Consider the following 144,179-nt stretch of genomic DNA (forward strand, 5'->3'; position numbering starts at 1 on the left):
GTTACAATCTGTTGTTTCAAATTATCATACTTTCGTTGTACCAACTCTTTAATTTCCTGCCTGAATTTTTCAAGATTCTGGTTCACAATCTCATCATGTCTTGCCGTCTCCTCCAAAACAAATTCCTTTAGGTCTTTAAAGCCATTCTTCTGAATCTGCAAGCTCAAAACTTGTTCATATGATTTGTAAATGGGGGAAAACCCCCCCCCCCGCAGCTTGGTTGTCTGGCTTTGTCAGTTTTAACGCCATCCTGCCACACAAACAAACTCTTTTTTTTTTAAAAAAAAAGGCTTTTCTCCAAACAATATCAATATCAAGTCTCTAAGAAGGAAGAAACATGAAATAGAAATTTTTCTCTTCAATTCTAGCCAGCGCTGTTATTTCAGATACTTTGTAACATATTAAACTATTCAAACGGAAGGACTTTTGCTTTCAGCTTTCTTCTTCTCAAGCCTCAGCCAGTCGCCATTTTAAACTTTCTTTCTTCACTTTTAAAATCAATCATAGAATTGTTAGAAATACTTGCAATTTAGGGTCTCAAATCCAGGTTTCATGCTATTTGTTCAGGCAATCTGTTAGATTTCGTTGATTGGATTGGTCCCATCGCCTGGCTCTGCAAAAAGCAGAGTTCCCCCGAAGCCCGGAGCAGCGGCGAGCTGAATAGGGAGCCACATTCTGCTTCCTCCCCAAGAGTAAAAAAAAAACTCTGGGGAGTTCGCAGAGGGCTCTACCTGCGCTCGCCGGCTCTCTCTCACGTCTCCTCAGGGAGACGGAGTTTTTCGAGCTGTCTCTCAGCTGTAGAGATGGCTCTTTACGGGCGACGAGGCTGGCGGTCCCAAAAGACCGTCTGATGGTGGCGGAAACCAAACCGGAAGCCCAGAGAGGGCTTCTTGAGGAGGGGCCTCACCACCGCTTCTTTCAAAGTGGCCGGCAGGACCCCCTCACTCAAAGAAGCGTTAACAATCCTCTGGAGCCAGCCTCGTGTAACCTCCCGGGAAGCCAGTACCAACCAGGAGGGACACGGGTCCAATAAACATGTGGTCGCGTTCAGCCGTCCCAGGATCCTGTCCATGTCCTCGGGAGCCACAGGATCGAACTCCTCCAAGATAACACTCTCAAGACCTGCCTCAGTCATCCCGTCTGGACTTACCCAGTCAGAGGCCAGGCCTTTCTGAATCTGAGCGATCTTGTCATACAGATACTGCACAAAATGCTCAGCTCGACCCTGCAAGGGATCATCCCGCACTTCCAGATGGAAGAGGGAGCGGGTCACCCTAAACAGGGTGGCTGGGTGATTATCTGATGATGCGATAAGAGCAGCAAAATAGCTAGAATGAGAAATGTAAACAGTCTCAAAAGCGCACATTTTATTTAACCATATCCTTACTAGAAGCATTTACTTTACACAGTACTCCAATTCATTCTTTGCAATTTCATATTACATTTTCGCTAAATTAACAAGCTCATTTTAATTTTAGTTGCTCATTGATGTTGTTGGGAACAATATTATCTTGCTTTTTTCACTATGCTCCAGACTGATACAATGATTGGAATGATTTTATAATATTTGGCTAGCAAGCAACTTAACCACAGTGATTAACTATCTATTCATTGCCTTAGTTTCTTTTGAGCAATAGAAAAATCCAAGATGACAACTGAACGTTCACTGCCTCATTCCCCTCTCAAAAAAATGTCTTTTAATTTTAGAAAGTCATCCTGAGTTGGCATTTAGTTTTGAGCCCCAGCTTTACAACTCAGTCTCATTATTTCTTTTAGAGGTACTTTAATACAGGGAAAAAGTATAATGAGAAAAACTAAACATGTTCAGCTGATTTAAACCACAGCCAACTTTCTTACCATTAAATTTCTCTAACTGTTTTCTTTAACTAATCTCAAATATATATGTATATGTTAAATGCTGGAGGAAGAGAAAAAGCTAGCAGACAGAGATGGTTTCAGCTTAACAAAGAATAGAAATTTAAGATTGGTCATAATGAAAGGCACATTTAATGGATAAATGTTTAGAATGGATAGATAAATAAAAATCTGTGCTGCTGATTTCCATGTGAAATGTGGGTATTTTTATTATCTTCTTTTAAAACATAGTTCCCTACAGACTAATCACAATGTAAAATATATACAATTTTCACTCTTGAGGCAATATCAATTGCATTTGGATCAGTGGTGTGTTCCTCCCGGTTCGGCCCGGTTTGGCCAAGCCGGTAGCGATGATGATATGATGTCACCGAACCGGTTCTCTTTGTTTGGGAGCTGCCCGCCCCTGTGTTATTCTTACCTTTTATTTGGCCCCGCCCCCAATCTATTCTCTGCCTCCCGAGTCCCAGCTGATCAGCTAGAAGGAAAAAAACTGTTTAAACTCTTGCCGTGAGGCTTCAAAGGGCTGCCCTACTGCTGATCAGTGTTAAAAGGCAGTGTGGTGGTAGACCAGTGTGCTTGAAAAACAAATGGGTAGACCAGTGCCTACAAAAACAAATGGGTAGACCGGTGCCTCAAAAAACAAATGGGTAGACCAGAAGGCTCCAAGAACAAATGGGTAGACCGGTACAGTTCTGCAAGCAGTTAAAAGCCTGGTAGACCAGTACCTCTGCTAAATCCTAAAGGATTGTCACATGACCATTAAACCATGCCCACAAAATAAGTCATACCCACAGAACCAGTAGTAAAAATTTTTAGAACCCACCCCTGATTTGGATATTCCTTATTTGAAGTGACCTCTAGTGTGAAATTTTATAGTGTGAGAAGGTAGGTAAATTGAGGACCCACTTGTGGGGGCAATAAGATGACTTTGTATAAATATACAAAAGGATGAAGGCTATTGCTTAGCACATTGTAAGCCGCCCTGAGTCTCCAGAGAAGGGCGGCATATAAATCAAATTTTAAAAAAAATCTTTGCCTTCCAAAGGGAGTGAAGTACGATGGCAACCCACAGCAACTGGGTTTTTTTCTGGCATATGTACATGCAGGAGTATGGGAGGAATTTCCAGACCCAGGGCACTTGCGTGCAAGTTGTCACCTTGGCCCTGGAAGGGGCAGCTGCCTGTTGGATGGTGACCCTCCACAGAAGAAGCTCATGGGAATGACTCCTTATCTCTTTTCTCAGGATGACAGTTTCCACAACACCTTCACACTTGTGGATTGGCTCATTCAATATCAAACTGAGGAGAGTGGTTTCTAACTACTTTATCCTAATGGAATTGCCTGGGGGAGACTTCCAGTTGGTGAATCCCAGCGATATGGCGTTGTGACAGTGATCGCTGTTCTCAGCACCACATTTTCGTCGTGTTTTGGGGTCCCTTCGAGGCGTGGGAGCTCGGAGAGCTCCGCGGACGATAGTGGGGTGTCGGCAGGTAGAGTGGTGAGGAGCAAGCACTCTCTGCTGGACCAACAGCCACTGTCAAACTAACGCGGCGCGTCTGCCTTCAATGGCAGACTCGAAGCTGTGATAGCCAACAAAGGACAGGAAGCAAGATTTCAGTGAAGTTGTTGCTTATAAACGTCCATTCCCACTCTCCCCCGAACACTCTTGGAGTGAGTCTAACTGGATTGTGCTGGCTGCGTCGGAGAAGAAGGAATTGGCGGCGATTGTAAGGGCGGAGGAGATCGGTGGGAAGCGAGGTCGCAGATGAGCCAGTGAGATGGAGAATACTTTTTGAACGGGAGACAGTGTTTCCAGGGGATAGGATTGATACTTTGTTTCGAGCAAATAAACTTTGAAAGTTGAATGTGTGGAATAGACTAACTGAACAAAGGCATCTGGACTTTGGAAGTGCGGTAATTGTCAGGACTAATAATAAGGCTGATTGGAATTGAGAGAGTGAGAAGGAGCCCTTGGGGAAGACAACGTGGCTGATGAAATCTGAATGACAATGCAAATGGACAGTGACTGAACTTAAGAGCAACGAGAAGCCTGATTATATAGCAAAGCGTGCCTGCAGCACCGTTGTAAAAGAACGTTCTTATGTTTATGGTTTCTCCTCCTTTTTTCCCTTTTATGATTGAGAGAAGTTATCGAGCAATTAAGTAATTAAGGAGTTTGGTAAATAACAATAACAAAAAAAAACATTAGAAAATCTATATATCTATAATTATATATTTGCACTAATATCATATATATTATATATTCCATTTCATATAATTTAAATTAATTGTGAGTACCTTTTAGATGTTTCTTTTTCTATATTGAGGAATTTATATACTTCATATCCTTATATATTCTATAACTGGTTTTTTTTCTTCTCCTTTCTCTTCTTCTTCCAATTATTGATTCTCAACTTTGATAGTTTTTTATAAATTGGCAATTAATTATTTATTTGTGTACTTTGACCATTTAATATATATTAGAATATCATCAGTGCTTAAGTGTTAAATAAGTGTTAAATTAGGACTGGCAAAACTCATTTGCTTAAGCAGCAAGAGCAGGTGGTAAGATTATTTTAGTTTAAATTAGTTCAAAGGCTAATTGATTATTTACTATAGGATAGATTTGTACAACGGATAAAAATTTGAATTATTGCATTACTAAATAATTTTGAATAGTGGAACGGGAGAACAACTTAATATAAATACATTTGATATTTTTTGGAGTGGGGGGAAAAAAGAGACAATATCTGATAGGGTCAGTTAAAGATTGGTGGATGACAATTTGGAAAAATATTGAAAAGATAATAAGAAAACAGAAAAGGGTGTTAAAGGAGATGACGAGTCTTTCATCCACGGTGACAAAAACAGGAAAGAAAACACCCTCAAACCCCTCGATTACAATGACATCACCTGCTATGCAGAAATCGACTGAAGGCCTTTCTAAAATGGAGAAATCAGGAATGATTCCTACAATGCAAGCAATACAAACAACACTGACAGCAATACAGGAAATGATGATTATGATGCAAGAAAAAATGTCTAGTAATCATACAGAACTGAAGACGGATATTAGAGCATTAGATCAAAAAATGATTGGCATACAGAAATAGATACAAACCAATACACAGAAGATTGAAAAGATGGAAGCTAAAATGGAACAACAGGGAAAAGACCTAGATACGGTTGACCAAAAACTGATGGCACAGAACAGGGAATTGGCAGACTCAATTACCCAATTGGAAATGGATCGAGCCTCCTTCTATCTCCGTTTCCAAAATATTGCAGAAGATAAGGAAGAAGATCTGGGCCAGGTGATGGCAGAATTAATTGCTGAGGTGTTGCAACAAGATAAATTGGATATTATAAAGGAAATAGACGAGTTATATAGGGTCCAGACAAATTATGCACGAAGAAACAAATTGCCAAGGGAGGTGCATATAAGATTCGCAAGAAAGAAGGTAAAGGATATCTTATCTTTTACAGTATGGCAAGAGATGATCCAGTCATGTACAAGGGAAAGGAGGTGATTATATTGAAGCAAATCCCAAGGAGGGTAAGGGAGATAAGGAGAGATTATAGGTTTTTGGCCACCCAACTAAACAAAAGGAATATCCTCTTCAGGTGGACGTTACCGGAAGGTATGTGGATTACATGGCAAGGAAATAAAGTTAAGATAGATAGCTTAGTAGCAGCTCAAGAGTTTTTGGATCAACTACGAGCGTCTGAAGAAGATAAAAGTAGTAAAGAGGAGTTAGAGGCGATAACATCTGAAGAAGAAGTAACTCAGCAGAAAAGAGAGAAAGAAGAGACACCGAAGGAGAAGGAGGCGGAAGTTAAGGATAGTAAAGAGACAAAGAAAGACCAAAGACCACAAAGAGTTACACGCGCCAACAAGTATTAGGATAGTAAAAAAGAATTAAGAGATGGATGATTGGAAATTGATATCGATTAACGTAAATGGCCTGAATGATAACAAAAAGAGGAATTTTTTTTTTACAAAATTAGCTAAACAAAACACATGGATATAGTGTGTCTTCAAGAGGTTCATATCAAAAAGGAAAATCAAAAATATTTGGAATATAAGAAATTGGGGAATCTCTATGCATCTCTAGCTGACAAAAAGAAGAGGGGAGTAGTATTATTACATCAAGAAGGAAATAAAAGCCGAACTAAAATATGCAGACCCAAAGGGAAGGATATTAATGGTGGAAGTCAAGAGATGCAATTATCCAATTTTATTAACAGCAATTTATGCTCCGAATGAAAATTTAGGAGATTTTTATAAAAAATTAGGAGAGAGATTAAGCATGATGGATAAGAGCAAGATTTGCATAATTGGGGATTTTAATGGGGTAATAGATTCGAATAGAGACTACAAGGGGACCAAAGGTAAAAAGAAAAAAAAGGAAAAATCATTTTTTGATATGGTAGAAGAGCTTAATCTAGTGGACATTTGGCAGGTTCTGCACCCACATAAGAGGCAATATACATATTATTCTAACCCTAAAAAATCTTGGTCTAGGATCGATATGGTGTGGGTAAGCAGAGACATAGGGTTAGATATGCAATATCGTATAGTGCATATAGGAATAAGAAAAGAAGAGAGAGGCAGAAGGCATTGATAGAAGAATTAGGGAGAGCTGAGAGGGAATTACAACAAAAACCGGATAATAAGGCTGTTAAAGAAAATTGGATGGTTATACGGCACAAATTAAATATTATCGATCAGGAGGAATTGGTGTATAAAATGAAATGGACTAAACAATATTATTTTGAAAACGCAAACAAACCGGGCAGGTGGCTGTCCTACAGATTAAAAAAAGAAAAAGAGAAAGGCATAATTCATCAATTGGAAGACCCGGAAGGCCATCTTAACAATAAACAGGAAGATAAATTGGAGATTGCTCGAGAGTATTATGCGACTCTGTATGCGGAAGAACAAATCCCTACCGAAAAGGTGGTGCAATACTTGTCAAAGGAAAATCTCCCAAAGATCGGGGATGAGGATAAAGAGATACTTAATAAAGAAATAATGATGACAGAATTAAGGATGGTAATATCAAAACTCAAAAAGAACAAATCCCCTGGCCCAGATGGACTCCCAGGAGAATTCTATAAAAATTCAGATTTGGAGGAAATTTTATTACCAAAGCTTTTAGAAATTTATAATGAGGCCCTAACAGAATCTAAAATTCCAGAATCGTGGAGAGAGGCGTATATTACACTCCTCCCAAAAGAAGGAGAGGATCCTAAATTAATTAAAAATTATAGACCGATTTCTCTCCTGAACACGGACTATAAAATCTATATGGGCATTTTAGCAGGAAGGCTAAAAATAATTCTGAACAAACTAATACACAGTGATCAAAATGGATTCCTCCCAGGGAGGCAAATCAGGAACAATACAAGGATGATAATAGACGTATTGGACTATTACGAGGAACATCCGAACAAAGAAATGGCATTGGTCTTTGTCGATGCACAAAAGGCATTCGACAATCTTAATTGGCAATTTATGAAACAACAAATTACCCAAATGGAATTTGGACTAAATTTTGTTAATTCGATATCCACAATATATCAAAATGAAAAGGCAAATATATTATTGAATGGAGAATTAACTAATATATTTCAAATTAGAAAAGGGGTCCGACAAGGGTGCCCACTATCCCCACTTTTATTTATTTTAGCGCTAGAGGTACTTTTGAGAAAGATTAAAAATAATAATGAAATAAAGGGTTTATTTATTTATTTATTTATTTATTTATTAATCAAATTTCTATACTGCCCTACTCCCAAAGGACTCAGGGCGGTGAACAGCCAAGATAAAATACAGATAATACAAATATTAAAAAATCCCTTAAAATTATTAAATATTTCGGCCGAAACACAGATTAAAACACCCAATTTGTAAAATCACGAATTAAAAAATTTAAAAATTTAAAAGATGGGAGTTAGGCCAGGCCAGCTTGCTGAAATAAAAAAGTTTTGAGAGCACGGCGAAACGTGCACAGGTCCGGGATCTTCTGTATCTCTGGGGGGAGCTCGTTCCAGATGGTAGGTGCCCCCACAGAGAAGGCTCTCCCCCTGGGGGCCGCCAGTCGACACTGTTTGGCTGACGGCACCCTGAGGAGCCCCTCTCTATGGGAGCGTACTGGTCGGTGAGAGGCTATTGGTAGCAGAAGGCGGTCTCGTAGATACCCCGGTCCGATGCCATGGAGCGCTCTAAAGGTGGTGACCAAAACCTTGAAGCGCACCCGGAAGACCACAATCAGAAAAGAGATATATAAGACACAGGCATTTGCAGATGATGTGGCATTAATCATGGAAGAACCATTGGAATCAGGCACTAAAATTTTGGAAGAATTCGGTAATTGTGGAGAGGTAGCAGGCCTTAAAATAAATAAATCCAAAACTAAATTATTAACAAAAAACATGACGGAGGTAAGAAAAAAAGCACTGGAAGAATTAATGGAAATCCAAACCACCAAGAAGGTGAAATACCTGGGGGCGTGGATCTCATCAAGGTATTCGTCCCTCAGAGAGGAGAATTATTCACCATTAATTAAAAATATTAAACAGGATTTAGAAAAGTGGAGAAGACTACATATATCGCTATTAGGTAGAATAGCCACAATAAAAACAAGTATATTACCCAAGTTATTGTATTTATTCCAAACAGTTCCCGTTAAATTAGATAAAAAATTCTTCTTGGATCTTAATATTATCAGTAGAAAATTTATTTGGGAGGGAAAGAAACCAAGAATAGCAATTAGGAACTTACAGGACAAGAAGGATAGAGGGGGCTTTGGACTACCTAAATGGGAGTTATATCAAAAAGCTGCAAACCTAGTCTGGCTGAAAGATTGGGCGACCCTGAGAAATAAAAGATTGTTAATGTTAGAAGAGCACAATCTACAAAAGGGCTGGCATGCATATCTCTGGGATACTGGGAAGAAGATGAAAACCTATTTCCATAGACATAAAATAAGGGAGATCTTGATACAATTATGGGGAGAGATGAGACAGAAGCACTATAGGAAATTTCTGAGATGGCTTTCTACCATGGAGGCCATGATATATCCAAATGTATTAGAAATGGGTAAAAAGGTCAGATGCAATGAGATATTAGATGGGGGAGGGAATCTTAAAACAAGGGAAGAATTGATAGAACAAGGTATTTCTATAGACTGGTGGCCATATAATCAAATTAAATCCCGATACAAAAAAGATAAAGAGGAATTTGGCATAGAGACGAGTATAAATGGATTTGACAAGATATGGATGGGTACAGATGACAAAATTCTAGCCAAATTATATAATTATTTATTGGAGTATGACATGGCAGAGGAAGTAGTTAAAGAACCGATGTTAGCATGGGCCAAAAATATTGGACAGAATATAAACTTGAACGAATGGGATTCAATATGGAATAATAATCTTAAAATGACGAAGGCGACGGCCTACAAAGAAAATCAATATAAGTTGTTTTACAGATGGCATATGGCCCCAGCTAGGATTGCGAAGTTCTACCCCAATTTGAGCCCTAAATGTTGGAAATGTGATCACCAGCAGGGTACTTTCTATCACTGCTGGTGGACTTGTAATAAGACACAAAAATTTTGGAGGATGATATGGACGTGGATTAAAGAAATAATAAAAGAAAATTTTGATTTTGAACCAAAGGCCTTTCTCCTGGGAATCTTGAAAATTGAATATGTAAAAAAGAAAAAGTATTTAATTATACATATTCTGACAGCCGCTAGAATTTCCTTTGCCCAGTACTGGAAAGAAAAACAAATACCACCTCAAGAACATGTTATTGGGAAGATACTGGAGTGTGCTGAAATGAACAAACTGACTTCAGAAATCAATGACAGAGAAGATTCGGAATTTTATAGCGTGTGGGACCTGTGGTATGAATGGATGGGGAAAAGAAATAAAGAAAGAAATAGAGTATAGATATTAAGTAATAACTAATTAACAAAGTACGTAGAGAAATGAACAGTATTATATCTATCTGTAGAGATAGGAGTACTATTATCTCTAACTGTCTTAAAACAAAATTTAGCTTTAAGAAACAATATCAAACAAAAGACAAGTAAAAATGCATGTAGATATTTATATGTATGTATATATTTGCACCACTGAACCGAAAATGTATTGAGTGTATCACTATTTGCAATAATAAAAATCTATATATATAAAAATAAAAGGAATTGCCTGGGGGAAACTCAGACCCTGCTTTGCATTGTCTTGCATTCACTTCCTTTCAATAAAAGTTTCCTTTTAAAATGATAAAGTTTCAAGAGTCCATGCTTTCTTTTCTTCTTTTTTTTTTATTGAAAAAGTTTTCAAATACAAATTTTTCCCCCATTTTTCCCCCTCCCCCTCCCTAACCCCCCCTCCCCACCCATCCCCCCCTGTGACTTCTTCGTAACAAAAAACCTAATTCGTAACAGATTACTTACTCCCTCTTCTAAATACTGACCTTTACTTACTAAAAATATTATTAATATTATAACATCCCCCTTTATCCATACATTTCAAGAAAGAAAAAAAAGGACATTATACTATAACATTGTAAAATAACTTCTAATTTAGCATAATAGTATTATAACTCCCAATTTGGCAATAATCTGCCCTTTTTTTCTTCTCCCAAACTTATATCTATATATTATTACAACAATTCAAAACCACCTTCCACTTTAAGACTATACAATAAATCCTACTTTAACATTTAATCTTCTGTATGTATTACTATAACATTTCAAAGCGGCCTTCCCCATAAAATCTAATTTAACATTTATTCCACTCTATCCATTTCCTCCACTCCCCTAAATATATCACTTAAAAATCCCTTTTCTTAAACTAATCAATCTGCAAACTAGCTTATTCACCCACTGTCCTGCAAAATTACCATACACAACAATTCTTAATATCTTTGATTCACTGCCCACGCTACTTAGAAATATATGTATATATATTCCATTATATCTAAATAAAAAAGAAAAGACAATGACTTTAAATTTATAGTCCATATAATATCTTCTTTAAAGTCTTTCCACTGGATTGTTAGGACCATCATCCATAATAGGGTAACATAGCTTACTAATGCAACAGTTTATTCAAAATCTTCAATCATATCTGCCCCCATCAGTAGTAAATATCCTCTTATATGTATAAAAGTAAAAACAACCACCCAAGTGACATTATAATTATATTCCATATAGTAATAATTGTGGCTTTCATCAGGATTATTGATTCCCATCATCGTAGTGGGTAACAACCTGATCTTCTGCTTGCCCCAGCGTAATTCTCTTGCCTTATGATTCAAGATAATTATAATATATTTGTCAGCACAAAAAAGGATTCCAAAGTGGATAATTCAAATCCATCAGTTTAAGGCTCTTTTCACATCCCAAGATTACGGCAATGCAGAGATCTGTCACTATCCTCAGGATAATATTGACCAATACGTCGCCTCCTCTATATTTTCACATACTCATTCATTTTTTAAAGTCACTGGCTTCACTGTTGCTTGATTTAGAAATTTCTATTTTTATACAACCTATTTCTTTTTTTCTTTTCTTTTTGTGGGTTTGATTTCGATCCTGGTTTCCTTTCTACAGATTGTGTATCAACTAATCGGTTTTCATTCTGCTTTGTAGATTGGTCTTGTTGGTTTTGTTTTTGTGTCTCATGTTTCTTTTTTATCCCTTGTATATCCCCTAATTGGTTTCCATGCTTGTCCTTGACTTGATAAGTCATCACGTTAAAGTCAGATGCCACTTCTCTTTGTAGATAATCCAGCTGGGGTATCCGAAAAATCCAAAGACAATTTATCTGGTACAGTCTCTGTAATTCGATATTTTCCCTTTGTTTCCAGCTCCTTCTGCTTATCCTGTATTATACCTGAAGATGTTAAGTTCATTTTCAACCTATTTTGATAAAATTCTTCCGCTCTTTCAACAGTATTTAGCTGGTATCTTTCTCCTTGATATCTCAATATGATACCAACTGGGGCGTCCCACCTAAATGGAATATTTCTCTTTTTTAACTCAGCCACCAGAAAACCAAATTTCTTCCTTTCCGTTAATATCTTAGGTGGGAGTTCTTTGTAAATCCAAATCTTTCTTCCATACAATTGCAAATTAGAATTGAAGGAATTTTGCACAATATTATTCCTAATTTCTTTATCTGTAAAATAAATCACCACATCTCTAGGCAGTTGCCTTTGCTTGGCAATCCAGGAGTTTATTCTGTAAACTCTGTCAATCGTACAAAACACTTCCTCAGGTTGAACCTTTAAAATCCCAGCTAGAATTTCAGAAGATATTTTCCTTAAATCATCTCTGTTATTTTCCTGCAAACCTCTCAGTCTTATCGCATATTCTGTGAAATTATATTGTACCATTAGAACTTCTCTTTCAATCCTCTGTTGCAGATTTTCTACGTTACCAGACTTTTGATCAGCCTCCATTTTAGGTTTTTCTTCTGAGCTATTATCCTGAGTGTTTATCAAATCATTTTCAATTTTTTGGATTCTATTGTCCAATTTATCTTGAGTTTCTTCCATTTTAGACTCTAGTAAATTAGTATTTGTATCCAACTGTATCATAAATTCTGAAAAACCATTAGCCACTTTTAAAATTTTTCGCTCCAAAAAATCAAACTTAGATTTCACCAATTCTTTAATTTCCTGCTTAAATTTTTCAAGATGCTGATTCACAATCTCATCCCTTCTTTCAATCTCCTCTAAGAGAAATTCTATTATATTGAAATCAGGTTTCTGAGACTGGAGAGTTAAAACTTGTTCCTTTAAATTGTTAGTGGGGGAATCCCCCCCCCACTACTTGTTTGTCTGACTTTATGAGTCTCAGTGCCATGTTTCCGCCCAGGCAAGCTTTGTTAAAAGGAAAAAAAAAAACAAGAAAAAAGACTTCTTTCCAATCAAAAACAATGTCAAGTCTCCAGGGAAAAAAAAGAGAGAAAAAGACACAGGAGCGAAGTTTTGTCTGCAAATGTAGCCAGTGGTATTTATTCCGCTACATTGTAATAATAGAAAACGGAAGGACTTTCCCTTTCAACCTCTTCTCCAGCCGCGGCAGACGCCATTTTAAAAAGCTTTTTTTTCCCCCTTTCCTTTCTTCTTTTCTCTTAAGTAGTTTTTTTAAAAGATAAGTAAAATACTTGCGATTCAGTATTACAGGTCCAGCTCACATTTTCTTTGAATAATCTGTTAAATTCGCAGGCTTGCTCTTGACGCCTGGCTCTGCATTAGCAGAGGTCTCCCAAAGCCCGGAGCAGCGGCTGGGGATATGGGGCATCTCATCCGCTCCGTCCCAAAAGTAAAAGAAAAACTTTTGGGACTATGCAGAGAGTTCCACCCACCCCTGCCGGCTCTATCTCCGTTTCCTCATGGAAACGGAGTTTTTTCGAGCCGCCATTCCGCTGTGAAGGCGGCTCTAACAGGCAATGGAAGCTGACGATCCCGAGGGAACATCTGGCGGCGGCCAGCAGCAAACCGGAAGTTCTAAGAGTCCATGCTTTCTTGAACAGGAGGGACCTTACAGTTATAATAAGACCATAAGAGTTCTGAAGATGCATCTCTTAAGGAGATGTCAAAGGCCTGATATATACCTACACAATCTTTAATATTTTACATACTACCAGTGGGTATAGCCTCTATTGATTTGGAGGAAACATTAACCTTCACAGATAAGTAGAAAATAATTACATTGGACATCCATGCATTCTCTATGCCTTTGGGGCAATGGAAACCCCTAGGACAGTCTTAGAAATCATTTTTCATACTAATTCTCTATTAATCCTTCTGCTTAGAAGAATAGATCAAGCTCTCACATTAGTGAAGCCATCAGAGCACTATCCTGCTTCTTTGATAGTGAGTGGTAATGTCTGTGTCAGAGAAAGCTATAGAAAGAAACAGGCAGCCAAATGATGGTTCTCTGTTCCTGTAGTGTAAAAAGGCTGTCTCCTTCTTAAATAATTGAAACTACAGGTGAAACTCGAAAAATTAGAATATCGTGCAAAAGTTCATTTATTTCAGTAATGCAACTTAAAAGGTGAAACTAATATATGAGATAGACTCATTACATGCAAAGCGAGATAGTTCAAGCCTTGATTTGTCATAATTTTGATGATTATGGCTTACAGCTCATGAAAACCCCAAATTCACAATCTCAGAAAATTAGAATATTGTGAAAAGGTTCAATATTCTAGGCTCAAAGTGTCCCACTCTAATCAGCTAATTAAGCCATGACATCTGCAAAGGGTTCCTGAGCCTTTAAATGGTCTCTCAGTCTGGTTCAGTAGGAATCACAATCATGGGAATGACTGCTGTCCTGGCAGTTGTGCAGAAAATCATCATTGACACCCTCCATAAGGAGGGAAAGCCTCAAAAGGTAATTGCAAAAGAAGTTGGATGTTCCCAAAGTGCTGTATCAAAGCACATTAATAGAAAGTTATGTGGAAGGGAAAAGTGTGGAAGAAAAAGGTGCACAAGCAGCAGGGATGACTGCAGCCTGGAGAGGATTGTCAGGAAAAGGCCATTCAAAAGTGTTGGGGAATTTCACAAGGAGTGGACTGAGACTGGAGTCAGTGCATCAAGAGCCACCGGATCCTGGACATGGGCTTCAAATGTCGTATTCCTCCTGTCAAGCCACTCCTGAACAACAAACAACATCAGAAGCGTCTTATCTGGACTAAAGAAAAAAAGAACTGGTCTGTTGCTCAGTGGTCCAAAGTCCTCTTTTCTGATGAGAGCAACTTTTGCATCTCATTTGGAAACCAAGAACTGGAGGAAGAATGGAGAGGCAAGATTCTTGAAGTCCAGTGTGAAGTTTCCACAGTCTGTGTTGATTTGGGGAGCCATGTCATCTGCTGGTGTTGGTCCACTGTGCTTCATTAAATCCAGGATCAATGCAGCCGTCTACCAGGAGATTTTGGAGCACTTCATGCTTCCTCCCGCAGACGAGCTTCATGGGGATGCTGACTTCATTTTCCAGCAGGACTTGGCACCTGCCCACACTGCCAAAAGTACCAAAACCTGGTTTAATGACCCTGTGTTTGATTGGCCAGCAAACTCGTCTGACCTGAACCCCATAGAGAATCTATGGGGCATTGCCAAGAGAAAGATGAGAGACATGAGACCGAACAATGCAGAAGAGCTGAAAGCTGCTATTGAAGCATCCTGGGCATCCTTAATACCACAGCAGTGTCACAGGCTGATAGCATCCATACCACGCCGCATTGAGGCAGTAATTGATGCAAAAGGGGCCCAAACCAAATACTGAGTACATATGCATGCTTATACTTTTCAGAGGTCCGATATTGTTCTATGTACAATCCTTCTTTTATTTATTTCATGTAATATTCTAATTTTCTGAGATTGTGAATTTGGGGTTTTCATGAGCTGTAAGCCATAATCATCAAAATCATGACAAATCAAGGCTTGAACTATCTCGCTTTGCATGTAATGAGTCTATCTCATATATTAGTTTCACCTTTTAAGTTGCATTACTGAAATAAATGAACTTTTGCACGATATTCTAATTTTTTGAGTTTCACCTGTATAAAAAAGGAAAAAATCTAAAAAAAAAAACTATTATAAAAAAGAAAAGAAACCAGAGCCCAACCTACCAGAAACATAACTGTAAAAAACAGACTGGAAATAAAAGTTAAATAAGCAAAAAAAAAAAAAAAAGTTAGAGAACACCTGTCTGATCTTGATGAATACAAATCACCAGGACCTGATGGATTACATCCCAGAGTTCTAAAGGAGCTGGCAGATGTCATCTCAGAACCATTGCACCACATCTTTTAAAAATCCTCAAACACCAGGGAACTCCCAGAGGACTGGAAAAGAGCTGATGTGGTTCCCATCTTCAAAAAAGGGAAAAAAATAGACCCAGGAAACTACAGACCAATCAGCCTAACATCAATACCCGGGAAGATATTGGAAAAGATAATTAAAAAACAGATCTGCCAGCACCTAGAAATGAGTAAAGTGATAACTAAGAGTCAGCATGGATTTGTTAAAAACAGATCATGCCAAACCAATCTTATTTCATTCTTCAATATAGTGACTAAATTAGTAGACTAGTGAAATATGTGGACATGATATACTTAGACTTCAGCAAGGCATTTGACAAAGTAGACCACAACCTACTTCTTTATAAGCTAGAAAAAAGTGGGATAGGTAGCTTCACCACCAGATGGATTTGCAACCGTACTGACAAACCATACTCAACAAGTATGGTTCTAAGTTAATGGGTCTAAGTCTACATAGAGAGAAGTAAGCAGTGGGGTGCTACAAGGTTCCGTCTTGGGCCCAGTACTCTTCAATATCTTCATAAATGACTTAGATGAGGGAATAGAAGGGGAACTCACCAAATTTGCAGATGATACTAAGCTGGCAGCAATAGCTAACACCTAAGAAGTTAGGCTCAAGATCCAAATGGATCTTGACAGACTTGAACACTGGGCCCTATTTAACAAAATGAAATTCAATGTAGAGAAAAGTAAAGTCCTACACATAGGTAAGAAAAACCAAAAGCACACATATAAACTGGGGGAAACCAGACTTAATAGCAGTGACTGTGAGAGGGATCTTGGAGTCTTAGTGGACAACCAGCTAAATATGAGCCAGCAGTGTGCAGCAGCAAGATCAAGTGAGGTACTAATACCACTCTATAAAGCCATAGTAAGGCCACACTTAGAGTACTGCATCCAATTTTGGTCGCCACATTATAAAAAAGATGTTTTTTTAAAAATTTGATTTATATGCCGCCCTTCTCCGGAGACTCAGGGCGGCTTACAATGCGTTAAGCAATAGCCTTCATACTTTTGTATATTTATACAAAGTCAGCTTATTGCCCCCACAAACTGGGTCCTCATTTAACCTACCTTAGAAAGGATGGAAGGCTGAGTCAACCTTGAGCCTGGTAAGATTCGAACCTGCAGAAATTGCAGGCAACTGTGTTAATAACAGGGTGCATTAAACCACTGTACTACCAAGGCTGTTGAGACTCTAGAAAAAGTGCAGAGGAGAGCAACCAGGATGATTAGGGGACTTGAGGTTAAAACATATGAAGAATGGTTACAGGAACTGGACATGGCTAGTCTAGTGAAGAGAAGGACCAGGAGAGACATGATAGCCATCTTCCAATATTTGAGGGGCTGCCACAGACAGGAGCGGGTCAAGCTGCTTTCCAAAGCACCTGAAGACCAGACAAGGAATAATGGATGGAAACTGACCAAGGAGAGATTCAACCTAGAAATGAGGAGGAACTTTCTGACAGTGAGAACAATCAACCAATGGAACAGCTTGCCTTTGGAAGTTGTGGAAGCTTCATCACTTGAGACTTTCAAGAAAAGATTGGACTGCCATTTGTCAAAAATGGTGTAGGGTCTCCTGCTTGAGCAGGGTTTGGACTAGATGACCTATAAGGTCCCTTCCAACTCTATTAATCTGTTAAAATCTGTTAGAATTGTATTTATATAGCTGAATGAAACCCCTAAAGTTCTATTTCTTGGCTTTAGATTTGATTTCCTTTTTATATGCTGTAATACATACTCTATTTTTATAGAAAGCACTATGGGACAGTTTAGCATTTTGGGTATCATTTAAGAAAGATTGACTACACATTGAATTGTTTCTTTTTACAATACAAAAATGATAAAGAAGCTTTTGCAATCTTCTTTTGAAAACAATATGATCAGCACATTGCCATGACAAAATTCTCACTTTTCCATGGTTGTTAGGGAAGACGTTTTTTGGCTCCTTGTAGTTCATAATTGTATCTTCCTATTCCTGTATTCTAAAGTGTCTCATATCAACTAATTTTGGCATGCTTTTGAGTTCCATTGAAATCCTGGACCATTAATGATATTACAGCAGTCAGAAAAAGAAAAGAGGAAGAAAAAGAAGGGGGAAAATATATTTTGTGTGAGTTGAGAGTAGATACATATAGAGTCACATTTATTATGCTACTTTCAGAGAACAAATAGGAAATGCAAACAAGTTGAAGAATCCTGTCTCCTGTACTTAATTTTGTTTTATCCTAAACAAAGACAATACAAAATCCTTGTAAAATAATGGGAGATAATGAATGCTCACTTGTCTCAGATATGTAATAATTGAGACATATATTGAAACTTTTTAAATAATACAGTATGATAATAGACATCTCTTCCTTTAGAATGTGATCCTCCATTTGACTCCATTTATTTCCCATAATTATCCCAGTCCTAAAAATAGCCAGATGATGATGATGACTGCAGGAAAGTTTCCATTTCAAAATTGTTTTTAGTGAAAAATGAAGTGTTAATGGAATTTAAACAATGAAGTATACTTTTCTACCCTTTCTTTGCTGAAATGAACAATATCTTCCTCTTGATTCTTTCAAATGGGCAAAGAGTAACTCTGCATTAAATCTGGCAAATCGTGAATTAAATGAGACTTTTTTGTAGTTCAAAGAGAAAAAGCAAAATTTGTTACCAAAATGGATGAATATCAGTTTTAAATTGTCAAATCAAAATGCATAGTTACATAATCAAACCATCTATCTTAAATTATCCAGGTCACTGTGGTTTTATTTTGAATTTATCATCATCACCATCAGGGGTGGGTTCTACTTACCTTTACTACTGGTTCACAATGGGACCACTTCAGTGGTGGGATTCAATTTTTTTAACAACCGGTTCTGTGGGCGTGGCTTAGTTGGGAGTGTGGCTTGGTGGTCATGTGACCGGGTGGGCGTGGCTTGGTGGTCATGTGACCGGGTGGGCGTGGCTAGCTGGTCATGTGACCGGTGGGCGTGGCTATCTGCATAGGGACTACAGAGGACTGAAAAAAGTCATTTCTTCCTGGTCCTCGCACTTTTGACCGGTCCTCGCACTTATGACCATCTTCACATTTATGCCCGTTGCGGCATTCTTAACAACCGTGTCACTCATTTCACAACTGCTTCTCTTCATTATGGTGACAAGATAGGGCAAAAACGTAAAATGTGAGGACAGTCGTAAGTTCGAGGACTGGTCAAAAGTGCGAGGACCAGTCAGAAATAATTTTTTCAGCCCTCTGAGTAGTCCATATGCATAAAAGGATACAGCAATAGAGAGGGATGAAGGAAGGGAAGGGAAATTAGAGTAGGAGTGAGGGTAAGAGAGGGAGGAAGAGAGGAGGAGAAGGAGAAAGGAAGAGGAAGTAGGGAGGAGAAGAAGAAGGGGAGGAAGAGAAAGTAAGAAGGAAAGAAAAGAGAGAGGTGGTAGGTTTGAGGAGAAAGATTGCTGTACAATAAAAAAGATGAAAGGGAAGAAAGCCAACCCCAAACAAATATAAAGATATTAAGATAAAGAATGAATTGTTAAACTTTAAAGAATAAAAGAGAATGAATATGAATAAATAACAATAATTAGAAACACACATACAAACATACAATGTATTTTCTTTGAACAGAGTATTTGGCCGGTTCACAAATTTAAACAGTGTTTAGTCATTTCAATTAAATTTACAATTTCTATATTTCCTTTTTGCTATATTTATTCCTCATGTATTTTTGTAAAAAACCAATATTACCCTTCATCTTCATCTCTAATCTTAATCAAATTCAATTTTTCCCTTCTATTCTATATTATACCCCTTCCCATTGTCATCTATTTTTATATCCATCCTCACATTGGTTAATTATGTAATATTACAGTTGTTTAATATAAATTCAACATTTTAATATAAATCAATTAGTTATATAACTACCTTTTTTGTATATTAATCAATATGAACATGAATATTCCAATTATTTCCATGCAATCCAATTTCTTACAAATCAATTAATTATATTTACCAATAATAATAAACCAAATAATTTTCCCCATATATTCCTCCAAACCACAACTTAACCATTTCTGCTTTCAACACAATATACAATTAATAGTATCTCAATTATTACAATTCCCTAGTTAAATAGAGCTTTTTTTCTTTTGTGTTTTAAAATCTTGAACTCTCCTCTTTTCCCCTAAATTTCCCATTGTTTGCACCTATCTTTTTTGGTGAGGAAAAAGAAAAGAAATCTGCCTGCCTAATTTTCCAACATGCAAAGCCAACAGCCTGCTTTACTTTCTGTTTCGTTTTTCAGTAAAGCTAGGGGGAAAAAAATCAGCACTCTTTGCAAGCAAGCAGCAGAGCCCTGAGCAAAACAGCTGAGAGCAAATCAGCTGAGACTCGGGAGCCGATCTAAGCAAGGGCTAATTAGCCTATGCTGAAGCTCCGCGGGCCAATAAAATTACAAAAAAACACCGAACCCTTTGTTAAATTGCTGGCTTGCCCACCCATCGCCCACCACTATTTATTGGCAATAAATAGTGGTGCGGAGGGGCGGGGCGAGCCAGCAATTTAACAAAGGGTTCGGCCGAACCCCCTAGAACCGGCAGAATCCCACCACTGGACCACTTGTTGGGGACCACAGGGAAGGCAGTGGGGAAAGCAAGCAAGCGTGCAGGGCCTCAGGGACCATGAGGTGATGTAGGAGGCAGGAAGGCCAGGATTTGGCCCTTGCTGCTAGCAGTCATTCATCTAGGCAGCTCAGGGCAGCTCAGCTGGGCTGTGGGATGCAGCTGAAGGCAGGAAAGCTGGCTGGCCCTCAGAGAACATTTGGTCAAGCCAAGCCAGGGAGCCAGACGGAGAGCAGCAGCAGCTATGCCGGGCGAGCGGACGAGATGAGGAGTGACTGGGCGGGGCAGGGTGGGTGGGGTGGGGCAGGCGGGGCGAGCCAGAACTTTTACTACCAGTTCACCCGAACCGGCCAGGACTGGCTGAATCCCACCACTGAGTTTAGTACAGTATTGCTGGATAGAAAATAAGAAGCTGGAATACTTTTCTTTTTCTTGATCATTTGTTTAGAACAAATCCTCAGTAAAAAGAAACTCCAATTCATTAAATAGGTTTAACTGCTAAACTATAAAGCTTCTAATAGCTCAGGCTTATTCAAATCAATTTGGAAGTGAACTCTGCTGAACTCAATAGGACTTAATTCTGGACAAATTAGTTCAGCATTTGGGGATAAGAATAGTTACATTGTTATGACCCAGGTTGGCGCACAAGCAACATGTGCTAGGTGGAGGCTTGTCAGCCTTTATTCAACCACCACCACCCTAAATCCCCACAATCCAGCAATTCCCAGTCTGTTCCCAAAATCTCTATACAGTTTATACTTACAGTCCAAGAGCAAGGCTTAACACAGGCGCACACACCCACTTAGTGCAACTTCCTGGCAATGGAAGTCCAAGGGAGCCACACCACTCTGGGAGTAAGACAAGATCTCAAACTTGGCAAAATTCACAATGAATGCCTTGGAACTTTGCAGCATGGAGAGTCCACCAGGAATGCAGCAAAAACCTGGAACAGAGCCATGTCAGCATTAGCTGACATCAAAGCAAAGAATCAAACATCTATCAACAACAGTAAAGATTCTGGAGCAAAGTTCTTCTCAGAACCATGGGGAGTGCTGCCACAAAATACAACAATTGTTCCCAACAAAAGCCCCTCCCCATGGCGTCTCCTTACATGCTACTCTCCAGGTGATACTCATGAGTAGTTGGGTCACCCTGTGCTGACTCTGCCTCCTCTCCATTCTATGCACTCAGGGATCGGGTGAAGGAAGCATTTGCTCATCTGCCGCTGCTTCTTTGCTCCACTGCCTACCCTTTCCATCTTCTCCCCCTTCCTCAGTCTGCCTGTACCCTCTCTTCCTCCCTGCCTACTCTTCCGAGGCCTGAGGGACCCAGGACCGCCTCGCCTCATCCCCAGGTAGTTCCTCATGGGCCATAGGGGCTGTGTCCATTCCCTCTATCAGCCCCGGATCACATCCTCCTTGGGCTCCAACGGGGTCATAACATACATTGTGACAGGTAAGGACATAATGATAGGCAAAAACAGCAGCAGTTACTTCAACTCATGTCTGCATCAGGCTTATCATGATTCCCCCCCTCCCAAAATAATATCTGCTGTGAATTCCATGTGCCATCAGGAAGGGCATGCAACCAGTAAATCCTCAACTCCATCCAGTCACCCTGACTCTACCCCAAATTAAGGGATTACAGGGTCATAGAAAGGAAAATGTTTTTATTTATTTCCTGCCTTTATTATTTTTATAAATAACTCAAGACAACGAACATACCTAATACTCCTTCCTCCTCCTATTTTCCTCACAACAACATCCCTGTGAAGTTGGTTTGGCTGAGACAGAGTGACTGGCCCAAAGTCATCCAGCTGGCTTTGAGGTAGAACTCAAAGATTTTTGGTTTCTAGCCCAGTGCCTTAACTATTATAATCAAACTGACTCAGTGACTCTGTGGGCTGGTCTCCAGCAAATGAAGTGGGAACAAAGGTGAAAATTGTAGAAATGGAAATGAGAGATGTAGAAGCCCTAAATGAATTTGGAAGCTCACTATCCATGTACTCAGCCATCTATCAGCCAAGTCAATCATTTTAGCTTGTGAGAAGATTGGTAAATGGGGTAGGGTAATTTTGTGTTTTCTTAATTATAGGATTAGTCAATCTTCAAGACAGTGACCTGTAAAAGAAGAAATATCCATACTGTTAAACTGAGATACTTAATTAACCTGTTTCTCCCAAAATAAGACATCCCCTGATAATAAGCCCAATCAGGCTTTTGAGTGCATGGCAATAAGGCCAAGTGCTTATTTCAGGGTTCAAAAAAACAATATAAGACAGGGTCTTATTTTTGGAGAAACAAGGTATTATAAAAAGAGCAAAATATATCCTGTTTAACATCATAATAGGTAGGTTTTTTAAAGTCTATATTTGTTATTCTGCATTCATAAAGTAAAATCTTATTTATTTATTCATCAAATTTCTACATCATCCATGACACTTAAATGACTCTACTTCCAGATCTTCAAGGAGATTTATTTTGTTACTTAAATTTGCTCTAGTTATAAGCATTGTTAAAAGCAAGCAAAAATGATTCATGGTCTTTGAAAAATATAATGACATGCAGAATGCTTTCATGTAATTGGGATATGTTCAGTAGGACTGTACTGGGTCTTCAAAACTTCAAGTTTAACATTCTTAACAATGGAGAAAATAAAACTCAAATATATTAATTACATTTCCTGCAGGATATACAGTAGGAACCCCTACAGATCAGGGGTGTCAAACTCAATTTCATTGAGAGCCACATCAGGGCTGTGGTTTACCTCCGGGAGCCGGGCAGGTGTGACTGACTGGATGGGTCTGGCCAACCGGGTGTGAATTGCCAATTGGGTGGGTGTGGCCAGCTTGTCGTTGCTTCCCAAACTGCTGGCATGTTTCCTCTTCGCATTGGGTAGACCGGGCATTGCAAGTGGGGGGGGGAGGCAGGCAAACAGAAGGCAAACAGCTGCCCTCCCACCTCTCTTCCACCACTGGTTCAGAGAATTTTGGAGAATGAAGTATGAATCACAGTCTCTGAAGGTGGGTGCTTGTCAGCTACAGAAGAGGAAGAGTAGCGATTTCTCTAGGGGAGGAAGCAAACGGGAGGCAGGTTTGCGCATATGTGTGTTTGTGTGGTCCTTCCTTCCTTCCTTCCTTCCTTCCTTCCTTCCTTCCTTCCTTCCTTCCTTCCTTCCTTCCTTGCTGTCAACACATCTAAGGAGTGCCAAGACTGAGAAACACTGGAAAAGAAATGTGGAGACAAGAGAAGCTGAGATGAAAATAGGAAGCAGAGAATTGCAAGAGAAGCAGTGTGAATAAAATCAAACTGTGATCTTGCTTGCGAAGTATAACATTTTAGGTCAAGCATCAGCTTCCATCTGTGCAAAAAGATGCACAGAGAGAGAGGGCGAGGGAGGGGAGGGGAAGGAAGGGAAGAGAAGAGGAAGAGGAAGGGAAGGGGAGAAGAAGAGATGAGGGAAGAAAGAAGAAAGAAGAAGAGGGAGAGGAGAGGAGGGGAAGGAAGGGAAGAGAAGGAAAGGAAACACTGGAAAAGAAATGTGGAGACAAGAGAAGCTGAGATGAATTCCAATGGCTGTTGGAAGGACTGCTACTTTTCTGCAAGTATAGGGTCATGGAAAAGATTCCCATCTTTCTTCTAGATTGTACCCCCACCCCCATGACTGCAGAGCAGGGAGAGTAAAGTGGAGCTGAGAGGAGGAGGGGGAGGAGGAGGAGCCAGCCAGGCACAGCCCTTAGGGGTGATGGGTGTTGTGGCCAGTTGCATTTCAGGTGAATAGAAAATTGGGGTGGGTGGGTAGGCATGTATGCTTAAGTGTGTTAAAACAATTCAATGTTCACAGAGCATTACCAGTGTGCGTGTGAATAGAATACAGAGACTCTTTAACCCGGGCTGGCCAGGCTGGCCTAATACTTTTTAAAATGTTTTTTAATTGTTTGTTATTGTTTTTAATCATGGGGCCAAATTTATATATATCTTTTTAATTGTATTTTAATGTTTGTAGTTTATGTTTTTATTTGGCTGTTCACCACCCTGAGTCCTCAGGGAGAAGGGCGGTATACAAATTTAAAAATAAATAAATAAATAAATAAATAAATAAACAAACAAATAAACAAATAAATAAATAAATAAATAAACAAACAAACAAACCCTATTCACCTGTTATGCGGCACAGAAGCTCTTTTCCAACCCTCTCTATTCAGGATGGGACACTGCAAGAGGGAAGACACACACACACACACACACATATGCACACAAACCCACTTCCTGTTTGCTTCCACTGCTACTCTTCCTCTTCCATAGCTGGCAAACCACCCACCTTCACCAGTGGTGGAAGGGAGGTGGGTGGGCAGCCATTTGCCTGCTGTTTGCCTGCCTCCCCCCCTCGCAATGCCAGCAGCCAGGCGCTACCTTCTCTGTTTGCATGCCCCCCCCCATGGGATGCTTTTGGGCTACAGTTTTGCCATTTCCCTTTAAGAAAAACTTGCCCCTGAGATTGCCCATTGCACACTTCTCCCCTTAGCAACACTGCTTCTGCCTGCCATATGATTGGCTGGCGGCTATTTGTCCCGTGTAGCCAAGACGCTGGGTCAAACAGTGTCTGGGATGAAAGACAAAGGGTGGAAGGCCAGGGGCCCATTGGCTGTGGAGAATGGCCATAGGAGTGTTGTGGCCTATTGGCCACCAGCCCCTCCAGCAGCTGAATCAGATGAGGAGGAGTCATGGGAGTCAGGATCAGCATCAGTATCAAGGCAACCTGAGAGCTCCAAGAGGGAAGAGGGAGCTGGGAGAGAGAGACACAGAGGCAGAGCCTGGGCTATCCATCAGCCCTCAGATGGAGAGTCAACAGCCCCCATCTGGAGGTGGATGATGAGGAAGCAGAGGAACAGCTGGATCCAGTGCCTGATGTGCAGATGCAGAAAAGGCAGAGGAGAGCAGAGCAGTGAAAATCCTTGGGCCAATCCTTGGGAAGGAAGAGCCACCACTGCTAGTGAAGCCCCACCCTAGCTCTGGGGATAAAAGGCAGAGGGCGGAGATGAATAGATGTGGCAGACAACTATTCATCTCCTTGTTAGCCTGCAGTGACTTGTTAGCCTGCAGTGAAAGAGAAACTTTTTGCCGGGGCTGCTGGTGCTCCTAATAAAGGAATCATTGATTTAATTTCAGAAGGTTTGTTGTGTTTGGGGAGCTGGGTCAGAACAGGGAGGGCCAGTGGAGGAGGAAAGCTGGCTGTGAACGGGCTGAGGTGGGTGACTGGATGCGAAGGAGGCATGGCCAAGGGTGGAAGTCTAAAAGTCCTGGACCCATCTGTACTGATCCATTTAGCTCAATCTTATTTCCCTGAATGGCAGCAGCTATTCTGGGATGTTAGAAAATGGCATACGAACCTTGGGTTCTACTTGAAGCTTTTTTTTTTTTTTTTTTTTTTTTGGTACAAAGTCAGGCAGTTTGGCTGAAATGCATTTCGCAAAGAACAATGAGATAACATCTACATATGTGATTTTTTTTCTGGAAGACAAATGTGTTCAGCAATGATCCCATTCTGTCAGATGTACAAAATTGAGTGACATTGGGGCAAAGTGTCCATTTTGATACTGCAAAAGCTGATGAAAATATTATGATGTTACTGTTAGAAAAAAAAGAGATAAATGCTCCATAGTACAAATTTGAAGAGCAAAGTAAGTTGTACTTATCATTATGAATAATGTTATGAAAGTAGTATCAAATCCCTTACCATGCATATCAATAATTATATAACTATTTAGATTATATCGATCTTTTTACAGCTATTTTTCCAACATTAGTTTTGCAGCAAACAGCATAAATTAAAATATCTCACAAGACTTCAATACATCAAAAGCTAGCATTACAATTTGAGCTATATGAATTCTCTGGAGAATACAATAACAAACTTCTTGCTGAAGCACAGTTGGCCATAGTCATCAAGAAAATGAAAACATGCTTTAATAGTTTACTGCATGTTTTCAGTAGTTTGAAGAGCATCTGTGAGAACACCAAAATGTAAAAATGGTGTCCATAACTGTATGATTGAAGCCTTTTTAAATATATATATATATAGCATGTGCAAGATATATAGAAAGTTATATGGTCATGGCTATCATCTTGACTCTCAGAGTTACTGGGAGTTGGGTGGCATATATATTTAATACATTGTTTTAATGACTATTATTTTTCATCTTCTGTGGAAGGCCCTGAAATGTGGTTTATTTGAAAATATTTTGTATAATTTATTTTTTTATTTTATTTTATTATCATATTTATATACCGCCCTACTCCCTAGGGAATCAGGGAGGTGAACAACCAAGATAAAAATACAAATAACATACAAAAGTTAAAAGCTATTAAAAATAGATTAAATAATTTGGTCTCAAAAACAAATTTAAAAACATCCAATTTATGTAAAACATTTACAACCCAATTTAAAAGGGAGAGTTACTGCTAAAAATCAGACAAGAACAAGAAATAAAGGGTTTGAAAATTAAAAAAGAATAATATAAAGTCCAAGTGTTCGTGGATGATTTGGTATTCATTCTAGAAGAACCATTAGAAACAGGTCCCAAATTAGTCCAAAAAATAGAAGAATTTGGGAAATAATAATAATAATAATAATAATAATAATAATAATAATAATAATAATAATAATAATAATAATAATAATAATTTTATTTCTATACCGCCCTTCTCCCGAAGGACTCAGGGCGGTGCACAGCCAATTTAAAAACACAAAACACAACAACGATTAAAAATTAAAATAATTAAATAGATTTGGCTGATTTAAAACCCCAAAAATTTAAAATACCCCAATTTAAAATTATTATGTTGATAGCCCGGCATGGCGGAACAACAGGGTCTTCAGTGCGCAGCGAAACACCCGGAGGTCAGAGATCTTACGTATTTCCGGGGGCAGTTCATTCCACAGGGCTGGGGCTCCCACAGAGAAGGCCCTCCCCCTGGGTGTCGCCAGCCGACATAACTTGGCTGATGGCACCCTGAGGAAACCCTCTCTGTGGGAGCGGACTGGTCGGTCGGAAAGTAGTAAGGCTTAAAATTAACAAGAGTAAAACAAAGATAATAACAAAAATCCTCACCAAAAAACAGGAAAGAGAATTGGAAGAAAGAATGGGCATGCAAGTAACCAAGAAGGTGAAATATCTGGGAATCTGGTTATCACCAAAATATTCATCAATTAAAAAAGACAACTATAGCAAAACAATACAACAAATAAAAAATGATTCGGAAAACTGGAAAAAATTACAACTGTTACAAACTCTTTTATCGGGTCCAAATTTGATTAATGAATTAGGAAAATATGGAAATGTAGCAGGTTTAAAAGTAAATAAGGAAAAAACTAAGGTTATTACTAAAAATTTGACAATAAAGCAGGGGAAGGAATTAGAAGCGAATTTGGGATTCCAAATTGTCGATAAATTACGATACCTAGGTATTATATTATCAGCTAAATGCACAACAATTAAAGAAGATAATTATTTGAAATTACTCCAGCGAACAGAACAGGATTTAGAGAAATGGAAGAACCTTCAGACGTCTTTACTAGGTAGGATTGCGATTATAAAATCCTATATCCTCCCAAAGTGGACATATTTATTTTATACAGCACCAGCTAGATTAGACAATATTTTTTTTCAAAAAGTTAAATCAATGTGTTCTCAAATTTATTTGGCAAAATAAAAAGCCCAGAATTAAACTTAAAATGCTTCAAGAGGTGAAAGAAAGAGGGGGATTTGGCTTACCAAAATGGGAATATTATTATCAGGCTGCAAATTTAGTTTGGGTAAGGGAATGGATTCTACTGAGAAGAAGACGGTTGTTGATTCTGGAAGGTTCGGGGTTACAACAGGGTTGGCACTATTTTCTTTGGCAAGATAAGGTTAAAAAACATATGAGTTTTGTAGGACATTATGTAAGGAATATTCTAATTGATACATGGAGGAAAGTTAAGAGTAAACTCTACTTTTCAACTCCTTCTTGGTTGGTCCCATTAGAAGCTACAACATATAGTTTGCTTTATAATAGAGAAAAACACCTATCCTATCGGGAACTGTTGGATGCCCAAGGCTGCTTAAAAACAAGAACTGAGTTAGAGCTTCAAGGAATAAAACTGGATTGGTGGTCTTATGCCCAGATTAGCTCTAAATATAAGAAAGACAAGGAAAAAAGTGGTATAGACATGACCCAGCAAGAAATAGATAGTATTATATTAGGAAAGGAGGAAAGAATATTATCTAAGATCTATAAATTCTTAATAACTTATTGGATAGGGGATGAGATTGTTAAAGACTCAATGATGGCCTGGGGGAGAAATATTGGTTACTCAATTGAACTGATAAAATGGGAAGAAATTTGGACAAAACAATTGAAATTTCTGATGGCAACTACGTATAAAGAAAACTTGTATAAAATGGTGTATAGATGGCATCTCCCTCCCGCTCGATTAGCCAAAATGTTTCCAGGACTCTCCCCAAATTGTTGGAAGTGTGGGGAGATAGGTACTTATTATCATGTATGGTGGACCTGTCCTAAGGCAATCGAATTTTGGAGATCTATACAGAGGTGGATATTAGAAATCACGGGATATAAATTACAATTGAAACCTGAATATTATCTATTAAATATTAGGCCAGATAAGATAGGCACGAATATATGGTGTTTGACTACATATATCACAACCGCAGCAAGAATATGTTTTGCTCAACATTGGAAGGGGAAAGACCTACCGGCTGAAGACCTGATTCTGGGGAAAATTATCGAATATGCGGAAGCTGACAGGTTAACAAAAATTTTGAAAGATCAAAAGGACTCCGTATATTTTCAGTGCTGGGACCAATGGTATACTTGGTTGAATAATAGAATAAAAAAAGGATAAGGTTAGTGTAGATTTTTATTTTATTTTTTATTTGTATATTTTGACTGAAGTTAATATATTCTGTAAAACTCCGATCGCGATCTGTGTGCGAATAAATATTTTGTTGTAAAGAAATAAAAAAAAAGAAAAAAAGAAAAAATTACAACTGACACTTACCGGAAGGATAGCTTCTATCAAGATGAACATATTATCAAGAATACTGTTTTTATTTCCAATAAATTTAAGGAAAAACTTTTTTGAAGATTTAAATAAATTAACAACGAAATACATTTGGCTGGGGAAAAAAACACGTGTTAAATTAAAATTATTACAGGACAGCAGAGCGAAAGGAAGCTTTGGACTCCCAGAAAGGGAAATGTATTACCAGGCAGAAGCGCTAAAATGGATTAAAGATTGGATAGAACTAAACAATAAAAGGATTTTAACATTAGAAGAACATGATTTACAAATTGGCTGGCATGCATTTTTGTGGGATGGGAAAAATAAATCACACAGTTACTTTCAGAGACATTTAATCAGGAACGCACTACTACAAGCAATGATGGAAGCATTAATCTACCCAAACGTATTAGATATAGACAAAATAATAAGATACAAAGACCTGCTAAACCATCAGGGAAAATTAAAAACAAAACAAAAACTTAAGTATCAGGGTATAGACATTGATTGGTGGCCATCTATGCAGATTTAGACCAGATACAAAAAAGACTCAGAACTATATGGATTCCACAAAGAACCACAAGAATTGGATAAGATCTTACAAGGCACAGAAGAAAAATTGATTAGGAAAATATACAGTTACTTATTGCTATATAGAATGGAGGAGGAGATAGTTAAAGAAACCATGATAATCTGGACTAAAAATTTTGGTTACAACATAGAATTAGAGAAATGGGAGAAACTCTGGGAAAAAAATTACAAATTAACCATGTCAGCAGCTTACAAGGAAAACCTGTACAAAATGTTTTACAGATGGCACCTTATACCAGTGAGATTGGCCAAAATGTTCCCGAACACATCTCCAGGATTGCTGGAAATGTAGACATGCTCAGGGAACATATTTTTTGCCATAGCAAAAAAAATATTGGATTAGAAATAAAAAGTGGCTTGAGGAGAAAATTAAACAGCAAATAGAACTGAAACTGGAACTGTTCCTATTAGGCATACTCACAGGAAATTATGATAAAAAAATACAATACTTAATATTACATGTCATAATCACAGCCAGAATTGTGTATGCACAAAACTGGAAAAACAATACCATCAGAGGAAAGTGTGATAAGAAAAGTGCTGGAGTGTGCCTAGATGGATAAATTGAAAAAAGAAATAAAAGATAAAGGAGAAACAGAGCAGTGGTGGGATTCTGCCGGTTCTAGGCGGTTCGGCCGAACCGTTTGTTAAATTGCTGGCTCACCCCGCCCCTTGCCCCGCCCCTCCGCACCACTATTTATTGTCAATAAATAGTGGTGGGTGAGGGGTGGGCAAGCCAGCAATTTAACAAACGGTTTGGTGTTTTTTTGTAATTTTATTGGCCCGCGGAGCTTCAGCATAGGCTAATTAGCCCATTGATTAGATCGGCCTCCCGACTCTCAGCTGATTTGCTCTCAGCTGTTTTGCCCAGGGTTCTGCTGCTTGCTTGCAAAGAGTGCTGGAGCAGATTTTTTTTCCCCTAGCTATGCTGAAAAACGAAACTGAAAGTAAAGCAGGCTGTTGGCTTTGCTGTTGCTGCAATGTTGGAAAATTAGGCAGGCAGATTTCTTTTCTTTTTCCTCATAAAAAAGGTAGGTGCAAACAATGGGAAATTTAGGGAAGAAGAGGAGAGTTCAAGATTTTAAAACACAAAAGAAAAAAAGCTCTATTTAACTAGGGAATTGTAATAATTGAGATACTATTAATTGTATATTGTGTTGAAAGCAGAAAAGGTTAAGTTGTGGTTTGGAGGAATATATGGGGGAAATTATTTGGTTTATTATTATTGGTAAATATAATTAATTGATTTGTAAGAAATTGGATTGCATGGAAATAATTGGAATATTCATGTTCATATTGATTAATATACAAAAAGATAGTTATATAACTAATTGATTTATATTAAAATGTTGAATTTATATTAAACAACTGTAATATTACATAATTAACCAAATATGAGGATGGATATAAAAATAAATGACAATGGGAAGGGGTATAATATAGAATAGAAGGGAAAAATTGAATTTGATTAAGATTAGAGATGAGGATGAAGGGTAATATTGGTTTTTTTAAAAAATAGATAAGGAATAAATATGGCAAAAAGGAAATATAGAAATTGTAAATTTAATTGAAATGACTAAACACTGTTTAAATTTGTGAACCGGCCAAATACTCTGTTCAAAGAAAATAAAGTTTGTATCTGTATTTCTAATTATTGCTATTTATTCATATTTGTTCTCTTTTATTCTTTAAAGTTTAACAATTCATTCTTTATCTTAATATCTTTATATTTGTTTGGGGTTGGCTTTCTTCCATTTCATCTTTTTTATTGTGCAGCAATCTTTCTCCTCAAACCTACCACTTCTCTCTTTTCTTTCCTTCTTACTTTCTTTCCCCCCTTCTACTCCTACTTCCTCTTCCTTTCTCCTTCTCCTCCTCTCTTCCTCCCTCTCTTACCCTCACTCCTACTCTAATTTCCCTTCCCTTCCTTCCTCCCTTCTCTTCCTTCCCTCTCTCTCCTTCTTTCTTCCATCTCTCTTCTCCTTCCTTCATCCCTCTCTATTGCTATATCCTTTTGTGCATATGGATTACTCAGAGGGCTGAAAAAATTATTTTTGACTGGTCCTCGCACTTTTGACCACTCCTCGAACTTACGACTGTCGTCACATTTTACGTTTTTCACCCTATCTTGTCACCATGGTGAAGAGAAGCAGTTGTGAAATGAGTGACACAGTTGTTAAGAATGCTACAATGGGCATAAATGATGACCAGTCATAAGGGTGAGGACCAGTCAAAAATGCGAAGACTTGTCAGAAATAACTTTTTTCAGCCCTCTGGGTAGTCCTTTTGTGCATATGGACTACTCAGAGGGCTGAAAAAGTTATTTTTGACTGGTTATTTTTGAGGACTTTTGACCAGTCCTCGAACTTATGACTGTCCTCACATTTTACGTTTTGCACCCTATCTTGTCACCATGGTGAAGACAAGTAGTGGTGAAATGACTGACACAGTTGTTAAGAATGCTGCAACAGGCATAAATGTGAGGAAGGTCATAAGTGTGAGGACCGGTCAAAAATATGAGGACCAGTCAGAAATGACTTTTTTCAGCCCTCTGAATAGTCCCTATGTGCATATGGACTAGTCAGAAGGCTGAAAAAGTTATTTTTGACCGATCCTCGCACTTTTGACCAGTCCTTGAACTTACGACTGTCCTCACATTTTACGTTTTACGCCCTATCTTGTCACCGTGGTGAAGAGAAGTAGTGGTGAAATGACTGACACGGTTGTTAAGAATGCCGCAACGGGCATAAATGTGAGGATGGTCATAAATGCGAGGACCAATCAAAATGACTTTTTTCAACCCTCTGAGTAGTCCCTATGCACATAGCCATGCCCACCTGGTCACATGACCAGCTAGCCATGCCCACCCAGTCACATGACCACCAAGCCACACCCCAACTAAGCCACGCCCACAGAACTGGTTGTTAAAAAAATTTGAATCCCACCACTGAAATAGAGTACTATTTGGTATGGAATGCATGGTACCAATGGTTAGAGGATAGGTGTAAAAGTTAAGAAAATATTAAAGAAAGAAAATTTAGAAGTTAGAAAATAGTAAATAAATCTGTATAAACATAAATGACACAAAATGTATGTTTATATATTAGTCTAGTAATATGTTTGTATATATAAAGGAAAATGTATAATTATATAGATGTAAAAGGAAAAATTGACATATAATGGATGTATACTGATATGGAAATGTTGCAAAGAAGAAAATGGTTAAATTTTTAAAAAATGTTTAATAAAAATATATTTTTTTAAAAAAGAAAAGAAATGGGCAGCTGAGACAACATTTCATTTATTTGGCTTGTGATTCTAAAAATCTTTTCATATTTGCAACAATACCATATCTCTCTATCCATCTCCCTCCTCCCCATTAAAACTACATTTTATGCAGATTTTTGGAAAAAAATATGTTTGTGTAAGTGTACATACTATTTTAAATGATCATAAATGAAAAACTGAAAAATCAAGTTATGTTAAAACACACATGATACTAGCATTTCTGACATAATTATTAGAACATGTTCACATGTGACTAATGAAGTAGAAACCTTATTTCTTTGTTTGATGGATTTTATTTTACTTTTTTCAGGGCATCTACAAAAGAATAAAACACAACACAAACATATTTATTTTAAAAAATAATAAAACATAACTAAGACAATATAGTAATTATTAGGAACATTCATAATTCAACAATAATTTAGGAGAAATATTTTGCAGAGCAGCTCTATGGTATTCATTAAAGCATTCTGTCCTTTTACTGCTTTTATGAAAGCCTTAAAAAATGATGTGGATGTTTTAAACTTCTGTTAACTTTAATGAGTTGACCCTTAAAATAAGAGCATCTCTTTAACACATGATTAACACAGACAGGTTGTAGGTACTGAAGTTCTGAATCATGTTTCCAAATGATAAAATAACATAAACTACAATACAAACTTTACTCTACAAATATCCCAAACTGGAGAAATTGAAACTCTGGGCATATTAAAAAAAAGAAAACCATTAAGAATAGTTATAAGAATACCAGAACCATTGAGAACAGTCAGAGTGTAATGATTGCCTCTCCTTCCAACTTAAGAAAGAAAAGACTCTTGAAACGTGGTCGTTCAAAAGGATTCTTTTATTAAGCAGAAGTGAAAGCAACCAAGTTAAAGCAAGATCTGAATACCCTTAGGCAAGACAAGTAGGATTAAAGCAGTAGATGCCCCTCCCTTTAAGTCAGAATGCAGATTTTAGCCAATACACAAGTGTGAAGATGTTTTCTTTTCTAGTTTCCCTGAGAACCCAAACAAACATGTATTCACACCATTATCCTTTAAAGTGAAACAACCCACATGGCTATCATAAACATTCCTCCACGTTAAGAGGATCTCAGGGCTCTTTGGTGCCAGAATATAGGTTGAAAAATCTCTGTTGACACAGGCAATGCTCCTCTCTAGCTTCCTTTAAGGCTAATGTAACCACTGGTCATGTGTTTTGCAAATTATCCATCCACTCCTTAAGTGAGGGGATGGTGGGTTCTTCTGTGGGTAGTTCAGGCATGGGACTGAAATCCTGGCCTGTGCTACTATAAAAGGGATAAAACCAGTGCTTGAATGTACAGCATTATTAAACGCAACTTCAGCAAAAGGCAAAAGTTCGGTCCAGTTACCCTGTTGAAAATTAATAAAACATCTTAAATATTGTTCTAGCACTGAGTTCAAAATTTCAGAATTTTCATTAGTGGACAGGTGGTGTGAGGAGCTCAACTCCTGCCCAGTACCAAGTAACTCCAAAAATGCTCTCCAAAATTTGGAGGTGAATTGAACCCCTCTGTTGGAGATAATCCTTTATGGAGCTCTGTGAAATCGATAAATGTGTATTAGGAATAATTTGGCTAAACTTTTAGCAGTTGGGATCTTTTGGTAAGGTATAAAATGTGCCTGTTTTGAGAACCGGTCTGTCACGACCCAAATAACAATATTTCCCTCACTGTTTGACAATTCTACGATGAAATCCATAGCAATCTCTCTCCATGGCGCTGAAGGCTCAGCTACCTTCTGCAATAGACCTGGGTTTTTCCCCTGACGTCTTTTTGCTGCTGCACTAATGGGGCTACATAGCTTTCTATGTCCTTTTTTAGTGAGGGCCACCAAAATTGTCTTTTAATTAGGTGTAAAGTTTTCACAAACCCAAAATGTCCAACTAATTTTGAGTCGTGGCACTTTTCCATTAAGCATGATTCTTTGGCTGGCTGGAACATACAACTTCCCTCCCACCCAAGCCAAGTCTTCTTTCATCAGACAGCTGGATTTGTCGTTCAAAAACCATTCATCGGTGGCCAATGCTTGTTTAAAAGTTTGGATGGTGTCATTGTCCATCAATGTTTCTTGTTTTGCCTGGGATCTGGTGATTACTTTAGTGGCTAGTTGATTATTTTGTACTATGGGTTTGATTACATCTGATTTCGCGCTATTGTATTGTGGTTTTCTGGATAGTGCATCTGCCAGAAAATTTTTTTCCCTCGGGAGGTATTTTAGAGTAAAATCAAACCGTTTAAAGTACTGAGCCCATCATACTTGTTTTGGGGAGAGTTTCCTTGGGGTCTTTAGGGCTTCTAGATATTTATGATCAGTCCAGACTTCAAAAGGGGTCTTACTGCCTTCTAGGAAGTGTCTCCAGGTTAACAGTGCCCAACGAACTGCATAAGCCTCTTTCTCCCAAATGGCCCAACTTTGCTCAGTCTCATTCAACTTTTTGAATGTGTAAGCGCATGGTTGTAGTTGGTCTTGCTCATTTTTTTGAAGCAGGACTGTTCCTATTGCCACATCGCTAGCATCTGCTTGTATAACAAATGGTATCTCCGTGTCCGGGTGTTTTAGAATTGGTTCTGCCGAGAATAAGTTTTTCAAATTCCACCTAGCATTTCATAGTCCAGTTCAATGGCTGCTTTGGTTTAGGGTTGCCCTCCCCCTTCATTTTTAAGAGGTTGGTGATGGGGAGCGCAATCTGAGTGAAAGCAGGAATAAACTGGCGGTAAAAGTTGGCAAAAACCAGGAAGCTTTGTAACTGTTTACGGGTGTGTGGAGGTTCCCAATCAAGTACAGCCTGCACTTTTAGAGGGTCCATTTCTACACCCTGGTGTGAAATGCGATACTCCAAATAGTCAATCTTCTCTTGATGGAATTCACATTTGGAAAGTTTAGCATAAAGTTTGGCAGAGCGGAGTTTGTTTAAAACCACCCTGACCAGTTTTACAGGTTCTGCTTTGGTCTCGGTATAGATTAAATGTTGTCCGCCTCATACAAATGCTGATGTAGCACTTCATTTATTAACTGCATAAACACTGCAGGGGCTCCTTGTAACCCAAAGGGGAACACCTTGAATTGGTAGAACCCGAGGGGGGTGTTAAATGCCATTTTCCACTCGTCCCCCTCCTTAATTCTGACATGGTAGTAAGACTCCCTTAAGTCCAGCTTTGAAAAAAATTTCCCTTTAGCGAGGTGTGCTAGCATATCTTTCATAAGGGGGATGGGGTACTGCACACTAATCGCATTCAGGGTACAAAAATCAACACAGAGACATTTTGAGCCATCTTTCTTTTCTCTAAATAGAACTGCAGCTGCGATTTTTGGTCGGGCTAGCTCAATGAAACTCCTTGCTAGGTTTTTCTCAATAAATGTTCTCAGCTCTTCTAACTCCCTCGGTGACATCCTGTACATCTTGGGTTTAGGGAGTTTAGCCCTGGATAAGTTTTCTATTGCACAGTCATGGCACGGTGGGGAGGGAGCTTGCCTGAGGCTTTTTCACAAAAAACTTCAGCCAAATCCTTGTATTCTATGGGTATGCCCTCAGTTGGCATGGCGTGACTAAGCATGGCTGTCTCTAGATTCTCTGCCCCCTCAGTTCCTTTATGTGGATTCTCAGCAAAAGTCACATTCATCTGAAATTTTATATTATTATTATTATTATTATTATTATTATTATTATTATTATTATTATTATTATTATTATTATTATTATTATTCATATTTCATATTAATATTATTCATATTATTGGTGTCTTACACCAAAGACAGTATACTAAGTAGCATATTGCCCCCAACAATCTGGGTCCTCATTTTACCCACCTCGGAAGGATGGAAGGCTGAGTCAACCTTGAGCCGGTGAGATTTGATCCGCTGATCTGCTGAACTAGCAGTCAGCTGAAGTAGTTGCAGTACTGCACTCTAACCACTGTGCCACCTCGGCTCAATGATGCCTTGTTTCCAATTGATTTTGGGGTTCCATTTTTTCAGCCATGCAAGGCCCAAAACTAATGGCCATTCCATGCCAGGTGCCACTATAAATGTAAGCATTTCCTCGTGGCTTCTGATGCCTATATGTAGAGGCTCGGTGGCAAAAGAAGCTGGCTCCCCTCCTGCTATTGACCCATCTAGTTGGCAGAAAGCCATGGGGTTTTCCAGCTTTCTTATGTTAATCCCCAACTTCCCTACTAGGGTTGGGCTGATCAAACAACGGGTGCACCCTGAGTCCACTAAAGTGGAGATACTTATCTCCCTGTCTTGGTTTGGGATAAATAGTCTTAAGGGCAGGGTAAGCGGTTTAATTGGTTTGCTTACCAGTGGTTCATCTTTTGGATCTCTTCTGAATGAGTGTGATTCGTCCTGCTGAGATGCCAGGGTTTCCTCCTCAAAGGGGGGGGGGGAATGGAAATTCTATGGTCTCCCTACTCCTCCCTGCTCCTCAGGGCAGTCTCCTTCCCATGCCGATGGTGACGTACCACTCATGTAGATAATTCAGTGCACCTCGGGCCATGCAGGTATTGTATAGATCATCACTCAGCCCATCCTTAAAACAACTCAGCAAAATATCTTCTGGCCAGTTCACATGACACGTGAAGTCCCGGGATTCTTCAGTATACTCTGCTACTGGCCGTCGCCCCTGCCTCACCACCTTAATGCAGTCACGTGCTTTGCGATCTGCTAGTGGGTCCTCAAAGCATCATCACAGGGCCATCATGAAACAGCCAATATTCTGCAGTTCTGGTGCATTGGTGTTATGCAGGGTCACCATCCATCTGGCAGCGGCATCCTCTAGGGCTAGGGTCACAACTCACACTCTGGATCCTTGAGTTTGGAAATCACACCCATACTCTTGTATGTAGGTGAGCACGTGTGCCACAAAGAATCCTAACTGCTGCGGATTCCCATCAAACTTCACCCCAAGGGAGGGAGTTTCTCTTTCCAGTTGCGGGACTTGGGGTTGGTTGGGAATGAGTGCCAGTGTGCGTGCTACCTGGGAGGGTGGGTTTGCTGGGTCTTCTCCCACTGCTGCTGCACCATCTGTTCGATAGGCAGGCTCCAGAAGGGGGGTGCCTCCTGTGGCATCATCCATGACTGCTTTTAGTAAATCGAATCCAAGTCTCCCCCTTCTCCCAATTGATTGTCAGTATCACTTTTAGGGATATGACAGTAAGTTTCACTACAGGTAGTCCTCGATTTACAACAGTTCATTTAGTGATCGTTCAAAGTTACAATGGCACTAAAAATGACTTATGACCATTTTTCACACGTATGATCGATACAACATTCCCATGGTCACAGAATCAAAATTCAGACTCTTGACAACTCAGACTCATATTTAGGATGATTGAAATGCCTAAGGGTCATGTGATCCCCTTTTAGGACCTTCTGACAAGCAAAGTAATGGGGAAGCGAGATTCACTTAGCCATGGTACTAACTTAACAACTGCAATGAGTGTCACAAATGTGGCAAGAAAAGTTATAAAATGGGGCAAAACTCACTTAACAAATGTCTTACTTAGCAACAAAATTTTGGATTAAATTGACAACTACCTGTATTAAAGAATCCACACATATCCACATAATGATTAGTATACAAGAGCCTACCAGCTACAACATTTGACTTTCACATTGAAGATTACTGGTTTGAAAATTAACAGGATTATTTAAGAATTTGTATCGTAATAGCTAATGTACTTAACCAGACATATGGAGACCCCCATCAAGTTCACTCTCATTGGGTGTCTTTGAGCCAGTTGTCTTCAGCACAATCCTATATCACAGGTAACAGTAGCAGAGTTGGAAGGGACCTTGGAGGTCATCTAGTCCAGCCCCCTGCTCATGCAGGAGACCAATACTAGGGATTTGAATCGCCAAACTGCCGACATTTCTGGGAATTGGTCTCTGTGCTATTTTGCACTTTAAAAATTTAAACATGCATTTATTTTGGACTCAGTAAAATGTAAAAATGTTTTATAACTGATAAAACAATTTTAAAAATGAGAGCTAGGCAGATAATGAATATGAATGGAGTTAGTATTCTTCGCAGTTATACTATGACATATATATATATATATATATATATATATATATATATATATGCATATTCCAGGCTTCAAGAGAGTAATTATTAGACATAGATACATAACTGTCTTTCTAAGCACTTTATGCAGTTCATATAAATTATATATCAATAGTGCTTCAATATCAAGCCAAAAGTTTCAAACATCAGAAATTGGATGACTGAAAAATGTAGTTTGTATTCAGAAAACACACCAAATTATTTTTTAATCCTAGTTTAGGAACAGGTTTACCAAATATACTATGACCTGTTAACCACTAAGGCAATTTCCTTTACTTCAAACCATTTTTTGTGCTGATGCCTGATAGCCAAGTAATATTTTTCTGGCTGCCACTTCCCACTTTCTTATTATTTTAATTAATTTATTTTATTTTATTTTATTTTACTTCAAATTTATATACCGCCCTTCTCTCTAGGGACTCAGAGCGGTGTACAGCCAAATAAAAACACATAATAAATACATTAAGAACAGATTAAAAGGAAATATCTCAATTTGGCCCAAAATTTAAAAAGACAAACAAATTTAAAATCATTTAAAAAATTTGTTAGGCCAGCCCGGCTTGTTGGAAAAGGTAGGTTTTAAGGGCACGGCGGAAGGCACGGAGGTCTTGGATTCTCCTTATCTCTGGGGGCAGTTGATTCCAGAGGGTGGGAGCCCCCACAGAGAAGACCCTCCCCCTGGGGGTCACCAGTCTGCATTGCTTGGCTGATGGCACCCCGAGGAGGCCCTCTCTGTGGGAGCGCACGGGTCGATGGGAGGTCGTCGGTGGCAGAAGGCGGTCTCGAAGATAACTAGGTCCTATGCCATGGAGCGCTTTAAAGGTGGTAACCAACACCTTGAAGCGCACCCGGAAGACCACTGGGAGCCAGTGCAGCTCGCGCAGGAGCGGTGTTATGCGGGAGCACCATGCAGCTCCCATAATTACCTGCACGGCCGCATTCTGGACCAGTTGGAGCCTCCAGGTGCTCTTCAAGGGGAGCCCCATGTAGAGAGTGTTGCAGTAGTCCAGGCGAGAGGTGACAAGGGCATGAGTGACTGTGCACACAGAATCCCGATCAAGAAAGGGGCGCAACTGGCGGATCAGGCGAACCTGACAAAAGGTCCCCCTGGCAACAGCCGTCAGATGTTCCTCCAAGGTCAGCTGCATATCCAGGAGGACACCCAGATTGCGCGCCCTCTCCACAGGGGCCAAAGACTCGCCCCCGATAGTCAGCGATGGAGTCAGCTGACTATATCGGGATGCTGGGAACCACAGCCACTCAGTCTTGGAAGGGTTGAGCCTGAGCTTGTTCCTCCCCATCCAGATCCGTACAGCCTCCAGGCACTGGGCCATCACTTCAAGGGCACCGCTGGGGTGGCCTGGGGTGGAGATGTACAGCTGGGTGTCATCAGCGTACTGGTGGTATCTCACCCCAAAGCCACGGATGATCTCGCCCAGCAGCTTCACATAAATGTTGAACAGAACAGGCGAGAGGACCGACCCTTGCGGCACTCCACAAATGAGAGGCCTCGAGGTCGACCTCTGCCCCCCTGTCGACACAAACTGCGACCAGTCAGAGAGAAAGGAGGAGAACCACCGTAACACAGTGCCCCCCATCCCCAACTCTTCCAACCAGTGCAGCATTATACCATGGTCGATCGTATCAAAAGCCACTGAGAGATCTAATAGGACCAGAACAGAGGAGCAACCCCTGTCCCGAGCCCTCCAGAGATCATCAACCAACGCGACCAATGCCGTTTCCGTGCTGTGCCCAGGCCTGAAACCCGACTGGAACGGATTAATTTAATAATTAAAAAAGGCTGATGATAGCTAGATGTTGATCAGAATCCCCTCTCCCCCATTCTGATTGTCTACTATGTCCCAGGTAGGGAAAAGGTTAAAAACAAAAATGGAACATCTAAGCTGTCTTTTCAAAAGCACTCTATTTTGTGACTGTATCCCATATTATTTTCTTGAAGAATTGATGGATACTTACCATAAACTACCTCTTAATCCAGGTTCACATGATATGTGAGACCATGAGCAGTGTACAACAAGCCATAATTACAAATTGCTATTGAGGAGGAATATTTAAAGCACATTCTTACTCATAATTTGGGTATGGATGACACAATCAAATATATCCTTGAGTATTTTGTATGAATATAATCTCTGATTATTTTAAGGGTACCTAAGGAGTTCATGGTTTACTCCATATTAAATGTAACATTTCTTCATTCATCCCATTTCCACTTCACCATATAATATTTCACAGTGAAGCATCAAATATGCTTATCAAAAAATAAGCATATAGAGAACAAGAATATATGAAAAAAACTTGATAGAATAAAAAATGTTTCGTCCAAAAATCAGGGGCTACCCCTGTTCCAGTTCAATTTAATCTGAACTTCCTTACAATAACAGGCAGAATAGGAAAATTGCACAAATTGATATTGAATCTGTAAGGCCAAGAGCTGTAAATTCACAGATATATACCACTATTATGATCTCAACATTATAATCATGTAAAAAAGTTGTTAAAATATATTTGCTACACATTATATGTATTACTTTTAATTTATTTTGCAAAGAAAAAAGAATGCTATAATTATGAAAAAATGCATGAATATTTGACCAAAAATGTTAGGCTCATATTTTAAATTTATAATATTATTATAATTATTATATATTTATAATATTATAAATTATAAATATATAATTTGTATTATAAAGAAAATCATTCTTATAGGGTAGTTGCAGTATCACTAATTGATTTAAATATAAATACATTCCAAATTAAAAGACTACATACTACATACTACATAAATTAGAAATTTATTTTAGCAATAGAAGATTCTAAATTGATTAAAAACTTTCAAAGACATAACAACATGAGTGAAGATTAACTGAAAAAATGCATTAAATGTTTTACAGTCATTTCCTTATTTTCCACCTTTATATCATCATTTAATTAGCATTAGAACATAAGTAATAGCACCAATTTTCAATAATGATTCAATGCTTCCTCCTTTAATACAGTAACTGTTAGAAAAACCTGAATCTATCACTCTAATATCATAATGGCATACCATTTTGCAATAGTCAAGATTCCATTGATCATTGCAACAACCAGGAAAACTCATAGCTGGAGTGTAAAAATTGAAAAACATTTTTTAAAAAGGCAGCATAAAGAAGTAGTTATTGTTGCCAAGACTGTATTAGTTGCCTCTTGCTTTCCTATTCAGTCCAAATAATGATATTAGCTCAATAAGTCCCTGGTTAGTTAAGATTTTGTTACAATCCATAACTGAAAAGAAGCATCCCTTTGCAGAACCTTACCTTTGCAGTTGGGTGGAGGGATTCCCCTTGCTGTTCCAGGAGTTGCAGTTGGTCCATATTCTTTTTAATTTTAGAAACATTATCTGGATGAATCTGCTTAATGTACTATTTTAAATTTTTGTACCATTTTTGTTTTATTGTTTGAAAATGTTTACAGTAATTGTACATTTTATTAGTGTTGTAAGGAAAAACCTTCCTTCTCTGGGTTCAAATTTTCTGGCTGGGAAGACATCTGCTGCATGAAAGCTGGATCTTTTTATTTTCCAGGAAGGCGAGACAAGCGGTTGCATGAATCAGCATTCCTGGGCTAGCTAGCAAAAGTATACTGTAAGTACATGTTTTTTATACTATGCTCCTCTTTGAAGTTGATTTCGGGTAATCTTATGGGCCTTTTGTGCTTCCCTTTTGTGTGCATGATTGCTTTTCTTATCTAATGGTTTTAATCCTGTCTTGTGCTTTTGTTCCTCCTTCCTGAGGGTAATCTTTGTGGGGAGGAAGGGAAGTGTATGCTAGCGTGTTTTAGTGAGTCAATGTGTGTTTAAGTATTTTCAAACTGTTTTATAATTAAATCTTCTTGTTTTGCCTTTAGTAAAGTCTGTTTTTATAATCAATCTTTTGTGCTTGTCTTTTGTAACAACCCAGATCTTCCATTTTGTTTTGTTTTCCTGATAACATGACTTAATTGTTTTTTTTTCCTTCATGTCCTGAATCTTTATATGATTTTTGTACTCTGTGACTGTTCTCAATGGTTCTGGTATTCTTATAACTATTCTTAATGGGTTTCTTTTTTCTAATGTGCCCAGAGTTTCAATTTCTCCAGTTTGGGATATTTGTAGGGTAAAGTTTGTATTGTAGTTTATGTTATTTTAGAGGTTTCTGGTCTAGCTTTTTGTGGCAACACTGTCTCAGTGTAGTTTCCATCCCACAATCTCCCATTCCCCCCCCCCCCCAATCTGTGTTTTTTTTCTCCCTGTCCCCACCATTCAGGGTCGTATCTGAGTAGACTTGGCATTTGTAGTCAATTTGGACCATCATTAGAGCTACCTGGTTTCCTGTGGTGTTTGGTGAGGATGAGGCAGGTCTGCAAGTTTTTAGACAACTAAAGGAGGAGGGAATGCAATGACAGAGGCAACACAGGAGAGCCCCTAGGACACAAACAGTGACAATGCCTGCAATGAGCATTTTAAGCCTATGGAAGTCTGGTAGCCATGAGAAGAGCTAGGAAAAGTCTATGGATGGTTGGTTATGGCCAATATTTTGGGCTAGCTCTTTTAGGCAGTGGATGTCCTTTTCCACAAGTTCAGAGGATTGTTCTAGGTGAAAGCAACACAAACGCCTCACAGCCATGATTATGCCTTAATAATAGGTAATCTATTGCTGCCCTATTTTCCAAGGTGGCTTCTCTAAAGCGTGGGAAGATCTCCTGTATCATCTCTGAAATGAGGGCATAAGAATAGTTAGTCTCCCCAGGGTGCAAGGGCCCCCTGTGGCATTTGTGGGGAGATAAGAGAATGGATGTTGGACTTACCTGATACGTCTGTTCTCAGCATGAAGAAAGCGTCAGTCAGGATGGGGAAAATGCCTCCATCTAGCGTATGACCGAGTCGAGCAACTTGAAGCTCCGCCCTTCCGGTTACCCTAGTTCTTCGGCGAGGGCGAAGGTGCAGACTCGCGAGACGTGTTTTCCTGCAACAACAAAGAGTTAGAAGGCAACCCCCCTGGCTACCACCGGACCGGACCCAGACGGGTGGGGCTGACTGACGCTTTCTTCATGCTGAGAACGGATGTATCAGGTAAGTCCAACGTCCATTCTCCAGCAAGCATGAAAGCGTCAGTCAGGATGGGGACATACCAAAGCTTGATGTCGCCAGGGAGGGAAGAAACGGTCCCAGTCGCCCTCAGGTTCGATGAACTGCTTGCAGGACCCTTCTGCCGAATGCCGCATCGGACGATGCAAAGGAGTCCACTCTGTAATGTCTGATGAAGGGACTGATGGAAGTCCAAGTGGCCGCTCTACAGACTTCCTCAAGTGAAGCTTGTGTCGACCATGCTGCAGACGTTGCTGCACTCCTGGTTGAGTGCGCCATGATGCGGCGCGGAGGGACAGAATCTGAGTGGTTGTAAGCCAGGGAGATCGTGGCCCTGATCCAACGGCCCAATGTCGACGATGATACCCGGGATCCTATGGACGTAGGGTGAAATGCCACGAAGAGAGCCTCCGACTTTCGATGAGGTGCCGTACGGCTGATGTATATCTTAAGCGCCCGGCGGACATCAAGGGTGTGCCACGCATGCTCCAGCCGGTGGGAAGGCTGAGGACAGGGAAGGACAAGCTCCTGTGCCCTATGGAAGGGTGAGTTAATCTTGGGCAGAAATGCCGGGTCCAGGCGGAGGACCACCCTGTCGTTATGAAAAATGCATAAATCCGCTCGGATGGACAACGCCGCGAGCTCTGAAATGCGGCGTGCGGAGCTGATCGCAACCAGAAAAGCCACTTTTAAGGAGAGAAACCTGAGGGAGACAGAGCGGAGGGGCTCGAACGGAGGGGACATGAGGGCGGTCAGAACCTTGTTGAGGTTCCAGGAAGGGAACTGGTGGATGGTTGGAGGCCGTAAATTAGTAGCGCCCCGCAGGAAGGTTTGGATAATGGGGTGGCGAGAGATGGAGTCCGAGGAGCCACAGGTCAGTATAAAAGCAATTGCGGCCACTTGGCGGCGCAGAGTGTTCGGTGCGAGGCCCTTGTCCAAACCGGCCTGGAGGAATGACAGAACATGGAGAATGGAAGCCGATGTCGGCGGTACTGGAACAGATTCACACCAGGAAGTAAAGGCACGCCAGGTGGCTTCATATATTCATACCGTGGAGGGCCGGCGAGCTGCTTGAATCGTGGGAATCACCGGAGCTGGAACGCGGATTGCGGTCAGGAGGAACCGCTCAACCGCCAGACGGTCAAGCGAAGCCAACCTGGATATGGATGTAGGAGAGCCCTTGCGACAAGTGGACCTTGGCGGTTGGAATCTGCCATGGCGGGGAGACTGATGGGGTCATCAAGTCCGCAAACCATGGGCGCATGGGCCAATAAGGGGCGAGTAAGATCAGCTGCGCCCGCTCCTCGAGGAGCTTCCGGATCACCCTGGGGATCACTGCCAGTGGTGGAAAAGCGTAAAGAAGGCCGGATGGCCACCGACTCCGGAGAGCGTCCGTGACTTCCGCTCGTATATCCAGGAATCTCGAGTAATAACGTGGAAGATGGTGATTCGCCCGAGAAGCGAATAGGTCCACGAGGGGAGTTCTGAATCTGGTTGAGATTTCTTGAAACAGAGACGGAGAGATCGACCACTCCCCGTGGTCCACCCATGTCCGGCTGAGGGCATCTGCCTGGACATTTGCCGTCCCGGATACGTGGTCTGCTCGGATCGAGGTTAAGTGTGTCTCGGCCCACTGGCCTAGAAGATGGGCTTTGGCCATCAGAGCGCGTGAACGGGTGCCTCCCAGCTTGTTCACATGGGCCTTGGCAGTGGTGTTGTCCGTTAAGACTAAAACGTCCTTCCCTTCCACCTGATCCTGAAAGTGGAGCAATGTGAGTCGGATGGCCCGGAGCTCCAACAGATTGATGTTGAGGAGAGACTCCGTGGAGGACCACCGACCTTGCGTCATGTGGTGTAGAAGATGGGCCCCCCAGCCCAAGAGGCTGGCGTCTGTAGTCAGTTGAATCTGCTGAGGCTCCCGGAACAGTGAGCCACGGGACAAGGCGTCTGAGGTCCACCAACGAAGGGAGTGGAGCACTGGAGGCGGAAGTCGAATGCGTCGTGGAGAAGTATCCTGAAGAGACCTTTGAAAGGGGAGCAGGAGCCACTGAAGGTCCCTGCTGTGTAAACGGGACCACGGAGTGATGCCAAAGGTGGACACAATCATCCCCAGGAGACGGGAAAGGGTGGAGATGGGGGCCGAACCCGAAGAAAGACACTGATGGGCCAAGGCTCATAGACTGGCCTGGCGGTCATGGGAGAGAGATACCGTGGATGAGACGGTATCAATTAGGGCCCCTAAATGAAGAATGCGGGTAGAGGGGGATAGATGGCTCTTATCCCAGTTGATAGAAAACCCATGCGCCTGCAGAGAATTTAGTACAGTGACCAAATCTGCCCGAGCCATATGGAGGGAGGGAGAGAGGATCAAAATGTCATCCAAATAAAATAGAAGGCGCAGGGGTTTAGAGCGAATATGGCCCACCAAAGCAGCCATCAGCTTCGTGAAAACCCGGGGCGCTGAGGACAACCCGAAGGGCAGAGCCTTATACTGAAAATGAGAACCCCTAAAAGCAAAGCGGAGAAACCTGCGGTGAACGGGTAAAATGGGAACATGGAGGTAGGCCTCCGTTAAATCGATTGATGACAGAAAATCAGAAGGGTGAATCGCTTCCAAAATTGAGGAGAGGGATTGCATCTTGAACCGGCGGTACTTAATGTGCCAGTTCAAGGCCTTCAGGTCTAGAATGGGCCGCCAACCCCCCGAGGACTTTTGGACCACAAAAAGGCGGGAGTAAAACCTGTGACCCTGTTGGGAAGGGGGAACCCTCTCAATGGCTGAAATTTCCAAGAGATGGTCAATAGCAGCCGAAAAAAGGTCCCTCTGTGATTTGTCCCGAGAGACAGGACAGGGAACAAAATGGGAGGGGGGGGAGAAAAAAACTCTAGGGAAAGCCCAAGGGAAATAGTGTTAAGCACCCAGGGATCGGAGGTAGAAGCCTCCCACTGAGAGACAAACAGTGAAAGGCGACTACCAATGGGGGCCTGGGAAGGCGGATTATCTAGATCTGCGAGGGAAACGTCCCCCCTCCCTCCCCGAGGGGAACATCTGGGGGGAAACCTGGGCCCCTGCCTAACCTGGGACTCCTGCTGCGATCTGGAGGAGTAGGAACGCTGAAAGCGAGGTTGGAAAGAGGATGAACCTGAGGCACGAAAGGATTGGTATCTAAACGAAGTCGAATATCGAGGCTCCCCACGATGAGTAGTAGGAGGCAGAATCTTTCGACGATCCCTGTTTTCGATGAGGAGGGGTTCCAACGCTGATCCAAACAGAGAACCCGCCGAGTAAGGTGAAGATGCGAGCTGCCACTTGCTGCGCATGTCAGCCTGCCAATTCCGAAGGCATAACAGGCGGCGCGATGTCACATTGGATCCTAATGCCCTGGCAGAAAACCTCGTCGAATTCAAGGTGGCATCCGCCGAATACTCCAGAGCCGCCGTGATTTTGTTCAGATCTTGGTGCGCACGAGAGTCAGAAAGGGGAAGACGAGCTTGCAGCTGTTTAAGCCAGAGTAATGCAGCTCTGTTAAAAAAAGAAGCTGAGGTGGAAGCCCGAATGGCCCACGCAGTAGCTTGATGACCTTTGAGAAGGGTTTTTTCTGCCCTCTTGTCCTCCGGCCGGAGGGAGTCTTCCGCTGGGCCCGTGGGATGAGCCACATCTGTTAAGGCTATTATCGGAGGATCCACTTTGGGCAGCTGTAAGAGATCCGCCAATGGGGCGGCAGAATTATATAGTCGTTTATCCAGCCCGTTAGGGCTGGGCCCCGCCCCTGGTAGATTCCATTGGCGTTGTAAGATGTCGGTAAACAACTTGGGAGCCGGGATGGTCTCCGGATCAATCGTGGGTTCTGCAAACATGGCTGTTGCTGGATCCTCAGAAGCAGAAGCTGAAACCGAGGGAGGGGAAGCCCCCAGACGGGTTGTGGCGATTGCTTTAAAGAGAAGCGAACGGAACATGTGCGGCTTGAAGAGACCAACGAATGTGGGCTGGTCTGGACCCAACCCTTCGTCATCGGACCAAGCCTGGTCTTGGTAGTCTTCATTCTCTGAGATGGAAGCCTGATCATTGGTGCATTGAAATTCTATTTGGTCCCGATCCCGGGAAGATTCGACCCTAGAGCCCCTCTGCAGAGTAGACGAAGGGGCAGGAGCAGAAGGAGGCTGCTGTAGACATTCCGCCAGGCCTTGACGAATAGCCCGAGCAATGAAGGCCTCCAAGGAGTCAGCCATAGGAGTTGACGGAGGCGGAGGCGGAGGCAGCTGAGCAGAGGAGGGACCCTGAGGAGGTGGTCCCGGCTCTGGAAGGGACTGGAATAAGCGCTGGGAATCCGAGGGGGGGCGCCAGGCGAAGTGTCAGGAACATCAGGGGAGAGCTCTCGTAGCGATCGTGGTGATCGGGCTCGAGATCCTGGCAACGAAGCAGGCCTACCTTCGATGGTGGATGAGGCCTGGGATTGAGCCTTTTGAAAGGCTTTCTCAATTGCCTTGTGGTGCCTCTGCTCTTCACGAGAAGTAGCCGAAGAGTCAGAGGAGGGGATTCCCTTCTTCGACCTGCTCTTCTTAGCAGGGGGTGGAGGATCGGCCGAAGATCCCTCAAGGGGATCACTATCATGGCAGCGGCGGGATAACGATCTGCCGCGGTCATTAGCATTGTGCCGCGTGGCGTCCGCCATTTTAAGCCGATACTAGACGTAGCCGAGGGAAACGCGAAAGGGCTCGAATTACCTAGCCACTGTGCCTGGAAGCCTGCGAAGAGCTGAAACGCCGTCGGGCGAGGCGATGAGAGGTCGCTAGCCATCCGGCTATTACTGCAACGTGAAAAGGCGAGCCGCCGCTCCAGCCGATAGAGGGAAGCTGCTAGGCAACGGCCTTTTAAGCACAGCTGGCAGGCGGTGATAAAGCTGCAGCGGAGCAAGCCGGTAGCTGAGAGAGAAGCCGATGATGAGAATCCGGACGAAATAGCTGAAAAAGCATTCAGAGAAGGAAAACACGCCTGGTCACACGTAGACCGAGTCGAAGAACTGGGGTAACCGGAAGGGTGGAGCTTCAAGTTGCTCGACTCGGTCATACGCTAGACGGAGGCGTTTTCCCCATCCTGACTGATGCTTTTATGCTTGCTGGAGAAAGCTTTTAAGCCACATAGGAAGAACCATCCTGGGGGAAGCCTTATGTAGCTATAGGAGAGTGGAATGATTTCTGTGTTATTGCATGTAAGGGATGTGTTATCTAGGCTTATGCAGTTGTGTATCTTTGATAAGGAGCATCCTGTGAGGTTAAAACATTGTTCAGAGGTAGTGGTTGCAACAATGTGCAGTGTGTACATTGTTTGGTCCTTTGTGTCAGAAGAGTAACCCCAGTCAAAGACGCTGGAGTAGGAGTCAGAGAGGTGAAAGTCCCTGAGCTTAGTTCGGTTAAAAATGGTATGTGGTCTAGATGCTACTCCCATCAGGCATGTGGTAAGAATGTCCTTAACTGATCCCACCCCCGCTAGGCAGAAGCTGGTGGTGTTGAATATCTCCTTTGCTAGATACTCCAAAATGTTTCCTTTGTCTGGGATGAGGTTTGCTTCCAGGAATGCTGTTACATGGGTTACAGTCAATAATATACAATATAAGTTACACAGTATGTTCACACTGGGCTTCCTGTTTTCCATGGTTAAACTCTCCCCCCCCACCTTTTTTTTTGGTGAAACAAATGAAAAGAAGGGAAAAGAGAGAAAAAAATATTAAAAAATCTGGAGTTCAATTCTCCCAAAAAGGAAAAAAAATCTAGAGTTCTCTTTTCAGAAACTTATAGTCCAGTTTCCTGGAGTTCAGTGTCTGCACAAAGGGTTTCAGGGATCCAAGGCTTTGCGTTATCAAAAAATGTTTCTAGAGTCCACTGGTCCATTTCAGGGTTTTTCTTAAGTCTGATAGGTGGGACAGTTTGTGCAGGTTCTGGGCTGTGGTCTATGATTGCTGGTTTAGCATGTTTAGCAGGCTTTTCCGGCAGGCCTGCGGATGTTTATCTCACTCTTGTGATCTGGCGAGATCCGGCCATGAATGGCATGAATGAGTTTTTAATGTTTTTAATGTTTCAATTTTTTTTATAATGATTTTTTAAAATGTATTGTGAGCCGCCCTGAGTCTTCGGAGAGGGGCGGCATATAAATTTAATAAATTAAATTAAATTAAATTAAATTAAATTAAATTAAATTAAATTAAATTAAATTAAATTAAATAATTAAATTAAATTAAATTAAATTAAATTAAATTAAATTAAATTAAATTAAATTATTAAATTAAATTAAATTAAATTAAATTAAATTAAATTAAATTATTAAATTAAATTAAATTAAATTAAATTAAATTAAATTAAATTAAATTAAATTAAATTAAATTAAATTATTAAATTAAATTAAATTAAATTAAATTAAATAAATTGTCCAGTGGATCCAGGAATCTCTTTCCACTACCTTGATGGCTGTCTGTGTGGTTAACAAGTCTTGGTAGTGTCCTTTCCACCTGGGTTGTAGGGATAAGGTCCTGGTGAAGAATTTGATCCACACCCAATCTCCTAGTTCAAAAGGGTGCAGGGCTTCTTCCAGGGGCAGGGTATATGTAGGGCACTCTGTGTTTACAGGATCTGTAGTCTCTTGTGTAAGGCTGTAAGATAAGAAGAGAGAACCATATCCTCCTTATCTAAGATCAGGGATTGGGGATCTAGGCCTTGTAATGTGTCTGGGGGGGTGGCCAAAGAGGATTTCAAAAGGGGAAATTCCTATATCTCATCTGGGTCTGGTCCTAATATAAAAGAGGGCAATTGGAAGCACTTGTGGCCAAGAGAGATGAGTCTCTTGGCATAATTTGCCCAGTAAGGTTTTTACCTCTTTGTTTGTCCTCTCTATTCCCCCAGAGGAAGTTGGTGATTATGGCACGTGGAGGTTTTGGGTGATGCCCAGGGCCTGGAATATGTGGATAAGGACCTGAGCTATGAAATGTTTTCCCTTATCCATATCCAGAACAGTGGGTACTCCAAATCTGGACACAATATCCTTAAAGAGGTGTCTGGCTGTTTTGAGGGCTGTATCATGGTGGCATGGGAAGACTTCCACCCAGTGAGTTAGTTGGCCTCTCCATACAAGAACATACTGGTACTCATCTGCCCTTGGTAGCTGTATGTAATCCATTTGCACTCTTTCAAAGGGCCTCTGTGCCCAGGGTCTCCCTCCTTCATGGATGGATTTTCTGGAGATGTTGTTATTTGCCTGGCAAGTTTTGCAGGTGCTTGCTACCCTTGTTGCCTCTCTATAGGCTCCTGGTGCATACCACACCCTCTTCATAGCATCTACCACAGCTTGTGTCCCACAATTTTCTTTAATGTGTAACCTCTGGCAAATTAATCTAAGGAGGAGGCATGGGACTATGGGTCTACCATCTGGGACCCTCCAAAATCCTTCCTTAAAAAATGTCCCTAACTTTTGTTCCCATTGTTCAGCCTCTCCCTTGCCCAAAAATTATTTGTAAGGTACTTCAGGGTTGATTGTTAATGCTGGTGCCATGAGGTTATGAGGCAGAGGTTTTGTTGCTATCCATTTGGCTGTTTCATCTGCATACTGGTTTCCTTTGGTTACTGTGGAGTCATCCTTTTGATGGGCTCTATAGTGAATGACTGCCAAGGCTTTTGGTAGTTGAATGGCTTCTAATAATTGGGCTACTAGTTTTGCATGTGCGATTTGATGTCCAGCTGACATTAAAAACCCTCGCTGTTTCCACAAGGCTCCTGTTGCATGGCATACCCCAAAAGCGTATCTGGAACTGGTAAATATGTTAGTAGGCCGGTTCCTCACGGCTTCGTAGGCTTTCGTTAATTCTATGAGCTCTGCTGCTTGAGCGCTGGAGGGAGGGGGGATGCCCAGATGATCTCATGGAGGGAGACTACCACAGCTCCTGCTACTGTCCTGCCTTCATGTATGTAAGAAGAGCTGTCAGTAAAAAGTTCTAGGTTGGGTTTTGCAGCGGGGCATCTGTCAGTTCAGGTCAGGGTAATTCAGCGTCGTGAACTATTTGGAGGCTTTCGCTGGTCTGTTCTAATGGAAGTAATGTGGTCAGATTTAAGGTGATGCATATGTCAAATGTGATATTTTCTGATGTGAATAGTATCGAGCCAATTGCTGCTGAGTGAAGGCTTACGTCTGGGATTTTAAAAGGATTACGAAAACCTCATGGGGGACTTTTAAAGTTAGAGGTTGTCCAAGAACTAAATCCTTAGATCTTTTCACTATTTCCACAGTGGCTGCTACTGCTCTTAAGCACAGAACTGCCCCCTGAGCCACTGGATCTAAGGTTACTGAATAATATGCTATTGGTTGGTGTGTGGGACTGAATGGTTGTGTTAGGACACCTGAAGCAATGCCTGATTTTTCATGAATGAACAGAATGAAAGGTTTCCTATAGTTGGGGAGGCCAAGTGCCAGGGCTGATGTTAGGGTTTGTTTTATTGTTTGAATCATTTGATCTAGTGATTTAGACCATTCAATGGGGTCGGGCATGTCTTTTCCTGTCAGTTGTATTAGTGGTCTGGCTAATTCCCCAAATGAAGAGATCCATGGGCGGCAGAAACCTAGTACTCCCATTAAGGCTGAGGTGGCTTCATGCCTAAGATAGTCTGTACTCAGCTGGGTGCCAATTTCCTGATTCCTGGTCTGATGATGTAGCCTAGATATGTTACATCTTGTTGCAGATATTGTAATTTTGAAAGGGTGACTTTATGCTCCCTGTCTGCCAAGGCTTTAAGTAAGTGTAAGGTCTCTAATTTACATGCTAGCTCAGAGTTAGATGCCAGCAGCAAATCATAAACATATTGGATTAGAATTAATTGGTGTGGTAAGGAGATAGAGGAGAGATCTGTTTTTAAAATTTGAGAGAATAAAGTGGGGGACTCAGTGTAGCCTTGTGGCAAGCGGGTCCATGTATACTGTTGGTCTTCCCAAGTGAAAGCAAATAGGTATTGGGATGCCTGGTCTACCGGGATGCTAAAAAACACAGAACATAGGTCTATGACTGTAAAATACATAGCCGAAGCTGGAACCTCAGTTATTATAGTTGCAGGATTTGGCACCAAAGGGGCGCGAGGGATCACATGGTTGTTCACAAGTCTTAAGTCATGGACAAATCTGAAAATGGTATTCCCTTCATTGTCTACCTCTGTTTTCTTTACTGGAAAAGTGGGGGCATTGCAGGGAGATGTACATTTCCTGAGGACTCCCTGTTCTAGGTAAGCCTTTATCAGTTTCCTTAAAGGTTGAACTGCCTCGGCTAGGATATTATATTGGGGAAAAACAAGGAGGCAGTCCGTTCTTTACTTGAATTGTGACTGGGGTCGCTCCTTTTAATAATCCTACCTCAGTGTTATCCCATCCCCATAGAAAGGATGGTAAATTCCTTAAATCCTCGTGTAATTGGTTGGTGTTTATTATCATCAGCTGTAAGTGTTTTGCTGGGATATCTAGAGTTAGTCCTGATTTGTGGCAGGCAATTTTGGCTCCTAGTTTGCATAATAAGTCCCTCCCCAAAAGGGCTAGGGAAGATTGGGGGCACACGGTGAATAAATGACTCAGGGAAAAGGGGGCAATTTCTACACTCAGGTCATTGGTGTATTCTACAGGAATTACTGCCCCTCCCACCCCCATTATGTTGTCCTTAGCCACCTGTGTTACTGCACCTTTAAAAGGGGGTGGTGTTAATAAGTGATGCGGTTGCTCCTGTGTCTATTAGGCATTCGTATGGCTTTCCTTCTATTAAGACTTGGAGCATAGGTTCCCCTTCTGGGCCATTCTTCAAGGGAATGGCAAGGCCACTGAAGGTGGCTTTAAAGTCTATATCTTCCTTGTCTAGTCACATGTTTTATGAGTTGCTCTCCCTGTTGGGTTTCCAATGAGATCTCATCATGTCCCCTCTATCTCTGTAGTGGAAAGAATCATTTCTGGGGTAAGAGGGTAGAGGCTGGTAGTGATTATGGGGGTATTCCTGCCTGCTGTACCAGCATATATGCCCTCCTCCCCTCATTTATGGCAATGTCTGCATTCCTGGTAGGGCTGTTTTTTCCTTCTTACACAGCTGGCATCTTCACACAGAGAAGAAAGACTTGCAGGTTGCTTGCCCGTTATGGTGTATTGCTGCAAAAACTTGCAGCTCTTCTTGTCTCTCAGCTCCCCTTTTCCTATCTCTTTCCCTCTCACTTTCCATTTCCTTACATTCCTGCTCCTTTTCCTTTAGAATCTCTCTTTGATCATAAACAAAGTTCACTATTCTCCGTAACTCAGATATTTCCAAGGCAGACCAGTTTGACATGATCCACTGGAAATGGTCTCGGATGACACCACCTGATTGATCGACAAAAGCGGTGGCAAGAATTCTTTTGGGCAGCTCAGATCTAGGGAGGCATATGTTACTGCTGCCTCAGAAAGACAGACCCAATATACATCGGGGTTTTGTTTCTCTCTCTGAGTCGTTCTTTGAAACTCAGGCCAATTTAGAGGCTTTTTTCCTATATCTTCTAAGACTTCTAATAGATTTTCCTTTGTGTGTGTGCCCCAATGGTTGGTGTCATTATAATCCCAATTGGGATGTTCTAGAGGCCAGGCAACTTGTGCAGGAGCTGTTTGTCCTGGTGTGGGTATAACTGGTCATTTGGCTATCTCATCTGTTTTTTCAAATAATTTTAGCAGCTCATCTTTTGTTAAAAAGACATGTAAGAGCTGGGTCATATCCCGCCAAGATGGATTATGGCTATCCACTATTGACTTAAAATCTGGCTTACCATTTGGGGGTCAGACCTAAAAATTGGGATGTCCCTTTTCCAAATTACTAGATCATATGCTGAAAATGGTGTATGGGTTAAGATGCATTCCAGTTGTCCTCTTGTCCTTTCTCTTGCCACATATTTATTTTCCAGAGGGGAAGGATTCTCTGTGGTGGCTTGTTCCTTTCTCCCTGTCAGATCGCTAGATCGGGGCAACTCAGTCCAGCAGTACTAATAGGGTAGTTGGCTGGGTTTGATTTTAGACCTAAGTGCTTTTATGGTTTGGAAGTTAAGAGTACAGTCTTCTGGCCAAATTTGTTTCCCCGTTTCATCTCTTAACAAAGCCCATTTCCTACATATGCTTTTTGCTCTCTTCTTTTTCATATTGGCTAGGACTGACATCTGCTGTTCATCCCAAGCCTCAAGCAAATCTCCCAGGGGAGTTCCTATCAAGACCCTTGAGTGGTAGCTTTCCATGTTCCCTCTCAGATGTGGGATTCAGTTTGGTGTAGCCGGGTTACCAGGCTATCAGTTTGAGGACAAAAAAGCTTCTGGTGGAGACTCTGGTTCCCTTACAGAGTATGTGCCCTCCCCTCATAGGGAACTCAGGCCAACGGTTTTCAGATTGGGGAAAAAAAACAATCCAGGAGGACTTGCTGCCCCCAGCAGACAAGTACTGGTGCTCCTATTTCAGGCCAATGGTTTTCAGACTTGGAAGAGCACAATCCGGGAGGACTTGCTGCCCTCAGCAGAAAAGTACAGGCAATCCTAGAATTTCCTAATGTTTCCTAAAATTTTCTGAAGTTCAGAGTTTTGCTTTCTGTAATTTACACAGGGTTTCCCTCTTTTTCTTATACCTGCCATCATGTCCCACTTGGCTTTTTCCCTTTGAACAGAATGTCCCACATCTGGCATCCCCCCCTTGCTTTCCCAGTCCTGTCAGTCACAGCTCAGAGGAGCTAGCAACAGGTAGAGGTGTGGCTAGAGGTCAATCGGAGAGGTGTGATCCAATCTCTATCAGGGTGAAGCAATACACACAGACACACATGCACGTGCACACACACACACACACACACACTTTAATTCTAGGGATTTAAATTTTAAAGTGGTACTTTCAGGCAGCTGTTGAGTGCAAAGCTCAAAGACTCCCTTTATAACCTGATACCTCCCGGGCAGGGTCCGTTGAATTTTCCTGGACAAAGAAAGTCCATACTGCCTGGGTTTGATCTCCAGGCCTTATCCAGTAGCTGGGTTGGCCGGGTGTTCCTTTGTGGCTGCCAATTGTTGTAAGGAAAAACCTTCCTTCTCTGGGTTCAAATTTCCCAGCTGGGAAGATGTCACTGATGCGGTGGAAGAATTTAGACTAAAGCATGAAAGCCAGATCTTTTTATTTTCCAGGAAGGTGAGACAAGTGGTTGCATGAATCAGCATTCCTGGGCTAGCTAGCAAAAGTATACTGTAAGTACATGATTTTTATACTATCCCCTTGAAGTTGATTTTCGGGTAGTCTTATGGGCTTTTGTGTGCTTCCCTTTTGTGTGCGTGATTGCTTTTCTTATCTAATGGTTTTAATCCTGTCTCACACTTTTGTTCCTTCCTCCATCCTGAGGGTAATCTCTGTGGGGAGGAAGGGAAGTGAACGCTAGCGTGTTTTAGTGACTCAATGTGTGTTTTAAGTATTTTCAAACTGTTTTATAATTGAATCTTCGTGTTTTGCCTTTAGTTAAGCCTGTTTTTATAATCAATCTTTTGTGTTTGTCTTTTTTAACAACCCAGACCTTCCATTTTGTTTTGTTTTCCTGATAACGTGGCTTAATCGTTTCTTTTCCTGCATGTCCTGAATCTTTATATGATTTTTGTCAGATCCCTAAGAGTGATACTGCCAATCAATTGGGAGAAGGGGGAGGCTTGGATTCGATTTATAGTATTGCTTGTGTCAACAAATATTTTACAACCTATATCCTGACGCCAAAGAGCCCTGAGATCCTCTTAACGTGGAGGAATGTTTATGATAGCCATGTGGGTTGTTTCACTTTAAAGGATAACAGTGTGAATACATGTTTGTTCAGGTTCTCAGGGAAACTAGTAAAGAAAACATCTTCACACTTGTGTATTGGCTAAAATCTGCATTCTGACTTAAAGGGAGGGGCCTCTACTGCTTTAATCCTACTTGTCTTGCCTAAGATCTTGCTTTAACTTGGTTGCTTTCACTTCTGCTTAATAAAAGGATCATTTTGAACAATCACATTTCAAGAGTCTTTACTTTCTTAAGTTGGAAGGAGAGGCAATCTTTACAGAAAGCAAGATCTGCAAAACGGTCAACCCAGAGAAGCAATCTTCGCTCTACTGAGGGGATCTTGCAAACCATGTCTGAACGAAGCAGAGAACTGGGAGAAGCCAAATGTTGGGGGGAGACATCAACCGCCATCCAGTCGGATACCTGTTTCATACATCCCATTGGAAAGGATGAGGTAACCCTGGAGAATCCTCAAAAGCCCTGCTGATCAATTGGCATCGGGAAGAAAGATAGCTGGAATGAGAGAACCAGAGCAGTCACCCTCAGCTGTGGCAACTGAAAACCGGGGTGGAATCTGGAACTAGAAGCCCTTGCTGACCAGGGGGGACTAACCAAAGCACCACTGAGGGAGGATTATCTAAAGAGGCATATAACCCAATTGGTGATGGAAATTTTGGAAAATCTGAACATCCGAGGGGAGCAAGAACAACAACCAAAGTCTGCTGAAAGGGCAGCAGTCGCGGATGATGCCATGGGAGGCACCCCTCTTCTGGAGCCTGCCTATCGAGCAGATGGCATAGCAGTAATGGGAGAAGACCCAGCAAACCCTCCCTCCCAGGCAGCACGCACACCGGCGCCCATTCCCAACCAGCCCTGAGTCCTGCAACTGGAAAGAGAAACTCCCTCCCTTGGGGTGAAGTTTGATGGGAATCCGTCTCCATATGTCTGGTTAAGTACATTAGCTATTACATGATACAAATTCTTAAATAATCCTGTTAATTTTCAAACCAGTAATCTTCAATGTGAAAGTCAAATGTTGTAGCTGGTAGGCTCTTGTATACTAATCATTATGTGGATATGTGTGGATTCTTTAATACAGGTAGTTGTCAATTTAATCCAAAATTTTGTTGCTAAGTAAGACATTTGTTAAGTGAGTTTTGCCCCATTTTATAACTTTTCTTGCCACATTTGTGACACTCATTGCAGTTGTTAAGTTAGTACCATGACTAAGTGAATCTCGCTTCCCCATTACTTTGCTTGTCAGAAGGTCCTAAAAGGGGATCACATGACCCTTAGGCATTTCAATCATCCTAAATATGAGTCTGAGTTGTCAAGAGTCTGAATTTTGATTCTGTGACCATGGGAATGTTGTATCGATCATACGTGTGAAAAATGGTCATAAGTCATTTTTAGTGCCATTGTAACTTTGAACGATCACTAAATGAACTGTTGTAAATCGAGGACTACCTGTAGTGAAACTTACTGTCATATCCCTAAAAGTGATACTGACAATCAATTGGGAGAAGGGGGAGACTTGGATTCGATTTACTAAAAGCAGTCATGGATGATGCCACAGGAGGCACCCCCCTTCTGGGGCCTGCCTATCGAGCAGATGGTGCAGCAGCAGTGGGAGAAGACCCAGCAAACCCACCCTCCCAGGTAGCACGCACACTGGCACTCATTCCCAACCAACCCCAAGTCCCGCAACTGGAAAGAGAAACTCCCTCCCTTGGGGTGAAGTTTGATGGGAATCCGCAGCAGTTAGGATTCTTTGTGGCACACGTGCTCACCTACATACAAGAGTATGGGTGTGATTTCCAAACTCAAGGATCCAGAGTGTGAGTTGTGACCCTAGCCCTAGAGGATGCCGCTGCCAGATGGATGGTGACCCTGCATAACACCAATGCACCAGAACTGCAGAATATTGGCTGTTTCATGATGGCCCTGTGATGATGCTTTGAGGACCCACTAGCAGATCGCAAAGCACGTGACTGCATTAAGGTGGTGAGGCAGGGGCAACAGCCAGTAGCAGAGTATACAGAAGAATTCCGGGACCTCGCCTGTCATATGAACTGGCCGGAAGATATTTTTGTGAGTTGTTTCAAGGATGGGCTGAGTGATGATCTATACAATGCCTGCATGGCCCGAGGTGCACTGAATCACCTACATGAGTGATATGTCACCCCTGAAGAAGCTGAGATCAATATGGCAAAGTACCAAGCGGGGCGAGCATGGAAGAAATCCCCACCCCAATGGAAACAAGAGCCCCTCAAACCATAAACTGCATTCTCCCCAAAATCCTCAACCTGTTTCAAGTGTGGAAAAGAGGGACACTGAGCTGCAGTGTTGTTCGCAAACAACACCCGGAACCACCCACCGGGGGAGAACCCTGCAGAACCGGGCCAGCGTGGGAAGGAGACTGCCCTGAGGAGCAGGGAGACTGTAGAATTTCCATCCCCCGCTCTTTGGGGAGGAAACCCTGGCATCTCAGCAGGAGGAAGCACACTCATTCGGAAGCGATCCAAAAGATAAACCACTGGTAAGCAAACCAATTAAACCACTTACCCTCCCCTTAAGACTATTTATCCCAAACTGGGACAGGGATATAAATATCTCCACTCTAGTGGACTCAGGGTGCACCCGTTGTTTGATCAGCCCAACCCTAGTAGGGAAGTTGGGGATTAACGTAAGAAAGCTGGAAAACCCCATGGCTTTCTGCCAGCTAGATGGGTCAATAGCAGGTGGGGAGCCAGCTTCTTTTACCACCAAGCCTCTACATATAGGCATCAGAAGCCACAAGGAAATGCTTACATTTACAGTGGCACTTGGCATGGAATGGCCATTAGTTCTGGGCCTTGCATGGCTGAAAAAATGGAACTCCAAAATCAATTGGAAACAAGGCATCATAAAATTTCAGATGAACGTGACTTTTGCTGAGAATCCACATAAAGGAACTGAGGGGGCAGAGAATCGAGAAACAGCCATGCTTGGTCACACCATGCCAACTGAGGGCATACCCATAGAATACAAGGATTTGGCTGAAGTTTTTTGTGAAAAAGCCTCAGGCAAGCTCCCTCCCCACCGCACCACGACTGTGCAATAGAAATCTTATCCAGGGCTAAACTCCCTAAACCCAAGATGTACAGGATGTCACCGAGGGAGTTAGAAGAGCTGAGAACATTTATTGAGAAAAACCTAGCAAGGAGTTTCATTGAGCTAGCCCGACCAAAAATCGCAGCTGCAGTTCTATTTAGAGAAAAGAAAGATGGCTCAAAATGTCTCTGTGTTGATTTTTGTACCCTGAATGCGATTAGTGTGCAGTACCCCATCCCCCTTATGAAAGATATGCTAGCACACCTCGCTAAAGGGAAATTTTTTTCAAAGCTGGACTTAAGGGAGTCTTACTACCATGTCAGAATTAAGGAGGGGGACGAGTGGAAAATGGCATTTAACACCCCCCTCGGGTTCTACCAATTCAAGGTGTTCCCCTTTGGGTTACAAGGAGCCCCTGCAGTGTTTATGCAGTTAATAAATGAAGTGCTACATCAGCATTTGTATAAGGCGGACAACATTTAATCTATACCGAGACCAAAGCAGAACCTGTAAAACTGGTCAGGGTGGTTTTAAACAAACTCCGCTCTGCCAAACTTTATGCTAAACTTTCCAAATGTGAATTCCATCAAGAGAAGATTGACTATTTGGAGTATCGCATTTCACACCAGGGTGTAGAAATGGACCCTCTAAAAGTGCAGGCTGTACTTGATTGGGAACCTCCACACACCCGTAAACAGTTACAAAGCTTCCTGGTTTTTGCCAACTTTTACCGCCAGTTTATTCCTGCTTTCGCTCAGATTGCGCTCCCCATCACCAACCTCTTAAAAATGAAGGGGGAGGGCAACCCTAAACCGAAGCAGCCATTGAACTGGACTATGAAATGCTAGGTGGAATTTGAAAAACTTAAACAGCTGTTCTCGGCAGAACCAATTCTAAAACACCCGGACACGGAGATACCATTTGTTATACAAGCAGATGCCAGCGATGTGGCAATAGGAACAGTCCTGCTTCAAAAAAATGAGCAAGACCAACTACAACCATGCGCTTACACATTCAAAAAGTTGAATGAGACTGAGCAAAGTTGGGCCATTTGGGAGAAAGAGGCTTATGCAGTTCGTTGGGCACTGTTAACCTGGAGACACTTCCTAGAAGGCAGTAAGACCCCTTTTGAAGTCTGGACTGATCATAAATATCTAGAAGCCCTAAAGACCCCAAGGAAACTCTCCCCAAAACAAGTATGATGGGCTCAGTACTTTAAACGGTTTGATTTTACTCTAAAATACCTCCCGAGGGGAAAAAATTTTCTGGCAGATGCACTATCCAGAAAACCACAATACAATAGCGCGAAATCAGATGTAATCAAACCCATAGTACAAAATAATCAACTAGCCACTAAAGTAATCACCAGATCCCAGGCAAAACAAGAAACATTGATGGACAATGACACCATCCAAACTTTTAAACAAGCATTGGCCACCGATGAATGGTTTTTGAACGACAAATCCAGCTGTCTGATGAAAGAAGACTTGGCTTGGGTGGGAGGGAAGTTGTATGTTCCAGCCAGCCAAAGAATCATGCTTAATGGAAAAGTGCCACGACTCAAAATTAGTTGGACATTTTGGGTTTGTGAAAACTTTACACCTAATTAAAAGACAATTTTGGTGGCCCTCACTAAAAAAGGACATAGAAAGCTATGTAGCCCCATTAGTGCAGCAGCAAAAAGACGTCAGGGGAAAAACCCAGGTCTATTGCAGAAGGTAGCTGAGCCTTCAGCGCCATGGAGAGAGATTGCTATGGATTTCATCGTAGAATTGTCAAACAGTGAGGGAAATATTGTTATTTGGGTCGTGACAGACCGGTTCTCAAAACAGGCACATTTTATACCTTACCAAAAGATCCCAACTGCTAAAAGTTTAGCCAAATTATTCCTAATACACATTTATCGATTTCACAGAGCTCCATAAAGGATTATCTCCAACAGAGGGGTTCAATTCACCTCCAAATTTTGGAGAGCATTTTTGGAGTTACTTGGTACTGGGCAGGAGTTGAGCTCCTCACACCACCTGTCCACTAATGAAAATTCTGAAATTTTGAACTCAGTGCTAGAACAATATTTAAGATGTTTTATTAATTTTCAACAGGGTAACTGGACCGAACTTTTGCCTTTTGCTGAAGTTGCGTTTAATAATGCTGTACATTCAAGCACTGGTTTTATCCCTTTTATAGTAGCACAGGCCAGGATTTCAGTCCCATGCCTGAACTACCCACAGAAGAACCCACCATCCCCTCACTTAAGGAGTGGATGGATAATTTGCAAAACACATGACCAGTGGTTACATTAGCCTTAAAGGAAGCTAGAGAGGAGCATTGCCTGTGTCAACAGAGATTTTTCAACCTATATTCTGGCACCAAAGAGCCCTGAGATCCTCTTAACGTGGAGGAATGTTTATGATAGCCATGTGGGTTGTTTCACTTTAAAGGATAATGGTGTGAATACATGTTTGTTTGGGTTCTCAGGGAAACTAGAAAAGAAAACATCTTCACACTTGTGTATTGGCTAAAATCTGCATTCTGACTTAAAGGGAGGGGCATCTACTGCTTTAATCCTACTTGTCTTGCCTAAGGGTATTCAGATCTTGCTTTAACTTGGTTGCTTTCACTTCTGCTTAATAAAAGAATCCTTTTGAACGACCACGTTTCAAGAGTCTTTTCTTTCTTAAGTTGGAAGGAGAGGCAATCATTACACTCTGACTGTTCTCAATGGTTCTGGTATTCTTATAACTATTCTTAATGGTTTTCTTTTTTTTAATATGCCCAGAGTTTCAATTTCTCCAGTTTGGGATATTTGTAGAGTAAAGTTTGTATTGTAGTTTATGTTATTTTATCATTTGGAAACATGATTCAGAACTTCAGTACCTACAACCTGTCTGTGTTAATCATGTGTTAAAGAGATGCTCTTATTTTAAGGGTCAACTCATTAAAGTTAACAGAAGTTTAAAACATCCACATCATTTTTTAAGGCTTTCATAAAAGCAGTAAAAGGACAGAATGCTTTAATGAATACCATAGAGCTGCTCTGCAAAATATTTCTCCTAAATTATTGTTGAATTATGAATGTTCCTAATAATTACTATATTGTCTTAGTTATGTTTTATTATTTTTTAAAATAAATATGTTTGTGTTGTGTTTTATTCTTTTGTAGATGCCCTGAAAAAAGTAAAATAAAATCCATCAAACAAAGAAATAAGGTTTCTACTTCATTAGTCACATGTGAACATGTTCTAATAATTATGTCAGAAATGCTAGTATCATGTGTGTTTTAACATAACTTGATTTTTCAGTTTTTCATTTATGATCATTTAAAATAGTATGTACACTTACACAAACATACACTTACAGAAAAATGAGCAAGACCAACTACAACCATGCGCTAACAAATCCAAAAAGTTGAATGAGACTGAGCAAAGTTGGGCCATTTGGGAGAAAGAGGCTTATGCAGTTCGTTGGGCACTGTTAACCTGGAGACACTTCCTAGAAGGCAGTAAGATCCCTTTTGAAGTCTGGACTGATCATAAAAATCTAGAAGCCCTGAAGACCCTGTTAGGAAATAGTTATTGCCTAATTGGTTGGCCAGGAAATATATAAGACAACATTGTATGTTTGTATTATGTGAATGTATTATGTAGCTTTAAGAACTGTGCTGAGTCGTTCTACATCCTGATTGGCTGAGCTCTGTAGCCAATGTATTTAAGGAGAGCTAAATTATGGTTAGTGTGGACACTGCACCATTTTTACCTGCTGCTACGCTGTAATTCTTTTTGATCTCTCTATATCAGTGATGGCTAACCTTTTTGCCATCGGGTGCCAGGAGAGGGGGGAGGGGGAGGGTCACGTGCGCACGTGCCCACGCGCATGTGTGCGCAACCCCCTCCCCCTCGCCCCCGCTCCTGGCAGATGATGGCCTGGTAGGCCTGTTTTTCTTTCTTACCTGGTTCCAGATCCTCTCTGTGTATCTGGGAATGGCGAAAACAGCCTTTCCCATTCCCTTGGAGGCCCTACGGAGGCTGAAAAGGCCCATTTCCCAACTCCCGGTGGGACAGGAAGTGACATTTTTTGCTGTCCCCAGCCTCCAGAACCTCTCTAGGGGTCTCTAGGAACCTCTCTAGGAGTCTCTAGGAGCCTCTCTAGGAGTCTCTGGAGGCTGGGGACAGGAAAAAATGTCACTTCCTGTCCCACCGGGAGTGGGGAAATGGGCCCTTTGAGCCTCCATAGGGCCTCCAAGGAAGTGGGAAAGGCTGTTTTTGCCGTTCCCAGATACACAGAGAGGATCTGGAGCCAGGTAAGAAAAAAAAATGGGCCTTCCCCAACCGCCCCCCCCAGGCCCTCCAGAGGCAGGAAACAGCCTGTTTCCCTACTTCTGGTGGGCCCAGAAGGCCCAAAAATCAGCTGGCTGGCACGCGCATGCGCCCCAGAGCTGAGCTGGCATGCCCACTAATATGGCTCTGCATGCCACCTGTGGCACGCGTGCCATAGGTTCGCCATCACGGCTCTATATGGTCAATTGTTTGATCATGATTATTTATTTACTGCTTTCTGATATTTATTGAACTGTTTTTATATTGTTTCTGATTGTTCCTTGTATTTTTCTACAAACTGGTAAGAAGATTTTATATTCCTGGATTGATCTTATATTGCACTTTATACGGCTAACCCAGTTTGTCTGTATGTTATTCACAATTACTCTCAAAACGTTTCCATGCGTAAAACTCTAATGGTACTCTGTTTTATAAACCACAACTTCAGGTGTAACTCAACAATATCCTTAACATTGGTTATGGGCCCAGAACCACTCAGAGCCACCCAGAGCCACCCAGAGTTACCCAGAGTTACCCTGAAATATCTAGAGCACTGAGAGTTGATGTGAATGATACAGTAATTTATTCAGACAGCTGTGTTTGTTATTAAGTATCCAAGTGAAGATGGCACAAGAACAGTCATCCAGTATATCCATGATAACCTGGTTGGACAGAACCAACTATGTTTCCTGGTCTATGAAATGCAACCTGCTTTTGCGTAGGGAAGGACTATGGGATGTAGTTAATAATCCACTGGATGTAACTGCATGGAATCCAGAAAATGATGAAGATGAGAAGAAATTAACCAAATTTACTCAGGATAACGAACAAGCTCTTTGTATAATTGGACTGACACTGAGTGACCAGCAGCTAGTCCATATTCGTGGTGAAGATTCTGCTGCTAGGTGTTGGAGCAATTTGAAGAGAATATATGTTCGTAATAGTGTTGGTGCTCACATACATCTGACATGTAAACTGTTTAAAACCCATCTTCTTAAAGAAGGAGAAATGTTAGCTCGTTTGGAGTTTATGACAAGAACTTTTCAAGAGCTACATGAGAAGGAACTTGTTTTTTCAGAATTGCAACAGATTTACATTATTCTTTCTTCTTTGGATGAAAGTTATGATGATTATGTTTCTTCACTGGAGGTTTTGACCAGAGATGAACTAACATTGACTGGCATAACCAGAAGATTGTTGGAAGAGTCCAGAAGAAGGAAAGACAGAGAACAACTAAGAGAGAGACAACCACAGGAAGAAAAATTGTCTTCAACTGCCTATATTGTTAAAATATTTTTTTCTTGTGGGGCTAAGGGTCATATAGCTAAATATTGTACTAAGGGAAAGGAAATGACTGTTGGTGATCAAAAGAGAACCAAAAAGAATGTTAATTTAGCTATATCAAGTTCTACTAATGTTAATCATGGTTTGTGATTAGTTGATAGTGGCGCATCACAATCCATCACTAGAAATAGAGAAAGGTTTGTTAAACTGAATAATAGCAAATAACATGTTACATTAGCCAATGGATGGAGAATGAAAGTAGCTGGAGAAGATATTGCACATTGTTCATTTATTACCGAACAATTTGTATATACCTAGACTGTTGTATATACCTAGACTGAAATTCAACTTGTTATCTGTTAAATCATTATTACAGGTTGGATTTGTAGTAACCTTTAGAGGAGATAAATGTTTAATCGAAAAGGATGGAAAATGTGTTACTGCAATGTTAGAAAATGATTTATTTGTATTAAGAGATAACCCAGCAATAGTAGCTAATACTAACTCGGTTTATGATAGCCACACGATGAATATATTCATTTACTTCATCGATGATTAGGATATATGAATTTTAAGGTATTGAAAAAGACAGTAGAATTATCTGAAGGGATAAAGTTAAAACCATGTACTAAATATCTGAACTGTAATGCCTGTAATCAGGAGAAAAGCAAAGTAACCCCAGCAAACCAAATCAATGGATTCAAAACCAAAAGACCATTAGAAGTGGTGTTTGCTAATCTAATTGGACCTAAACAACCCAGTTTAGGGGGAGCCTGCTATATACTAAGCATTGTTGATCATTTCTCTAAATATGGTTTCTGTTACTTGATGAAAACAAAATCTGAAACCTTTCAGCATATTAACAACTGGCTAAGATTTGTAGAGAGAAAACAGAAACATAAAGTAGTTTGCTTGGTAACAGACAATGGTACTGAGTTTATTAATCTAAGGTTAGAGAATATGTTGCAGGAGGCAGGTATTGAGCATAAACATTCTGCCCCGTATAGACCACAACACAACGCTTATGTAGAACGCAGAGGTCAAACACTGCAAGCTATGGCTAGAGCTATGTTAGCAGATTCTAGTTTGCCAGAAACTCTATGGGGTGAAGCCATAATGTGTGCTAACCATGTTTTAAACAACATAGTAAATTCATCTACTGGTGAATTACCATTTAAATTATGGCATGGTAGAAAACCTAATCTTAGTTATTTGCATACATTTGGTGCTCCTGCTTGGATTTATATTCCCTCTCCATTAAGACGAAAAGGACAACAGAGAGCTAGAAAAATGTATTTTGTAGGATATGAATTGAACCACAGATCATTTAGATTCTGGGTGCCGGGAACCACTAGTATCTATTGTAGCACTAGTGCAAAATTCCTGGAACAGGTAGGTTGGGATAAGCTTGAGCAAGCTGATTACAGAAATGATGATAATGTTATTATTGATAATCAAATGTTCAATAATACCCCTGATGAAGATGATATAGATGGTGTAGAATTTACTGTAAAAGAAGAAGAAGGTTTAGGGGAGGAGTCAGATGAAATATCAGTTATGAGTCCCGTATTGCCTAGAAGATCTACTCAGGTAAGAAATCCGCCCGACAGGTATCAAGCAAGTGTGGTTTGTCAAGTAAATGTAGAACCTTCCAATTATGATGATATCAAAATGTATCCTGAAAAGGATTGAATGGCATGGAAGGAGGCTATGAATAGAGAACTCAAATCTTTAACAGAGTTAGATGTACATGAAAATGTTCAGTTACCACCAGGAGAAAGGTTAATAGGTTGTAAATGGGTTTATAAGTTAAAGACAGGTGTTGATGGAACTGTAACCCATAAGGCACATTTAGTCGCTCGAGGTTTTGCGCAGTCTGAAAGAGACTACGATGAAGTTTTTGCTCCCAGTTTAAGAGCAACCACATTGAGAACAATGCTAGTGTGGACAGCGAAGAATAACTATCAGATTACTCATATAGATGTTGAGACAGCATATTTATATGCACCTTTACGTCACAACATTTATATGAAAAAGCCGTTAGGTGTAAGAACGGATGAGCGAACTGATTGCTGGAAATTAAAAAAGAGCCTTTATGGTTTGAAGCAATCAGGGTTTGAGTGGAATAAGTGTATAGTTAAAGAACTGAATGCTATGTGGTTTTTGGAAGGTGTAGCAGACAAATGTCTCTTTAAATGGGAGAAAGATGGTTTGATTTCATTTTTACTCTTGTTTACAGATGACATTGCTATCGTAACGAAGACTGAACAGGAAGCAAAAGAAATTATTGATTTGTTACAGGATAAATTTAGGATAAGAAATCTAGGTAATATTAAACATTATTTAGGTCTTGATATTATAAGAACTGCTAGCCATAGAGGCTAATAATAATAATCCCCACCCCAATGCCCTGAAAACCTTTCTGCGCATGTCCAAGATGGCGCTCCGACGCTGAGTCTCAGCTCCTTGGGGGCGATGCCTCGGCTTGGGGTGGCTCAGGGGGGTCATTTCGAACATCCATGACCCCCCGCCCGGGCGACGCAGCATCTGGGGAGCCCGTTGGGAGCTTTGTCGGCTCCCTGGACCATCCCAGCTCCGAGGGGGATGACGTCGGGATGGTGGTGGGTGACGGCGGTCAGCGGTCTGCAGGGGAGCGGCGCTAGCGGCAGCGGCCATGGGCGATCATGGCGGCGGCGGCGGCAGCTCCTGGACGATGTCAGCGTTGTGAGGCCCCTACGGAGGTTCCCCACGCTCCTGGATGCCTCAAGGTGGATCTTTGGAGGCAGGGAGCGGCTGGGGACGTCCGTGGGGGGGCCGATGGTGACGATGACGATGGGGACTGCAGCAGCCACGGCGGTGACCATGGTGATGGTGCCTGATGTTGGGGCGGCTCCCAAGGGCCTACAGACCTCCAAACAGACCTCCAAACAGATGGCACAGGACCCTTCAGCAGTGGACTTAGATCTGATTTCGGGGTGACTGGAGAGTGTATGACCCTTAGGGGAAGAGTTACCTCCATGGAGACCCAGAGACCCCCCCCAGGGAGAGCTGGATGGGGGGGACGAAATAGGGGAGCTTTACCCATTAGAATGGAAGGCTGAGGGTTACAGGGGCCGGAAAATGACTGCAAACTAATGCACTTTGAATTTCCCCCCCTCCTCCTTCCTTTGGACTGAGTTTTGGCCTATTGGCCTATTACGATCATAGCTACCCATCCATCTTGGCCTGCTGAACTATTCCTAATTTTCCCCCACTTCTATCTGGCCTGTCTGGATTCCCTACCATGTAGAACTTCTATGACGAACATTTACGAACTTAAACCTCCTTTGAGCTGGATATTGGACTCCCTGATGCTGCTAATCCCAGGAGGGATACTGGTTCTATGGACACGAGGCCGGAGGAGGCAGAATATGGCTATCCTCACCCCTGAGTCTTCTATCAAAGTCTCCATGGATTGGCCTTGGTGAGAGATGGCCGCCCTGGAAACTTTTGGGGTCGAATGATATGTACCTCCTTAGCCACTGTCGTGAGAGGACAGTGGAGCTTGGCGGCCTGACCATGGACTGGAATTTTCCCTATGTTTATAACATCAGTGGTCCCCCACCCTTGGACTTTGTTTCCCCAGGTGATTATATGTATTCAGTGTCGGAACTCCTCGCCCTGCGAGATTCTCCCCTCTCGCAGGTTTGGCCCCCCACATTATCGAGGGCCTATCTCGATGACAGACTTTGGAGTCCAGAGAGATGGCATGGAGCAAGGAAGAACTTATGGGGTTTTTTAGGGAAATTTTTTAAGATTTTAAGGGGTTCTGGGGGGGGGGTTGTAATTATTCTTTTAGAGATATTGGGAAGATGACTGGCGGATGGGGGGGGAATCCACCAGGGTCAGAGCCGTGCCCGGCACAGGGTAATGATTTGGAGGGCACTGGATGAGGGATTGGGAAAGGGATGGGGGACGATATCTATGAGGGTTGTACCATCGGCACGGTAGATGGGAGGGGCAGATATGGCGGGAGCAGGGGACCATATCAGGTGTTGGGGGCTCGCACTCACTGTCTGTGAGCAATTGCTTGCCCCAGTCCCCAAGGCTCCGCTCGGATACTAGGTGGCTTAGATACTCAGGATCTGGGCCTTCAGCTGATGCTGTGCAACGCCAGGTCCATGGTCAATAAGGCCCCCCCTCATTCACGATCTTATACAAGAGGGAGGAGTAGACCTGGAGACCTGGTTGGGCCCAGAGGGTGGTATCCCTCTGGTTGAAATGTGCCCACCAGGCTTCAGAGCATTCCATCAGCCGAGGGCCCAGGAGAGGGGAGGGGGGGTGGCGGTTATTATTAACGAGGATCTGGGTCCGAGGGAAACCACTGTGCCTCAGATAGCCGTATGTGAGTCCCTCCTTGTGAGGTGGGGCTGTGGGGTTCAGATGGGCTTGCTGCTTACATACCTGGCTCCCTGCCGTGTGGCAACAGCCCTACCTGAGCTACTCGACGTGATAGCCACGGTGGCAGTAGATACACCCAGGCTTTTAGTTATGGGTGATTTCAACTTGCCATCCATTGGTGAAACATCTGAGGTGGCTCAGGAGTTCATGGCTTCCATGACGGCCATGGACCTGACCCAGTTAGTTCATGGCCCTACTCACAGGGGAGGTCACACTGTGGACTTGATTTTTGTCTCTGGCCAGTGGTTGAGTGGTCTTGTTATAGGGGATATAGACATGGAACCCTTGTCATGGACTGACCACTCACTCCTTCACCTAGATCTTCGAACTGCGACCCCTCGCCGCAGGGAGGCGGACCCAAATAGATGGATCTGCCCCAGGCGCCTGATGGATCCTGATAGGTTCCAGATGGAGCTTGGGCCATTTCCTGAGGATCTAGCACATGACTCGGCCGAGGACCTGGTAGCCGCCTGGGATCGGGCGGCTGGTGGGGCCTTGGACCGAGTCATGCCTTTGCAGCCTCTGACCCAGTGCCGATCCCATGTGGCTCCTTGGTTTACTGAGGAGCTGAGGGAAATGAAGTGCCGGAAAAGATGCCTGGAGAGCGGTTGGAGGGCCAGTCTCGCTGAATGTGATCGAACACTGGTAATACCTAGTGGCGATAAAGATGGCAAAGTTTAATTACTTTTCCACCTCTATTGCATCATCAGGGAATCGTCCGGCCACCCTGTTTAGGGTGACCCGCTCCCTGCTCCATCCAGGAGTGCGGGAGGATCCCTTAGAAGGCAGGGCGGAGGATTTCGGACAATACCTGTATGACAAAATCGCTCAGATCTGGGGGGATTTGGACTCTGACTGGGTAGATCAGGGCAGGGTGACGAGGAACAGTCTTGAGAATGTTATCTGGGAGGAGTTTGATGCTGTGACTCCCGATGATGTGGACAGGATTTTGGGGAGACTTAGTGCGGCCACATGTTTACTGGACCCGTGTCCCTCCTGGTTGGTACTGGCTTCCCGGGAGGTTACATGAGGCTGGCTCCAGGGCGTTATTAATGCTTCGTTGAGTGAGGGTCACTTCCCTGCTGCCCTCAAAGAGGCGGTGGTGAGGCTTCTCCTCAAGAAGCCGTCCCTGGATCCGGCAATATTGGCTAACTATCGTCCTGTCTCCAACCTTCGCTTTATTGCGAAGGTTGTTGAGAGTGTGGTCACGTGACAGTTTCCACAATTCCTGGAGGAAACATCTTATCTAGATCCGTTCCAGTCGGGTTTCAGGTCTGGGCACAGCACGGAAACGGCATTAGTCGCGTTGGTTGATGATCTCTGGAGGGCTCGGGACAGGGGTTGTTCCTCTGTTCTGGTCCTGTTAAATCTCTCAGCGGCTTTTGATACCATCGACCATGGTATCATGCTGCACCGGCTGGAAGAGTTGGGGGTGGGAGGCACTGTGTTGCGGTGGTTCTCCTCCTTTCTCTCCGACCGGTCGCAGTTTGTGTTGGCAGGGGGGCAGAGGTCGACCTTGAGGCCTCTCATCTGTGGAGTGCTGCAGGGATCAGTCCTCTCGCCCCTTCTGTTCAACATTTATGTGAAACCGCTGGGTGAGAACATCCGTGGCTTCGGGGTGAGATACCACCAGTACGCTGATGACACCCAGCTGTACATCTCCACCCCAGGCCACCCCAACAATGCCCTTGAAGTGATGTCCCAGGGCCTGGAGGCCGTGCGGATCTGGATGGGGAGGAACAGGCTCAAACTCAACCCTTCCAAGACTGAGTGTCTGTGGCTCCTGGCATCCCGATATAGTCAGTTGACTCCATAACTGACTATTGGGGGCGAGTCTTTGGCCCCCACTGAAAGGGCTCTCAATCTGGGAATCCTCCTGGATAGGCAGCTGTCTTTGGAGGAACATCTGACGGCTGTTACCAGGGTGACCTTCTGTCAGGTTCGCCTGATTCGCCAGTTGCGGCCCTTTCTTGATCGGGATTCCTTGTGCACAGTCACTCATGCCCTCGTCACCTCTCGCCTGGACTACTGCAATGCTCTCTACATGGGGCTCCCCTTGAAGAGCACCCGGAGGCTCCAACTGATCCAGAACGCAGCAGCGCAGGTAGTGATGGGAGCAACATGGTGCTCCCATGTAACACCGCTCCTGCGCGAGCTGCACTGGCTCCCGGTGGTCTTCCGGGTGCGCTTCAAGGTGTTGGTTAACACCTTTAAAGCGCTCCATGGCATAGGGCCTAGCTATCTGCGAGACTGCTTGCTGCTACTGACAACCTCCCATCGACCCGTGTGCTCCCACAGAGAGGGCCTCCTCAGGGTGCCATCAGCCAAACAATGTAGGCTGGTGACCCCCAGGTGGAGGGCCTTCTCTGTGGGGGCTATGGAATCAGTTGCCCCCTGAGATAAGGAGAATCCATGACCTCAATGCCTTCCGTCGTGCCCTTAAAACCCATCTTTTCCAGCAAGCCGGGCTGGCTTAAGAAGAAATTTTTAAATTCTTTTAATCAGTTTGTGACTTCTTAACTTTCAGGCCAAATTTATATATATTTTTAACTGTTTTTAATATTTGTATTCTATGTTCTTATCTTGGCTGTACACTGCCCTGAGTCCTCAGGGAGAAAGGAGGTATATAAATTGGAAATTAAAATTAAATTAAATTTAAAAAGGGGAAGCCCTTGAGCGAGCTGGGAGGAATAGAATGGAGGTTGGACTGGAAACAAGCCAGGCTTCCAAAGCCCCTAGGGAGTTCCAGAGAGCAGCCGAGGAAGGAATTTGACCGAGCCACCCTTCCCGATGAGGGGCCATCATGCAGGCCAAAGGAGAGGGGAGGAGCAGTGGATCCCTTTGAAGTGAAGAGAAGCAAACAGGAGCACAGCCCCCCTTCTTCACCCATCAGAAAGAAGCCACAACCAGTGTCTTTCCCACACAGCAGGCAGGCTGCCCAGGGCAGACAAACCCCTCTCTCCCTCCAAACTAGAGCTGAGGAGGAGGGCCAGTTACATCAAATGCAAGCAGACAGAGGCCAACGGGGGAGAGAGGAGCAGTGCTGAGTGAACTGCCCCAGTTCAGAGGAAAGTTTGATGGGGACTCAGACCAGCTAGCTCTATTCCTTGACTCAACTGAGATCCACCTAGAATGTTATGGACATCTCTACCCATCCCCCAGAGCTATGGTGAATACTATCGCAGAGGGGCTAGAGGGGGAAGCAAGGGAATGGCTAGCAGCCCTCCACAAGAGGAGAGCCCCCCAACTGCAAGATGTAGATGACTTCCTATGACTGCTAGAGGCCAGATTCGAGGAGGCAGAGGAAGACCTGTATGCAGAGGATGAGCTCAGTTATCTAAAGCAGAGGGGCCGTCCCATTAAAGAGCACATCCACGAATTTAGGAGAGTCGTTGGGAGGCTACCCCCTTTGCCAGAGCAGTTGCTAGTGCACTTTTTCAGAACAAGCCTGGACAATCAAATTGTCCAGGTAACTGCTTACTTGGACATCCCAAACCAGCTCTCTGAGTGGTTCCGAGTAGCAATAAAAGTCAACAGTGGATTGCATGCCAACAACATGAGAGAGCAACCAGACACGAAAGAGAGGGAGCAACCCGACCTGAAACCAGTCCTCCCTCGAAGCCTGCTGAAGTGCTACAGATGTGGGGGGAAGGGCCACATGGTATCTGTGTGCACGACCCCAGCCCCAAGGCCTAGGCCAGAGCCACCACCCAGGGCACAGCTGGAATGAGGCCCCAAGCGAGCCACCAACAGGTCCCGGAGGGCCCTCCAGGCTGAAGAGGTCCCTTCCCACCCAGCCGAAGGGGGGGGGACACCAGGCAATGACGACCAGTTGCCAGAACCCTATGATAGGGAGGACAAGGGTGAAAACGACCCAATGGTGAGGGAACCAGTCCACCCTTTCGTTTTCCCAATACGCCTCACAGCCCCAAAAACAGGGACCCAGGGGGCCTTTCAAGCCCTGATAGACTCAGGCTGCATTAGATGTGTCAGGGCATTTATTAATCCCATGTTTGGCTCTGGGACTAATTACCCTGGTTTAGAGGAGGAGATGAATCGAGGCTTATCCTTGTTTGCAATATTCCGAAAAGAAACGCGAAGGAAGGTTTCTAATAAAACTCATTTATTTGTTATAAAGAAAATAAAACACCTCACTAACTAAGAAAAGTTAATTGTTACATTTTTGAAAGTAATTCTTGCCGGCTATCTGGGGCGAAACTACCTAAACCCAAATTGTATGCCATGACGCCCCGTGAAATGCAAGAAATGCGGAACTACATAAACAAGAACCTACAAAGGGGTTTCATTGAGCCAGCCAAACCACAGGTCGTGGCACCGGTCCTCTTGAAAGAGAAGAAAGATGACTCTATGTGCCTGGTGGTTGATTTTAAAGATTTCAACACTGTCTGCGTACACAATTTATATCCCCTTCCCCTCATGAAAGACATGCTAGCCCACCTGGCCAAAGGGAAAGTTTTCACCAAACTAGACCTCCGCGAAGCCTACTACCAGATACACATCAGGGAAGGAGATGAGTGGAAAACTGCCCCCTAGGGAGTTTCCAATTTAAAGTGATGCCATTTGGACTGCAGGGAGCCCCGGCGGTATTCATGCAATTGATAAATGAGGTTCTGCATGAGCACCTCTATAAGGGGGTCCTCGTCTACCTAGATGACATTCTCATCTACATGGAAACTATAGACGAACACATACCCCTCGTCCACCAAGTGCTGGAAAAACTGCTGGGGGCGAACCTATATGTCAAGCTATCAAAATGTGAGTTCCACCAGTCAGGGCTAGACTACTTAGGCTACCGAGTGTCAAACGAGGGAATAGAAATGGACCCAGCCAAAGTACAATCAGTCCTAAACTGGCAACCCCCTTGCACCCGCAGACAACTGCAAAGCTTCCTGGGGTTCGCGAACTTCTGCAGACAATTCATTCCCTCTTTTGCAAGAATTGCTAAACCTCTGATGGACCTCCTAAAAACAGGGAATCCAGCAACAAAACCCCACCCAGGACAACCTCTACAGTGGGACCTGGCCTGCCAACAAGCATTCGAAACACTAAAAGAAATGTTTGCAAAAGAACCAGTCTTAAAGCATCCTGACCCCGAACAACCCTTCGTCATCCAAGCAGATGCCGGCGATGTGGCAGTGGGGGCCGTGCTACTCCAAAAGAACAGCCAAGGGAATCTACAACCTTGTGCCTACACATCCCGCAAACTCACCGACACAGAAAGATGATGGGCGGCGTGGGAAAAGGAAGCGTTCGCAGTGAGATGGGTGTTGTTGGCCTGGCGACACCTGCTAGAAGGAGGCCAGAAACCATTCAAAGTTTGGACTGACCATAAAAATCTGGAGGCCCTCAGGACCCCACGGAAGTTGTCGCCCAGGCAAGTACGGTGGGCCCAATACTTCAATCATTTCAACTTCGAGCTGAAACACATCCCAGGGGGGAAAAACTTTCTGGCCGATGCCCTCTCCCGAATGCCTCAATACAACAGTGAGCGGGAGCAGATAGTGAATGCCATCATCCCCTCTGCCCAAGGAGTAGGTCAAGTAATCACCAGACGGCAACATCGTGACCAGCAAGGCCAACCTGCAAGTGACTTAACGACAAGACTCAAAACTGAAACATCGGCGGACCCCTGGTTCTGAGACAACCAACATCTCTTAACAAAAAGGATGGAAGGGAACAAAACTCTATGTCCCAAAGACTCTACGCACCCTGATCCTCAAGAGAAACCACGATGTTAAACCAGCGGGACATTTTGGCTTCCTAAAGACTCTGCACTTAGTATGAAGAAAAGATGTAGACAGTTATGTGAAAAGTTGTACCATCTGTGCCATGATGAAAAAATGACCAGGAAGACCTCCCGGGCTGTTGCAGCCAGTAGCTGAACTGACAAGGCCATGGGAGGAGATTGCAATGGACTTTATAGTAGAATTACTGAGGAGTGGTGGAAACACAGTGATCTGGACTGTAATAGACTTATTCTCCAAACAGGCACATTTCATACCCTGCAGCGGGCTACCCTCAGCCCGCCAGTTGTCCAAACTGTTCCTGAAACACATCTACCACCTGCATGGAGTACCCAGAAGAATCATCTCCGATCGAGGTGTCCAGTTCACAGCAAAATTCTGGAGAGAATTCCTATGGTCCATAGAGTCATCCCAAGGCATTTCACCCGAGCACCAATGGGGGGTGGGGGTGGAGAGACTGAATGCCATGGTAGAGCAGTACCTGAGGTGCTACATGAACTATCAGCAGTCCAATTAGTTGGACCTCCTGTCTTTCACTGAGGTTGCGTATAATAATGCTGTTCACAGTAGCACGGGGCTAACCCTGTTTAAGGTAGGGAGCGGCATGGACTTTGTCCCAATGCCTGAGTACCCAAGGGAGCCTCCCTCCTCAGTCAGCTTGACTGATTGGATGGCGACACTGAAAGCAACCTGGGAGAATGTCAAGAAAGTGCTAACTAAAGCAGCACAAACCTATAAGAAACAGGCAGACAAACACTGAGATCCCCAAAGGCCATTTCAATTGGGGGAGAAAGTTTACCTCTCCACAAAATATTTGAGGTTAAAACTTCCTAGCAAGAAATTGGGACCAAAATTTATAGGACCCTTCTCCATAGTAAAGATAATCAACCCAGTCACAGTGCAATTGAAATTGCCCCGATTGCTAGGGAAGATACACCCGGTATTCCATAGTAGCCTCTTAAAACCTGTGGTTGGATCGACTCTGAGGCCACTACCCCGTGAGCCCCCAGACCCTGTGGTCATAGGGGGCCAGACCCATTATGAGGTGCAGCAAATCCTCAATTCGAGGTGGCACAGGAGGCAACTCCAATATTTAATCAAGTGGAAGGGTTACCCCTTATCAGAGGCATCTTGGGTAAAGAGTCGAAACATCCAGGCTGATCGCCTTATAGCCAAATTTCATGCAGAAAATCCAAACAAGCCTGATAGGGGATCACATCCCTAAACTCTGCATCTGTACTCAAATTGTTTTGCTTTGTGCAGGTCGGCCTCAGGAAGTGAGGGGAACCGAATGTCAATTTGCAAAGCTTTCAAGTTGCCATGAGCAGGAGGGAGGGAGAACTGAAGTGAATTCCATACATTCTTCTGACCATAATCAGAAGGAGGGCATTAGGTTTCACAGCCAGCCAAAGTGGTTAATTGGAGAATGTGATTTATGACATGGCCAGAGAGGAGGGGAGAGACAGGGTCATAGGGGAATGTAAATCTGCGTGGGATCAGTCCTGACTGCATCCCAGTATTGCCAGAATGGTGCTACTAATAAATGACTATATTTCCTTTGAAGTTTGGATCATGGCTCATGAATTAATTAGGGCATCTTTAGGAAACTTGACAATAATATTCATAATGATACTTCTATTACATGTCATCTTGTATCTTGGGAGTATAATTTTACATTTACAAAACATTAAGAAAATATGTTTGTTCATAGTACAATGTATATAGAATGAAATCTTCAGATTTTCTACTTTTATATATCTAGGGATTTTTGATTTAAACCAAAATTCTTATTCATAGTCACTTTTTTTTTTTTTTTTTGCTTTTTAGAAATTCAAGAAATAAGAGCTGACATATTCCTTTTGAAAAGCCTTCCAAAGTTATCCATAAAGTTATGGATAGCTTTGATTAATCAGCACCAGATATAAGTGTGCTGACATACTGTTTGAGGGCTGAAATAATTTCCACACATCTGCACAAAAACAAATTCAAGAAATGAATGCAAGTTAAGAATCCTACTAACATTCACTTGGCAAGTAAATCAAATTTTAAAAATGAGCTAAATGATAAAAAATGAGGTAGAATAGCATTAAGCTATTATTTATTTATTTATTTATTTATTTATTTATTTATTTATTTATTTATTAATAAAATTTATATCCGCCCTATCTCCGAGGACTCAGGGCGGCTCACAACAATAAAACAACCAGTTAAAATTATAAAATACATAATGTACGTATATAATTTATATTAAAAACCCCAAAATCTAAAAACCCTCTCAGTCCAGGCTGGGCGATGTGAACAACCATGTTTTTAATTCGTGGCGGAAGGTGCGAAGGTCAGGAGCCAACTGGAGCCCCAGGGGGAGTTGATTCCAAAGGGTGGGCATGCCCACAGGGAAAGCTCTACCCCTAACGGTTGCCAGCTGACACTGACGGCACCCAGAGCAGGCCCTCCCTGTGAGAACGCACCGGGTGATGGGCAGCTGTTACTGGCAGCAGATGGTCCGCCAAATATCCTGGGCCTAAACCATGTAGGGCTTTATAGGTCGTCACCAGCACCTTGAATCTCACCCGGAGGGCAACCGGCAACCAATGCAAGTCGCGCAGGAGGGGTGTAACATGGGAGTATCGTGACTCTCCCATCACAACCCGCGCGGCCGCATTCTGTACCAGTTGAAGCCTCCGAGTGGTCCTCAAGGGCAGCCCCATGTAGAGAGCATTACAGTAGTCAACACGGGAGGTAACTAGCACATGAGTAACTGTGCGTAGGGCATCTCAGTCCAAATAGGGGTGCAACTGGCAGACCAGATGAGTCTGGGCATAAGCCCCCCTGGTCACGGTTGTTATATGATCTTCTAAACTCAACCGTGAATCCAGGAGGACACCCAAGTTGCGCGCCCTGTCTACAGGGGGCAAATTTTCACCCCCTGTAGTCAGCAATGGAATCTCATCTTCAAACCGAGATGCCGGTATCCACAGCCACTCAGTCTTGGCAGGGTTGAGCCAAAGCCTGTTCCTCCCCATCCAGATCCGTACCACTTCCAGGCACTGGGACATCACATTGAGGGCATCACTGTGCTGGTTTGGGTTGGATATAAAAAGCTGGGTATCATCAGCGTACTGATGATACCCCACCCCGAAACCATGGATGATCTCCCCCAGCGGTTTCATATAAATGTTGAGAGAACTGACCCTTGAGGCACCCCACACTTGAGGGGCCTCATGGTCGATCTCTGCCCTCCTGCCAACACAGCTTGCATCCGACCCAAGAGGTAGGAGGAGAACCACCATAAAATGGTGCCTCCCACTCCCAACCCCTCGAGGCGCCGCAGCAGGATACCATGGTCGATGGTATCGAAAGCCACCGAAAGATCTAATAGGACCAGAACAGAGGAATGACCTCTGTCCCGAACCCTCCAGAGATCATCCACCAGTGCGACCAATGCCGCCTCTGTGCTGTATCCGGGCCTGAAACCCAATTGGTATAGATCAAGGTACTTCATCCAGGGCCACTGGGAGCTGATGTGCCACCACAGTCTCGACAACCTTCACAAGAAAGCGAAGGTTGGAGACCGGACGAAAGTTGCTCAAAACAGCTGGATCCAGGGCAGACTTCTTGAGGAGGGGCCTCACCACCGCCTCCTTCAAGGCGGCAGGAAAGCTTCTCTCCTCTAAAGAAGCAGCTATCACCACCTGGATCCAGCCACGTGTCACCTCCCAAGCTGAATAAACCAGCCAGGAAGGGCAAGGGTCCAGTACACATGTGGCCGCACTCAACTTCCCCATGATCCTGTCCACCTCCTCTGGGGTAACAGGATCGAACTCTTCCCAAAGCACAAGACCCGCCACTTCCTCACTGTCTGATCCTGTCCAGTCAGAGTCCAAGCTGTCCCAAATCTGAGCGATCTTGTCCTGCAGATACTGGCTAAACTCCTCAGCTCGCCCTCGCATTGGGTCTTCCCCTGCCCTCTGATTCAAGAGGGAGCGGGACACCCGAAACAGGGCGGCCAGACGATTCTCTGAGGACGCAATGACATAGGAGAAATAGCAACATTTCGCCATCGCCAATTCCACCAAATAGGCCCATGTAATTGATCTCAATTGTGATCGGTCAGATTCGGAACGCCTGGCCCTCCAACTGCTCTCTAGGCCTTGCCTACATCGCTTCATCCCCCGGAGCTCCTCAGTAAACTATGGGGCCAACCGGGATCTACGACAAGTTAGAGGCTGCAAAGGCACAACCCAGTCTAGAGCCCCGGCAGTGGCCTCATCCCAGGCATCCACCAGGGTCATGACCGGGGCATGGGAGAGAGATAGAGGCATCATCCCAAGCTCCGTCTGGAACCTCTCCGGGTCCATCAGGTGTCTGGGGTGGAACCAGATGGTCGGTTCCACTTCCCAGGGAGAAGGGGCAGCATACTGGAAGCCCAGCCGGAGAAGATGATGGTCGGTCCATGACAGGGGATCAATAGCAGTCAGTCCCCCACCGAACTCCACCCGCCACTGCTCCGAGACAAAAACAAGATCGGGCATGTGGCCCCCCTCATGTGTCGGGCCCTGAACAATTTGAGTCAGTTCCATGGCCGCCATGGAGGCCATGAACTCCCAAGCCACCCCCGATGCCCCACCCAGGGATGGCAGATTGAAGTCCCCCAGCACAATAAATCTGGGAAACTCCACCACCAGCTCCGATAGGGCATCGAGCAGCCCTATCGGAGGGCTGTTGATACGCAGCTGGGAGACAAGTATGCAATCAACAAGCCCAACTGACCCTGCGAGCCCCACTTCATGAGGAGGGTCTCACACCCATCTATCCTAGGAGCAGTGACCTCTCACAGACTAAGGGTCTCCCTAATAACAACCACCACCCCTCCTCCCCTACCCTGGGCCCTAGGTTGGTTCAGCACCTGGAAACCTGGTGGGCAAAGTTCTATCAAAGGGACACCTCCCTCCAAGCCCAACCAGGTTTCCATGATACAAGGCAGGTCTGTGTTTTCCTCCTTGATCAAATCCCAAATGAGGGGAGCTTTGTTAACCACAGACCTGGCATTAAAATAGACCAACCTGAGCCCAGTGCCTCCCTCTCTCAAACCCCCAGTAGGTCGGATGGAACCAAGAGAGTTGGAGCACGTCACCGCTCGAAGATAGTGGGGGCAAGCTCCCAGATATCAATACGGCCCTCGGTTCATCCATCTGCCACCATTCCCCATCACTACCAGGATCAATGCTCCCACTCTCTCCCCCTGGGTTACAGGCAACCCCAGCCACGCTCCAATCCCGCTGCCACCCATCCATGGCCTGGACTGCCATTGGTCCAGAGGTGCCCCCCCGACACCTGCCGGATGTCATAACCCTCCCCCCTCCCCAACCCCCTAAAAAACTTAGCTAAAAACTATACAAAACCCCTTTCTTTGGGCTCCTAAGGCCCATATGCCACCTCTCGGGATCCCAGGACTCATCATGAAGGTAGATCTTCGCCAGGCCTACAGGCCACTCCCATGAATGGGGGGAATTCCTGAGAGCAACCAAATTCGCGCTCGCATATTTTAAAACCATGCCCGGTCATAGAGATGGGTACGCCCATGGCGAGTGTGGCATGGCCAGATCCATCCAACAGCAGGAACCTACATTCCTGGAACACCTCTCATGGTGGCCAGGGGTGACTAAAGCTGATAATCTTTGCTGTCCTCTCACCACAGCCAGGTTCCTATGTCCGCTGGGCGATCCCTTGAGGTAGGAAGTGTCAGTCAATACTGCCCTCTCACCGCAGCATGACTGGACCAGATAGAAAGAAGGTCCACAGCTGCCCTCTCACAGCAGCGGGCATCAATACCCCAAGGGCTGGCCATGTTGGGATTATAAAGAGGGAAGTCCAGGGCCTCCGATGACATTCCCAGTCCAAGAGGCTGTAGGGTGGAGGTCCAGGGGTAGCAGGGCAGCCTCGATCACAAAGCCAGGCCTAGCCCCAATGCCCATGTCCCCATACCCCATTCCAGCCTGCTTGTCCGGTAAAGCAGGCCTCCAGCACCTCGATAAAAGATGAAATAGGTCAAGCTGGCTGTAAAAGGTTGAACAAAGTCAGCCAGCTGCAGAAGCTCCAGAAATAAAAAAAAAACGCTGACCCATCCCCCCCCCCAGGCAGGGGGGGGCGAGTTCGCCATTCAGCGGCCGCATTGATGAACCAAGCACAAGGATCCGAACGTGTGGCTTCTCCTGGCCCTCCTAGCATTGTCTCCATCTCTCCTTCTCTCCCATTGAGCCCATTTTAAGGGGGACGTCATCTTGCCCCATTACTGCATTGCCAGCGGCCTCCTCTCCTTCACCATCCACGCTGGCACGCCCAGTGGATCTCTGGCACAGACGACTCTCACCGCCGGCCTCACAGGTCCTCCCCGACCACCGGGCTCCACTCCGTACACCAGGGGCTCCCACGAGGATCCTCCGCAACACCGCTGGCCCATACAGCTGCTCCTCGGCGAAACCGCCGCCCAAAATGGCCCGGATGAGCCAAATGGCCTCACAGCTCACTGGGCTGCCGCTGCTGCTCATCAAGCTGCCACAAAGGACCTCCAAAGACCCTCCAAAGACCTCTGAGGGCTTGTCGGAAGCGCCCATGTCTCCCCAGGTAATTCCTACACAGTCCATGCCGGGACTATAATAATGCACATTATAATAATGTTATCTTAGAGTAATAGTGTTACTCTATTATCTCCCTGCAATATTTGCTTTACATTTGAAAGGAAAGAGAGAAAGCATGTAGTGGGGGATGATAATAGGTTGACAAGGCATAAAGAAGGGAGGAGTAGCATGATAAGTAAAATTAATACATACCTTACGACTTGATCACCACTGGCCAGGTTAGAAATTCTTTTCCTTTAAAGCAAGTTAAGAATACTACCATTTTTTTCCCAATAATTTTTTTTCTTTTCAAAAACACAAACAAAACAAAATATAAAAACATTATCATTCCATACAATTATAGACAGTGTATCAGTCGGTGGCATTTTTGTGCTTCTCTTCTCTTCAATTTATCACTAAACATGCTAGTTTATTTCCAAAAGTTTCTTTTTTTTTATTGAAAAGTTTTACAAAAATCAAAAATTTTCTTCCCCCCATATTCCCCCCACCCTTTCCCTCCCCTCATCCCCCCCTTCCCCCCAGATTTCCCAGAGCAAAATACAAGGTGTTTCATTTAACAATCATAAGCTAGATTAACCTATTTATCCTTAGACTACTAACTCCCCCCCAAAAAAATCTTAACTCCACTATAGATAACAAAATACTTCTAATACTTAACGTTCATTCATAAGCTATTTGATATTTTCTTGTCTGATACTTATTTTGAATATAGTCAATCCATCTTCTCCATTCCGATACATATCTTTCTTGTGTATAGTCCTTCAAGTACGCTGAGATTTTCACCATTTCTGCTAGGTTCGTTACTTTCAGTATCCACTCTTCAATAGTAGGCAAAGAGTCCTTCTTCCAATATTGCGCTACCAACAGCCTAGCTGCTGATATTAAATTCAAAATCAATTTAGTCTCTAATACTGTACAGTCCATTGTTATACCCAGTAAGAACAATTGAGGAGTAAATTTCAACCTTCTTTTCAGAATATTCTGCATCACCCACCAAATTTTTATCCAAAATGCCTTGATTTTCTTACAGGTCCACCATATATGATAATAGGTTGCATCATTACATTCACATCTCCAACATTTAGCTTGCAAATTCGAGTACATACATGATAATTTTTTAGGATCTAAGTGCCAGCTTTAAAACATTTTATAAAAGCTCTCTGGTCATGACATCACCCATTTTGCTTTCCAAATTTAAATTGGCTTCATTAATTTCTTCAACTTTCCCATCAAGCTGGATAACAAGGTTTGACAATCCTGATACAGCATAAACAATATCATCTCTTATTTCATCGTGTTTTTCTGCAACCACCTCCTTGATTGAACTGATATCCTCCTCAACTTTCTTTAATTTCCCTTCCACAAGTAGTGTTAGATTATTCATTGCTGTGGCTTGATTTTTCATATCTTCTTTCATTGCTATTGCTTGATTATTCATAGCATCTCTCATTGATGTTGCTTGATTATTCATGGCTTCTTTCATAAATTCTTTAAAATCATTAAGTGCAGCATCCTGACTCTGAGTCTGAGTCTGTGGATCAGCCGGAAGTTGTGCTTTCTGTGTCACCATTGACACAACTGGAGAACCTCCCCCTCCTTTAACAACTCCTGGTTTCACTTGTCTAGAAGCCATTTTTCCCCCTCTTTTAAGGAAATCTTTAAAAGCCACAAAGTCTTTTAAACAACTTTAAAATGTTTGTAATTTATTGTCTCCAATTTCCAATTATCAGACAAGATAGTTTTTTCTTTGATTTTCCACAAACTCTCACTTCCCAGCAGTTAATAAGCAGCTAATCCACTGTCCCAGCGCAAAGCTCTCAAGCACTTTCGTTTCTGGCTTTCATTTTCAAAACCATAACAAAGACGCTATCTTCAGCCTCCAGCTCAATGAAATTCAATTTGAAACAAAGTAACTTCGGAGTTAAGCTCTGTACTTTTAAAGCTTGTTCTCCTGTTTTCCACTCTGCCTGCGCTTGTAATCAATCAAACTCACTTTTGAAAGCAGAATCGGATCGCGGCTTCTCGCTCTGCTTTCGCAGAGTCGTCCTGGCTCTGGAGCTTCTTGGCGGGCTGGCTGGGGAGCTCTCACCCTCCAAGCCTCTGGAAATGTTCAGAGGGCTTTCAGGGAGCTCTACTCTCGCCCACCGGCTCTCCTCTCCTTCTTTTCCCGAAGGAGAGTTTTTCAGCCGCCAGACAGCCGGTTTGCGCTGTCAAAGCGGCTTTTACAAAGACACAGGGCTGGCGGTCTTAAAAGACCATCCACAGAGCCTGCGGTGCCGACCGGAAGTCTCCAAAAGTTTCAATATCTGGGAATACAATTGACAGCAAGGTGTAGTTCTCTCAAGGAAAATAATTACAATAAGGTTAAGTGACAGATAGGACAAGATTTGGAAAAATGGGGAAATTTGCAACTATCTTTAATTGGAAGAATTGCAACTATTAAGATGAATATTTTGCCTAGAATTTTATATTTATTCCAAACGATTCCGATAAAGTTGGACAAGGAATTTTTTACAGATTTGAATAAAATGATATTGAAATATATTTGGCAGGGGGAAAAGGCAAGAATAAAAATGAAGTTGTTACAAGATGCTAAAATAAGGGGTGGTTTTGGTTTACCTAACTTTGAACTTTATTATCAAGCAGCTAGCTTAATGTGGACTAAAGAATGGATATCATTAAAAAATAATAGATTGTTAAATTTGGAGGGACATGATTTGTTGTTGGGATGGCATGCTTTTTTTGTGGTATAAAGGAACTAAAATACAGGGATATTTTAGAAGACATAAAATATGTGAAGCCTTATGGTTGAATTGGGAGAAGGTTAAAAAAAAATCACTACTTGAAGATACCAGTCTGGTATCTACAATTGAAGCATTTTCGTATCCAGTGGTGTTTAAAGGGAAACAAATTATTAGATATAAGGAATTATTGGATGAAAAGGGTGAACTTAAATTAAAGCAAGATATGGAAGATCAAGGGTATAAGATGGATTGGTTTTCATACATGCAAATACTCTCTAGATATTGAAAAGACCTTAAACAAGAAGGCTTTTATAACATATTGACTAATCTAGACAAGATTTTGATGTTCTGATGATCATGTAATTAAAAAGCTATATGGTTATTTACTAGAGCAGTGGTTCTCAACCTGGGGGTCGCAACCCCTTTGGGGGTCGAACGGCCATTTCACAGGGGTCGCCAAAGCCCTCTCTCACCCCCCCTCCACGCCTTCACTCACCCTCACCCTCTGCCTCTGTTGGATCACTGGTTGCCGTTCGTTTACCCCGCCCACTCCCAATCTATTGCTGCCTCCGGAGTCCCAGCTGATGGCTAGAGGGAAAAAAACTTTAAATTCTTGCCGCGGGGCTTCAAAGAGCCGCCCTATTCTCAGCTGTTTTGCAGAGGGCTCTGTTGCTAGCTAGCTGCAAAGAGGTAAATTCCTGGAGCAGATTTTTTTTCCCCTAGCTGTGCTGAAAAAGCAAATTGAAAGTAAAGCAGGGTCTTTGCTGCAATGTGACAAAATGAGGCAGAGAGATTTCTTTTTCTTTTTCCTCACCAAAAAAGGTAGGTGCAAAACTGCAAACAATGGGAAATTTAGGGCAAAAGAGGAGGTTCAAGATTTTAAAGTACAAAAGAAAAAAAGCTCTATTTAACTAGGGAATTGTAATAATTGAGATACTATTAATTGTATATTGTGTTGAAAGCAGAAATGGTTAAGTTGTGGTTTGGAGGAATATATGGGGGAAATTATTTGGTTTATTATTATTGGTAAATATAATTAATTGATTTGTAAGAAATTGGATTGCATGGAAATAATTGGAATATTCATGTTCATATTGATTAATATACAAAAAAGATAGTTATATTTATGATTTATATTAAAATGTTGAATTTGTATTAAACAACTGTATTACATAATTAACCAATGTGAGGATGGATATAAAAATAGATGACAATGTGAAGGGGTATAATATAGAATAGAAGGGAAAAATTGAATTTGATTAAGATTAGAGATGAGGATGAAGGGTAATATTGGTTTTTTTAAAAAATAGATGAGGAATAAATATAGTAAAAAGGAAATATAGAAATTGTAAATTTAATTGAAATGACTAAACACTGTGTTGGAAGGAATATCCTTCTGGGTTCTGCTCCAAGTGGGGAAAAAGACACTGGAAACATGGAGACTGCTTGGAAAGATGGTTTAATGGTGGACAGGATCACATGGCTTGAGTTCCTGAACAGAAAAGGAGCAGATACAGTAAATCCTCGGGTTTTTATGCTCTCTCTGGTTTTGCATTTATTGGGGCCCCAAAAGAGTATCCTCATTGGTTGTCAGACTCCCAGGGGGTGAGGGTCTTAGCTAGCCTTGCTGGCTGATGGTCACATGTGCTTCCCAGGTCACATGCTTCCCACGTCACGTTTCAATTGCTAGATGGGGCCCATTGTGTTAGTTTCTGTTGCTATTGTGTTGCAAATGTCCTTTGACAAAGGATTGACTTTCTGCCTCTGGCCCATTAACAAAGGGTGGGGGACAGGAAGGTGGGAGCTGCTTTGTCTGTAAAATATGCTTCTCCATTTCTCATCCAGGGAAATATAATATTCTGCCTTTTTAATATTTCATTCTTCTAGGAAAGGGGTGGGTGCTAACCTCCTACAACTGTTTAAATTTGTGAACCAGCCAAATACTCTGTTCAAAGAAAATACGTTGTATGTTTGTATGTGTGTTTCTAATTATTGCTATTTATTCATATTTGTTCTCTTTTATTCTTTAAAGTTTAACAATTCATTCTTTATCTTAATATCTTTATATTTGTTTGAGATTGGCTTTCTTCCCTTTCATCTTTTTTATTGTACAGCAATCTTTCTCCTCAAACCTACCACCTCTCTCTTTTCTTTCCTTCTTACTTTCTCTTCCCCCCTCTTCTTCTTCTCCCTACTTCCTCTTTCTTTCTCCTTCACCTCCTCTCTTCCTCCCTCTCTTACCCTCACTCCTACTCTAATTTCCCTTCCCTTCCTTCATCCCTCTCTATTGCTGTATCCTTTTATGCATATGGACTACTCAGAAGGCTGAAAATGTTATTTTTGACTGGTCCTCGCACTTTTGACCAGTCCTCGAACTTACGACTGTCCTCACAATTTATGTTTTTGCCCTATCTTGTCACCATGGTGAAGAGAAGCAATTGTGAAATGAGTGACACGGTTGTTAAGAATGCTACAATGGGCATAAATGATGACCAGTCATAACTGCGAAGACCGGTCAAAAGTGCGAGGACCTGTCAGAAATCACTTTTTTTCCAGAACGCTGCTACTACACTCCAGCATTGGGAAAATCCTCTTATCTGACAGCAACTGAGAGAACTTTTTTTCACTTATCTTCCACTCTGTGCTCTCTCCACGCCCCCTTTTGCACCCGAATCCCCAGTCTTTCTCTCAGTTGCTGACACACTGGGAGGATTTTCTCTGTGCTCTGAGTGTTGCGTTAGGCCTTTGGTTATTTTTGATTAGCCCCCTTTTTATTTTTCCCTTTTTTCGGTTCAGTTTAGATTTATTTCTTCTTTCTGGTGAGTCCCTCAGCTGCTTGCCGGTTTCGTGCCCAGGGAGCTGGGTCGTACCGGCTTTTGCGCTTCAGCGCCTGCTGCTGCCGGCTTCTGTCCCTGCGGGGCGGATCCGGTGAAGCTTTACTATTGCCAGAGAGGTCGGGGCTAAGGAATAGCTCCCCGACTCTCGTGTGGAACGGCGAGCCGGAACGGAGGTGATTTCAGGAGCGGCTACCGGCTCGCTGCATTTGGAGGTGTGACTCATCCAGCGACCGTCCCGTCAGGCTTCTGCGGGCGGCGCTGTGGTCTGGCGGTGTTGATTTTCGGCCTCGAAGCTCCGGCCGTAAGTTTTAACAGGGGGGGGTGTAGCGTGGCTGTCGGGGCTCGCTACCCTCCCGACGCTCCAAAAACCGCTCCGATCTCCAGCCCTGGTTGGCGTCCGCGTCTGAGCGGCGCCAGGGGGGGGAAAGCGCTCCGCCATCCTACGAAGCTCGGGCGGGCCGCCATTTATCACTACGCCACCAACTTGCGGCCGCCATTTTGAGACATCAGGGCGGCCGCCATTTTGGACTCACCTCGTGGCAGCGCGGACCCTAATTAGAGGGCCGCAGCCTTTACTCCGAGGTCTGGCTGGCTGAGTCTCTGTCCCGGTCTGGGCATTGACTCGAAGGAAGAAAGAAGGGGGGGAGGAGCATCACCAGTCTATCGCTCACCCCTTTTACAGCCTTTTTGTGCAAGGCTTGTCCTCTCTCCTGGGCAGAAACAGGGGGCCCTTGGAATCAGCGTGGCAGGAGGGCCAGCACTGCTTGTTGGGGCATAGTACATTGCCCAGAGCGGTAGCCAGACTATCAATTCTGCAATCAATTATCAATTAAGCAGGATTTCATCTAATCATTCAATTAATTAATCAAACAAGCTGATATCTATTAATTTCGTATTCAAAGCAGCCAGTCATCCAATCAACCAATTAATTATTCAAATAAGCATTTCTCCAATCAATTAATCAATTAATCAATTAACCAAGCAATCAATCATTGATTCATTATTTATTACTACAAATCTATTTATCAATTAATTTATATTTACTATTCAACTTGGGCATCCTCACCATGGCGGATTGCTCGTTTTCCTCAGACAGTGATCAGGAGGTTAGCCCTGTCAGATCTAAGTCCCGCAAGAAACAATCGGGCAAACGCTCTGCGTCTGGCGGTCACAAGTCCCGCCACTCTAAGACCTCCTCTGCTGCTGAGAAGGATGCTCTCAGGCGTCATAAGGCTTTGGAAAAAAGATGTGAGAAGGCCAAGCAGGCGTCAGCTTCTTTGGTCCGTGGTGATGCGGGATCCGCCCACCAGGCTGTTCCTGTTCCTGACCTTTCGGAGCGGAGAGTGGTCCAATCCGGTTCCTTGGCTTGGCAGAAGGGCGTGTCCCAGTCGATGCCTGATGTTTCCTCAGCGGGTTTGGAGGCCTTTCCGCCCCCTCGGCGCCAACCTTCGGCCACTTTCACGCCTACAGCAGCGGGACTCCGAGAGGTGGACAATCCTCCGCCTCCGTCTCAGTTCGACTTCCAGACGATGTTGTCAACAGCGTTGGCTTCTATTATGGCGGCCGGAGCGCAGACAGCGGCCCAGACATCGGCGGCGGGGACTTCGGGCCCGTCAGCCTCTTCAAGCTCTCGCAGGGCTCGTTCCCCCTCGCCTCATGAGTCTGTTTCGTCTGAGGGCTCGGGCCATGACGAGGAGGGCCCCGATGACCTCGAATTCTCTGAGGATGAAGGTCTGGTACCTGACACTCCAGCCTTCACGGGCTTGTTTCGTCCCTCACTATTTAAGTCCCTCCTTCACAAGGCTCGTTTGACTACTAATCTGGGTTCGGTGGGAGCACAACCACCGGCTACCCCGTCTGAGACCGGTCCTCATGATGCCCTGTTTAAGCAAGTCAAGCAGGAGAAGGACTTTATTCCGTGCCCTCAACTGTTTGCGGATGTTCTGCAAGCGCCTTGGGCCCAACCGGGGTCGTCCACTGCGCCAAGCAATTTAGATAAGAAGCTGTTCTGTGCAGCGCCCGAACTTGAAGCCATGTTGGACGTGCCAACTGTGGATGCACCGGTGGCGTCTCTCACTTCGCATTCGATGGTCTCATCCGATCCGCTGGAGGGGCTCAAATCGGAGGACAGGCGCACCGAATTGGCCTTTCGTAGGTCTCATCAAGCCGTGGCCTGGACTGTTAGAACTGCCACGGCTACTTCATTCTTCAATAGGGCCTCTTTGATCTGGTTGCGCCAACTTCAGGAACGACTCCCTCCAGAGGATACCCGCTTGCGCCACGATATTAACAAGATTATTGCAGCCACAGAGTATTCGGCGGATGCTTCGTTGAACTCTGTCAAGTTTGCTTCGCGGGCGTTAGCGACTTCTGTCACGTCGCGACGCCTTTTCTGGCTACGGCCGTGGAAAGCCGATGTGAAAACCAAGTGGAAGTTGGCGGCGGCCCCGTATAAAGCTCCGAACTTGTTTGGCACGGCATTGGAGCCGATTCTTGTGGAGGACAAAGACAAACGCAAAATTATGCCCTCGTCCTTTCGCAGACAAGAAAGGCGTTACACCCCTTACACACAACGTCAGCCATTTCGTTCCTACTCGGGGCAGGGAGGCCCCTCGACTTACCGGCAGTCGTTCCAGGCTCCAGACCGCTTCTCCGACAGACAACGTTTCAGAGAGCGTGGCAGATCACAGTCCTCCTCCAAGCGCCCCTATCGTGGATCCACTTCTAGACCCTTCAGAAGGGGCAAATGACTCACCGACTCCGGGACCAGTGGGAGGTCGTCTCCGGGCCTTTTGTCATCGGTGGGCCCGGTCCACTCCGGACGAGTGGGTGCGTCGTACTATTTCGGAGGGCCTCGCGATCGAATTCACGGATCGGCCCCCACGACGGTTCGTCCGGTGCCCAGTTTCCCTGTCCACAGACTCTCGCAGCTTGATGGTGGAAGAGATAGCACACCTGCTGGAGATCCGTGCGATAGAACCGGTCCCGTTGGACCAGCAGGGGACCGGCTTCTATTCAATTCTATTTTTGGTTCCCAAAAGTTCGGGAGGGGTCAGAGGCATTCTCAACCTCAAGGAGTTGAATCGGGCGGTACGTTACCGTCGTTTCAAGATGCACTCTCTTCGGTCCATTCTGGCTTCTATTCGCCAAGGGGACCTGATGCAGTCGGTGGATTTGCGAGAGGCTTACCTGCATGTTCCAGTGCTTCCTTCGCATCGACAGTTTCTGCGATTCGAGTGTGCGGGCAGGCATTACCAGTACTGTGCGATGCCGTTCGGTCTTTCCTCGGCTCCCAGGACTTTCACCAAGCTGGTGGCGGTAGTGGCCGCGTCTCTCAGTACAGTTCCGGTGAGGGTGTTATGTTACCTGGACGACATTCTGATCCTGTCCTCGTCCAGGGCACAAGCGGCGCAAGACAGAGACAGGGTGCTCTCGACGTTCCGAGAGCACGGATTCTCCATCAACTTGGACAAGAGCCAGCTCGTCCCCACGACCGCGATCCTACACCTCGGGACCCTGATAGACTCCGAGAAGGGTCAGGTTTTCCTGTCTTCAGAGAGGGTGAAAAACATCAAATCGCTTGTGGGCCAAGTGCTGACCCGGAGGAGGGCTCCCCTGTTGACGCTGTCATGTTTGTTGGGGAAGATGGTCTCGTGCTTCCGCGTTGTTCCGTGGGCACGCAGACATTCTCGTCCACTGCAATGGCTTCTTCTTCCATTCCAGAGAACAGGCAGTTCCAACTCCACAAGGACGGTGGTCGTGCCTCCGCGAGTCAGACTGTCGCTGGGTTGGTGGAAGTCGTCGGCCATCCTGCAAGGTTGCAGTTTCCTGGAACTAGACCGGGTCGTGATCACCACCGATGCCAGTCTCCATGGCTGGGGAGCCCACCTAGGTGCCCAGGTGGGCCAAGGACAATGGTCTCCAGAGGAACGTGCACAGAGCATCAACCTATTAGAACTTCGAGCCATTCGTCTCGCCCTTCTGCATTTCCAGTCGCTGGTTTGGGGTCGCCATGTCCTGATCCTCATGGACAATACATCTGCCAAAGCGCACATAAACCGGGAAGGGGGGACGAAGTCACAGTCGCTGATGCTCGAGTCGACACGTCTGTTCAACTGGGCAGAGAGGAATCTGGAGTCCATCCTCGCAGACCACATTTCCGGGAAAGCCAACACACGAGCGGATTGGCTCAGCAGGGAAGTGATAGACCAGGCCGAATGGCAGCTGCTTCCCAGTCTATTTCAGGAGATTTGTCTTCGCTTCGGACGGCCTCTGGTAGACTTGTTCGCCAGTCCGACCAACGCCCAGCTTTCCCGGTTCATCACTCGTTATCCGACCCCAGCGGCAGAAGACACAAACGCTCTGCGGTGTCGTTGGCCGGCGGGTCTACTGTATGCCTTCCCACCCGTCACACTGATTCAGCAGGTGGTTCGCAAGATGATAGCGGAGAGGGCGGAGATGTTACTGGTGGCTCCACATTGGCCCCGCAGGCCGTGGTTCGCGGATCTTGTGGAGTTTTCGGTGACAGACCCGTGGGTGATTCCTCCGCATTGGATCGTGCTGTGTCAGGGGGCCATTCGTCATCCCGAGCCCCAGTGGCTGCAGTTGGCCGTCTGGCATTTGAGCGCGTCCTCTTGAAGAAAGGCCGTTTGCCAGATACGGTGATTGGTACGATTCAGTCGGCCCGTCGACCATCCACGACGAGGATCTACGAAGCCACGTGGAGGGCCTTTTGCCGTTGGTGTGCGACTACTCATGTGGATCCTACGTCTGCAACGGTTCAGGATGTCCTCATCTTTCTACAGGCGGGTTTGGAGCGGGGTTTGTCTCCCGCCACTCTCCGGCGCCAGGTGGCGGCCCTGGCCACTGTGTTGTCCTGTCCACCGTACACTTCCTTGGCTCATCATCCGTGGGTGAAGGGGTTCCTTCATGGAGCTACGAACCTGAGACCGCCTACAGTTCATCGTTATCCCTCTTGGGATTTATCTTTAGTTTTGCAGGCTCTCACTTTGTCTCCGTTTGAGCCGTTGGGTTCCACTTCACTTAAGTTTCTGTCGTTCAAAGTTGCATTTCTCCTGGCGATCACGTCGGCTAGACGCATTTCTGAGCTCGCTGCCTTATCCGTCAGGAAAGACTTGTGCATTTTTCATGCTAACACTGTGGTCCTGAGGATGGATCCTGCTTTTTTGCCCAAAGTTAATTCGTGGTTTCACCGGGCGCAGGAATTAGTGCTTCCGGATTTCTGCCCATCGCCGAGACATCACCGGGAGGTTCTTTGGCACACTCTGGATGTGCGCAGGGCGTTGAGACGTTACATGCGTAGGACGGCCGAGTTTCGGAAGACGGAAGCCCTATTTGTTTCGTTTCATCCTGCATCCATGGGTCAGAAAGTGTCGTCGACCACGATTGGTCATTGGATTAAGGCCTGTATTGCTGCCGCTTATGAGAATCAGCGTCGTCCTGTTCCTGGGAACATTCTGCCTCATTCTACGCGGAGTGCGGCTACTTCAGCAGCCTGGGCTACCCAGGCGTCTGTGTTGGACATCTGTAGGGCGGCTACTTGGACTTCTTTGTCGCCTTTCATAAGACATTACCGGATTGATGCCTATGCTTCAGCTGAGGCGTCTTTTGGGAGACGAGTTTTGCAAGCAGTGGTGGCTGGGTCCTCTGAGTTGGATAGTGTTTTGCCCGACCCTGGAAGTTAGGCTTGGGTATGTCCCAATGCTGGAGTGTAGTAGCAGCGTTCTGGAAAATGGACATTGACTTACCTGAATGTCCTTTTTCGGAACGCTGCGTATACACTCCATTTCCCTCCCTTTTCTTTGGTTGTTTGCTTGTGGTGGTTTTGTATTAATAAAGTTTGTTGTAGTTCACCTATGGTGTCTTCGTTCAAGACTGGGGATTCGGGTGCAAAAGGGGGCGTGGAGAGAGCACAGAGTGGAAGATAAGTGAAAAAAAGTTCTCTCAGTTGCTGTCAGATAAGAGGATTTTCCCAATGCTGGAGTGTATACGCAGCGTTCCGAAAAAGGACATTCAGGTAAGTCAATGTCCATTTCAGCCCTCTGGGTAGTCCTTTTGTGCACAGGAACTATTCAGAGGGCTGAAAAGGTTATTTTTCACTGGTCCTCGCACTTTTGACCAGTCCTCGAATTTACGACTGTCCTCACATTTTACGTTTTTTGCCCTATCTTATCACCATGTTGAAGAGAAGCAGTTGTGAAATGAGTGACATGGTTGTTAAGAATGCTGCACAGGCATAAATGTGAGGCTAGTTAGAAATGATTTTTTTCAGCCCTCTGAGTAGTCCCTATACACATAGCCATGGCCACCCGGTGACATGACCAGCTAGCCACGCCCACCCAGTCACATGACTCCAAGCCACACCCACAAAATAAGCCACGCCCACAGAACCGGTAGTAAAAAAATTTAGAACCCACCCCTGGTTGGGGGTCACCACAACATGAGGAACTGTATTAAAGGGTCGCGGCATTAGGAAGGTTGAGAACCACTGTACTAGAGGTTAAATTGGAAGAAGAACAAGTTAAAGAATCAATGATAGCATGGGGAAGAATTTTGGTTATGGTATTGATTTAGAGAAATGGCAAAAATTGTGGTCACATAATTATAAAATGACAATGTCTACAGCATATAAGGAGAATTTGTATAAGATGTTTTACAGGTGGCATCTATCCCCGTTGCGATTAGCCAGAATGTTCCAGAATAAATCGGAGAAATGTTGGAAATGTCATCAGACCCCAGGATCCTATTACCACATGTGGTGGACATGCGCAGAAGCAAGGAGATATTGGACTAAGATACACACGTGGTTGGAAAAAATGATAAAGAGACATATTGACTTTAAACCAGAGATATTTCTATTAGGGATTATACCAGAGACATATAATAAAGAACTGCAATATTTAATTGTGAATCTCTTGACAGCAGCTAGAATTATATTTGCTAAAAACTGGAAAGTAGAAAAGTTACCAAATGATGAAGAAATTATTAAGAAAATGATGGAATGTGCTGAAATGAGTAAACTGACATTTGAAATAAGAGAGCAGGAAGATAGACAATATTATTTGATATGGGATTTATTTTACCAATAGATAGAGAATAAGAATTGGAAACAATTATGATATAAATGGATGTTGAAACTTTTTAAGAATACTACCATTGATTAGTGACCAAAGGGAAGAAAAACCTCATTATCTTTATTAGATGCAAAAATAAGGAATCTGTGGAAGTTACAGTTGGCAATGCCTCATTTCTTTCCATTATAAGCAAGGTATTTGCATTTTGACAGTATATGGTAAGGAAGGACTTTGTCCATCAATTTCAGGTTCTATTTATTTCTCATTTCAATACTCTTAAGCAACAGCTGTCCTGTTTTCCCACTACTCCAATATTTTTTTAAGGTGGTACAAGAGTCTCCATTTTGGGTGCATTTCCCTTGAGTTACATATTTTTGCCAAATATTATTGTTAATATAATACATTGTTACATATGGTATTTTAAAATATGCATATTTCCCTTTTAATATGTACATTTCAACTAGATAACTATATATTCAGAGAAGCATAAAATTAGTAGGGTAATAGTCTATAAAGCAGACTCTCATAATAGTCTAAATGGGAGGATGAGTGCATTCAAATACAAACAGAAGAAACTTGTTCTTTATGTTCAAGCACTGTTAAAGCTGAGTGCTGAGTTAAGCCAATAAAACAATAGAAACTTCTCAGATCCACTATATATAAAGGACCACTATATTGCTACAGAATTGCATGAAACCAAAGATGAAAACCTCCTAGAATGCATATGGGTCAACATAAAAGAAAAAAAGAATGACATGGCCATAGGTGTATACTCTAGGTCACCCAATCAAGCAGAAAAAATAGATATCCTTTTTGCCAACCAGTTTACAAACATATGTAGGAAACACACTACAATAGTAATGGGGAACTTCAGTTACCCTGATATCAACTGGAAAACTAATTCTGCACCAAGTGAAAAATCAGATAGGTTCCTAACCAACCTAGCTGATAACTTTGTTGTCCAAAAGTTAGAGGAGGGAACTAGAGGGACAGGCATACTGGACTTAATACTTACAAACAGAGAAAAAGTGATAAAGGGAGTTGAAACTGCAGGAACCTTGAGTGAGAGTGACCATGTCATACTAAATTCAACATAACACAAACACAAGCAATAGAACACAATGATACCAGAGTCTTAGATTTTAAAAGAGCTGATTTTAATAAACTCAGAGAGAACTTGGGAAATGTTCCTTGGATGCCTATCCTAAAGGGGAAAACAAGATCCTAAAGAATCTTAGGAAACTCTGAAAAATATGATCATAAAAGCCCAATCCAGCATAATACTGCTGAGAAAGAAAAACAAGAAATCCGAGAAAAAGAAGAAAAGAAGAAGAAGAAACCAGCATGGCTGCACAAAGATCTCTCTGACAAATTTAAAGACAAAAAGGACAAGTACAAAAAATGGAAAGAGGGACAAAAATGGAAAGAGCTGATGTGGTTCCCATCTTCAAAAAAGGGGAAAAAAACAGACCCAGGAAACTACAGACCAATCAGCCTAACATCAACACCAGGGAAGATACTGGAAAAGATAATAAAAAAACAGATTTGCCAAAACCTAGAAATGAGTAAAGTAATAACTAGCAGCCAGCAGCCAGCACGGGTTTGTTAAAAACAGATCATGCCAAACCAATCTTATTTCATTCTTCAACACAGAGCTCCGTCTACTAAAGCTTCGTCTACTACACTAGTAAGACCAGCAAAATACTGTGGACATAATTCCCTGAAGAGCCTGCTCATTGAGGAATGTGATTCCCCTTAGTTCTGATTCCGTGAGGATTTTGATTCTCTGAAGCGCCAGCTCCCTTAAACTCCCACATAAATTTAAACTCCACCCAAATTTCCTCCACCATTTTAAACCAGATTGAATTTGAATATACCACCATTTTAAAAATCCTCCCATCGGAAGACTCCAACACAACACAAAGGACAACATCAAAAATCACTCCACAAAGGACATCAGAAACTTCTTATAGATGTACAACAGTAGTTACAAGAGGAAGTAAAAGTCAATTACTACAAAACCCTTTTCATGCTTCAAAACCATTTCATTCTACTTTACTACTTTACTTCATTAATCAATGATTAAATAATAGAAGTTTTAATATTATTGATTTATTAATTGATTAATTGATTAGCACTGTTTAATTAATTGATTGTCTAGTTGATTAATCAATTGTCTAGTTAATTATTAACAATTCGTTAATTGATTAGATTGACATTATTTACTGATCTATTAGTAACTGAGTAAGTACTGTATATTACACTGGTTAGTTAGTGTTTCTGTTTAATTGATTAGAGTGACATTGTTTACTGATCTTTTATCAACTAAGTAATTACTGCGAATAGAGCATCTATTACATTGATTAGTTAGTTTTATTGATCATTGATTAGTTAGTTTTATTGATCAGAGTCACAAATCTACCATGCCAAGAAAATACTCCACTACCAAACAACCAAGCAAACAACCAATCAATCAAAAAGATAGATATCTCTACTAATGGCACAATCAAAAAGAAAGACATCTCTACCAATGACACAAATGACCCCTCCAAATCCTTTCTATGTACAGATTCCTCCAAAGAGAATGAGAATACCATGAAATGCTACCTATGTAACAAGTATGCCCACCACTCATGCTTGGGATTTATCGAAGATGTAGTCTAATTTCTACAAACATCCCCAAATACACTTACTCATCTCTGCCCATCATGCAAACCCAAATTAGACCAATTTAGTGTCATGTCTGATAAGATCAACACCATGGAAACAGAACTATCATCCCTTAACAACAAAGAAACATGTTTATTATCATCCCTTACCAACATAGAAACACGCTTAGTATCTCTTGAAAACAAAAGTACAACACAGAGGACACCAATGAATCTAATGGTATTACAAAAATACACGACATCATCAGCAAATGTCAGACACCAATCATCTCCCCAGAAGAAATCATTGATGTTTTCCATGATGGCCCTGAGTTCAACTACGGTGATGGCTCAGTGGCTCCACGTTTCTGCAGAGTAGTTTGCAAGAATGAGACCAGCAAAAGGAAATTCATACATACCATCAACTCAATTGCAAGAAGCAACTCAAACTATAACAAACTTCGCTCAAGGCCTGACCTATCCACTACTTCAAAGAATCTGGTCCCGCGAACTACGTGCTGAACTGAAAATATGCCAAGACCAGGGAGAAACAGACTTATACATAGATTACCATGCCGACTGTATTAAAAGTAAGAATAACAGCCCACGTCCCAATAACCACCACCCCAACAACCAATACTAGGAATGCACGCCCCTAACTTCCTCAAAATCCACCGCCACAGACTTTAACTGCAAACTACTTAACACAAGGTCTCATAAACAAAATATTTGTAGACTCAATCTAGAGTCTACAAATAAATGAACCCTTTTCCAACAGAGACCACAGCATTATTGACTTTTGTCTCAATTTATGCCCATACAAAGATGATCATAATGACGGAGTCCCAAAGTATAACTTTAAAAAAGCCAAGTATGATCTCATAACTGGCGACCTTTTATCTCTTGATTGGCAAACTCTATTCACTGGCTGCATCACTGCCGAAGACCATTATAACATTTTTTTGCAAGAAGTCAAAAGAATCATCAAATTATGCGTACCACTAATAACCCCCAAAACCAGGAAAAACAAATTACCCATAACAATAAAGGAGCTTCAGACAAAAAAAAAAAACTTTTTGGCAGAAAAACAAAACTGATTACGTAGCTAACTTTAAAAGTCACTACAAAACCTTATGCCAACAGATAAAGGGAGAATGCATCAGTTATCACAACAAATAAGAGGAAAACCTAATATGCACTAAATCCACCCAGGCCTTCTACAATTTTGTAAACAACAAACTTAAAGACTCAAGATCCATCCCACCACTAAAAGGACCAAACAGGAGAGACTGTAATGATGAAACCATTAAGGCCAACCTCTTTGACACATTCTTTGGTTCAATCTATGTAAATAGCAACGGCTCATGCCCCTCATTTCCCAATCATACCATAACTAATCACAACAATCTACTACATGTCAATTTCACCGAAGATGCCATTGAAAAGGCACTACACAACCTAAACCCATCTCTATCGATTGGCTTTGATGGATTATGTGCCTACTTCCTAAAAAAGTTCTCAACCACCATAGCAAAACCACTTAGCATAATCTACAAAATATCTTTCAGAACCAGCTCCTTACTTAATTTATGGTCACTAGCCACAGTCATCTCTATCTTCAAAAAAGGTGACCCCAGGCTAGTTGATAATTATAGACCAATCTCATTATGTTGCATCACCTGCAAAGTCATGGAATCGATCATAAGCCAATCCATTACCCTCTACTTAGAGACTAACAACCTACTCTCTAACAAGCAGTTTGGCTTCAGAAAAAAATTATCCTGCAATCTACAACTATTACACTGCAAAAACATATGGACTTCAAAACTCGACCAGGGTAAAGCAATAGATGCAATTTACATAGACTTCTGTAAAGCCTTTGATTCAGTGGTACATGACAAACTACTTCTAAAACTAAAATCTTATGGCATTTCCGGATTCCTGCATAAGTGGATAGCTGCATAATCTGTTTGATCCATAAGTGGATCAAACAGACAACAAGTAGTCAAAATAGGGAACACCTTATCAAACCCTGCACCTGTTAATAGCGGTGTCCCCCAAGGTAGCGTTTTAGGACCCACACTCTTTATACTTTACATAAATGACCTTTGCAATCATATTATAAGCAACTGTGTTCTCTTTTCTGATGATGTAAAACTATTCAACACCATTGACAATGCTGCTATCCTACAAAAAGACCTTGACTATGTGTTAGAACAGTCAAACAATTGGCAACTCCAAATCTCAACCAACAAATGCTCGGTCTTACACATTGGCAAAAAAAATCAGAACACAAAATACAAGCTGGGTGGATACGACCTAGTAGATGACCCCCAATTTCTCAAACTTCTTGGAGTTCTCATCTCAAATTATCTAAGTGCCAGAGCTCACTGTAACAGCATTGCCAAAAAAGCATTAAGAGTTGTTAACCTAATCTTGCATAGCTTCTTCTACGGTAATATCAGACTACTAACCAGAGCATACAAAACATTTGCTAGACCAATTCTTGAATACAGCTCATCTGTCTGGAACCCGCACTGCATATCAGACATTAATACAATCGAACGAGTCCAGAGATATTTCATGAGAAGAGTCCTCCACTCCTCTGCTCGTAACAAAATACCTTATGTCACCAGACTTGAAATTTTGGACTTAGACAACTTAGAACTTCACCATCTTCGGTCTGACCTAAGCATAGTACATAAAATCATCTGCTACAATGTCCTTCCTGTCAATGAATACTTCAGCTTCAATCAAAACAATACAAGAGCACACAATAGATACAAACTCATGGTAAACCGATCCAAACTAGACTGCAGAAAATACAACTTCAGTAACAGAGTTGTCAGTGCTTGGAATGCACTACCTGACTCTGTGGTTTCTTCCCCAAACCCCCAAAACTTTAACCTTAGACTGTCTACTGTAGACCTCATCCCATTCCAAGGAGGTCTTTAAGGGGAGTGCATAAGCTCACCAGCATGCCTACCATCCCAGTCCTAATGTTCCCTTTTATTCATATCAATTCCATGTATTCATAATCATGTTTATACTTGCATCTGTTATCTAATACATGCTTGACGAAAATAAATAAATAAAAATAATAGACTTCAGCAAGGCATTCGACAAAGTAGACCACAACCTACTTCTTCATAAGCTAGAAAAAAGTGGGACAGATAGCTTCACCACCAGATGGATTTGCAACTGTCTAACAAACCATACTCAACAAGTAGTCCAAGACTACATGGAGAGAAGTAAGCAGTGGGGTGCCACAAGATTCTGTCTTAGGCACAGTACTCTTCAATATCTTCATAAATGACTTAGATGAGGGAATAGAAGGAGAACTTACCAAATTTGCAGATGATACTAAGCTGGCAGGAATAGCTAACACCCTAGAAGATAGGTTCAAGATCGAGATAGATCTTGACAGACTTGAACACTGGGCCCTATCTAACAAAATGAAATTCAATGTAGAGAAAAGTAAAGTCCTACACTTGGGTAAGAAAAACCAAAACTACACATATAAACTGGGTGAAACCAGGCTTAATAGCAGTGACTGTGAGAGGGATCTAGGAGTCTTAGTGGGCAACCAACTAAATATGAGCCAGCGGTGTGCAGCAGCAGCCAAAAAAGCCAATACAATCCTAAATTGCTTTAACAGAGGGATACAATCAAGATGAAATGAGGTACTAATACCACTCTATAAAGCCTTAGTAAGACCACACCTAGAGTACTGCATCCAGTTTTGGTACCACACTATAAAAGACTGAGACTCTAGAAAAAGTGCAGAGGAGAGCATCCAGGATGATTAGGGGATTGGAGACTAAAACATATGAAGAACGGTTCAGGAACTGGGCATGGCTAGTCTAGTGAAGAGAAGGACCATGGGAGACATGATAGCAGTGTTCCAGTATTTGAGGGGCTGCCACAGAGAGGAGGGGGGGTCAAGCTATTTTCCAAAGCACCTGAGGGCCAGACAAGGAATAATGGATGGAAACTGATTAAGGAGAGATTTAACCTGGAAATAAGGAGGAACTTTCTGACAGTGAGAACAATCAACCAATGAAACAGCTTGCCTTTGGAAGTTGTGGGAGCTTCATCATTTGAGACTTTCAAGAAAAGATTTGACTGCCATTTGTCAGAAATGGTGTAGGGTCTCCTGCTTAGGCAGGGGGTTGGACTAGATGACCTATAAGGTCCCTTCCAACTCTGTTAATCTGTTAAATATAATAGAATATAAATTTAATCAAGGATAGCAATACTTGTTCTGTGTGGGGTTCGTATTTGCCTGCCTGGGTTATATGTAGTGCTTTTTGTGAACATTTATTTTTACTCTGTTCATCAGTTTTGGGACTCAATAGCATTTGAAACAGTTTACTCGCTTTCTTAATGACCTTTTCCTGCCTTTTCCTGACATGCAGTCAATCAATCAAAATAAAACTCTACAATATTAATAAAATATAATTTTAAAAAAATCATAACAAAATCTTTAGCTAATCAATGAAAGAGATTTCAACTTCATTTTCAACTTCCATTTCATGCAATATGATTAATCATTAAAGATTTTGAGAATTGTATTACAAAACAATGTAATGGTTTTCCATTACTATGCATTACAATTTCTGAACACTATTTCATCATCATCATAATCAGAGGTGGGCTGCTGCCTGTTTGGACATGTTCAGGTGAACCGTTAGTTGCGACCTGTGGGTGGGCCTACCCACCCACCCTGGTGCTATCCCGTCCTATACCGTCGTGTTTTTGAAGCCACATGCATGCGTATAAGGCCATGTGAATGTGCGGAAGGCACGCGCTCACATTTTCAGTGCTGGGAGAACTGGTTGTTACAACTGGCAGCAGCCCACCACTGATTGTCATCATTATCAACATCATCTCATCATCATTTATTAAGGGTTCTTTAGAATGACAAGTGACCCTTAGAGGTTTTTTTTTTTTAAAAAAAATCTATTCCTCTTGTCCTTCAAAGTCATTTCCTATGTCCTCTATAATTAATGACCTGCAGCTCAGATGTAATATGTAATGCAAGTTAGCACATGGGTCATTGCATAGCTTCTGAATAATCTTTAAAGGCATATGTTTAAAGACTGCAGTGGCCCAAATAGGTTTTACCTCTTAAAGAATTATTCAATAGAATTCAGCTGGGTGAAGGGGTACCACCTTCATGGAAAACAGCTTTTATTTCGTTAATTCCAAAAGAAGATCAAGATTTGACACAACCCAAAAATTATAGACCTATATCCTTATTGAATACAGATTATAAAATATTTGCTAAGATATTGGCAAATAGGTTAATGCTAGTAATGCAGAAGACGATTCATGCTGACCAGACTGGTTTTATACAAGGTAGACAAATGAAAAATAATGTAAGACAAATTGTTGACATATTGGAACATCTGGAAAGGAATAACCAAATCCCTGCGGTGCTTATATTTCTGGATGCGGAAAAAGCTTTTGATCGATTAGATTGGCAATTTTTATTGAGAGTGGTCAATAGGATGCAATTTGGGAATTGCTTTATGCAGTCCATAAAAGCAATATATCAGGAACAGACAGCTCAGATAATTATTAATGGCAGTTTGACAGAAACTTTTAAAATTGAAAAAGGCACAAGGCAGGGATGTCCCTTATCGCCATTATTATTTATATTAACTTTGGAGTTGCTGTTAAATAAAATACGTAATGCAGATGGGATAAAGGGAATCAAAGTTAGAGATTATGAATATAAGATACGGGCATTCGCAGATGATTTGGTTATGACCTTAACTCATCCAGTGGAATCAGCAAAGGTTTTGATTGATATAATAAAACAGTATGGTCAAGTATCTGGGTTTAAGATAAACATTGGAAAAACAAAGATGATAGTTAAAAATATGACAGCTAATCAAAAAGAGGAGTTACAAAGGGTAACGGGATGTGAAATAGTTAAAAAAGTCAAGTATTTAGGAGTTTATATTGCATCTTCTAATGGTAAATTGTATAAGTATAATTATGAATTGATATGGCATAAAATACAAGTTGAAATGGATAATTGGAAAAAACTACAATTGTCCTTGTTGGGTAGAATAGCAGTTATAAAAATGAATGTGTTGCCTAGGTTTTTGTTCCTCTTTCAAATGATACCAATACTAAAAAAGGATGCCAACCTGGAAGAGTGGCAGAAAGGTATTAATAAGTTCGTATGGCAAGGTAAGAAACCAAGGATAAAATTGAAAATAATGCAGGACATACGAGAAAGAGGAGGACTGAAAATGCCAAATTTAAAATTGTACTATGAAGCAGCTGTTTTATCAGCAATTAGTGATTGGATTAATTTAACAAATGGAAGGATATTGAATATTGAAGGGTATGATTTGGTCTATGGTTGGCATGCTTATTTAGTGTATGAAAAAAGGGTGGACAGAGCATTTAAGAGTCATATACTGAGAAATGCTTTATTGCGTGTCTGGAAGAAATATCAATATAAGTTAAATGAAAAAATACCTATATGGACAGCACCCAGGCACGCAATAGAGAATACGAGTATAGAATGTAGACAGGATGTAATTACGTATAAAGATATTCTCATTATGGAGGGAGGTATATTAAAATTAAAATCTGTGAATGTGTTGAAAGAGGAGAAAATAATTCAAACATGGTTTCAATATGTACAGTTACAAGCCAGATGGAGAAAAGACCAGAAAACTGGTGTTATACAAAGTGACGAAAATTTAATTAAACAAATTAGAGATCAAAGCCCAATGCATATAAAAAGATTGTATAATATACTGATAGAGATGGACTCGGAAACAGAGCTAGTTAAGGACTGTATGATAAAATGGGCGCAGAATTTTGAACAGCCAATAATGATGGAAACGTGGGAAAAAATATGGGTAACAAATGTGAAATTTACCAAAGCGCAAAATTTAAGGGAGAACTTTTATAAAATGTTTTATAGATGGCATCTAGATCCAAAAAAGTTATCTCGTATGTATCCGAATGTACAACCAAAATGTTGGAGATGTAATTGTGAGGATGCTACTTATTTTCACATTTGGTGGACATGTAAAAAGGTTAAAGCGTTTTGGATTAAAATTTGGTGGATTTTACAAAATATTCTTAAAAAGAGGTTGAAATTTACACCACAGCTGTTTCTTTTGGGTATAGTTACGGATTGTACAGTTATAGAGACTAAATTGATTTTGAATTTAATAACTGCAGCAAGACTGTTGGTGGCACAATATTGGAAGAAGCAAGGTTTACCTACAATCCAAGAGTGGACAATGAAAGTTATAAATCTAGCGGAAATGGCAAAAATCTCGGCGTACCTGAAGGATCATTCAAATGAAAGATATTTAAGAGACTGGAGAAGGTGGATAGATTATATTCAAAATAAATATCGGAATAAGAAATTGCAGATAGGTTATGAATGATTATATAGATATTTAGTGTGTCTTTAAGTAATAAAGCTAGGCGGGTAATTAGGGAATTGAAGAAACAAGAGATGTGAAATGTCATAATTGTTTAGATTAGGATTGATTATGATTGTTGAAGTTTATACCCTGTAATTTGTTCAGGGAAGGGGAGGGGGGGAGGGGGGAGGTTGAGGTAGGGATGGGGGGGGGGAAATATGTAAACTTTTTGTAAAACTTTTCAATAAAAAAAAAAAGAATGACAAGTGACCCTTAGAGGTTTTCAAAAAAAAAAAAAATCTATTCCTCTTGTCCTTCAAAGTCATTTCCTATGTCCTCTATAATTAATGACCTGCAGCTCAGATGTAATATGTAATGCAAGTTAGCACATGGGTCATTGCATAGCTTCTGAATAATCTTTAAAGGCATATGTTTAAAGACTGCAGTGGCCCAAATAGGTCATAATGTCAACACAACATAATGTCAACAAGTCCTGATGCTGTTGAAAGGACAACAGCTGGGCAAACGTTCTCCTGAAGGCAGCTCCCATCTTGCATCTAGTAGCAGCTGTGAAATCAAGATGATTCCCAATCATGAATCTTTTGTCTCAGGGGCAGCACCCACTGGCCCTTCAAGAGACCACAGCATAGCCAGAAAACAACCTAGATTTAAAACAGCTATTCCATCTTGTTCTAGTACATCTAGGATTTTTTTCCCATTTATATCCTGACAACCACTAAACACTGAAGTAATACTTTGACTGCATCACCAGGATGGCAATACATAATTTGGAATCACTAGCACATTTATTGATACCATATCCCAGGCAAATGGAATACCTCTCTCAATATGAATTTATTACCCCAATCCCTATTCCTTTAACAGTCCACAATATAAAGATTGGTGGTATTAAAAGCTATCAAGAAGGGCCTATCTTAGATACTATCCTATCTAAGTTCCATCAAACATCATCTAATGACATAACCAACTGACTAAAAAGGATCCAGATAATTAATTTCCTCCAGGGTGCTCTTGGTACAGATTTGGGATTCTATGCAGTAATGGAAGATTATTATAAACAAGACAGTTGACCAATAACCTGCCTTGCGTTAAAAGAGATGTAAGAATGATTCATCTCTCTTTCCATCATGAGGTGGGCCTTATTATTATTATTTCTATATAACTGTTCTTTAAATTTAAGTTTAAGGAAATTTACATGGAAATAATCTGAGTTATCTATGCATCAAATTACAAATTTAAAGCTATTCCAGCCATCTATGTGGTCAGTTGAGGAACTGACTTGAGTCCCTGTCAAATGTTAATTACTATCAGAGGTGGTATTTGACCAGTTCGGACCGGTTTGGGCGAACTAGTAGCGAAGATTTTACCTGGTTCGCCGAACCAGTAAATACCACCTCTGGCTGGCACCGCCCACACCCGCCCATTTGCCCACTCGCCCCTCACCTCTCCCCCCCTCTGGCCACTTGCCCCTTCTGGCCGCCTGCCACTCGCCCCTTCTGGTTGCTCGTTCCACCCACTCCTGCCCTATATATGTTGCCTTCGCCATGCAGCCCAGCTAATCGCCTCACCAGTCACCTCACTAATACCCACTCAGCTCAGCTCACCAAAGGTAAGCAATGCATGCCACCCGCTCGCCCTTTGCCTTGAGTTGGGGGGCTGGGGCCCCAGGGATGTGCCATTCCCTGAGGCCCCGGAGCCACAGCCCGCCTCAGCCAGGTCAGGGAATGTGCCATTCCCTGGCTCCGGCCTTGCCCCGGGGGTCCACCCGTTTGTCACCCGTCTTGGCCAGGTCAGGGAATATGCCATTCCCCAGCTCTGGCCTTACCCTAGAGCAGCCGCCCGCTCTCCCTTTGCCAGTCACATGGATTGGCCCATTTCCCCTCCTTCAGAGGCCCTGGCCCTAGCTCCACTCCCTCACCCATGACCGCCTCTTTCTTTCTCTTCCTCCTGCAGCAGCTGGTGGCAGAGGGGAAGGCAAGCCAGGGCTGAGCCATCGCCGCTGGGCTCCCTGCCAGCCCACATATTGCCCCCCTTGTCACGAGATGCCCTGCTTCCTCTCCCACAACCTGTTAATGGATGGATCTAGCCCAATAACTCACAAGACAAGTATAGTTATGAATTTTCCTTTATTCATTTCAGGCCTGATTTGTTCCCAGACCTAGTTAGCTTATCAGTTACTGACCTTCACTCCTTTCCATTACAGGTACACTTCTGGAACAGCTGGATCTCCACGTGGAGCAGCCTTATATACTAGGGAGGAGGAGCCAGAAGGTAAGGTGTGTCTATGGGGGTGATGGGGTGTGTACTTAGTTAACCCCTGCAGGACTATGGGGGCATGGGGTTAAGGGAGTTAGACATTTACCCTGACAAAACCCCCTCTAAATGTCTAACTGGTTGCGGGTACTTGACGTTTATATATACATGCCACATACAATGAACATGAGTTACATATGAACACATATTTTAGACATGAGGTAAGTGTGCTGCTTATGTGGTAAGGGTTTTGTGAGTATGTCAGCTGTTTGCTCTTCGGTATCACAATGTACTGCCTTTATAAAGCCAACCTCTGAGAATTGTCTCACATGTTTGCATTTGATATCAATGTGCCTTGATCGTTGGCCTACTGCGTCAGCTTTTGATATCTCTATTGCCGCCTTGTTATCCTCGTGAATAATTATGGGGTATGTTGGCTCAGTCCAAATGTTACTAATAAAATCATCAAACCATACCAAGTTATTTGCGGCCTTGGAAAGACAAACGAATTCTGCCTCAGTGGTGGAAGTTGCTACCAGTTTCTGCTTCCCAGTGTACCAATGAATGGGGCTCCCGTTAAGAAACAGTACATAACGTGAGGTACTTTTTCTACTCTTGATGTCTCCCGCCCAATCAGCGTCAGCATAACAGGTTAGTTTTGGTTTTGTGGCTGTTTCTGGTTCGAGACTCAGTTGTGCGTTGATGCTGTAATTGAGATAGCTGAGCAGCCTCTTGATGGCATCCCAGTGTGTTATGGTGGGTTTGCTTACATGTCTGGATAGCAAATTGACTGCCAGAACGATGTCAGGTCTGGTCCAATTGGCTATATATAGTAATGATCCTATGGTGGACCTGTACAATTTGTTGTCGTTAAATGGCTCAGATTCATCATACATATTTTTTAGGAATTCCGGTTGCATGGGGGTCTCGCAGGTTTTCGCCTCTGACATATTGCATTTGGATAATAGTTTGGTGATTTTTTCTTTTTGAGAAAGTCAGAATCAATCTTGCCCAGAGACTTTAAGGAGAAGTGGCTTCCTAGCTCGGTGGCGAATTTGTCGCATTTGTCTTTATGTTTGCCTATGTATAGAATATCATCCACATAGACAAGTATGCCCTCAAATAAGTCATTTCCCCCTTTCGTAAAAAAGCACTTGTAAAGCCCATGGAGTTGAGTGCCTTGGCTAGGCAATCATACCACCTTTTGCCCGATTGCTTGAGCCCATACAAGCTTTTATTTAGGAGCCATGTGGTGCTTTCTCCTTTGTTGTACCCTGGTTGCGCTTTTACGTATATCTCTTTGTCCAGCTCGGCATGGAGGTATGTGGTCTGCACATCAAATTGAAATACTTCAAGTCCCAGGATTGTAGCCATTACCAGAGTGCTCTTGACACTCTCAGCTCTGATGGTAGGTGAGTAGGTGTCCGTGTAATCCTCTGGATACTTCTGAGCAAATCCTTGTGCAACCAGTCTGGCTTTGTATAGCGCTTTGTTATTCTCCAGTGTTTTGATTCTGAACACCCATTTGGTTCCTATTGGTTTCTTACCTTCAGGTACTTGGGCTGGTGAGTACACATGTAGGTCCCTAAGGCTTTCCATTTCTTTATCCATGGCTGATTCCCATTTTTCTCTTTCCTCCTGGGGGAAGCTGAGTATGTCTTCGTAGGAACCAGGGGTGATGTCTTTGCAATTTATGTTCATGACGTAGTCCTCCAGTCTTTTTGGAAGTCTATTCCTATTGGTTCTAATGGGCCTGCTTGGAGATGCATCTGCTACGTGCAAGCGCTCGGCTTCCTTTTCTGTTAGGCTGTCTAGCTTCAAGGTGGGGTGTCCTTCTTTCCACACTTTGGTGTTTATCTCATGAAGTTTGGTTTTGATGTGTTCATCTTCCTTTATTTTCTTTGTGGCTATTTCATCTTGCCTTTGGTTGTGGTCGTGTGTGTCTTTGTTGATGAAGGTGTCGTTTGAGTGAATTTGGGACCAGTTTGTGTTCTCATGGAAGTCTGCAGATCTAGAAACAATAAATCTGTTATTGCTGTCAATGAACCTGTATGCTTTTGTGCCTGGCTCATAGCCCATGAACTTTAGTCTCTTTGATATCTTTTCCCCTTTCCTTCTTAGTTGCCTGGGGATGTGGACATCAGCTGGGGCACCGAACACATGTAGATGGGCTAGGTTAGGCTTTCTCTTATACAGCATTTTGTATGGTGTTTTGTTTATGGAGCTAGACCACAACCTGTTTAATGTGTAATTGGAGTAATGCAATGCCTCTGACCAAAAAGTCTGTCCCAACCCAGCGTCCTCCAAAATGCACCTCATCATGGTCTGCAGCACTCCATTTTTTCTCTCTACGACCCCATTCTGGAATGGCGAAAAAGGTGAAGAGGAGTAATGCGCCATACCCTGCTCCTTCAACCATTTTGTGAATTCCTTTGCCATAAACTCAGATCCCCTGTCCGTCATTATTTGTTTTATTTTTATGTTGTGTTGCAATTCTATTCTTTTGTGAAACTCCTTAAACCTCTGAAATACTTCGTTCTTGTGTCTGAGAGAGTAGACATACCCATACCTGCTGTAATCATCCACAATAGTCAGGAAGAACCTTTTTTTTGTGTCTGATGGATGGTCTCAGTGGCCCTACTAAGTCCATGTGTATTAGTTGGAAGGGGGATTCGGTGGTTCGTTCTGACCTCCTTGGCCTTGCCTTAACCTTAATCTTTGACCGTTTACAAATTGAACACTCCAAATAGTTTTCACAGTTTTTTACTTTGAGGCCTTCAGTAAATTCCGGCATTTTCTTTACAACAGGAAAGCTGATGTGTCCCAGCCTCCTGTGGAAGAGGTGGGCACAGTTGTCATGCATTGGTTTTCCCATGGATATAACATTTTTACTAATTGGTTTACAGTCATTTGCCCCTTGTTGCACCCCCTCTATTCCTGTGTTTCCCCTTTCCTCATTGTCTGCGCTTGCGTTAATGCTTCCCCTCTTATTCATGTCAGTTGTGAAGAAGGGCAGGCCCTTCCTTATGATTACTTCCCCAATCTTGTTTCCTTGCTTTAGTATGTAGGCTTTCCCTTCCTTGAATACTATCTCACTACCTGTGTCTTTTGTGAGTTTGGTGGTGGCTAGTACGTTATAGGGTATCTCTGGTACATACAGTACCCCCTCTATTTCTCCAATAAGTGGAATGTACACGTTTACCTTTCCAAGTACCTGAACACTGTTCTGATTGGCTACCTTTAATTTGAAGTCTGTCTCAGTGAGTGATTTAAATAGTTTTGGATCACTCGTGGTGTGATTTGTGGCTCCTGAGTCTAAGAGCCACATGTTCTTTCTCATCTTTGTTTTGGTGTCTGAGTCATCGTTACTAAATCCATACATGGAGCCTGGATTGCTGTCCCTGGAGCTACCCCTGCGCTCATGATACCTTCTTGGGTTGGGGGACCATCCACACCCTCTCTCTCTGAAAGGCTTACACTCTGGAGACTGTCTCCCCCTGTTATCGCTGTATCCCTTGTCTCTGTTGTTTCTGGGGCAGTCCCTCCTTAAGTGACCCCTGGATCCACAGGAGAAGCATTCTGGGGAGTTTCTGGCCCTATCCTGAAACTCAACCTTCTTTATGGGTCTATGATCCCTTCTGGACAGTTGGCGGTCCCTCCTTAAACTGTCCTCAGCTATTAGCCTGTTGGTTAGTGACAAGTGCTCTATGCTGAGGCTGTCCAGCTGGGTTATGAAGTTGTCCCAGCTGCTATCTAAGGAGTTAATGATGATATTCCCTAGATATTCTAGTTGTTGTTGCCCTGCTTTGACTGTAAAACAGACTGTGCAATTTTTGTATGACCTCAAAAACAGTTAAGTTGTCACCAATGGTGGGGTACATAGCGGGGGGAATAGTAGTCAACAGTATATAAAAAGCTTTGTGGTGAATGCAATCAACCTCTAATGACCAAGGCCTTTTTATTTATTTTATTATTTATTATTTTATTTATTTTATTTCTATACCGCCCTTCTCCCGAAGGACTCAGGGCGGTGTACAGCCTGATTAAAAGCACAAAGACAGACAGAATTTAAAATAAATTTAAATTATTAAATGATAGGCTCAATTTCAAACCCCAAATTTAAAATCCCATTTTTAAAACCCAATTAAAATCTTTACCTTGATAGCCCAGCTTGGCGGAACAACAAGGTTTTGAGGGCACAGCGAAATCCACGGAGATCAGATATTTTACGAATTTCTGGGGACAGCTCGTTCCAAAGGGCAGGGGCTCCCACAGAGAAGGCCCTCCCCCTGGGTGTCACCAGCCGACATAATTTGGCTGATGGCACCCTGAGGAAACCCTCTCTGTGGGAGCGGACTGGCCGGTGGGAGGCTACTGGTGGCAGAAGACAGTCTCAAAGGTATCCAGGTCCAATGCCATGGAGCGCTTTAAAGGTGATGACCAACACCTTGAATCGCACCTGGAAGGCCACTGGGAGCCAGTGCAGCTCACACAGGAGGGGTGTCATGTGGGCACAATGAGTTACGCCCATAACCACCTGCGCGGCCGCATTCTGGACCAGTTGGAGCCTCTGGGTGCTTTTCAAGGGGAGCCCCATCTAGAGAGCACTGCAGTAGTCCAGTCGGGAGGTGACAAGGACGTGAATGACTGTGCGCAAGGTGTCATGATCCAGAAAGGGCTGCAACTGGCAGATCAAGCGAACCTGATAAAAAGCCCCCCTGGCCACGGCCATCATATGTTCTTCTAAACAAAGCCGTGCGTCCAGGAGGACACCCAGATTGCTAGCGATGACGCTAGCTGACTATATCACAATGCCGGGAACCACAGCCACTCAGTCTTGGAGGGGTTGAGTCTGAGCCTATTTCTCCCCATCCAGACCCACACGGCCTCCAGGCAGCGGGACATCACATCAAGGACATCGTTGGGGTGGTTTGGGGTGGAGATGTACAGCTGAGTATCATCAGCGTATAGATGGACTCTCACCCCAAAACCACGGATGATCTCACCCAGTGGCTTCACATAAATGTTGAACAGAAGGGGCGAGAGGACCGACCCCTGTGGCACTCCCCATGCAAGGCGCCTCAAAGTCAACCTCTGCCCCTCTGTCAACACGAACTGCGAGCGGTCAGAGAGGAAGGAGGAGAACCACCACAAAACAGTGCCCCCTATTCCTAACCCCCTCAACCGCTGCAGCATGATACCATGGTCGATGGTATCAAAAGCCGCTGAGAGATCTAACAGGACCAGGACAGAGGAGCAACCCCTGTCCCGAGCCCTCCACAGATCATCCACCAACGCGACCAATGCCGTTTCAGTGCTGTACCCCTGCCTGAAGCCCGACTGGTACGGATCCAGATAGATAACTTCATCCAGGTGCCCGGGCAGTTGTCGTGCCACCACACTCTCAACAACCTTCGCCACAAAACGAACGTTGGAGACCGGACAGTAGTTGGCTAATTCAGCCGGGTCCAGGGAAGGCTTCTTGAGGAGGGGCCTCACCACCTCTTTCAAGGCAGCAGGAAAGGCACCCTCACTCAGAGAAGCACTTATAATCCCCTGGAGCCAGCCTCGTGTAACCTCCCGGGAGGCCAGTACCAACCCAGAGGGACACGGGTCCAACAAACATGTGGCGGCACTAATCCTACCCAGAACCCTGTCCACATCCTCGGGAGCCACAGGATCAAACTCCTCCCAGATAGTGTTCTCAAGACCTACCCTCGTCTCCTCCCCTGGACTCATCCAGTCGGAGTCCAAGCCTTCCCGAATCCGAGCGACTTTATCGTGCAGGAATTGCACAAAATCCTCAGCTCGACCCTGCAAGGGATCTTCCCGCACTCCCCCCCAAAGAAGGGAGTGGGTCACCCTAAACAGAGCGGCTGGGCAGTTCTCTGCAGATGCGATAAGAGCAGAAAAATAGTTAGATTTTTGTCGCTTTTATCGCCACTAGGTAGGTCTTGATATAAGACCTCACCAGTGTCCGGTTGGAATCGGATCAACTAGTCCTCCAAATGCTCTCTAGGCGTCTTTTCCAATGCTTCATCTCTCTCAGCTCCTCGGAGAACCAAGGAGCCAATTGAGATCGGCATCGGGTCAGAGGCCGCAAACACACAACCCGGTCCAAAGCCCTGGCGGCCCCACTCTCCCAGGCGGCCACCAGGTCTTCAGTCGAGTCGTGTGCCAGAGTCTCAGGAAATGGCCCAAGCTCCGTCAGGAACCTTTCGGGATCCATCAGGCGCCTGGGATGGAACCATCTGATCGGTTCTGTCTCCCTGCGGCAGGGGGAAGCGGCAGGAAAGTCCAAGCGAAGAAGAAAATGATCTGTCCATGACAAGGGTTCGATATCTAGGTCCCCTCTACCAAGATCATTCAACCACTGACCAGAGACGAAAATCAAGTCCAGAGTGTGTCCCCCTATGTGAGTGGGGCCCTGAACTAATTGGGTCAGGTCCATGGCCGCCATGGAAGCCATGAACTCCCGAGCCACCTCAGACGCCTCACCTGCAGATGGCAGGTTGAAATCCCCCATGACAATAAGGCTGGGGGTATCGACCGCCACCCTGGCGATAACGTCGAGCAGCTCGGGCAGGGTCGCTGCCACGTGTCAGGGAGCCAGGTACATAGTCAGCAAACCCATCTGCCTCCCACGGCCCCACTTCACGAGGAGGGACTCACAGCCGGCTATCTGAGGAACAGTGGTCTCCCTCAGACTAAGACTTTCCCTAACAATCACCGCCACTCCCCCACCCCTCCCCTGAGCCCTTGGCTGGTGAAATGCGCAGAAACCTGGTGGGCACATTTCGACAAAGGGAAACCCCCCCTCGTGGCCCAACCAGGTCTCCGTAATACCTGCCAGGTCTGCACCCCCCTCCAAAATAAGATTACAAATGAGGGGGGCTTTGTTAGCAACCGACCTGGCATTACATAACATCAGCCACGGGCCCAGGGCCTGTTTTGAGGGCCTGTTAACTAGAAAGAGTGCATTTTCTTTCATGAATGCAATTTGTAATTGTTGGCTCCACTCAATGAGATTCCCTCCATCTATCTGCAATTTTGGTAAATTAATAGTCACTGTCCCTGAATTGTTATAAGAATTACTCACAGGAGGCAGCTGTCCATGGTCCAGGATATGGTTAAACTTGCAATAAGGCAATGGGATGTTTGATGCGAGTCTATACTGACTTGTCTCTATGTTTCTCATATCTCTTGCTATAGGTGGTGACTGAGCATGCACGAAGCTCATTTTGCGCTGGAAGCCATTGTGAGAAGAGCTCGTTGCTGTGGTCCTCGGGCCTAGGCCTAGGCCGGCTGGTGGGAGGCTGGACTCACCCCTGGTGTGTCCGGAGTCCTCCCTGGATGGCAGACACCATTGCTGGGCGGCTAGATCCCCGGCGAAGAATGGGAAGAGGTGAAGAGGCGAAGCGGTTGCAGGTTGGGGACCTCTGAGGCTCGGCGGCGCAGCAGACATAAGTCGAGGATCCTCGGGGTCCTAGGGAGCGGTGGCAGCGGTGGCGATGGCTGTGGGTCCCGGTCGGCGATTACTGGTCTCTGGATGGGGAGAGAAGCCTGGTCTCGGCTTGTCGTTCGTTCAGAACTGCGATAGGAAATAATCACCAGTAACGCACAGAGAATCAGGGTTTACTTTGGCAATGATAAGCTTGCAATCAAAAGTAAAGTACAAGTCGGTGTTTTGGTTCAAAGTCAGCGCTGGGTGTAATCACACCACAGCGCTATTTAACAAAAACTCAGCCCCTTAAACATACATCCAGTGATTATCAATCAAGCACCCCCCCACTCCCTTAACAGTAACAGCTGCGAGCACCAGAGCAGCGAGGACAGCAGAATCGGAGAGGCCCGGCAACGTCATCAATCATTACCTGAATGCTGCTATCCAGGAACTGTTTGTGTGTTCGCTGCGGCTGCTTATCTCCACTCCTTCGTCTCCCACACCCCCCATCGATGGCGAGCTCCGGTAGGACTCGACAGGTGGCCCCCACTACCAGGAGCTCACCTATAAATAGAAAGCATACAAATGTTAGTCACTGTTACGATCCTGCATTAGGTTTGTCTGGGTATTTCCGATGGAACCGTTGTATCAATCGGGCAGCGTGAACATCGGGTGCTGCCACCCACGAGGCCTGTGTTACAGGGTATCCTTTCCACCGCACAAGATATTGTAACATCCCCCTATGAGCCCTGGAGTCCAATATTCGGTCTATCTCATATTGGTTGGTATGCACGGGACCCGGTGGAGTAGTCGAGGTACCTGGCCTTTCTATCGTCACCGGTTTCACCAAACTGCTATGGAATACGGGATGTATCCTATAATACGCTTCGCGTAGGTCGTGTTTCGTAAAGATACGACCGGTGGCTAGGGCAGCTAACAGGTCCTTCATTAAGGGAAGTGGATAGAGGAGCTCCACACACACTGCATTGATATCTCTGAAGTCAATGCATAAGTGTAAACCCCCATCTTTCTTCCCACAAAACAGGACAGGGGCAGCCATCTTTGATCGACTAGGTGTGATAAAACCCCGGGCCAAGTTCTTGTCTATATATTTTCGTAATTCTTTTAGTTCGGGTTGTATCATTGAATACATCCGGGGCTTGGGTAGCTTCGCCCCGGGTATTAACTCAATACTGCAATCCGTAGGCCGGTGAGGGGGCAGGGTCTCACATTCCTCCTCACTAAAGACTCTAGCGAGATCCCTATACACATTAGGATACGTCCTGTCTGCTGGTGGGCTCTCTGCTTCTATTCCCCCTGCTGGCTCCTTTTCCTCCTTGGTGGGGGGAGGTCCCAACGGTAATCGAAGTTTGCGAAAAACCCCTTCCCACCATATTGTAGGAGCCCACTTGTCCAACCATGCTAATCCTAAAATCACTGGTTCTAACATTTTCTCCACTATAATAAACCGAATAGTTTCGGTGTGCTCCCCAATATCGAGGTGCACCTTTTCTGTTATATGAGTCACTGGTGCCCCTCCCAGCAATGAACCATCCATTTGTTCAAAGGTAATAGGGGTTCTCAACCGCACAACCCGCAGCCCAAGTTCGTCAACTATTGCCCTACGAATTAAACAACGAGTACACCCTGAATCAATCAATGCCTCATATCGGCGTCCAGTGGTTGCCCGTGGGTTTCGGAGTACGACTGGTACCACAAAAGGTCGGATGGGGTCGCTCACCATCGGGTCGTGTGGGTCCTCATCGTCGTCATCACTATCCTCAGCCACAATCGGGAATTTTTCCGCCACCACTTTCTTAGTATCTGTAGCCAGGGGATCCCTCTCCATACAGGATGTTCGAGTCATTTGGGACCGTTCGGATGTTGGTCGGCCTCTGCCTCTCAACACAGCTCTAGGAGGGGGGTTTTGGTCCGAGTTGCGGGGCATGGGATGAGGACAGTCGGCTGCTCGATGACCAAGGCGATTACATCTGAAGCAACGAAACGCAGGCCGCTGGATCCTTTCCCCCAAGCCAGAGCCAGCATTCGGTTTAGTCTCCTTGGGTGTTTGTGTGTGTTCTGCTGGTCGTTTTCCTTGACTTGCAACCCCTTCACCCCGAATACGGAATTCTCGGAGACCGATATCCAATTCGATGGCTGCCTTGTACCACACACTCAACTTGGGGGGCAAGCCCCGGTACACGCAGGCTTGCCGTAAATCACGGTCTAGTCCTTTATGGAATTGGTGCACCAGAAGACGTTCTGGCCACCCCACCAACCGAGCCGCAATCTTTCGGAACTCCTGTACATATTCCTTTGCTGGTACGCCCCGTTGCTTAAGCGCAAACAAATCCCCCTCTGCAACCTGGGCGCTTGTTTCGTCTTCAAATCTGGCACGAAGAGCCTCCAGAAATCGTCCCATGTCCATGAGTTCCCTTGCATGTTTAGCATGGAGGCCTGCCACCCACTCAGCCGCTTCTCCCGTCAGGACCCCCGTAACAGCAACCACCATAGCCCACTGGGAGGGATACCACTGTCCATATTGGTCCATATGGCTTATCACTTGGCTTAAGAAAAGAGCCACTCGTTCAGGGCTTCCGTCAAAGGAAGTCTGCAGGGCAGGCGGTCCCCAAACGGCCTATGGGACCCACAGCCCCGGCGGGGCCCCCGGAGGCCAAGGCATGGGGCCTGGGGTCCTCGCTGCTCCAGTCGCTCTCCTGTCCTGCCTAGGTCGGTCCCTCGTCGCCCCGCGACCCCCAACAGGTAAGCCCCCTGCCAATTGCGTTGGTTGGGGCTCAGGACCGGCTCCAAGGTCTCCCGACGAGGCACCTTGGTCTTGTTTTGGAGGGGGTTGGTCCATGGATCGTCTAGAGGTCCGCTCCATCCTCAATTTAGGGCTTGTGAGCCAGAATTGGGTCTCCGAAGCGGTCACCCCTGTATCCTGCCAAGAAGAACCTGGAGGCTCCAGCCCTGCAACCCAGGGCTGCCAGGATGGGGCGTCACGAAATCCAGATTCCCCAAAACGCTCACGTAGCATATCCATGGTGCTGGGACCGGATGAGGCAGGATACCCCCAATCCCCTTCATCCTCCTCAGTCCATCATCTTTCCCTCCAGCCCTGGAAAGACGCTCCCAAGCGAGGGGGCGTTGGCATCCGCGGCCCGAGGAGAACAGAGCTGTGCCACCAATCCCCCGTCCGAGCCCGTTGTCCTGGAAAACTCTCCTCCTCCGGTCGGGGCGGGGCGCTCTTGGTTTGCTTGACTTTTGGTTTCACTGCCAACTGTTCCACACTCTCCTTCACCTCCTCTATCAGTGGTTCCTCCCCCTCCACATCTCCACCACACTCCTGCTCTTCCAAGGCCATCCCTTCTGCCATATCCCCCTTTGCTGCAAAGCCACAGGGACTCCTCACCTCTTGCGAAAAGGAACCAAGCGCTGACTTTCTCTTGGCTTGTCATTCGTTCAGAACTGCGATAGGAAATAATCACCAGTAACGCACAGAGAATCAGGGTTTACTTTGGCAATGATAAGCTTGCAGTCAAAAGTAAAGTACAAGTCGGTGTTTTGGTTCAAAGTCAGCGCTGGGTGTAATCACACCACAGCGCTATTTAACAAAAGCTCAGCCCCTTAAACATACATCCGGTGATTATCAATCAAGCACCCCCCCACTCCCTTAACAGTAACAGCTGCGAGCACCAGAGCAGCGAGGACAGCAGAATCGGAGAGGCCTGGCAACGTCATCAATCATCACTCTGAATGCTGCTATCCAGGAACTGTTTGTGTGTTCGCTGCGGCTGCTTATCTCCACTCCTTCGTCTCCCACACCCCCCATCGATGGCGAGCTCCGGTAGGACTCAACACCTGGTGGTGGTCGCAGGGTTGCTAGGTAGTTGGTTTTCTTTCTTGCCCCCGGGTCTCGCGTCATTGGTGCTGTGGGTGGCGAGTTCGAGTTCTGCGGTTTGTTGGTCCCGCAGGTGGCGATGCCTCTGTGCTCGTTTCCGGGGCTCGTTGTTTCCCTGGTCAGTGTTGGGCCGGTTGCCTTGTAGTGGTTAGCTGCCCCGATGCCCTTCCGTTCCTCGGGGTTCTTCTTTTGGTTCTTGGCTTGCGCGGTAGTTTTAAAAGGGGCGCCAAATGCTTCGGGCTTGGTGGGCAGGCCCTTGTTGTGTTGGGTCTGCTCTTCGTAGTCGTTCTCGGGGTACCCTGTGTAAATATCGGGGTTCAGGTCATTTCCTGCCTCGAAGTTTGAATCCCGGCTTCTCATTGGTTGCTGGCCATTCCAAGATGGCCACCGGGAAAGTGGCGTGAAAATGAAGCTGTTTTCGTCCGCTACCTCTGCTGGGGGAATTCTTTCCCTTACCGGGCTGGTGGCTTCGTTGGCTTGCTTCTGGATCTTTATCGCGGCTCCGTGGTTCTCCACGAGGCCTTGGAGTTTCGCGATGAGTTCTTCTTTGCTGGTGGTCATCTCCAACATTTTTGTAGGGTATCCCTGAATTCATCTTCTTCCTGTGGTTCCTCTCTTTCACTGTCGCTGGCTTCTTCCTGAGAGTCTTCATCGTTGGAGGGTGAGTTCGGGTAGGCATCCTGCTCACTCTCGGCTGTTGCAGTCTCAGCTGTGGCGCCTTCGGTTGCCTGCAGCTCTGCCATCATTTTCGAGTATGCTCTTGTGTTTACTCTGCTTTCTGTTTTAGAGTAAACTGCAGATTCTGTCATTGCTCAGAGTCATGAGCAACCATCCTCTGCTACCATATTGTTAATGGATGGATCTAGCCCAATAACTCACAAGACAAGTATAGTTATGAATTTTCCTTTATTCATTTCAGGCCTGATTTGTTCCCAGACCTAGTTAGCTTATCAGTTACTGACCTTCACTCCTTTCCATTACAGGTACATTTCTGGAACAGCTGGATCTCCACGTGGAGCAGCCTTATATACTAGGGAGGAGGAGCCAGAAGGTAAGGTGTGTCTATGGGGGTGATGGGGTGTGTACTTAGTTAACCCCTGCAGGACTATGGGGGCATGGGGTTAAGGGAGTTAGACATTTACCCTGACACAACTACCTCTTTCTTTGGGCTTACCTTCCTTTCACAGTGGCTGGTAGCAGAGGGGAAGGCAAGGTCTCTTTTTTGATGCCACTGCAAGAAGCCTCCCAGCACTGCCTCTTTGCCAGCCACTTCCCAGCAGCGGCAGCTGGCTGGAGGCTGCCAAAAACTACTGGAGGTCTCGAACATGCCAAAAAAGCCACTGCAGTGCTATTGCCACCCTGTTCTTCGTGCCAGCCATGCACACGCATCCCATTGCCTTTTGCGTAGCAGGGCTGGTTGGGAGCCCAGCGGCGATGGCTTATCCCTGGCTTGCCTTCCCATCTGCCACCAGCCGCCGTGGGAGGAAGGTAAGCCTGAAGAAAGAGGTGGTCGTGGGTTAGGAAGCGGGACTAGGATCGGTGCCTCTGAAAGAGGGGAAATGGGGCAATGCATGCAACTGGTGAAGGGAGAGTGGGTGCTATGCAGGAGGAGGTTTTTGACAAATTAGGCCAGGCCTGGGCAGAAAATAGGTAGAAAGAAAGGCTGCAATAGCTGTAAATTCAAATTGTTTTCCTACCAGGTTTTGTGGGCGTCGCTTGGGGGGGTCATGTGACTGAGTGGCCATGGTCATGGGTGATGTCAAGTTGGCCATGCCCACTCAGTCACATGACCCCCCCAAGCCACGCCCACAGAACTGGTAGGGAAAAAAATTGAATACCATCACTGATTACAATGTTATACTTTCAGCAGTAAATGTATGATGTAGGAAACTAGTTGTGCTTAAATGTTCGCAGTGGAATGGTTTTGGTATACTTGTAGGTTGTGGGGAATAGTTGAAAGTGTACTGTGATGGAATGTAGTGGGCTGGGTTCCCACAAGGAAGGGAGTACATTCCAGAGGAGTAAGAAACAACTTAGTTCATATAGTTTATATAGGAGAAAGAGGGTAAAAACATCCCCTCTCTAATGGTTCTCTGAATATAGGTTAGCAGACTATTTCAGTTTGGCAAGGTACAGGTTTGGAACAATAAAGAAATTTGCTTAGAAGAATCACTACATGTTCTGCTTGGTTCTTGGGGCTTGACATATACCTATGTGTTTATGAATCAGAGGCACAGAGTTAGAGATCAAATGGATTGGAAAAACACTTTTCTATACAATTTCTTTTTCCTTTCTTTTTTTTAATAAAATAGTTTTCATTAAGCATTTTTCATCTTTAAAAACAGAAAAAGCAGGAAAAAAAACAAGACAAACATAACAATGTATCATATTTTTACAGCTTTCATAGTTCTTCTACTTTACCTTTCTATCCTTTATAACAACTATAACAGCCGTTATAACCATACTAGCTATGTATATTATATTTTATACATTTATACATTTTATACATTATACTTACATAATCAGTAATTTAACTTTGACAGTAATTAATAACTTTAATTATTATTTAATCAATATTTATTTAAAACTCCTATTTCTTATTTAGGTTTCTATTTTCTAGCCACTTGTACATTATATTCCATACTTTGTAGTAGTCCAAATCTTCTCTTTTCTTTATTTCCATAGTCATTTTGTCCATTTCTGAACATTCAAGTATCTTTTTGATCACTTTTTCCTCTGATGGAATATTAATCTGTTTCTAATTTTGTGCAAGGGCAATCCTAGCCACCGTTAATATGTGTAGTATTATATATTGCAAGTTTTTTTTCATTCTTGGGTCTAATATTCCTAATAAGAACAGCTCCGGTTTAAGTTCTATCTTTTGTTGCGTAATTTCTTCCAGCCATCTCTTAATTTTACACCAGTATTTTTTTGTATTGGGGCACATCCACCATATATGGTAGTATATTCCTAATTTATGGCCGTATTTCCAACATTCAGGAGATAAATTTGGAAACATTTTGGCCAATCTCGCTGGGGGCAAATATAAAACATTTCATACAGATTTTCTTTATAAGATACTGCCATCGTAAATTTGTAATTCCTTTTCCATAATTTATCCCATTGTACTAATTCTATATTGTGTCTCAAATTTCTGGCCCAACTAATCATTGTCTCCTTTACTGTCTCTTCTTCCATTTTGCATCTTAAAAGAAAGTTGTAAATTTTAGTAATCATTTTTTCCCCATTTCCCTGTAATAATTTATCCGTTTCCAATTGTTCCTCATAAATACCATATTGTTCCCGGTCTTTTTTAAATTGTGTTTTGATTTGTAGATAGGGCCACCATTCCATATTTATTCCTTGCGTTTTCAACTTCTGAACCAATTTTAGTTCTCCTTTTTCATCTAGTAATTCTTCATAACTCACTGTTTTACTCAGATCTTTGGTATTTGGTGTATCATTGCCTCCATCGTTGATAACCAGATTGGGATTTTCCTATAATGATTTTTTAAAAAAATTTCCCAGACTTTTAACAGAGCATCTCTTAATATGTGCCTCTGGAAGTATGAGTGGAATTTATTCTTTCCCTCCCAGAGGAAGCCATGCCAGCCAAGTTGGAGGTCATGGCCTTCTATCATTACTATTTGTTTATTTTTTAGTTGAATCCATGAGCCTTGTCAAAGCTGCTGCCTGATAATAAAGCTCCCAATCTGGGAGACCAAAACTACCCTTATTTCTACTATCTTGTAGTAGTTTAAGTTTAATATGTCATTTTTTCCCTGACCAAATAAATTTTGACAGCATTTTATTTAATTGTTTAAAAAAAATTCTAATTTTATCGGCATTGTTTGAAAGAGAGAGAGTAATTTGGGTAATATATTCATTTTAATTGTTGAAATTCTGCCAATTAATGATATTTGTAATTTAGTTCAATTGTGCAAATCTTTTTGTATTTGTTGTAGTAGTTTATTATAATTGTCTTTTTTTATCGTAATACACTTTGCCGATAACCATATTCCCAAGTTTGTTTATTTATTTATTTATTTATTTATTTATTTATTTATTTATTTATTAAATTTATATACCGCCCTATTCCTGAGGGACTCAGGGCAGTGAACAGCGAATGATAAAAATACATGTAATACAAACGTTAATAAAAAAACCAATTAAAATATACTAAACACTCTGGTCCTAGATAATTCAAGACATCCCAGTTTAAAATAAAATCAAAAGCAATATAAAGGGAAAGTTAGGCCAGGCCGGCCTGCTGAAACAGGAATATTTTGAGGGCACGGCGGAAAGTGCGCAGATCCGGAATCTTCTGTATCTCTGGGGGGAGCTCGTTCCAGATGGTGGGTGCCCTCACAGAAAAGGCTCTCCCCCTGGGGGCTGCCAGTCAACACTGTTTGGCTGATGGCACTCTGAGAAGCCCCTCTCTATGGGAGCGTACTGGGCAGTGAGAGGCTATTGGTGGCAGAAGGCGGTCTCGTAAGTACCCCGGTCCTAAGCCATGGAGCGCTCTAAAGGTGGTAACTAAGACCTTGAACCGCACCCGGAAGACCACAGGGAGCCAGTGCAGCTCGCGCAGGAGGGGAGCCACATGGGAGCACCATGCTGCTCCCATAACTACCCGCGCAGCCGCATTCTGGACCAGCTGGAGCCTCCGGGTGCTCCTCAAGGGGAGCCCCATGTAGAGAGCATTACAGTAGTCCAGGCATGAAGTGACGAGGGTATGAGTGACCGTATTTAACGAGTCCCGATCCAGAAAGGGCCGCAACTGGTGAATCAGGCGAACCTGATAAAAAGACCTCCCGGCCACAGCCGTCAAGTGTTCTTCTAAAGACAGCCGTGAGTCCAAGAGGACACCTAAGTTGCGAACCCTCTCCGTGGGGGGCAATGACTCATCCCCAATAGTCAGTGATGGCACCAACTGACTATATCGGGACGTCGGAAACCACAGCCACTCGGTCTTGGATGGGTTGAGCCTGAGTCTGTTCCTCCCCATCCAGATCTGTACAGCCTCCAGGCACTGGGACATCACTTTAAGGGCATCATTGGGGTGGTCCGGGGTGGAGATGTATAGCTGAGTATCATCAGCATACTGATGATACTTCACCCCAAAACCACGGATGATCTCACCCAGCGGCTTCACATAAATGTTGAACAGAAGGGGTGAGAGAACCGACCCCTGTGGCACCCCACATACAAGGGGCCTCGGGGTCGACCTCTGCCCCCCTGTCAACACAGACTGCGACCAATCAGAGAGAAAGGAGGAGAACCACCGCAACACGGTGCCCCCCACCCCTAACTCTTCCAACCGGTGCAGCATGATACCATGGTCGATGGTATCAAAAGCTGCTGAGAGGTCTAATAGGACCAGGACAGAGGAGCAACCCCTGTCCCGGGCCCTCCAGAGATCATCTACCAATGCGACCAATGCCGTTTTCATGCTGTATCCAGGCCTGAAGCCCGACTGGAACGGATCTAGATAAGCTGATTCATCCAAGTACTGAGGAAGCTGTCGTGCTACCACACTCTCAACAACCTTCACAACGAAGCGAAGGTTGGAGACTGGACGGTAATTAGCCAACACTGCTGGGTCCAGGGAAGGCTTCTTGAGGAGAGGCTTCACCACCGCCTCTTTCAAGGCGGTGGGGAAGGCACCCTCTCTCAAGGAAGCATTTATAATCCCCTGGAACCAGCCTCGTGTAACCTCCCGAGAGGCCAGCACCAGCCAGGAGGGACACGGGTCCAATAAACATGTGGCCACGCTCAGTCTGCCCAGTATCTTGTCACGTTTTCTGGAGTCACAGAATCAAACTCTTCCCAGGTAATATTCTCAAGACTTGCCTCCATCCTCCCTCCCGAATCTACCCAGTCAGAGTCCAAATTTTCCCGAATCTGAGCGATTTTGTCATACAGATATTGTACAAAGTCCTCGGTTCTACCCTCCAAGGGGTCCTCCCGCACTTCCTGGTGGAGCAGGGAGCGGGTCACCCTAAACAGGGCGGCCAGGCGATTATCTGATGACGCAATAAGAGTGGAAAAATAGTTACACTTTGCCGCTTTTATTGCCACCAGGTAGGTCTTAATATGAGACCTTACCAGTGTTTGGTCAGATTCAGAACAGCTGGCCCTCCAACTGCTCTCCAGGCGTCTTTTCCGGCGTTTCATCTCCCTCAGCTCCTCGGTGAACCAGGGAGCCAGGTGAGATCGACGCCGGGTTAGAGGCCGCAAAGGCACGACCCGGTCCAAAGCTCCAGCGGCCGCCCTATCCCAGGCAGCCACTAGGTCTTCAGTCGAGCCGTGTGCCAGAGCCTCGGGAAATGGCCCAATCTCTGTCTGGAACCTATCCGGGTCCATCAGGCGCCTGGCGCGGAACCACCTCATTGGTTCCGCCTCCCTGCAGTGGGGTGTGGCGGTTCGAAGGTCAAAGCGAAGGAGGGAGTGATCTGACCATGACAAGGGGTCGATCGCTATATCCCCTATCTTGAGACCACTCAGCCACTGACCAGAGACAAAAACCAGGTCCAGCGTGTTTCCCCCCCGTGTGAGTAGGGCCATGAACTAATTGGGTCAGGCCTGAGGGTCTGTGCCACCTGGGGAATGAGAAGAGCATTGGGGGCCAGAGCGTGCCACCGCTTGAAGACAGCGAGCGCGCACTCCCGCAACTTGATGTGGCCCCCTACTCCCTCCCTATCTGCCCCTCCCACCTACAGTACTGATGTAATGTCTATCAACAGCACAAGCTCTAACCCTCTCCTTGGCCCCGGATTCTGCATCTCCTCCGCCGTGCTCTTCAGATGGACTAGATCCTGTCCCTCGTGGGTTAATCCCTGAACCCATACAACCCACCCCCCTCCCGGGAGGCCCCCCAGCCTCATTATTTACATTGGAAACCACCCTCCTCCCATATCCCCTTAAAATAGAATTTGAAAAACTATCTAAAAAACCCCAAAGCTTCCGGTTCTTAGCATACCACCTCTTGGGGTTCCAAAACCCGTCCTCGAGGGTGGACCTAGATAACTGGGAGGGCCAAACTTGCGAGAGGGGGGAATCTCGCAGTGCTAAGAGATCTGTTATTGAATACATCGGAGGTGAGATAGAATTGGAGGCGATGAAAGGCCATTTTTTTCTTAAGGTGTTAAAGATGGTTTAAAACAGATGGTTAAGTGTGAGAAAAATAGGAATTATTCCTGTAAAAGCATAACCTGAGTTACGCCATTTTGAAATCATGTTAAGGTTTTGTTTTACTTTGTATAACCTGATTATATAATTTAGCTGACATTTAAGAACATGAGAAAGGAAATGTGTAATTCCTGTTTTTGAGAAGATGTCTGTTTTGCAGGAAATACGTTCCTGGGTTAACTTGCCCTTATTAATTAAAGGAAGTACGCAATTGATGTTTTTGAGGGGTATTTCTGTTGGGAATTGGGGAATTTCCAGGGTGGAATTATGTACTGCATATGTTATATAAGATGTTATGTAAGATCTGGAACTGATTCCCAAGGTACTTTATTGACGTGTATTCTGAATGTCCTGAAGACTATAAAAACTTGTGTAAATTGTTTTATTTCCGTCTTTCTCTACTTTAGAGAGAAAGTCCCTTTGCAAAGAATAAACTCTGTACAGGCTTATTTCGGTCTTTGTCTCTTTAAAACGATAATGGGATTTACCTGTCGACCACAATTGGCGCCCGAAGGGACTGAAAACATTCTGTCTGGAAGGGATTTCCCTGCGTGCGCACATAACACTGATTTCAGTGAGATGGGGTTATTTCCTTTCCAGCCGGAATTGCTTTTCTATGAACCTTGAGGCAGAGACCTGAATGCCTGGACAGAGAGGAACGTTCCTGAAGACTTCGGTGCACCAGGAGTGAGTATATGTTTTCTTTTTGGTGGTTTGGATTTGTGTATGTTTGTGTGTGTGGCCTGTATGATTTGTGTGTATAATTAGTGTAATACCGGTTGGGGAAAGTATGGGGACTTTACTAGGGAAAAGTGCTGCTGAGACTGAAATATCCTCCATCCCCCATATCTCCATTAGTGGTTAGAGGATTGGTTGGAAGCTTGTACAAAGGTATTAGATAAGGTGACTATGATTAATTATTGTAAGGAGGTTTGGCTGACGTTTGTGTTGATACAGCCTAATTATAGGTGGAGTACGTTTGGGGAGTCAGACCCATATTGGATCAATGCTTTGAAGAAAGTTTTGGTGAAAAAAGAAGTTGAAAGTTCAATTGTTATATGTTGAACCTCAGTTCCATGTTCAGTAGTTTAACTCCTCTTCCCCGAGAAGTTCTAGAGTTTTGTATGGGAAGGAAGAAGAAGAGGAAGGTTGGGATCCTTTAGCTTATGCTACATGCCCACCTCCCACTCCTTCGTATAATCCAAGTTGTGGGTGAAATTGATGTTGTTGCTGGGAGCCGAAAGGAAGAGACTTTAGCAGGGCAGTAATATAGGCAGTTGGAAAAGGAGTTGGGTGAATTGTTAGTAACTGTGAAACAGAATCCATCCACTTCTTCTCATGTTACATGTTCACAAACTAAAGGAATGTTTCCTTTAAGAGGAATGCTGAATGGTATTGCGGCTTTTGTGAATGAGTCTTTGACATCTTCTGATCTGGAAGATTATAAAAGAAATATGCCGTCTTTCTAAGCGGATCTGATTAAGTTGTCTGAGTCATTGGATTTGTTCTTGAGACCCAATCTGTATACTTTTGCAGAGTTACAGTGTATATTTGGTTATTTGTTCTCCCCTGGGGAGAGGTCACAAATTCGAAAGGCAGCTATGGTTTTTTTTTTTGATAAAAACCCAAGTGGGGGCTGTTCAGCCCGTTGCTGCAGATGTTAAGTCTCCATTAGTTGATCCTGGTTGGAATAATAATAATTTAGCTGATCGGGAACAAATGGAGGGAGTTAAGACAGCTGTACCTCAAGGAAGAAACAAAAGTTTTTGAGGTGGAACAGTTGTGGGAAGAAACACCGTCTGTGTTTCTGGAAAATATTAAGGACAATTTGAATAAGCACACTGGTCTTTCTCCTGAAACGCCGGCTTATGAGTCCTTAATGAAAATGAAATTTGTGACGAAATCATGGCCAGACATACAGAAGCTACTACTGATATTGCTGCTCTGTTGAAAGAAGCTTAAAAGGTCTATGTGAATAGGGATGAGGCCAAGACTAGAAGAGGAAAAGGTTTTGTGAAACTTCGATTGCAATGTGGCGACAGTGTCCTGGAATTGGGAGAGGATTACACCAGTGGAAAAAAGTCTAGTGTTGGTGGATTGGAAAGCAAAAAGTGTATTATACGTTTGGATGTGATATTTGTTCTAGAAGTAGGTCTTAATCTGCTTGGGAGAGATGCATTGTCTCTTCTGGGATGTGAGTTTGGTATACAGATCTTTATTGTTCTTGGATGAGGCAGAAAACTCTGTAGGAATGTAGTAAGGAAGGTTTATTGTTCTTCTTACCTGAGGTTGAATGCGAATATTTTGTCTTTGATTAATGTGATGAGATGGTGATATGTGTGTGCTGGCTAATTAAGTGACCTTCTTGGCTTAAGTCTGGAGCTGTGGAGGACAGGTGTGGTTAGGGCCCAAAATCAAGTTTTTGATTAAAAACCGCATCCTGAAGTTTTCCACTGCTTGAGGAATGGGCTACAAGATGTCAAGGATAAAACTGAAATGGGTATCTGAAGGGATGGAACCTTTCCAGGTTTTATTCCAGGTTTGCAAATGTTGTTAAATGGTATGTGTGTGTAATGAGAGTTGTTTAGGCAATAGAGCTCATTGTCTTAAAAAAATAATAATAATGAGAATGATAATAAAGCTCCCTGAAGTATTTGTATTGGTAGGGAAAAGGCATGTGTGCGTTGGAATACACTAAAAGGTCTGATTGCAGAATAAATATGAGTGTGTGGTAAGCCCTTAAATGGGGGTGGTAAAGTGATCCTGATATTTGTGAATGCCTGTGCGTTGAACCCCTGAGAAATTTCCTTTTGTATATTGAAATAGTGAGTGGCAAGAGTTTGTTGTTGTAGTTGTTGTTATGTTGTAATAGCAAGTGTGTGAATGAGCAAGTGAGAGATGAGAGAGATCCTATGGAGAAGTAGGATTAGGTAGAGGTATTTGCGATGTTAATTAGAGACAGGAGTAGTATTTTTCTTCTCTATATTTCCCCGTCTTTTTGTTCTGAATAAGAGAAGTGAAAAAGGGGGGAGGGAAGGTGCGGTTTGTTTTCCCTTTTACACATTTTTTTTTCCTTTGTTGAGTTTGTCTGAGAGAAAGGAGGGGCGAATGGGTGATTTGATCCTGCATTGTTTCTGACTGCATTGGCAGCTATGCAGATGTATTTCCTGTTCTGCTTTAGAGAAGTGACATTGAATGTTTGAAAAGTTTTTGGGAGTAGAGATCCGGAGTACCTCTATTAGGTGATTTTCGTTTGCTTTTTGAAGTTTTTTATTACCCTCTTTTATGTTTTTGTGTCTGTGTATTTTAAATGATTTTGAATGCTGAGAAGGAGATTTCTAGATACTAGATACTGGATAGTCTGGGGAATAGTTGACTATGTTATTTTAGCTTAGTGTTGTCTAGGTAAAGGATGTTTCCTTGAGGGAAGAATTACTGGTAAAAGGTAAAGATGACTTTTGGTCTGGTTAGCTAGGAAGTTACTTGTAAGTTTGTCTGTATAGACTAGTGAATTTAGATTAAGCTTTGCATTTTTTTGAAGCTTGTGGAAATAGTTTAGCTAATTTTTGATAGAAGTGTGGTGTGATTCCTCTGAAGTGGGGAGAGTTGAGTATTTATTGAGACTCTATTGATTTATTGATAGTTAATTTTAAACTAAGTTGTTTGGAAGAAAGGTTGAAGGTTGAAGGTTGAAGAGTTGAAGAAAGTAAAATATAGTGTTGCTCCAGTGTTATGTTTGCCTGGTTTAAGGAAAAATTTCCACTTGTTTGTAGTAGTGGAAGATGGTATAGCCAAAGGAATGTTGGTTTGCATGTGAACTGGGAACTAAAAAGGTGGTGCACAAATGCTAGGTTTTTTAAAATTGTTTCAAGAGAGTTTGGTTCTCTTGACCAATAGGAGAGAGAGATGGGAAGATGCGGAATGAAATTGTGTGGTTATGAATAAATGAATTGAGAATGGGATGAGACTGGATGAGATGCAGTTGTGAATGGAGACACTATTGAGATATTGGAAGGTGGAAAGTTACCGTTTGAATGGTCAGTGCAGATATGTGAGGTTTTTGCTTTATTGTAAGCATTGCACATATTAATTAATGAGGTAGGGAATATTTATGTTGATTTAAACTATGCTTATGGTATCTTACATACTTTTGGGATAATCTGGATTGAAAGGGGGTTGATATTTAGTAAAAGGAATTGCGATAGGTGGAACTTATCACAGCTGTTTTAAAAGCAGCTGGGGATCCTTCTAAACTTGATATTATATAAATAGTGGATGAAGGGGTGTGTAAGTGAATGGGAAATGGATTACTAAAATGGAGTGCAAATTTTTACTAAAGTTGTGATGTGGAATGTGATTGAATGAGTGCATGAGGGAACCTATTGGGGAACGCAAGCACTTATTGATTTTATTAAATGTATATGCATATATGTGTTTAGGGGTGTGTATACAATAGTTATACAAATGGTACGGAAATGAATACATTGTGTATGTAGAAAATATGTATGTAAAAAATATGTAGAGATTTGACCATTTGGCCTTTTCAATGAATCTAAGTAGATTACATTGAAATGCTGGTGGTGTGACCATTGATATATGTAATAATAATAGTGGATTATTTTACTGGATAGGTTGAAGCCTTTCTTTGTGTAAAGAAGATTGTTAAATCATATTAGAGCGAATAATACCCAAATATAGTGATAGGGGTATACATTTCATTGTCCAAGGTGATGAAGCTTATGGAACAATTAGGAATTGATTGGTAATTACATTTATTGTTTAAAAATTAATGTTAGAGTTTCAACTACTTTGAATGAAGTGTTTGCCTTTAGCTCTATTAAGAATAGGAACTAGTCCTAGGAAAGATCTGGGGATATCTATGTATGAAATGATGTTTGGATGGCCATATGTGGGGAAAGTTGAGATGCCTAGGATAGAATTGAAGGATGTTTTTTCTGAAAGTATATATACAGGGACTGTCCCAGTGTTTTTCTCATTTAAGGTAAAAAGGACAGAATCTACCTCTTGATTTCCAAGCACATGAATACAAAAGTGGAGACTGGGTCCGATAAAAGCCATTACTGAGAAGAAGTTGCAGCTGGTGTGGAAAGGACCGTTCCAAGTTTTGCTGACTACTGAATCGGCTGTAAGGACTAAGGAACAAATTTGGGTATGCTATTCCAGAGTCAAGGGATTGGTGGCTTTGCCTTATGGAAGGACAGTTGCTACGGAACCTGCAAACCCTCTTAAATTGACTTTTTGATGACAAACCTTTAGATGATTGATGACCAATGGATGGAAGAAGAGTTTTATGAAGAGATTTGTATTTGGCTAGGAGTGGTAATAATTCTTGTTGTGTTTTTGATTGTATTGAGGAAAGATATTATTGATTGGTGTAAATCTATGTTTTGATATCCAGTGGATGTAAGTTCTCCTTGATTGATTGATGTTGGGGGAGCTAGTTCACTAGGAATAATGGGGTTTTTTGTGGTAATGTTTGTTATTTTACAGGTGTGGATAGGAATGGGGATTTTGGCTGTGTTGCCTAGTTACCCTATAACATGGTAGCAGCTATGTTTCCATACTGAATTCGAGCACCGTTATTCTTTTATAGAAACACCACTAACCCTAATAGACACCACTGAGGAAGCTGAGATATGTATTAAGTCATCTTTTGAAGATGATGTGTGCCAAGTGCAAACGTACATATGAGATAGTTCCTCAATACATTGGCCTTACAAATAGAATGGAATTTTTATATAAGCAATGTACTGAGCTATTTGGTAATTATATACCTTCATACAAGAAGTTTTGGATTTTGGAGGAAGGGTTACATTTTCTATGTCTAAGGATATAAGTTCTCTCCAAGTTAATGTTTTTATGTGGTAACATGGTATTGACCAAATTACCTATTGTATAGAGAGGAGTTTCTATACTGTTACAGGATATTCTTAGTTTACAGAAATAAAAGATAATGAAGAGGAGAATTGGGGATTGTGAGAAAAATAGGAATTATTCCTGTAAAAGCATAACCTGAGTTACGCCATTTTGAAATCATGTTAAGGTTTTGTTTTACTTTGTATAACCTGATTATATAATTTAGCTGACATTTAAGAACATGAGAAAGGAAATGTGTAATTCCTGTTTTTGAGAAGATGTCTGTTTTGCAGGAAATACGTTCCTGGGTTAACTTGCCCTTATTAATTAAAGGAAGTACGCAATTGATGTTTTTGAGGGGTATTTCTGTTGGGAATTGGGGAATTTCCAGGGTGGAATTATGTACTGCATATGTTATATAAGATGTTATGTAAGATCTGGAACTGATTCCCAAGGTACTTTATTGACGTGTATTCTGAATGTCCTGAAGACTATAAAAACTTGTGTAAATTGTTTTATTTCCGTCTTTCTCTACTTTAGAGAGAAAGTCCCTTTGCAAAGAATAAACTCTGTACAGGCTTATTTCGGTCTTTGTCTCTTTAAAACGATAATGGGATTTACCTGTCGACCACATTAAGACAAAAAGGGTAAAGTAGATAATTGTACAAGGAAGCTAATATAATAGAACATTGGAATACGGACTTCCGGTTTCCTTGTCTTCGGCGACGGCGGCGCTCTTTGAAGCTCCGCCAGCCCCGCCGCCTGTAGAGCCGCTTCGCGATCGAGAAGCGGCTCGAAAACTTCAAAATCCTGAGGATTGTTGGAGGAGAGATAGCAGGGCACAGGTCGAGCCCCTGTAACCCCCCAGGGAATTGTTTCTGGGGAGGAAACAGGCGCGGCTCCCTTCCAACCTGCTGAGACTCCGGGCGGCGTGGGACGATTCTGCTTCTGCAGAACAAGCCGGCTGCAGGAAACTTAAAGCGAAAGAACCAGCTTTAATAAACAGCGAAACTACCTGAATCCTGAAATTTGGAAATGCAAGTATTAGCACTTTGTTGACTTTTCAATCTGAGAAAATGCAAATGAGTGAAAGTGCTTTGAAAAAACATGGCGCCTAGCTTCAGAGTTAACGAGCCAGCGAGTGTGGATTGGTGAAGTTACTTTGTTTTGCTACAAAGTTTCCAAGTTGCTACTAAGCTGCCTTGCTTGTTACAAGAGAAATAACTGGGAAATTTTTTCCCTTTTCAATATTGGACTTTGCTTTATTTTAACCCTTGTTTGATCAAATCTGGGGGACTTTTTTAGAAGTCTTTGTGCAGGAGGGAAAGGAAAAGGAACCTCCCTCTTTAGAAAAACTAGATCACGAGCCAGGATGGCTTCAAAGAAGCAGGAAGGGAAGGCATTAGGGGGGGGATCCCCCACACACAAACAGCAAACGCAACTTCCCCCTGCTCAACAGTTACAAACTCAGAAAAAAGAATTTGATGTGGCAGATTTAAAAGAATTTATTTCTAAAACTTTGGATGATAAATTTCAAGAATCACAACAGGAACTTCAAAAATCACATCAGGAATTTTTGCAGGAAATTAATGAAATTAAAGACATGGTGAAACAGAATCAAATTATGGTGACCAAAAAAATATCAGAAGTGGCGTCTGGCCTGGCAGATTTTATTGGGAAAGTTGATTTTAAAGTTGAAGAATTTAAATCAGAAGTTAATGTTAGGATGAAAGACAATGATTATAAAATTGATGAAGTTGACAATAAAATGCAGAGAATTGAAGATGAGATTGTTATGATACAATTCCGGGCGATGGAATTTGCCATACGGCTTCGGGGAATTCGAGAGGAGGAAAGACAGGACTTGAGACAAGTTTGCTCTGAAGCCCTGGCTAAGATTCTACAAGTTAATCCTGATTTGGTATTTCATAAAATAGATAAAATTTACAGAGTGAACTCTTGGGTGGCCAGGCAAAGACAATTACCCAGAGATGTGGTCATATACTTTACTGAGAGAGAAATTAGAAATGATATCCTGCAAAAATCTTTCCACACCTCTATACAAGTGGGGGGCTCACGGCTTGTAATTTTTAAAGAGTTACCTCCTAAAATGCTGAAAGCTAGAAAAGAATTTGGTTTTCTTGTTAAGGAATTGAAAAATTTACAGATACCCTTCCGGTGGGATGCACCAGCTGGGGTAATTTTCAGATATAAGGGAGAAGGATATCGGTTGAATACCGTGGAGAAGGCGCAACACTTTTACAGTACTATTCTTATGGAAAGAACACCATCTCCACGTACATCTACAGTTCTGGAGATTAAGGAGAGTGAAGAGAGGCAATTGAAAGAACAGTCTAAGCAGGAATTAGAAAACGTGCAAGGTGCAGAAGGAGGTATTCTGAGTGAGCCATCGCTGGATTCTTCTCCAATTTTGGATTTGATTCAGTTGACTGAAGTTAAAGATCAACGTATAACTAGAGCTCAATCCAAGCTACTTAAACAGAAGCAACAACAACAACAGGAAAGACAAGACAAGAAGGCAGTTAAGAGCACTGCACAAGAGATTGGCGCTATGGGAGGAGCGAGATCGAAGCTTGTGGATGAACTTCAAGCATATTGCTCCGCGCTCCATGAAGAGGCTAATGACCTTTAAGTGTTTATCTTGGAATGTCAATGGGTTGAATTCAGCACAGAAAAGGAAAAAATTATTTACATATTTGAAACAATTTAATAATGATATAATATGTTTACAAGAAACGCACATTACAACTCAAGATCAAAAATATTTGATAAACTCAAAACTAGGAGCACATTATATATCTTCAACTTCGCAGAAAAAGAATGGTGTGGTTATTTATGTAAATAAAAAATTAACAGCAAAAGTTATAGAAGTAGATCAAGATGGTAGATTTGTAGCAATTGAATTGTTTACAGCAAATGGTCAAATTCTTTTGATTGGAATTTATGCTCCCAACCAACAACAGGATTATTTTTACAAGATGTTACATACTAAAATATTGCAATGGGACTACAGATCTATTTTAATTATGGGAGATTGGAATGGAGTAATTGATTCTAAATTAGATAAAAAGAGCTTGGCAAAGTCTAGAATTAGATTACCACAGACCTTTTTTGATATGAAAGAAGATATGGAACTAAAAGATGTTTGGAGAATACATAACCCAAATGAATTGGATTACACTTTTTTTTCTGATAGACATAGATCTTTTTCTAGGATTGATTTTATCTTGTTGTCAAATGATCTACTTGTTAAGACAAAAAGAACAAAGATTTTTCCAAGAATTTTGACTGATCATAGTCCTGTATGGATAGAAATCGAGATGGATAAGGTTGAGAGACGTTCTTGGAGATTAAACGAGAACCTGTTTAGATATGAAAAAAATATAATAGAACTTAAAAAGCATTTGAAAGAATTTTTTGAAATAAATTTGAATAAAGGTACCCCAGTTGAAATTGTTTGGGATGCAAGTAAAGCTTATATGAGAGGGGTACTTATCTACATGAATTCTAAACATAGACTGTTCCGACAAAAGAAAAGATCTGAGTTGGAAATGGAAATAAAGAATAAAGAACAGTTACTTATTAAAAACCCAACAGATGAAAGAATACGAAGTGCTATAAAACTTTTGAAAGACCAATTCCAAATGCTTATGGCGGAACAAGTTGCAACAAGTTTACAATACGCGAAGCATAATACATTTTGCAATGCTAATAAACCGGGCAGATGGTTGGCTTACACATTGAGGAAAAAACAAAGTATACGGACTATTGATAGTATTGATATTGGAGGGAAAGAAATCTTTCAACAAAAACTAATTAAAGAAGCTTTTGTGGATTATTACACTAAACTATATGCCAAAGATGAGGTGCAGAATGGACTTATAGAAAAATATTTAAAGGATAAGAGAGTTACAAAAATTACTGATCAACAAAAGGAAAGAATGAATTATCCTATAACAGAGGAGGAGATAACAGCAGCAATTAAACAGCTAAAAACAGCCAAAGCTCCTGGCACGGATGGTTTGACTGCAGTGTATTATAAAACTTTACAAGCTGAAATGGTGGGACAACTTAGAGATTTATTTTGCAATATTCAACAAGGGGGTAAAATACCCCCATCCTGGACAACTGCTTATATATCTTTGATACCAAAAGAACAAGTTGGTCCTAAAAAACCAGAGAACTACAGACCAATATCTCTTTTGAATACAGACTATAAAATTTACGCGAAGGTATTAGCCAACAGGTTGATGCCAGTAATCCAAAAGGTGATTCATGAGGACCAAGCGGGATTTATTGAGGGTAGATACATGAAGGACAATGTAAGGCAAGTAATAGACTTATTGGAATATCTTGATAAGAATAAACAGATTTCTGCAGTGCTGGTCTTTTTGGATGCGGAGAAGGCCTTTGATAGAGTGGATTGGAATTTTCTACTAAAGACTTTAAAAAAGATGGGCTTTGGGGACCAGTTTACACAGGCAATTTCAGCAATTTATCAAGAGCAAAAAGCACAGATTATTATTAATGGAAGTTTGACGACAGAGTTTAAAATTGAAAAAGGAACAAGACAGGGATGTCCGTTGTCCCCACTTTTATTTATTTTAACATTGGAAGTCTTGCTAAATACAATACGGGACTCAAAAATTTTGAAAGGCATAATGATAAGGCAAGAGGATTATAGAGTAAAGGCATTTGCAGATGATCTGGTGGTTACCCTATCACAACCAATGGAATCAATAATCTTGATGAACGACATTATACAAGACTATGGTAGAGTTTCAGGTTTCAGAGTGAACTCAAAAAAGACTAAAATGATAGTCAAAAATATGACACAAGATCGTAAACATGAGTTTGAAAGGAGGGCAGGTTTTGAAATTGTACCTAAGGTAAAATATCTTGGAGTTCAGGTTGCAGAATCAAACATGAAATTGTTTCAAAATAACTATGAGGTGTTGTGGCGAGAGGTTCAGAAAGACATGGGGACTTGGAAAAAGCTGCAACTGTCTTTACTTGGAAGAATAGCAGCAGTTAAGATGAACATTTTGCCAAGATTTCTGTTTTTGTTTCAAATGATTCCGGTGCTTAAAAGTGATAAACAACTGAAAGTTTGGCAAACTGGACTTAATAAGTTTGTCTGGAACGAGAAAAAGCCGAGAGTGAAATTGAAAATTATGCAAGATGTTCCAGAAAGAGGAGGCCTTAAACTTCCAAACCTACAGTTATACTATGATGCAGCAGCTTTAACTTTAACAAGTGATTGGTTTGGAAGTAAAAAGGCTGGAATATTGAATGCAGAAAGTTTTGATCTTGAATTTGGATGGCATGCTTACCTATTTTATGATGACAAAGTTGATAAAGTATTTAAAAGTCATATACTTAGAGACTCTTTGATGAGAGTTTGGAAGAAGCACCGACTCAAATGGGATTATAAAATACCGCTATGGCTGGATCTTGGTCATACCTTGTGGAATACAAATATAATGTCACTCGGGGGGTTTTTATACAAAGAGGTTCTTTTTACAGATGCGGGCAGATGGCAGTTGAAGACATTGCAGACACTGTTGGACGAAGGGATTAATTTAACCTGGTTACAATATAATCAATTACAATTGAGATGGAAAGAGGACCAAAAAACTGGTATTATGTTGCATGAGGAAGAATTGGTTAGACATATAAGAGAGAAAGGTCCAATGCATATTAAAAGGCTTTACAATGTTTTGCTAGAAAGGGATTCAGAAACGGAATTAGTTAAAGATTGTATGATTAAGTGGGCACAAAATTTTGAAGAACCAGTGATGTTGGAAACATGGGAAAAAATTTGGGTTCAGAATGTTAAATTTACACAGTCGCAGAATTTGAGGGAAAATTTTTATAAAATGTTTTATAGATGGCATCTAGATCCTAAAAAGCTGTCATGTATGTACCCTAATGTTCAGCCAAAATGTTGGAGATGTGAATGTTTGGATGCTACGTATTATCATGTTTGGTGGACCTGTAGGAAAGTTAAGGCTTTTTGGATAAAAATATGGTGGGTCATGCAGAATGTTTTGAAGAAAAAAATTCAATTTTCTCCACAATTGTTTTTATTGGGCATAGTTAAGGGTTTTACACGGGATGAAACAAAATTAATATTGTATATGATAACAGCAGCAAGATTGTTGATAGGTAAATATTGGAAGAATGAAGCTTTGCCTACTATCGAGGAATGGACTTCGAAGATGGCTAGCTTTGCAGAGATGGCGAAGATTTCAGCATATTTAAAAGATTGTTCACAAGAGACTTATGAATGGGAATGGAAAAGGTGGATAGAATATGTTCAGAACAAATACCAAATTAGAAAGTATCAAATAGCTTTTATTTGAAAACAATGTATTAGAAATATTTTAATATAAAGAGACAAAGAGGGAAAATTATGTAGGGGGAGGGATGGGTTCAGGTATATATATCAGTGTTATTAGTTATGAGTACATAATAGGGAAGTCTGGGGGGGGAGGGTTAGGGAGGGTTAGGGAGGACGGGAAGTTTGGGGAGGGAGGTGGGGGGGTGAAAAAAAGGGGTGAAAATGTAATTGTAAAACTTTTGCAATAAAAAAAAAAAAAAAAAAAAAAAAGAACATTGGAATACCATCTCCCTCTTACAGTGATGGGAAAGTCTTGTGATTAAAATAAGTTAGTCAAAAAAAGGGGGATGAGAGTCTCAATGACCGCCCTCTCACGGCGACCAGTCCAGAGTTACAGAGACAAAGGAGAAGATGGTCCGTCCCATCCACTTGTATAAATATTACAAATAAATTGTTCAAGACTCTCGATGTCTATGCTTCCTCCCTTTCTGATACCAGCAAAAATCCGAAGATAAGGTCGAAAAAAGCAAAGGTGGAGCATCCAGGCAGAAGAGATGAAATCAAATAATCAGGATAACTAGGATAGTCAAGGAGAAAAAGATATTTAAAATAAAGGCTATAAGTTGATCGAACAGCTGCAAGTTTTTCGCTGAATGGCCAAACTAGGCCTAGGTCTAGTAATGGGGGAGGGGGAGAAACAGTCAGGGGAAGATCAAAAAAAATCATGTCTTCAGTTCTCAGCCCCCACCACTACCATGCTCTTTCAGATAGGGCCATTCAGGTGATTGTTGAAAATATCTCCCCTAGTATTTCAAAAATGGGGGGAATGTCCAGGCCCCCTCCCCATTACATCGAGGGGGGGTAACTGCTTGCAGCAAAGCCCTCCCCATTGTCTAGAGAGGGCATCCTCATAGCCTAGCCTCCCAGTGTTGCTGCTGCTGTTGCTGTCATCATCGCCATTGCGAGTGTCATTTTAGTCAGCTCCGCCTCCGTAGCCATGGCTGCCGTCCCCACATCGCCACCCGCAGCGCCCAGTACGCAGCAAATCAAGTTTACGGCAGCCCAGGCACCGCCGCCAGCGCTGCCTGCGCCACCACCGCCACAGCAAGATCTCTGACCGTTGCCTCAACCGCTCCAGCCCCGCAGCCGTTTGATTCATGACAGTCAGCTGGGCCTCGGTTTCAACGTTTGCCGCTGTTTACCGCCCACCGTGCCATCCCTAACTATCTCCATGGCGGCCGGGTGTTCTTCCGGCTCCATCTACGGCTCAATCAAGCCGGCTATGCTTCAGCTTGCTGGGCGGGGGTTGTAAGATGGTCAGCTGGCCCCCCAACACCCTCAAAAATGCCGGACATCGCCCCTTCGTCCTTGGCATTCAATATAGAGTCACCATATTGGTCTGCTACCCGGAAGGAACTTCCCATTTAACTTTTTTGGCTCTCGAGATCCCCAATTTCTCCTCTAGTTCTTCATTCTGTCTATTGGTTAGATTTTTAGTCAATATTTTAGTTTCTCTTATTTATATTGAGCCCTGCCACTTTGCCAAATTGGTTTATATCTTGTAGTAATATTTGTCCAGATTCTAAAGGTTCTTCTATAATAAATGCCAAATCGTCTGCAAAGGCCTGGACTTTGTATTCCTGTGTTTTAATTTTTAATCCCTTTATTTCCTGATTATATCTAATTTGTAGCATTAGCATCTCCACTGAGAGAATGAATAACAGAGGAGATAAGGGGCAGTCTTACTCCTTTAGCTATGTTGAAACCTTCTGTTTGTTCGCCATTTAATATTATTTTTGCCCTCTGATTGGAATATATTGCTCTATCATTTCAGTTCATTTGTCTCCAAAGTTCATTGCTATTAATTGATTTATCAGAAAATCCCAATTTAGGTTATCAAAAGTTATTTTGTTCGTCTAGGAATATCAATGCTGCTTGTTTTTCTGGGTGTGCCTCATAATATTCTAATACATTCATTATAGTTCATATATTGTTTTTTATTGGGCAAAAACCCATTTTGATCTGGGTGTATGATTTCATTTAGTATATTTTTAATTCTTTCTGCCATTATAGCCATAAATATTTTATAATCAGCATTTAACAGCGAGATTGGCCTATAGTTTTCCACTTAATTATTAATGGGTTGTGGTCAGTGGTGGGTTCCTTCCGGTTCGGCCCGGTTCCCCCAAGCTGGTAGCGGTGACAATATGACATCACCAAATTGGTTCTGCCCTCCCCCTTACCCTTCCACCCCCCGCATTATTCTTACCTTTTATTTGGCCCCACCCCCAATCTATTGCTGCCTCCTGAGTCCCAGCTGATGGTTAGAGGAAAAAAAACTGTTTAAACTCTTGCCGCTGGGCTTCAAAGGGCCACCCTACAGCTGATCAGTGTTAAAAGAAAACAAATGAGTAGACCAGTGCCTGCCAAAATACATGAGTAGACCAGTGCCTGCCAAAATACATGAGTAGATCAGTGCCTGCAAAAATACATGAGTAGATCAGTGCCTGCAAAAATAAATGGGTAGATCGGTACAGCTCTGCAAGCAGTTAAAAGCCTGGTAGACCAGTACCTATGCTATAGCAATATAGTGGTCCTTTATATACAGTGGATCTGAGAAGTTTCTATTGTTTTATTGGCTTAGCTCAGCACTCAGCTTTAACAGTGCTTGAACATAAAGAACAAGTTTCTTCTGTTTGTATTTGAATGCACTCATCCTCCCATTTAGACTATTATGAGAGTCTGCTTTATAGACTATTACCCTACTAATTTTATGCTTCTCTGAATATATAGTTATCTAGTTGAAATGTACATATTAAAAGGGAAATATGCATATTTTAAAATACCATATGTAACAATGTATTATATTAACAATAATGTTTGGCAAAAATATGTAACTCAAGGGAAATGCACCCAAAATGGAGACTCTTGTACCACCTTAAAAAAATATTGGAGTAGTGGGAAAACAGGACAGCTGTTGCTTAAGAGTATTGAAATGAGAAATAAATAGAACCTGAAATTGATGGACAAAGTCCTTCCTTACCATATACTGTCAAAATGCAAATACCTTGCTTATAATGGAAAGAAATGAGGCATTGCCAACTGTAACTTCCACAGATTCCTTATTTTTGCATCTAATAAAGATAATGAGGTTTTTGACTTCCGGGTTTGTCTGCCACCGGCGAAGACGGTCGCTTTTGAAAGACCGCCAGCCCAGCCGCCTGTAGAGCCGCTCCGAGTGAGGGGAGCGGCTTGAAAACTCCTAAATCCTGAGGATTCGAGGAGAAGAGGGAAGCAAGAGGCAGGTCGAGCCCCTGTGAACCCCCAGAAGTTTGCTACTGGGGAGGAAACGGGCGCGGCTCCCTTTCAACTTGCGGAGACTCCGGACGGCGTGGGACGACTCTGCTTGTCAGAGCAAGCCGGCTGCAGCAAACATTCAAATTGATGAAAAATAATTTTACTACAAAACAACCTCAACCCCCAAACCAAGAAACTGCAAGTAACTTTTTGTTTCTGAACTTTTGATTTGGGAAAAGGCTAGAGTGAGCGGAACGGCTTGAAAAAAAAATGGCGCCGTTCCAGCGTTAACGAGCTGAAAGGGAGAGTGATCTTGCAAAGCTATTTGAACAAGCTACATTGTAGCACTGCTTGTAGCAAGTGAACAGAGAAGAGTGGAAGAAAAAATTCCTTTTAACATAAACCTGAGCTTGCTTCAGCTTACTTAATTTCTAATTTGGTTAAATCTGGGGGACTTTTTCAAAGGACTTTGTGGAGGAGCAAAGGAAAAAAGACTTCCTTTTTTTAGAAAAGTTAATTTACGTGGCAGAATGGCTTCAAAGAAACAGGAAGGAAAGGCTGCAGGGGAGGGATCTCCCACTCATAAGCCGGAACAGCAGCCCCCTCCCAGCCAGCAGGGTGAGGGAAAGGACTTTGATGTTCAAAATTTGAAGGACTTTATTACCCAGGCTCTGGATGATAAATTTCAAAAATCACAACAGGAAATGAAGAAAGAAATTAATGAATTCAAAGAGGCAATGAAAGAGAATTATGACAAGGTGTCTGACAAATTGACAAATGTGGTTTCTGATCTGGCAGAAACCATCAGCAAAGTGGATTCCAAACTGGAAGAATTTAAATCAGAAGTAAATGTTAAAATGAAGGATACTGATTCTAAAATTGTTGATGTGGACAATAAAGTGCAGAGAGTTGAAAATGAGATTACAATGTTACAGTTTCGATCCATGGAATTTGCTATTAGGCTTCGAGGAATAAAAGAAAATGATAGGCAAGATTTGAGACAGATTTGTTCAGATGCCTTGGCTGTATTGTTAAAAATTGATCCAGCAGACGTGGTCTATAAAATAGATAAAATTTATAGAGTAAATTCATGGGTGGCTAGACAAAGAAAATTACCCAGAGATGTGGTGATATATTTTACAGACAGAAGAATAAGAAATGATATTTTGCAAAGATCCTTTCTTTCCTCTGTGCAAGTGGAGGGAGCTCAAATTGGAGTCTATAAGGAACTGCCACCTAAGATGTTAAAAGATCGAAAAGAATATAGGTTTCTAGTGAATGAATTGCAAAAACAAGAAATACCATTCCGGTGGGATGCCCCAACTGGTATAATTCTGAAATACAATGGAGAAGGACACCGATTGAATACTTTTCAGAAGGCGGAATATTTTTACTATAATATTCTTAAAGAAAGATCATCATCCCCACGTACATCTACAATGCTGGAGATAAAATGTGATAAGGAAAAGCAATTTCAGCATGAGCGGGAACAACAGTCCAAGCAGACGGAATTAGTGGAAATGCAGGGAGCTGTAGGAGGAGGAGGCCTTATGGAGGAATCCCTGCTAGAATCTTCACCAATTTTGTCAACAAGAGATGCTGCTTTGGATCCAGCTCGGATACCTGAAGTTAAGGACCAACGTATAACTCGCGCAGTCTCCAAGCAAATAAAAGAAAAACAACAACAAGTAAGCCAACATAAAGGGGGAGCCAAAAGCACCACACAAAGTGAAGCTATGGGGGGAGCAAAGCCGAAGACCTCAGAAGAAGCGAGGCAAGGCAGCTCATCGCTTCAGAAAGGTCAAGATGACAATTAGGCTTTTATCTTGGAATGTTAACGGATTAAACTCACCACAAAAAAGGAACAAGTTATTTACATATCTGAGACAATTTAATAATGACATAATTTGTCTACAAGAAACTCATATTCGAACTCAAGATCACAAATACCTGATAAACTCTAAATTAGGAACACATTTTATAGCTTCAAACTCGGAAAAAAAGAATGGTGTGGTTATTTATGTAAATAAAAGATTGTCTGCTAAAATTATAGAAGCAGATGAAGGTGGTAGGTTTATTGCAATTGAATTGTATACAGCAATTGGCCAAATTCTTCTGATTGGAATTTATGCTCCGAACCAACAACAGGATCATTTTTATAAGACTTTACATAATAAAATATTGCAATGGGATTATAGATCTATTTTAATAATGGGAGATTGGAATGGAGTAATTGATTCTAAACTAGA

At 42.9% G+C, this 144,179-nt stretch overlaps 2 long non-coding RNA genes across 2 annotated transcripts; both read left to right on the forward strand.

Moving 5' to 3' along the window:
• Positions 1-56,697: 56,697 nt before the first annotated feature.
• Positions 56,698-116,164, forward strand: LOC132712490 (uncharacterized). The gene is made up of 3 exons (XR_009623141.2): positions 56,698-56,758; positions 107,807-107,874; positions 115,069-116,164. It is a non-coding gene; the product is annotated as an uncharacterized LOC132712490 (long non-coding RNA).
• A 10,534-nt stretch (positions 116,165-126,698) lies between these two features.
• LOC148113460 (uncharacterized) lies at positions 126,699-132,851 on the forward strand. The gene is made up of 2 exons (XR_015728240.1): positions 126,699-127,079; positions 131,395-132,851. It is a non-coding gene; the product is annotated as an uncharacterized LOC148113460 (long non-coding RNA).
• The last annotated feature ends 11,328 nt before the right edge of the window (positions 132,852-144,179 follow it).

Source organism: Pantherophis guttatus, chromosome 5 (assembly GCF_059756535.1).
Source record: "Pantherophis guttatus breed Tessera chromosome 5, ASM5975653v1, whole genome shotgun sequence".
NCBI lineage: Eukaryota > Metazoa > Chordata > Lepidosauria > Squamata > Colubridae > Pantherophis > Pantherophis guttatus.